The following is a 141,998-nucleotide window of genomic DNA, read 5'->3' as shown; positions in this document are numbered from 1 at the left end:
GGCGTCGTCGCGCACCGTCACCTTCAGCAGGCCCGTCACCCCTCCCCACTCGAAGGGGACCAGGGCCATCTGGCATAGGCTTTCACTGTTGTCGGCCGTCCGCACAGGGCACAGCACATTCGGTAGAATCTGTTCAGGGGTCACCAGGTGGCAGCGGACAGCGGTGATACTGGCGCCGGTGTCGCGAAGGGCTTCGGCCCGTTGTCCGTTGACCGTGACCTGCTGCCGGTACTTCTGGGTGTTGGTTGGGATGGGGGTGCAGGGTACCATCTCTCGGCTACCCAGGCAGACCAGGGACATGGCTGCCGGCTCCCACTCAGTGTTTTCTCGGTCGAGGGCCTCTTCTTCCTCCTCTCCCCCCAAGGCGGCGGCTGTCAGCTGCCGGGGCGGGGGCCCGCCGGCCCCGTTTCTTCGGTTCAGGGGGCAGGCCGGGTCGCTGGCAAAGTGTCCGGTCTGTTGGCAGCCATAGCAGGTCACTGGTGGCCGTGGTCCGGGTCGGGCCGGGCCCACCCTTCGCGCTAGGCTCGGGGAGAGATGTGGCTGCGGTGGCCCTCGAGGGGGGCTCCTGGGGGCCCCAGCGGGAGGGTCTCGGTTCCTGTTCGGCCCTCCCCCCCCACCGCGCTGGCGTGGGGGTCCGTTGGGGTTCCTCTGGTACTCCCCCATTGAGCTCCGGGGGACCCGGGAGTTGACCCATCGATCGGCCTCGACGGCAAGTTTTCGCGGGTAGGTCATTTTGCTGTCGAGGAGGTGCTGTCTCAGTTCCACGAAGCAATTATTGGAAAGATGTTCCCAGACGATGAGGTCGACCAGTTGTCCGTAGGTGGTTACTTTGCTGCCTTTGATCCACCCTTCTAGGGCCCGACTGAAAAAGTCCACATAGTCCACCCATGTGGTACCCGGGATTTTCTTGCAGTCTCGGAACCGCTGGCGGTACATCTCCGCTGTTAGCCCGTAGCGGGTGAGCAGGGCCTCCTTCATGTGATCGTAGGAGGTCATCACCTCCTCCGGTAGCTGGAGCAGCGTGTCCCGCCCTTCACTCAGGAATCGCCCCCACAGGCCTGCGCCCCAGTCTTTTCGGGGCACCCGATGGGAGGTCATGGCCACCTCGTAGGCCTTGAACCATTGTTGGATATCGTCATTCTTGTAATACTCCTTGACGACCTCCTTCGGGATATGCACCTTGGCCTCGGGGGGCGGTAGAGTGTCTCTAGTACTGGGGGTGTTGGTCCCTCCGTTCTTGGCCTTGATCTCGAGCTCCTTGAGACTGCACTCGTGCTCAAGAGTTAGTTTCTTTTCCTCCAACTCCCGGTGTCGTCTCTTCTCTTCTATTTCTTCTTGAAGGCGTAGCTGCTCGAGGGCCAGTTTCTTTTCTGCCAGCTGGAGTTCGCCGTCCAGCCGCAGTCGGGCGAGCTCTAGTTCGTGGCTCCGGACCTTTTCCCGCTCTCGTATTTCTTCCTCGGAGAGGCCGGTTTCTAGGCTCTTTCTTCCTCCGGTTGCCGGGGTCAGTGCGGTTGCTGTGGTCTCCGTCAGGGGCAAGGGCCCTTCTTCCTGGGAGGGGCCTGCCCCAGCCTCCAACCATGCCCTCAGAGCTTTCTGCATCTCTTCCTTGGTACCGAGGCTGGTGGTTGCAATGCCTTTGTCTCTGCAGAACTGTTTTAATTCTTTGTGCGTATATTCTTCCAGCCGTTCGGGCTGGAACTCCATTGTCGCGTTGTTTTCCTGGCTGCTCATGATGCTATTCGTTTGGATGGGTAGCTAGTGGGTACTGGCTGGTACGTACTGCGTTCGGCTCGGATCCCGTCGCTGCCACCAAATGTTGGAAGGCGGACCCCGAGGAGTCGGTGAGACCACCAAGGGGGGCCCTCTCACTGCACGAAGTAGCCGAGTGCTGCCGAGAAGTCTCCTGAGAGATCCTTCTCCTATCCCGTACTAGCACAGTAACACCACCACACCGGACTCAAGGAGGTTGTCTCAAGACAAGCAATTCTTTATCATCAATAAAAGGTTACGAGTTCAATATTTACACGAAGGGATCGAGGGATCCACCAAAAGTCTCAATGTCTCTTTGGAAGGGTAGGGGTAGCGGGACAGTCTTTGGCAGGAATGTGGTACGAGGGTACCTGAGGCCCAGTTCTTATCCTCACGCTGGAGGACCTCCGATCTCGGAGGGGTCGAGCCGCGACGGCGTCAGCAGGGCTCTGGCGTACAGTTCGTGGAGAGCCGCGATTCAATCAGCAGGGCTCTCAAGATGGTTTCTGTTCAGCTCGAGCCGCGACGTCGTCAGCAGGGCTCCGAGGAAGGTTCCAGCGAGGTTGGGCCGCGACAGCGTCTGCAGGGCTCCGATGTTCCAGGTGGTTCAGAAAAGGGTTCACAGGAGGGAGCCGCGACGCAGTCAGCAGGGCTCGTGATGGTTCCGGCAAGAGTTCGTCTCCGTAGGGTCAGCCGCGATTCGATCAGCAGGGCTCTCGACTCCGGGATACAACTGCCGAGCTGTGGTGGGGTCGCCCCAGATATAGGTCTGGAGCCCTTTGATGTCCGGACCTATGCGCCCGAGGGGGCGGAGTGGCCGGGTGGAGGTGGCCAGACGCCCAGCAGGAGAGGCGCCAGGCCCATGGGAGTTTGCAGGGTGATCACACCTCGAGAGGGGAGGACAGTTGGGGGTCCCATCGATACTGTCCTCCGCCGGGGCGATGAATGGTTCCTGCGGCACCCCCTGGCCAGTTCGTGGTGCCTCGATGTCGGGGTTTCGCTGGGGTCGAGGCTGGGTTGAGCGGGGTCGCGCCGGCTGTGGCACGGTGTGACGTGGATGCCAACAAGATGGCGGAGCCACGAGGAGTATGCGACCACGTGCAGCTCCGGGTGAAGGGCCTTGGTGCAGTCCAGACGGGTGGCCCGTGACGGCCGGGGCGGGGAACGGCCACAATCCAGGGGGTTAAGGACCACGCCACGAGGCCAGGTCCAACAGGCCCCCAAAAGGTCAGGGGCGACACTCTGCAGAACAGAGCTGACTCTATCAGGGGCCCCCCAAAGGCCATGGGCAACACTCTTCAGAACAGAGGGACTCTATCAGGGGCCCCCCAAATGCCGGGAGCAAGACTCTGCAGAGCACAGCTGACTCTATCAGGGGCCCCTGAAAGGCTGGGGACAACACTCTACAGAACAGAGCTGGCTCTATCCAGGGCCCCTGAAAGGCTGGGGGTGACACTCTGCAGAATAGAGCTGGCTCTCTCAGGGGCCCCCGAAACGCTGGGGGCAACGCTCTGCAGAACAGAGCTGGCTCTATAAGGGGCCCCTGAAACGCGGGGGCAACACTCTGCAGAACAGAGCTGGCTCTATCAGGGGCCCCAGAAACGCTGGGGGCAACGCTCTGCAGAACAAGGTTGGCTCTATAAGGGGCCCCTGAAACACGGGGGCAACACTCTGCAGAACAGAGCTGGCTCTTTCAGGGGCCCCTGAGAGGCTGGGGTTATCACTCTGCAGAACAGAGCTGGCCCTATCAGGGGCCCCCGAAAGGCTGGAGGCAACACTCTGCAGAACAAAGCTGGCTCTATCAGGGGCCCCTGAGAGGCTGGGGGCACCACTCTGCAGAACAGAGCTGGCCCTATCAGAGGCCCCTGAGAGGCTGGGGGCACCCCTCTGCAGAACAGAGCTGGCCCTATCGGAGGCCCCTGAGAGGCTGGGGGCACCACTTTGCAGAACAGAGTTGGACCTATCAGGGGCCCCCAATAGGCTGGAGGCAACACTCTGCAGAACAGAGGGAACTCTATCAGGGGCCCTTGAAAGGGCGGGGGCAACACTCTGCAGAACAGAGCTGACTCTATCAAGGGCCCCCGAAAGGCTGGGGGCATCTCTCTGCAGAAGAGAGCTGACTCTATCAGGGGTCCCTGAATGGCTGGGGGGACACTCTGCAGAACAGATCTGGCTCTGTAAGGGGCCCCGACAGGCTGGGGGCAACACTCTGCAGAAAAGAGCTGGCTCTATAAGGGGCCCCTGAAATGCTGGGGTCAAAACTCTGCAGAACAGAGCTAACTCTATCACGGGTCCCTCACAGGCCGGGGGCAACCCTCTGCAGAACAGAGCTGGCTCTATCAGGGTCCCCTGAAAGGCCAGGAGGCAACCCTCTACAGAACAGAGCCGACTCCAACAGGGGCCCCTGAAAGGCTAGGGGCAACACTCTTCAGAAAAGAGCCGACTCTATCAGGGGCCCCTGATAGGCTGGGGTTATCACTCTGCAGAATAGAGCTGGCCCTTTCAGGGGCCCCCGAATGGCTGGGGGCAACACTCTGCAGAACAGAGCTGGCCCTATCAGAGGCCCTTGAGAGGCTGGGGGCACCACTCTGCAGAACAGAGCTGGCCCTATCAGAGGCCCCTGAGAGGCTGGGGGCACCACTTTGCAGAACTGAGTTGGATCTATCAGGGGCCCCCGATAGGCTGGGGGCAACACTCTGCAGAACAGAGGGAACTCTATCAGGGGCCCTTGAAAGGGTGGGGGCAACACTCTGCAGAACAGAGCTGACTCTATCAAGGGCCCCCGAAAGGCTGGGGGCATCTCTCTGCAGAAGAGAGCTGACTCTATCAGGGGCCCCTGAAAGGCTGGGGGTGACATTCCGCAGAACAGATCTGGCTCTATGAGGGGCCCCCGACAGGCTGGGGGCAACACTCTGCAGAACAGAGCTGGCTCTATAAGGGGCCCCTGAAACGCTGGGGGCAAAACTCTGCAGAACAGAGCTGACTCTATCACGGGTCCCCCACCGGCTGGGGGCAACACTCTGCAGAACAGAGCTGGCTCTATAAGGGGCCCCTGAAACGCTGGGGGCAAAACTCTGCAGAACAGAGCTGACTCTATCACGGGTCCCCCACAGGCCGGGGGTAACCCTCTGCAGAACAGAGCTGGCTCTATCAGGGTCCCCTGAAAGGCCAGGAGGCAACCCTCTACAGAACAGAGCCGACTCCAACAGGTGCCCCTGAAAGGCTGGGGGCAACACTCTACAGAAAAGAGCCGACTCTATCAGGGGCCCCCCATAGGCTGGGGGCAACTCTCTGCAGAACAGAGCTGGCTCTGTAAAGGGCCGCTGAAACGCTGGGGGAAAAACTCTGCAGAACAGAGCTGACTCTATCAAGGGCCCCCCAAAGCTGGGGGCAACTCTCTGCAGAACAGAGCTGACTCTATCAGGGGCCCCTGAAAGGCTGGGGGCGACACTCTGCAGAATAGAGCTGACTCTATCAGGGCCCCCCGAAAGGCTGGGGGCGACCATATGCAAAACAGAGCTGGCCCTATCAGGGGCCCCCGAAAGGCCGGGGGCAACACTCTGCAGGTACAGAGCTGGCTCTATCAGGGGCCCCTGAGACGCTGGGGGCACCACTTTGCAGAACAGAGCTGGACCTATCACGGGTCCCCCACAGGCCGGGGGCAACCCTCTGCAGAACAGAGCTGGCTCTATCAGGGGCCCCTGAAAGGCCAGGAGGCAACCCTCTACAGAACAGAGCTGACTCCAACAGGGGCCCCTGAAAGGCTGGGGGCAACACTCTGCAGAACAGAGGGAACTCTATCAGGGGCCCTTGAAATGGCAGGAAAAAACTCTGCAGAACAGAGCTGACTCTATCAAGGGCCCCCCAAAGATTGGGGGCAACTCTCTGCAGAACAGAGCTGACTCTATCAGGGGACCCTGAAAGGCTGGGGGTGACACTCTGCAGAACAGAGCTGGCTCTATCAGGGGCCCCCGAAACGCTGGGGGCAACGCTCTGCAGAACGGAGCTGGCTAAGGGGCCCCTGAAACGCGGGGGCAACACTCTGCAGAACAGAGTTGGCTCTATCAGGGGCCACTGAGAGGCTGGGGTTATCACTCTGCAGAACCGAGCTGGCCCTATCAGGGGCCCCCGATAGGCTGGGGGCAACACTCTGCAGAACAGAGCTGGCTCTATCACGGGCCCCTGAGAGGCTGGGGGCACCACTCTGCAGAACAGAGCTGGCCCTATCAGAGGCCCCTGAGAGGCTGGGGGCGCCCCTCTGCACAACAGAGCTGGCCCTATCAGAGGCCCCTGAGAGGCTGGGGACACCACTTTGCAGAACAGAGTTGGACCTATCTGGGCCCCCAATAGGCTGGAGGCAACACTCTGCAGAACAGAGGGAACTCTATCAGCGGTCCTTGAAAGGGCGGGGGCAACACTCTGCAGAACAGAGCTGACTCTATCAAGGGCCACCGAAAGGCTGGGGGCATCTCTCTGCAGAAGAGAGCTGACTCTATCAGGGGTCCCTGAAAGGCTGGGGGTGACACTCTGCAGAACAGATCTGGCTCTATAAGGGGCCCGACAGGCTGTGGGCAACACTCTGCAGAACAGAGCTGGCTCTATAAGGGGCCCCTGAATTGCTGGGGGCAAAACTCTGCAGAACAGAGCTGACTCTATCACGGGTCCCCCACAGGCCGGGGGCAAGCCTCTGCAGAACAGAGCTGGCTCTATCAGGGTCCCCTGAAAGGCCAGGAGGCAACCTTCTACAGAACAGAGCCGACTCCAACAGGGGCCCCTGAAAGGCTGGGGGCAACACTCTTCAGAAAAGAGCCGACTCTATCAGGGGCCCCCGACAGGTCAGGGACAGTACTCTGCAGAACAGAGTCGACTCTATCAGGGTCCCCTGAGAGGCTGGGGTTATCACTCTGCAGAATAGAGCTGGCCCTTTCAGGGGCCCCCGAAAGACTGGGGGCAACACTCTGCAGAACAGAGCTGGCCCTATCAGAGGCCCTTGAGAGGCTGGGGGCACCACTCTGCAGAACAGAGCTGGCCCTATCAGAGGCCCCTGAGAGTCTGGGGGCACCACTTTGCAGAACAGAGTTGGACCTATCAGGGGCCCCCGATAGGCTGGGGGCAACACTCTGCAGAACAGAGGGAACGCTATCAGGGGCCCTTGAAAGGGTGGGGGCAACACTCTGCAGAACAGAGCTGACTCTATCAAGGGCCCCCGAAAGGCTGGGGGCATATCTCTGCAGAAGAGAGCTGACTCTATCAGGGGCCCCTGAAAGGCTGGGGGTGACACACCGCAGAACAGATCTGGCTCTATAAGGGGCCCCCGACAGGCTGGGGGCAACACTCTGCAGAACAGAGCTGGCTCTATAAGGGGCCCCTGAAACGCCAGGGGAAACACTCTGCAGGTACAGAGCTGGCTCTATCAGGGGCCCCTGAGACGCTGGGGGCACCACTTTGCAGAACAGAGCTGGACCTATCACGGGTCCCCCACAGGCCGGGGGCAACCCTCTGCAGAACAGAGCTGGCTCTATCAGGGGCCCATGAAAGGCCAGGAGGCAACCCTCTGCAGAACAGAGCTGACTCCAACAGGGGCCCCTGAAAGGCTGGGGGCAACACTCTGCAGAACAGAGGGAACTCTATCAGAGGCCCTTGAAATGGCAGGGAAAAAACTCTGCAGAACAGAGCTGACTCTATCAAGGGCCCCCCAAAGGCTGGGGGCAACTCTCTGCAGAACAGAGCTGACTCTATCAGGGGCCCCTGAAAGGCTGGGGGTGACACTCTGCAGAACAGAGCTGGCTCTATAAGGGGCCCATGAAATGCTGGGGGCAAAACGCTAGAGAACAGAGCTGACTCTATCACGGGTCTCCCACAGGCCGGGGGCAACCCTCTGCAGAACAGAGCTGGCTCAATCAGGGGCCCCCGAAACGCTGGGGGCAACGCTCTGCAGAACAGAGCTGGCTTTATAAGGGGCCCCTGAAACGCGGGGGCAACACTCTCCAGAACAAAGCTGGCTCTATCAGGGGCCCCTGAGAGGCTGGGATTATCACTCTGCAGAACAGAGCTGGCCCTATCAGGGGCCCCCGAAAGGCTGGGGGCAACACTCTGCAGAACAGAGCTGGCTCTATGAGGGGCCCCTGAGAGGCTGGGGGCACCACTCTGCAGAACAGAGCTGGCCCTATCAGAGGCCCCTGAGAGGCTGGGGGCACCCCTCTGCAGAACCGAGCTGGCCCTATCAGAGGCCCCTGAGAGGCTGGGGGCACCACTTTGCAGAACAGAGATGGACCTATCTAGGGCCCCCAATAGGCTGGAGGCAACACTCTGCAGAACAGAGCCGACTCCAACAGGGGCCCCTGAAAGGCTGGGGGCAACACTCTTCAGAAAGGAGCCGAATCTATCAGGGGCCCCCGACAGGTCAGGGGCAGTACTCTGCAGAACAGAGCCGACTCTATCAGGGTCCCCTGAGAGGCTGGGGTTATCACACTGCAGAATTGAGCTGGCCCTTTCAGGGGCACCTGAAAGGCTGGGGGCAACACTCTGCAGAAGAGAGCTGGCCCTATCAGAGGCCCTTGAGAGGCTGGGTGCACCACTCTGCTGAACAGAGCTGGCCCTATCAGAGGCCCCTGAGAGGCTGGGGGCACCACTTTGCAGAACAGAGTTGGACCTATCAGGGGCCCCCAAAAGGCTGGAGGCAACACTCTGCAGAACAGAGGGAACTCTATCAGGGGCCCTTGAAACGGCGGGGGCAACACTCTGCAGAACAGAGCTGACTCTATCAAGGGCCCCCGAAAGGCTGGGGGCATCTCTCTGCAGAAGAGAGCTGACTCTATCAGGGGTCCCTGAATGGCTGGGGGTGACACTCTGCAGAACAGATCTGGCTCTGTAAGGGGCCCCGACAGGCTGGGGGCAACACTCTGCAGAAAAGAGCTGGCTCTATAAGGGGCCCCTGAAATGCTGGGGTCAAAACTCTGCAGAACAGAGCTAACTTAATCACGGGTCCCTCACAGGCCGGGGGCAACCCTCTGCAGAACAGAGCTGGCTCTATCAGGGTCCCCTGAAAGGCCAGGAGGCAACCCTCTACAGAACAGAGCCGACTCCAACAGGGGCCCCTGAAAGGCTGGGGGCAACACTCTTCAGAAAAGAGCCGACTCTATCAGGGGCCCCCGACAGATCAGGGGCAGTACTCTGCAGAACAGAGCCGACTCTATCAGGGTCCCCTGATAGGCTGGGGTTATCATTCTGCAGAATAGAGCTGGCCCTTTCAGGGGCCCCCGAATGGCTGGGGGCAACACTCTGCAGAACAGAGCTGGCCCTATCAGAGGCCCTTGAGAGGCTGGGGGCACCACTCTGCAGAACAGAGCTGGCCCTATCAGAGGCCCCTGAGAGGCTGGGGGCACCACTTTGCAGAACTGAGTTGGATCTATCAGGGGCCCCCGATAGGCTGGGGGCAACACTCTGCAGAACAGAGGGAACTCTATCAGGGGCCCTTGAAATGGCAGGAAAAAACTCTGCAGAACAGAGCTGACTCTATCAAGGGCCCCCCAAAGATTGGGGGCAACTCTCTGCAGAACAGAGCTGACTCTATCAGGGGACCCTGAAAGGCTGGGGGTGACACTCTGCAGAACAGAGCTGGCTCTATCAGGGGCCCCCGAAACGCTGGGGGCAACGCTCTGCAGAACGGAGCTGGCTAAGGGGCCCCTGAAACGCGGGGGCAACACTCTGCAGAACAGAGTTGGCTCTATCAGGGGCCACTGAGAGGCTGGGGTTATCACTCTGCAGAACCGAGCTGGCCCTATCAGGGGCCCCCGATAGGCTGGGGGCAACACTCTGCAGAACAGAGCTGGCTCTATCACGGGCCCCTGAGAGGCTGGGGGCACCATTCTGCAGAACAGAGCTGGCCCTATCAGAGGCCCCTAAGAGGCTGGGGGCGCCCCTCTGCACAACAGAGCTGGCCCTATCAGAGGCCCCTGAGAGGCTGGGGACACCACTTTGCAGAACAGAGTTGGACCTATCTGGGCCCCCAATAGGCTGGAGGCAACACTCTGCAGAACAGAGGGAACTCTATCAGCAGTCCTTGAAAGGGCGGGGGCAACACTCTGCAGAACAGAGCTGACTCTATCAAGGGCCACCGAAAGGCTGGGGGCATCTCTCTGCAGAAGAGAGCTGACTCTATCAGGGGTCCCTGAAAGGCTGGGGGTGACACTCTGCAGAACAGATCTGGCTCTATAAGGGGCCCCGACAGGCTGTGGGCAATACTCTGCAGAACAGGGCTGGCTCTATAAGGGGCCCCTGAATTGCTGGGGGCAAAACTCTGCAGAACAGAGCTGACTCTATCACGGGTCCCCCACAGGCCGGGGGCAAGCCTCTGCAGAACAGAGCTGGCTCTATCAGGGTCCCCTGAAAGGCCAGGAGGCAACCCTCTACAGAACAGAGCCGACTCCAACAGGGGCCCCTGAAAGGCTGGGGGCAACACTCTTCAGAAAAGAGCCGACTCTATCAGGGGCCCCCGACAGGTCAGGGACAGTACTCTGCAGAACAGAGTCGACTCTATCAGGGTCCCCTGAGAGGCTGGGGTTATCACTCTGCAGAATAGAGCTGGCCCTTTAAGGGGCCCCCGAAAGGCTGGGGGCAACACTCTGCAGAACAGAGCTGGCCCTATCAGAGGCCCTTGAGAGGCTGGGGGCACCACTCTGCAGAACAGAGCTGGCCCTATCAGAGGCCCCTGAGAGTCTGGGGGCACCACTTTGCAGAACAGAGTTGGACCTATCAGGGGCCCCCGATAGGCTGGGGGCAACACTCTGCAGAACAGAGGGAACGCTATCAGGGGCCCTTGAAAGGGTGGGGGCATCTCTCTGCAGAAGAGAGCTGACTCTATCAGGGGCCCCTGAAAGGCTGGGGGTGACACACCGCAGAACAGATCTGGCTCTATAAGGGGCCCCCGACAGGCTGGGGGCAACACTCTGCAGAACAGAGCTGGCTCTATAAGGGGCCCCTGAAACGCCAGGGGCAACACTCTGCAGGTACAGAGCTGGCTCTATCAGGGGCCCCTGAGACGCTGGGGGCACCACTTTGCAGAACAGAGCTGGACCTATCACGGGTCCCCCACAGGCCGGGGGCAACCCTCTGCAGAACAGAGCTGGCTCTATCAGGGGCCCATGAAAGGCCAGGAGGCAACCCTCTGCAGAACAGAGCTGACTCCAACAGGGGCCCCTGAAAGGCTGGGGGCAACACTCTGCAGAACAGAGGGAACTCTATCAGAGGCCCTTGAAATGGCAGGGAAAAAACTCTGCAGAACAGAGCTGACTCTATCAAGGGCCCCCCAAAGGCTGGGGGCAACTCTCTGCAGAACAGAGCTGACTCTATCAGGGGCCCCTGAAAGGCTGGGGGTGACACTCTGCAAAACAGAGCTGGCTCTATAAGGGGCCCATGAAATGCTGGGGGCAAAACGCTAGAGAACAGAGCTGACTCTATCACGGGTCTCCCACAGGCCGGGGGCAACCCTCTGCAGAACAGAGCTGGCTCAATCAGGGGCCCCCGAAACGCTGGGGGCAACGCTCTGCAGAACAGAGCTGGCTTTATAAGGGGCCCCTGAAACGCAGGGGCAACACTCTACAGAACAGAGCTGGCTCTATCAGGGGCCCCTGAGAGGCTGGGATTATCACTCTGCAGAACAGAGCTGGCCCTATCAGAGGCCCCTGAGAGGCTGGGGGCACCCCTCTGCAGAACCGAGCTGGCCCTATCAGAGGCCCCTGAGAGGCTGGGGGCACCACTTTGCAACGCAGAGATGGACCTATCTAGGGCCCCCAATAGGCTGGAGGCAACACTCTGCAGAACAGAGCCGACTACAACAGGGGCCCCTGAAAGGCTGGGGGCAACACTCTTCAGAAAGGAGCCGAATCTATCAGGGGCCCCCGACAGGTCAGGGGCAGTACTCTGCAGAACAGAGCCGACTCTATCAGGGTCCCCTGAGAGGCTGGGGTTATCACACTGCAGAATTGAGCTGGCCCTTTCAGGGGCACCTGAAAGGCTGGGGGCAACACTCTGCAGAAGAGAGCTGGCCCTATCAGAGGCCCTTGAGAGGCTGGGTGCACCACTCTGCTGAACAGAGCTGGCCCTATCAGAGGCCCCTGAGAGGCTGGGGGCACCACTTTGTAGAACAGAGTTGGACCTATCAGGGGTCCCGATAGGCTGGGGGCAACACTCTGCAGAACAGAGGGAACTCTATCAGGGGCCCTTGAAAGGGTGGGGGCAACACTCTGCAGAACAGAGCTGACTCTATCAAGGGCCCCCGAAAGGCTGGGGGCATCTCTCTGCAGAAGAGAGCTGACTCTATCAGGGGCCCCTGAAAGGCTGGGGGTGACACTCCGCAGAACAGATCTGGCTCTATAAGGGGCCCCCGACAGGCTGGGGGCAACACTCTGCAGAACAGAGCTGGCTCTATAAGGGGCTCCTGAAACGCTGGGGGCAAAACTCTGCAGAACAGAGCTGACTCTATCACGGGTCCCCCACAGGCCGGGGGTAACCCTCTGCAGAACAGAGCTGGCTCTATCAGGGGCCCCTGAAAGGCCAGGAGGCAACCCTCTACAGAACAGAGCCGACTCCAACAGGGGCCCATGAAAGGCTGGGGGCAACACTCTACAGAAAAGAGCCGACTCTATCAGGGGCCCCCCAAAGGCTGGGGGCAACTCTCTGCAGAACAGAGCTGGCTCTATAAGGGGCCGCTGAAACGCTGGGGGAAAAACTCTGCAGAACAGAGCTGACTCTATCAAGGGCCCCCCAAAGGCTGGGGGCAACTCTCTGCAGAACAGAGCTGACTCTATCAGGGGCCCCTGAAAGGTTGGGGGTGACACTCTGCAGAATAGAACTGACTCTATCAGGGCCCCCCGAAAGGCTGGGGGAGACCATATGCAAAACAGAGCTGGCCCTATCAGGGGCCCCCGAAAGGCCGGGGGCAACACTCTGCAGGTACAGAGCTGGCTCTATCAGGGGCCCCTGAGACGCTGGGGGCACCACTTTGCAGAACAGAACTGGACCTATCACGGGTCCCCCACAGGCCGGGGGCAACCCTCTGCAGAACAGAGCTGGCTCTATCAGGGGCCCCTGAAAGGCCAGGAGGCAACCCTCTACAGAACAGAGCTGACTCCAACAGAGGCCCCTGAAAGGCTTGGGGCAACACTCTGCAGAACAGAGGGAACTCTATCAGGGGCCCTTGAAATGGCGGGGAAAAAACTCTGCAGAACAGAGCTGACTCTATCAAGGGCCCCCCAAAGGCTGGGGGCAACTCTCTGCAGAACAGAGCTGACTCTATAAGGGGCCCCTGAAAGGCTGGGGGTGACACTCTGCAGAACAGAGCTGGCTCTATAAGGGGCCCCTGAAACGCTGGGGGCAAAACGCTAGAGAACAGAGCTGACTCTATCACGGGTCTCCCACAGGCCGGTGGCAACCCTCTGCAGAACAGAGCTGGCTCTATCAGGGGCCCCTGAAAGGCCAGGGGGCAACCCTCTACAGAACAGAGCTGAATCCATCAGGGGCCCCTGAAAGGCTGGGGCCAACACTCTGCAGGACAGAGCTGACTCTATTAAGGCCCTTGAGAGGCCGGGGGCACCACTCTGCAGAACATAGCTGGCCCTCTCAGGGGCCCCCGATAGGCTGGGGGCAACACTCTGCAGAACAGAGCGGACTCTATCAGGGGCCTCTGAAAGGACGGGTGCAACACTGCAGAACAGAGCTGACTCTATCAGGGGCCCCTGAAAGGCTGGAGGCAATGTTCTGCAGAACAGACCTGGCTCTATCAGGGGCCCCCGAAAGGCTAGGAGCGACACTTTGCAGAACAAAGCAGGCTCTATCAGGGGCTCCTGAAAGGCTGGAGGCAACGCTCTGCAGGACAGAGCTGGCTCTATCAGGGGCCCCGCAAAGGTCGGGAACAAGACTCTGTAAGAACAGTGCTGACTCTATGAGGGCCCCCCAAAAGGCTGGGGTGACACTCTGCAGAACAGAGCTGGCTCTATCCGGGGCCCCTGAAGGGCCGGAGGTAATGTCCTGCAGAACAGAACTGACTGTCATAGGGGCCCCTGAATAGCTTAGGGCAACATTCAGCAGAACAGAGCTGGCTCTAACAGGGGCCCCTGAAAGGCTGGGGACAACACCCTGCAGAAGAGCGCTGGCTGTATCTGGGGCCTCTGAAGGGCCGGGGGTAACGTTCAGCAGAACAGAGCTGACTCTATCAGGGGCCCCCAAAAGGCTTAGGCCAACACTCTGCAGAACGGAGCTGGCAATAACAGGGGCCCCTGAAAGGCTGGGGGTTGAAGTACTGGGTTTTTAGAACCCAGCGGTGCAGGGGAACACACCCTAAGACTTCGGATTCTTCCTGTTTCAGACCCACAGAAACACAGAGTCTTCTAGGTGAAATCAAGGATCGTATTTATTGGCTGCAGACCAATCACAGGTATCCGAGAAGTACAACACGATGTATGTTCTCAGGAGACTGCTCCCGAACCAAAAAACAGTCTTTTCTTATATACAGAATATTACGCTTCTGGGCAACACCGCCCCTATTTTACAAGTGGTCATTCACATATTTTCGTTTCAAAGGAACAGCAGAGCCATAATGACAATCCCACATTTCAGTTTGTTAAGCATACAGTCATTGTACCCAGCAAGGCTCAGAACCCTCATCAGATAACAGCAGACCCCAATAAAACGGGCACCTCCTGCTCGTAAAACAAGCCATAAAGTAGGAAACAGAGTCAGGTGTGAAATAGCTTAGACAGAGATCGTGTGCGAACAGGGGCTTTATGATGGGTCGAGCCCTGATGCTAATCACATTAGGCCGCGAGGAAAAGACCGGCCGGACAGGATTGACCTCGGGCAGCGGAGTCAGTTTGCACAGGTCAGAGAGAAGTCACAGAAGGTGTACGTGTCCTTTTAGGCCTAGGCAGGGCCTTAGTGCGCAGCCTATGTGAGGGCAACCACAAAATGGCTACTATTCTAAAATGGAACCCAAAGGGTTCAATATGTGGTATCGTATGCACGGTGAATTCATCAGTGAAACATGACGAAAACACTCATACATACCGCGTTACTCATTTGCGGTTCGTTGATACCAAAATTGGCATGGTGGGACCATGCCACCTACACGGTTCCGAATTGTACAGTACCACAGGGTGACACACTGCAGAACAGAGCTGTCTCTATCAGGGGCCCCTAAAAGGCTGGGGGCAACACTCTGCAGAACAGAGCTGACTCTATCATGGGCCCCTGAAAGGGCGGGGGCAACGCTCTGCAGAAAAGAGCTGACTCTATCGGGGGCTCCTGAAAGGCCGGAGGCAACGCTCTGCAGAACAGAGCTGACTCTATCAAGGGCCCCCGAAAGGCTGGGGGCATCTCTCTGCAGAAGAGAGCTGACTCTATCAGGGGCCCCTGATAGGTTGGGGGTGACACTCTGCAGAACAGAGCTGACTCTATCAAGGGCCCCCGAAAGGCTGGGGGCATATCTCTGCAGAAGAGAGCTGACTCTATCAGCCCCTGAAAGGCTGGGGGTGACACACCGCAGAACAGATCTGGCTCTATAAGGGGCCCCCGACAGGCTGGGGGCAACACTCTGCAGAACAGAGCTGGCTCTATAAGGGGCCCCTGAAACGCCAGGGGAAACACTCTGCAGGTACAGAGCTGGCTCTATCAGGGGCCCCTGAGACGCTGGGGGCACCACTTTGCAGAACAGAGCTGGACCTATCACGGGTCCCCCACAGGCCGGGGGCAACCCTCTGCAGAACAGAGCTGGCTCTATCAGGGGCCCATGAAAGGCCAGGAGGCAACCCTCTGCAGAACAGAGCTGACTCCAACAGGGGCCCCTGAAAGGCTGGGGGCAACACTCTGCAGAACAGAGGGAACTCTATCAGAGGCCCTTGAAATGGCAGGGAAAAAACTCTGCAGAACAGAGCTGACTCTATCAAGGGCCCCCCAAAGGCTGGGGGCAACTCTCTGCAGAACAGAGCTGACTCTATCAGGGGCCCCTGAAAGGCTGGGGGTGACACTCTGCAAAACAGAGCTGGCTCTATAAGGGGCCCATGAAATGCTGGGGGCAAAACGCTAGAGAACAGAGCTGACTCTATCACGGGTCTCCCACAGGCCGGGGGCAACCCTCTGCAGAACAGAGCTGGCTCAATCAGGGGCCCCCGAAACGCTGGGGGCAACGCTCTGCAGAACAGAGCTGGCTTTATAAGGGGCCCCTGAAACGCAGGGGCAACACTCTACAGAACAGAGCTGGCTCTATCAGGGGCCCCTGAGAGGCTGGGATTATCACTCTGCAGAACAGAGCTGGCCCTATCAGGGGCCCCCGAAAGGCTGGGGGCAACACTCTGCAGAACAGAGCTGGCTCTATCAGGGGCCCCTGAGAGGCTGGGGGCACCACTCTGCAGAACAGAGCTGGCCCTATCAGAGGCCCCTGAGAGGCTGGGGGCACCCCTCTGCAGAACCGAGCTGGCCCTATCAGAGGCCCCTGAGAGGCTGGGGGCACCACTTTGCAACGCAGAGATGGACCTATCTAGGGCCCCCAATAGGCTGGAGGCAACACTCTGCAGAACAGAGCCGACTACAACAGGGGCCCCTGAAAGGCTGGGGGCAACACTCTTCAGAAAGGAGCCGAATCTATCAGGGGCCCCCGACAGGTCAGGGGCAGTACTCTGCAGAACAGAGCCGACTCTATCAGGGTCCCCTGAGAGGCTGGGGTTATCACACTGCAGAATTGAGCTGGCCCTTTCAGGGGCACCTGAAAGGCTGGGGGCAACACTCTGCAGAAGAGAGCTGGCCCTATCAGAGGCCCTTGAGAGGCTGGGTGCACCACTCTGCTGAACAGAGCTGGCCCTATCAGAGGCCCCTGAGAGGCTGGGGGCACCACTTTGTAGAACAGAGTTGGACCTATCAGGGGTCCCGATAGGCTGGGGGCAACACTCTGCAGAACAGAGGGAACTCTATCAGGGGCCCTTGAAAGGGTGGGGGCAACACTCTGCAGAACAGAGCTGACTCTATCAAGGGCCCCCGAAAGGCTGGGGGCATCTCTCTGCAGAAGAGAGCTGACTCTATCAGGGGCCCCTGAAAGGCTGGGGGTGACACTCCGCAGAACAGATCTGGCTCTATAAGGGGCCCCCGACAGGCTGGGGGCAACACTCTGCAGAACAGAGCTGGCTCTATAAGGGGCTCCTGAAACGCTGGGGGCAAAACTCTGCAGAACAGAGCTGACTCTATCACGGGTCCCCCACAGGCCGGGGGTAACCCTCTGCAGAACAGAGCTGGCTCTATCAGGGGCCCCTGAAAGGCCAGGAGGCAACCCTCTACAGAACAGAGCCGACTCCAACAGGGGCCCATGAAAGGCTGGGGGCAACACTCTACAGAAAAGAGCCAACTCTATCAGGGGCCCCCCAAAGGCTGGGGGCAACTCTCTGCAGAACAGAGCTGGCTCTATAAGGGGCCGCTGAAACGCTGGGGGAAAAACTCTGCAGAACAGAGCTGACTCTATCAAGGGCCCCCCAAAGGCTGGGGGCAACTCTCTGCAGAACAGAGCTGACTCTATCAGGGGCCCCTGAAAGGTTGGGGGTGACACTCTGCAGAATAGAACTGACTCTATCAGGGCCCCCCGAAAGGCTGGGGGAGACCATATGCAAAACAGAGCTGGCCCTATCAGGGGCCCCCGAAAGGCCGGGGGCAACACTCTGCAGGTACAGAGCTGGCTCTATCAGGGGCCCCTGAGACGCTGGGGGCACCACTTTGCAGAACAGAACTGGACCTATCACGGGTCCCCCACAGGCCGGGGGCAACCCTCTGCAGAACAGAGCTGGCTCTATCAGGGGCCCCTGAAAGGCCAGGAGGCAACCCTCTACAGAACAGAGCTGACTCCAACAGAGGCCCCTGAAAGGCTTGGGGCAACACTCTGCAGAACAGAGGGAACTCTATCAGGGGCCCTTGAAATGGCGGGGAAAAAACTCTGCAGAACAGAGCTGACTCTATCAAGGGCCCCCCAAAGGCTGGGGGCAACTCTCTGCAGAACAGAGCTGACTCTATAAGGGGCCCCTGAAAGGCTGGGGGTGACACTCTGCAGAACAGAGCTGGCTCTATAAGGGGCCCCTGAAACGCTGGGGGCAAAACGCTAGAGAACAGAGCTGACTCTATCACGGGTCTCCCACAGGCCGGTGGCAACCCTCTGCAGAACAGAGCTGGCTCTATCAGGGGCCCCTGAAAGGCCAGGGGGCAACCCTCTACAGAACAGAGCTGAATCCATCAGGGGCCCCTGAAAGGCTGGGGCCAACACTCTGCAGGACAGAGCTGACTCTATTAAGGCCCTTGAGAGGCCGGGGGCACCACTCTGCAGAACATAGCTGGCCCTCTCAGGGGCCCCCGATAGGCTGGGGGCAACACTCTGCAGAACAGAGCGGACTCTATCAGGGGCCTCTGAAAGGACGGGTGCAACACTGCAGAACAGAGCTGACTCTATCAGGGGCCCCTGAAAGGCTGGAGGCAATGTTCTGCAGAACAGACCTGGCTCTATCAGGGGCCCCCGAAAGGCTAGGAGCGACACTTTGCAGAACAAAGCAGGCTCTATCAGGGGCTCCTGAAAGGCTGGAGGCAACGCTCTGCAGGACAGAGCTGGCTCTATCAGGGGCCCCGCAAAGGTCGGGAACAAGACTCTGTAAGAACAGTGCTGACTCTATGAGGGCCCCCCAAAAGGCTGGGGTGACACTCTGCAGAACAGAGCTGGCTCTATCCGGGGCCCCTGAAGGGCCGGAGGTAATGTCCTGCAGAACAGAACTGACTGTCATAGGGGCCCCTGAATAGCTTAGGGCAACATTCAGCAGAACAGAGCTGGCTCTAACAGGGGCCCCTGAAAGGCTGGGGACAACACCCTGCAGAAGAGCGCTGGCTGTATCTGGGGCCTCTGAAGGGCCGGGGGTAACGTTCAGCAGAACAGAGCTGACTCTATCAGGGGCCCCCAAAAGGCTTAGGCCAACACTCTGCAGAACGGAGCTGGCAATAACAGGGGCCCCTGAAAGGCTGGGGGTTGAAGTACTGGGTTTTTAGAACCCAGCGGTGCAGGGGAACACACCCTAAGACTTCGGATTCTTCCTGTTTCAGACCCACAGAAACACAGAGTCTTCTAGGTGAAATCAAGGATCGTATTTATTGGCTGCAGACCAATCACAGGTATCCGAGAAGTACAACACGATGTATGTTCTCAGGAGACTGCTCCCGAACCAAAAAACAGTCTTTTCTTATATACAGAATATTACGCTTCTGGGCAACACCGCCCCTATTTTACAAGTGGTCATTCACATATTTTCGTTTCAAAGGAACAGCAGAGCCATAATGACAATCCCACATTTCAGTTTGTTAAGCATACAGTCATTGTACCCAGCAAGGCTCAGAACCCTCATCAGATAACAGCAGACCCCAATAAAACGGGCACCTCCTGCTCGTAAAACAAGCCATAAAGTAGGAAACAGAGTCAGGTGTGAAATAGCTTAGACAGAGATCGTGTGCGAACAGGGGCTTTATGATGGGTCGAGCCCTGATGCTAATCACATTAGGCCGCGAGGAAAAGACCGGCCGGACAGGATTGACCTCGGGCAGCGGAGTCAGTTTGCACAGGTCAGAGAGAAGTCACAGAAGGTGTACGTGTCCTTTTAGGCCTAGGCAGGGCCTTAGTGCGCAGCCTATGTGAGGGCAACCACAAAATGGCTACTATTCTAAAATGGAACCCAAAGGGTTCAATATGTGGTATCGTATGCACGGTGAATTCATCAGTGAAACATGACGAAAACACTCATACATACCGAGTTACTCATTTGCGGTTCGTTGATACCAAAATTGGCATGGTGGGACCATGCCACCTACACGGTTCCGAATTGTACAGTACCACAGGGTGACACACTGCAGAACAGAGCTGTCTCTATCAGGGGCCCCTAAAAGGCTGGGGGCAACACTCTGCAGAACAGAGCTGACTCTATCATGGGCCCCTGAAAGGGCGGGGGCAACGCTCTGCAGAAAAGAGCTGACTCTATCGGGGGCTCCTGAAAGGCCGGAGGCAACGCTCTGCAGAACAGAGCTGACTCTATCAAGGGCCCCCGAAAGGCTGGGGGCATCTCTCTGCAGAAGAGAGCTGACTCTATCAGGGGCCCCTGATAGGTTGGGGGTGACACTCTGCAGAACAGATCTGGCTCTATAAGGGACCCCCGACAGGCTGGGGGCAACACTCTGCAGAACAGAGCTGGCTCTATAAGGGGTCCCTGAAACGCTGGGGGCAAAACTCTGCAGAACAGAGGTGACTCTATCACGGGTCCCCCACAGGCCGGGAGCAACCCTCTGTAGAACAGAACTGGCTCTATCAGGGTCTCATGAAAGGCCAGGAGGCAACCCTCTACAGAACAGAGCCGACTCCAACAGGGGCCCCTGAAAGGCTGGGGGCAACACTCTACAGAAAAGAGCCGACTCTATCAGGGGCCCCCGACTGGTCAGGGGCAGTACTCTGCAGAACAGAGCCGACTCTATCAGGGTCCCCCAAAAAGTCGGGGGCAACACTCTGCAGAACAGAGCTGGCTCTATCAGGGGCCCCTGAGAGGCTGGGGTTATCACTCTGCAGAACAGAGCTGGCCCTATCAGGGGCCCCCGAAAGGCTGGGGGCAACACTCTGCAGAACAGAGCTGGCTCTATCAGGGGCCCCTGAGAGGCTGGGGGCACCCCTCTGCAGAACAGAGCTGGCCCTATCAGAGGCCCCTGAGAGGCTGGGGGCACCCCTCAGCAGAACAGAGCTGGACCTATCAAAGGCCCCTGAGAGGTTGGGGGCACCACTTTGCAGAACAGAGTTGGACCTATCAGGGGCCCCCGATAGGCTGGGGGCAACACTCTGCAGAACAGAGGGAACTCTATCAGGGGCCCTTCAAAGGGCGGGGACAACACTCTGCAGAACAGAGCTGACTCTATCTAGGGCCCCCGAAAGGCTGGGGGCATCTCTCTGCAGGAGAGAGCTGAATCTATCAGGGACCCCTGAAAGGCTGGGGGTGACACTCTGCAGAACAGGTCTGGCTCTATAAGGGGCCCCCGACAGGCTGGGGGCAACACTCTGCAGAACAGAGCTGGCTCTATAAGGGGCCCCTGAAACGCTGGGGGCAAAACTCTGCAGAACAGAGCTGACTCTATCACGGGTCCCCCACAGGCCGGGGGCAACCCTCTGCAGAACAGAGCTGGCTCTATCAGGTTCCCCTGAAAGGCCAGGAGGCAACCCTCTACAGAACAGAGCCGACTCCAACAGGGGCCCCTGAAAGGCTGGGGGCAACACTCTACAGAAAAGAGCCGACTCTATCTGGGGCCCCCGACAGGTCAGGGGCAATACTCTGCAGAACAGAGCCGACTCCATCAGGACCCCTGAAAGGCTGGGGGCGACACTCTGCAGAATAGAGCTGACTCTATCAGGGCCCACCGAAAGGCTGGGGGCGACCATATGCAAAATAGAGCTGGCCCTTTCAGGGGCCCCCGAAAGGCCGGGGGCAACACTCTGCAGGTACAGAGCTGGCTCTATCAGGGGTCCCTGAAAGGCCAGGAGGCAACCCTCTACAGAACAGAGCCGACTCCAACAGGGGCCCCCCAAAGGCTAGGGGCAACTCTCTGCAGAACAGAGCTGGCTCTATCAGGGGCCCCTGAAAGGCCAGCAGGCAACCCTCTACAGAACAGAGCCGACACCAACAGGGCCCCCTGAAAGGCTGGAGCAACACTCTGCAGAACAGAGGGAACTCTATCAGGGGCTGTTGAAATGGCGGGGCAAAACTCAGCAGAACAGAGCTGACTCTATCAAGGGCCCCCCAAGGCTGGGGTCAACTCTCTGGAGAACAGAGCTGACTCTATAACGAGTTTCCCACAGGCCGGGGGCAACCCTCTGCAGAACAGAGCTGAATCCATCAGGGGCCCCTGAAATGCTGGGGCCATCACTCTGCAGGACAGAGCTGACTCTATTAAGGCCCCTGAGAGGCCGGGGGCACCACTCTGCAGAACATAGCTGGCCCTCTCAGGGGCCCCCGATAGGCTGGGGCAACACTCTGCAGAACAGAGTGGACTCAATCAGGGGCCTCTGAAAGGACGGGTGCAACACTGCAGAACAGAGCCGACTCTATCAGGGGCCGCAGAAAGGCCGGGGGCAACACTCTTCAGAACAGAGGGACGCTTTCAGGGGCCTCCGAAAGGCCGGGTGAAACACTCTTTAGTACAGAGGAACTCTATCAGGGGCCCCAAAGCCGGGGGCAACACACTTCAGAACAGAGGGACTCTATCAGGGGCCCCCGAAAGACTGGGGGCAACACTCTGCAGAACAGAGCCGACTCCATCAGAGGCCCCTGAAAGGCCGGAGGTAATACTCTGCAGAACAGAGTCGACTCTATCAGGGGCCCCCAAAAGGTCAGGAGCGACACTCTGCAGAACAGAGCTGACTCTATCAGGGGCCCCCCAAAGGCCATGGGCAACACTCTTCAGAACAGAGGGACACTATCAGGGGCCCACCAAATGCCGGGAGCAAGACTCTGCAGAGCAGAGTTGACTCTATCAGGGGCCCCTGAAAGGCTGGGGCTAACACTCTGCAGAACAAAGCTGGCTCTATCCAGGGCCCCTGAAAGTCTGGGGGTGACACTCTGCAGAACAGAGCTGGCTCTATCAGGGGCCCCCGAAACGCTGGGGGCAACGCTCTGCAGAACAGAGCTGGCTCTATAAGGGGCCCCTGAAACGCGGGGGCAACGCTCTGCAGAACAGAGCTGACTCTATCAGGGGCCCCCCCAAAGGCCGGGGGCAACCGTCTGCAGAACACAGGATATCTATCGGGGACTCCTGAAAGGCTGGAGGCAACGCTCTGCAGAACAGCGCTGGCTCTATCAGGGGCCTCCGATAGGCTGGGGGCGACACTCAGCAGAACAAAGCTGGCTCTATAAGTGGACCCCCAAAGGCCGGGGGCCGCACTCTGCACAACAGAGCTGGCTCTATCAGGGGCCCCTGAAAGGCTTGGGCCAACACTCTGCAGAACAGAGCTGGCTGTATAAGGGGCCCCTGAAACGCGGGGGTAACGTTCAACAGAACAGAGCTGACTCTATCAGGGGCCCCCAAACGGCTTAGGGCAACACTCTGCAGAACAGAGCTGGCTCTATCCGGGGCCCCTGAAAGGCTGGGGGTGACACTCTGCAGAACAGAGCTGGCTCTATCAGGGGCCCCTGAAACACTGGGGGCAACACTCTGCAGAACAGAGCTGACTCTATGAGGGGTCCCCCATAGGCCGGGGGCAACCCTCTGAAGAACAGAACTGGCTCTATCAGCGGCCCCTGAAGCACTGGGGGCAACACTCTGCAGAAGAGAGCTGACTCTATCAGGGCCCCCCAATGGCCGGGGGCAACACTCTTCAGAACAGAGCTGGCTCTATCAGGGGCCTCTGAAAGGCCGGGGGCAACACTGCAGAACAGAGCCGACTCCATCAGAGGCCCCTGAAAGGCCGGGGGCAATACAATGCAGAACAGAGCTGACTCTATCAGGGGCCCCTAAAAGGCCGGGGGCAACACTCTACAGAAAAGAGCCGACTTTATCAGGGGCCCCCGAAAGGTCATGAGCAACACTCTGCAGAACAGAGCTCACTCTATCAGGAGCCCCTGAAAGGGTGGGGGCAACGCTCTGCAGAACAGAGCTGACTCTATTGGGGGCCCCCTAAAGGTCGGTGGCATCACTCTGCAGAACAGAGCTGACTCCATCAGGGGCCCCTGAAAGGCTGGGGGCAACACTTTGCAGAACAGAGCAGGCTCTATCAGGGGCTCCTGAAAGGCCGGAGGCAACACTCTGCAGAACAGAGCTGACTATCAGGGGCCCCTGAAAGGTTGGGGGCAACACTTTGCAGAATAGAGCAGGCTCTATCAGGGGCTCCTGAAAGGCTGGAGGCAATGTTCTGCAGAACAGAGCTGGCTCTATCAGGGGCCCCCGAAAGGCCAGAGGCAACGCTCTGCAGAACAGAGCTGACTATCAGGGGCCCCTGAAAGGCTGGGGGCAACACTCTGCAGAACAGAGGGTATCTATCGGGGACCCCTGAAAGGCTGAAGGCAACGCTCTGCAGGACAGAGCTGGCTCTATCAGGGGTCCCTGAAAGGTTGGGGGCACCACTCTGCAGAACAAAGCTAACTCTACCAGGGGCCCCCCAAAGGCCAGGAGCAACACTGTTCAGAATAGAGGGGCTCTATCAGTGGCCCCCCAAAGGCCGGGGGCAACACTCTGCACAACAGAGCCGACTCTATCAGGGGCCTCCCGAAAGGTCAGGGGTAGCACTCTGCAGAACAGAGTTCACTCTATCAGGGGCCCCCCAAAGGCTGGGGGTGACCCTGAGCAGAACAGAGCTGACTCCATCAGGGGCCCCTGAAGGGCCGGTGGTAATTTTCTGCAGAACAGAACTGACTGTAATAGGGGCCCCTGAATGGCTTAGGGCAACACTCAGCAGAACAGAGCTGGCTCTAACAGGGGCCCCTGAAAGGCTGGGGGCAACACCCTGCAGAACAGAGCTGGCTGTATCTGCGGCCCCTGAAGGGCCGGCGGTAACGTTCAGCAGAACAGAGCTGCCTCTATCAGGGGTCCCCAAAAGGCTTAGGCCAACACTCTGCAGAACGAAGCTGGCTCTAACAGGGGCCCCTGAAAGGCTGGGGGTGACACGCTGCAGAACAGAGCTGTCTCTATCAGGGGCCCCTAAAAGGCTGGGGGCAACACTCTGCAGAACAGAGCTGTCTCTATCTGGGGCTCCTGAAAGGCCGGAGGCAACGCTCTGTAGAACAGAGCTGACTCTATTGGGGGCCCATGAAAGGTCGGGGGCAACGCTCTGCGGAACAGAGCTTACTCTATCAGGGGCCCCCCAAAGGCCGGGAAAAACACTCTTCAGAACAGAGGGACTCTATCGGGGGGCCACCAAAGGCCAGGGGCAACGCTCTGCAGAACAGAGCTGACTCTATGAGGCGTCCCCCATAGGCCGGGGGCAACCCTCTGCAGAACAGAGCTGGCTCTATCAGCAGCCCCTGAAGCACTGGGGGCAACACTCTGCAGAACAGAGCTGACTCTATCAGGGCCCCCCAATGGCCGGGGGCAACACTCTTCAGAACAGAGGGACTCTATCAGGGGCCCCCGAAAGGCCGGGGGCAAAACTCTGCATAACAGAGCTGGCTCTATCAGGGGCCCCTGAGAGGCTGGGGTTATCACTCTGCAGAACAGAGCTGGCCCTATCAGGGGCCCCCGAAAGGCTGGGGGCAACACTCTGCAGAACAGAGCTGGCTCTATCAGGGGCCCCTGAGAGGCTGGGGGCACCACTCTGCAGAACAGAGCTGGCCCTATCAGAGGCCCCTGAGAGGCTGGGGGCACCCCTCTGCAGAACAGAGCTGGCCCTATCAGAGGCCCCTGAGAGGCTGGGGGCACCCCTCAGCAGAACAGAGCTGGACCTATCAGAGGCCCCTGAGAGGTTGGGGGCACCACTTTGCAGAACAGAGTTGGACCTATCAGGGGCCCCCGATAGGCTGGGGGCAACACTCTGCAGAACAGAGGGAACTCTATCAGGGGCCCTTGAAAGGGCGGGGACAACACTCTGCAGAACAGAGCTGACTCTATCTACGGCCCCCGAAAGGCTGGGGGCATCTCTCTGCAGGAGAGAGCTGAATCTATCAGGGACCCCTGAAAGGCTGGGGGTGACACTCTGCAGAACAGGTCTGGCTCTATAAGGGGCCCCCGACAGGCTGGGGGCAACACTCTGCAGAACAGAGCTGGCTCTATAAGGGGCCCCTGAAACGCTGGGGGCAAAACTCTGCAGAACAGAGCTGACTCTATCACGGGTCCCCCACAGGCCGGGTGCAACCCTCTGCAGAACAGAGCTGGCTCTATCAGGTTCCCCTGAAAGGCCAGGAGGCAACCCTCTACAGAACAGAGCCGACTCCAACAGGGGCCCCTGAAAGGCTGGGGGCAACACTCTACAGAAAAGAGCCGACTCTATCTGGGGTCCCCGACAGGTCAGGGGCAATACTCTGCAGAACAGAGCCGACTCCATCAGGACCCCTGAAAGGCTGGGGGCGACACTCTGCAGAATAGAGCTGACTCTATCAGGGCCCACCGAAAGGCTGGGGGCGACCATATGCAAAATAGAGCTGGCCCTTTCAGGGGCCCCCGAAAGGCCGGGGGCAACACTCTGCAGGTACAGAGCTGGCTCTTTCAGGGGCCCCTGAGATGCTGGGGGCACCACTTTGCAGAACAGAGCTGGACCTATCACGGGTCCCCCACAGGCCGGGGGCGACCCTCTGCAGAACAGAGCTGGCTCTATCAGGGGTCCCTGAAAGGCCAGGAGGCAACCCTCTACAGAACAGAGCCGACTCCAACAGGGGCCCCCCAAAGGCTGGGGGCAACTCTCTGCAGAACAGAGCTGACTTTATCAGGGGCCCCTGAAAGGCCAGGGGGCAACCCTCTACAGAACAGAGCTGAAACCATCAGGGGCCCCTGAGAGGCTGGGGCCAACACTCTGCAGGACAGAGCTGACTCTATTAAGGCCCCTGAGACGCTGGGGCCACCACTTTGCAGAACAGAGCTGGACCTATCACGGGTCCCCCAAAGGCTGGGGACAACCCCCTGCAGAACAGAGCTGGCTCTATCAGGGGCCCCTGAAAGGCCAGGAGGCAACCCTCTACAGAACAGAGCCGACACCAACAGGGGCCCCTGAAAGGCTGGGGGCAACACTCTGCAGAACAGAGGGAACTCTATCAGGGGCCGTTGAAATGGCGGGGCAAAACTCAGCAGAACAGAGCTGACTCTATCAAGGGCCCCCCAAGGCTGGGGGCAACTCTCTGGAGAACAGAGCTGACTCTATAACGAGTTTCCCACAGGCCGGGGGCAACCCTCTGCAGAACAGAGCTGAATCCATCAGAGGCCCCTGAAATGCTGGGGCCATCACTCTGCAGGACAGAGCTGACTCTATTAAGGCCCCTGAGAGGCCGGGGGCACCACTCTGCAGAACATAGCTGGCCCTCTCAGGGGCCCCCGATAGGCTGGGGCAACACTCTACAGAACAGAGTGGACTCAATCAGGGGCCTCTGAAAGGACGGGTGCAACACTGCAGAACAGTGCCGACTCTATCAGGGGCCGCAGAAAGGCTGGGGGCAACACTCTTCAGAACAGAGGGACTCTATCAGGGGCCCCTGAAAGGCCGGAGGTAATACTCTGCAGAACAGAGGCGACTCTATCAGGGGCCCCCAAAAGGTCAGGAGCGACACTCTGCAGAACAGAGCTGACTCTATCAGGGGCCCCCCAAAGGCCATGGGCAACACTCTTCAGAACAGAGGGACTCTATCAGGGGCCCACCAAATGCCGGGAGCAAGACTCTGCAGAGCAGAGTTGACTCTATCAGGGGCCCCTGAAAGGCTGGGGCTAACACTCTGCAGAACAAAGCTGGCTCTATCCAGGGCCCCTGAAAGTCTGGGGGTGACACTCTGCAGAACAGAGCTGGCTCTATCAGGGTCCCCCGAAACGCTGGGGGCAATGCTCTGCAGAACAGAGCTGGCTCTATAAGGGGCCCCTGAAACGCGGGGGCAACGCTCTGCAGAACAGAGCTGACTCTATCAAGGGCCCCCCAAAGGCCGGGGGCAACCGTCTGCAGAACACAGGATATCTATCGGGGACTCCTGAAAGGCTGGAGGCAACGCTCTGCAGAACAGCGCTGGCTCTATCAGGGGCCTCCGATAGGCTGGGGGCGACACTCAGCAGAACAAAGCTGGCTCTATAAGTGGACCCCCAAAGGCCAGGGGCCGCACTCTGCACAACAGAGCTGGCTCTATCAGGGGCCCCTGAAAGGCTTGGGCCAACACTCTGCAGAACAGAGCTGGCTGTATAAGGGGCCCCTGAAACGCGGGGGTAACGTTCAACAGAACAGAGCTGGCTCTATCAGGGGCCCCCAAACGGCTTAGGGCAACACTCTGCAGAACGGAGCTGGCTCTAACAGGGGTCCCTGAAAGGCTGGGGTTGACACTCTGCAGAACAGAGCTGTCTCTATCAGGGGCCCCTAAAAGGCTGGGGACAACACTCTGCAGAACAGAGCTGACTCTATCAGGGGCCCCTGAAAGGGCGGTGCCAACGCTCTGCAAAACAGAGCTGACTCTATCGGGGGCTCCTGAAAGGCCGGAGGCAACGCGCTGCAGAACAGAGCTGACTCTATTGGGGGCCCCTGAAAGGTCGGGGGCAACGCTCTGCGGAACAGAGCTTACTCTATCAGGGTCCCCCAAAGGTCGAGAGCAACACTCTTCAGAACAGAGGGACTCTATCGGGGGGCCAAAAAAGGCCAGGGGCAACACTCTTCAGAACAAATGGACCCTATCAGGGGCCCCTGAACCGCTGAGGGCAACGCTCTGCAGAACAGAGCTTACTCTATGAGGGGTCCCCCATAGGATGGGGGCAACCCTCATCAGAACAGAGCTGGCTCTATCCGGGGCCCCGAAAGGCTGGGGGTGACACTCTGCAGAACAGAGCTGGCTCTATAAGGGGCCCCTGAAACGCTGGGGGCAACACTCTGCAGAACAGAGCTGACTCTATAAGGGGTCCCCCATAGGCCGGGGGCAACACTCTTCAGAACAGAGCTGGCTCTTTCAGGGGCCTCTGAAAGGCCGGGGGCAACACTGCAGAACAGAGCCGACTCCATCAGAGGCCCCTGAAAGGCCGGGAGCAATACAATGCAGAACAGAGCCGACTCTATCAGGGGCCCCTAAAAGGCCGGGGGCAACACTCTACAGAAAAGAGCCGACTCTATCAGGGGCCCCCGAAAGGTCATGGGCAACACTCTGCAGAACAGAGCTCACTCTATCAGGAGCCCCTGAAAGGGTGGGGGCAACGCTCTGCAGAACAGAGCTGACTCTATTGGGGGCCCCCTAAAGGTCGGTGGCATCACTCTGCAGAACAGAGCTGACTCCATCAGGGGCCCCTGAAAGGCTTGGGGCAACACTTTGCAGAACAGAGCAGGCTCTATCAGGGGCTCCTGAAAGGCCGGAGGCAACACTCTGCAGAACAGAGCTGACTATCAGGGGCCCCTGAAAAGCTGGGGGCAACACTTTGCAGAATAGAGCAGGCTCTATCAGGGGCTCCTGAAAGGCTGGAGGCAATGTTCTGCAGAACAGAGCTGGCTCTATCAGTGGCCCCCGAAAGGCCAGAGGCAACGCTCTGCAGAACAGAGCTGACTATCAGGGGCCCCTGAAAGGCTGGGGGCAACACTCTGCAGAACAGAGGGTATCTATCGGGGACCCCTGAAAGGCTGAAGGCAACGCTCTGCAGGACAGAGCTGGCTCTATCAGGGGTCCCTGAAAGGTTGGGGGCACCACTCTGCAGAACAAAGCTGACTCTATCAGGGGCCCCCCAAAGGCCAGGAGCAACACTGTTCAGAATAGAGGGGCTCTATCAGTGGCCCCCCAAAGGCCGGGGGCAACACTCTGCACAACAGAGCCGACTCTATCAGGGGCCTCCCGAAAGGTCAGGGGTAGCACTCTGCAGAACAGAGTTCGCTCTATCAGGGGCCCCCCAAAGGCTGGGGGTGACCCTGAGCAGAACAGAGCTGGCTCCATCAGGGGCCCCTGAAGGGCCGGTGGTAATTTTCTGCAGAACAGAACTGACTGTAATAGGGGCCCCTGAATGGCTTAGGGCAACACTCAGCAGAACAGAGCTGGCTCTAACAGGGGCCCCTGAAAGGCTGGGGGCAACACCCTGCAGAACAGAGCTGGCTGTATCTGCGGCCCCTGAAGGGCCGGCGGTAACGTTCAGCAGAACAGAGCTGCCTCTATCAGGGGTCCCCAAAAGGCTTAGGCCAACACTCTGCAGAACGAAGCTGGCTCTAACAGGGGCCCCTGAAAGGCTGGGGGTGACACGCTGCAGAACAGAGCTGTCTCTATCAGGGGCCCCTAAAAGGCTGGGGGCAACACTCTGCAGAACAGAGCTGTCTCTATCTGGGGCTCCTGAAAGGCCGGAGGCAACGCTCTGTAGAACAGAGCTGACTCTATTGGGGGCCCATGAAAGGTCGGGGGCAACGCTCTGCGGAACAGAGCTTACTCTATCAGGGGCCCCCGAAAGGCCGGGAAAAACACTCTTCAGAACAGAGGGACTCTATCGGGGGGCCACCAAAGGCCAGGGGCAACGCTCTGCAGAACAGAGCTGACTCTATGAGGCGTCCCCCATAGGCCGGGGGCAACCCTCTGCAGAACAGAGCTGGCTCTATCAGCGTCCCCTGAAGCACTGGGGGCAACACTCTGCAGAACAGAGCTGACTCTATCAGGGCCCCCCAATGGCCGGGGGCAACACTCTTCAGAACAGAGGGACTCTATCAGGGGCCCCCGAAAGGCCGGGGGCAAAACTCTGCATAACAGAGCTGGCACTATCAGGGGCCACCGAAAGGCTGGTGGCGACACTTTGGGGAACAGAGCTGACTCTATCAGGGGGCCCCAAAAGGCTGGGGGCGACAATCTGCAGAACAGAGCTGGCTCTATCCTGGGCCCCTGAAACGCTGGTGCCACCACTCTGCAGAACAGAGCTGACTCTATCAGGGGCCCCCCAAAGGACGGGAGCAACACTCTTCAGAACAGAGAGACTCTATCAGGGGCCCCCCAAAGGCCATGGGCAACACTCTTCAGAACAGAGGGACTCTATCAGGGGACCCCAAATGCCGGGAGCAAGACTCTGCAGAACAGAGCTCACTCTATCAGGGGCCCCTGAAAGGCTGGGGCCAACACTCTGCAGAACAGAGCTGGCTCTATTCAGGGCCCCTGAAAGGCTGGGGGTAACACTCTGCAGAACAGAGCTGGCTCTATCAGGGGCCCCTGAAACGCTGGGGGCAACGCTCTGCGGAACAGAGCTGACTGTATAAGGGGCCCCTGAAACACGGGGGGCAACACTCTGCAGACTCTATTAGGGGCCCCCCAAAGGCCGGAGGCAACGCTATGCAGAACAGAGCTGACTATCAGGGGCCCCTGAAAGGCTGGGGGCAACACTTTGCAGAACAGAGCAGGCTCTATCAGGGGCTCCTGAAAGCCTGGAGGCAATGTTCTGCAGAAAAGAGCTGGCTCGATCAGGGGCCCTGCAAAGGTCGGGGGCAAGACTCTGTAAGAACAGTGCTGACTCTCTTGGGGCCCCTGAAAGGCTGGGGCCAACACTCTGCAGAACAGAGGGTATCTATCGGGGACCCCTGAAAGGCTGAAGGCAACGCTCTGCAGGACAGAGCTGGCTCTATCAGGGGCCCCGCAAAGGTCGGGGGCAAGACTCTGTAAGAACAGTGCTGACTCTATGAGGGGCCCCCAAAAGGCTGGGGGTGACTCTCTGCAGAACAGAGCTGGCTCTATCCAGGGCCCCTGAAAGGTTGGGGGCACCACTCTGCAGAATAAAGCTAACTCTATCAGGGGCCCCCCAAAGACCAGGAGCAACACTGTTCAGAATAGAGGGACTCTATCAGTGGCCCCCCAAAGGCCGGGGGCCACACACTGCACAACCGAGCCGACTCTATCAGGGGCCTCCCGAAAGGTCGGGGGTAGCACTCTGCAGAACAGAGCTCACTCTATCAGGGGCCCCCCAAAGGCTGGGTGTGACCCTGAGCAGAACAGAGCTGGCTCCATCAGGGGCCCCTGAAGGGCCGGGGTTAACGTTCAGCAGAACAGAGCTGACTCTATCAGGGGCCCCCAAAAGTCTTAGGCGAACACTCTGCAGAACGGAGCTGGCTCTAACAGGGGCCCCTGAAAGGCTGGGGGTGACACTCTGCAGAACAGAGCTGTCTCTATCAGGGGCCCCTAAAAGGCTGGGGGCAACACTCTGCAGAACAGAGCTGACTCTATCAGGGGCCCCTGATAGGGTGGGGGCAACGCTCTGCAGAACAGAGCTGACTCTATCGGGGGTTCCTGAAAGGCCGGAGGCAACGCTCTGCAGAACAGAGCTGACTCTATTGGGGGCCCATGAAAGGTCGGGGGCAACGCTTTGCGGAACAGAGCTTACTCTATCAGGTGCCCCCCAAAGGCCGGGAGCAACACTCTTCAGAACAGAGGGACTCTATGGGGGGGCCACCAAAGGCCAGGGGCAACGCTCTGCAGAACAGAGCTGACTCTATGAGGGGTCCCCCATAGGCCGGGGGCAACCCTCTGCAGAACAGAGCTGGCTCTATCAGCGGCCCCTGAAGCACTGGGGGCAACACTCTGCAGAACAGAGCTGACTCTATCAGGGCCCCCCAATGGCCGGGGGCAACACTCTTCAGAACAGAGGGACTCTATCAGGGGCCCCCACGAAAGGCCGGGGGCAAGACTCTGAAGAACAGAGCTGGCTCTATCAGGGGCCACCGAAAGGATGGTGGCTACACTTTGGAGAACAGAGATGACTCTATCAAGGGCCCCCCAAAGGACGGGAGCAACACTGTTCAGAACAGAGAGACTCTATCAGCGGCCCCCCAAAGGCCGTGGGCAACACTCTTCAGAACAGAGGGACTCTATCAGGGAACCCCAAATGCCGGGAGCAAGACTCTGCAGAACAGAGCTGACTCTATCAGGGGCCCCTGAAAGGCTGGGGCCAACACTCTGCTGAACAGAGCTGGCTCTATTCAGGGCCCCCGAAATGCTGGGGGCATCGCTCTGCGGAACAGAGCTGACTCTTTAAGGGGCCCCTGAAACACGGGGCAACACTCTGCAGAACAGAGCTGACTCTATCAGGGGCCCCCCAAAGGCCGAGGGCAACCCTCTGCAGAACACAGGATATCTATCGGGGTCTCCTGAAAGGCTGGAGGCAACGCTCTGCAGAACAGCGCTGGCTCTATCAGGGGCCCCCAAAAGGCTGGGGGCAGCACTCTGCGGAACAGAGCTGGCTCTAACAGGGGACCCTGAAAGGCTGGGGCCAACACTCTGCAGAACAGATGGACTCTATCAGGGGCCCCTGACAGGCTGGGGGCAACAATCTGCAGAACAGAGCTGGCTGTATCAGGGGCCCCTGAAGGGCTGGGGGTAAGATTCTGCAGAACAGAGCTGACTCTATCAGGGGCCCCCGAAAGGCTTAGGGCAACACTCTGCAGAACGGAGCTTGCTCTAAAAGGCTGGGGTTGACATTCTGCAGAACAGAGCTGACTCTATCAGGGGCCCCTGAAAAGCTGGGGGCAAAATTCTGCAGAACAGAGCCGACTGTCACAGGGGCCCCTGATAGGGCGGGGGCAAAGCTCTGCAGAATAAGAACTGACTCTATCGGGAGATCCTGAAAGGCCGGAGGCAATGCTATGAAGAGCAGAGCTGACTCTATCAGGGGCCCCCCAAAGGCCGGGAGCAACACTCTTCAGAACAGAGGGACTCTATCAGGGGCTCCTGAAACGCTGGGAGCAACGCTCGGCAGAAGAGAGTTGGCTCTGTCAAGGGCCCCTGAAGCACTGGGGGCAACACTCTTCAGAACACAGCTGACTCTATCAGGGGCCCCCCAAAGGCCAGGGGCAACACTCTGCAGAACAGAGCTGGCTCTATCCGGGGCCCCTGAAAGGCTGGGGGTGACACTCTGCAGAACAGAGCTGGCTCTATCAGGGCCCCCCCCAAGGCCGTGGGCAACCCTCTGCAGAACAGAGCTGGCTCTATCAGGGGCCCCTAAAAGGCCGGGGGCAACACTCTACAGAACAGAGCTGACTGTATCAGGGGCCCCTGAAAGGCTGGGAGCAACACTCTACAGAAAAGAGCCGACTCTATCAGGGGCCCCCAAAAGGTCATGGGCAACACTCTGCAGAACAGAGCTGACTCTATCAGGAGCCCTTGAAAGGGCGGGGGCAACGCTCTGCAGAACAGAGCTGACTCTATGAGGGGTCCCCCATAGGCCGGGGGCAACCCTCTGAAGAACAGAGCTGGCTCTATCAGGGGCCCCTGAAAGCCCGGGGGCAACCCTGTACAGAACAGAGCCGACTCCATCAGGGGCCCCTGAAAGGCTGGAGGCAACACTTTGCAGAACAGAGCAGGCTCTATCAGGGGCTCCTGAAATGCTGGAGGCAATGTTCTGCAGAACAGAGCTGGCTCTATCAGGGGTCCCCGAAAGGCCGGAGGCAACGCTCTGCAGAACAGAGCTGACTATCAGGGGCCCCTGAAAGGCTGGGGGCAACCCTTTGCAGAACAGAGCTGGCTCTATCAGGGGCCCCGCAAAGGTTGGGGGCAAGACTCTGTAAGAACAGAGGGTATCTATCGGGGACCCCTGAAAGGCTGAAGGCAACGCTCTGCAGGACAGAGCTGGCTCTATCAGGGGCCCCGCAAAGGTCGGGGGCAAGACTCTGTAAGAACAGTGCTGACTCTATGAGGGGCCCCCAAAAGGCTGGTGGCGACACTCTGCAGAACAGAGCTGGCTCTATCCGGGGCCCCTGAAAGGTTGGGGGCACCACTCTGCAGAACAAAGCTAACTCTATCAGGGGCCCCCCAAAGGTCGGGGGCAAGACTCTGTAAGAACAGTGCTGACTCTATGAGGGGCCCCCAAAAGGCTGGGGGCGACACTCTGCAGAACAGAGCTGGCTCTATCCGGGGCCCCTGAAAGGTTGGGGGCACCACTCTGCAGAACAAAGCTAACTCTATCAGGGGCCCCCCAAAGGCCAGGCGCAACACTGTTCAGAATAGAGGGACTCTATCAGTGGCCCCCCAAAGGACGGGGGCAATACTCTACAGAACAGAGCCAACTCTATCAGGGGCCTCCCGAAAGGTCGGGGGTAGCACTCTGCAGAACAGAGCTCACTCTATCAGGGGCCCCCCAAAGGCTGGTGGTGACCCTGAGCAGAACAGAGCTGGCTCCATCCGGGACCCCTGAAGGGCCGGAGGTAACGTTCTGCAGAACAGAACTGACTGTAATAGGGGCCCCTGAAAGGCTGGGGGCAACACCCTGCAAAACCGAGCTGACTCTATCAGGGGCCCCTGAAAGGGCAGGGGCAACGCTCTGCAGAACAGAGCTGACTCTAACAGTGGCCCCTGAAAGGCTGGGGGCAACACCCTGCAGAACCGAGCTGACTCTATCAGGGGTCCCTGAAAGGGCGGGGGCAACGCTCTGCAGAACAGAGCTGACTCTATCGGGGGCTCTGTTAGACCTGGCACCTTGACGTGAGTTTCCCTTCCACTTTTTGCTGATGTGCCTCATGTGTTTTGTTGGTGTTAGCTGCTCAGGGCACTGTGCCACTGCCAATCAGTGCCACAGTGCAAGTGCTCCCTTTGGAAAGTGTATACATTGATTGGTGTCCATGTTTGGCTTTTTTGGTTTACTATCAGCCCCTAGTAAAGTGCACCAGGAGTGCCAGGGCTTGTAAATACAAATGCTGCTGGTGGGCTTGCAGCACTGGTTGTGCCACCCACGGAAGCGGCCTAGCAAAATGTATCTAAGGTCTGCCACTGCAGAACCTGCGTGCAGTCTGGTACTGTCGCGCTGATTGCGCAAGTGCACCTACTTGCCAATCCCTAAACCTTCCCTTAACTACATATTAGTCACCCCTCTGGTAATCCCAAGGGCAGGGTGCATTGTAGGCATAAGGTAGGACATGCCCTGATGTATGTGGCATGTCCTAATAGTGAATTACAGCCATTTTCGTTTTTCAATATTGAAGACTACCTGCTCTCCATAGGCCAGAATGGGCTGCTGGAATTATTACACGCTATAATCCCAGTGGACTCAGAGAGCATGGTAGAAAGTCAAGTTTAGTATGCCTGAACTCAGAATAATAAAAGACTTCTTTTAGTAAAGTTTATTTTAATATCCTGTGTTTGTAAATACTACTTTTAGAAAGTTAGTATTTACTTGCTTAGCCATTTCAGTCCGCCTCTGCTGTGTGTGTGTGGTGCCTAGTTTTAGTAAGGGGCAGGGCTGGAGAATTCCAGGAGACAGGCTGGCTGCCAGGTGGTGGGTAGAGAGATTACACCAGGATGGGTGGGAGGAGTACACCTTGACTCTGAATAGACGTGTGCTCTGCCACCACAATGCCGGCTCCGCGCCCTGTAGAGCAGCTGATGTCCCTGCCCTGCTGCTGAAAGGAAAGAGCAGAGTCACCACAACAAAGTGCTCCAAAACCGGACTGCGCCAGGCCCAGGCCCCCTGGCGACAAAGAACAAAAGAATTGCTGTATAAAAGAAGGAGCCCTGCTCCTAAGAAATCAGATCCTGTTTGCGCCAAGAAGAAACTCTGCCTGAAGAGAAGGACCTGGGAAAGCTGCATGGAGGAGTACTGTCTCTAAGCCTGAGAGACTGGCCTGTGGAGGGTGCCTTGCTGCTGGAAGGAGAGGAAAAGACTGAAGAAAAGACTTTTATTCAACTTGTGCTTTACAAACAATCTCCAAGGGCTTGCGTGTGAACTTGCCCCCTGAACTGCACCCCAGGAACATTGGGCGCTACCTTTCCCTGGAAGAAGAGGAAGCTGCTGTGGGTGACCCTGCGACGCTGACCCCAGAGAACCTGTGTGCCCCCATCTCGCTAAGCACCATGACCTCTGGCTGCCCAGGCTGCTGTGAGCACCGTGAAGACCAGCCCACCTGGCATGACCAAAGCAAACAACTGCCCCCTCGAGCCGTAGCTCGCAACGTGAAGGGAGACGACCTGCGTCCAAGCGCCGAGCCTCTGCGACCCTGAGCCGCCGAGATCACTGTAAGGACCCAAGGTACACTGTTCGCCGATCCTGGTGTCTGCCGACAGCGCGACGCGCTGGGAATCACCTCCGAGCTGCCCCTCCTCCTCCTGACCTCCGTGGTGTGCTGAGACATCCCCGAGCACCCCGAAGCATCGCCGTCCACAGAAGAGCCGGGACTGCAACGCGACGTGGGACGCCTTTTGCGGGACTGCTGAGGCCGCCACGAACTCCCTACAAAGATCCCAGGTACTGTGAGCTGAAAGCGCCCTCGTACGAACCGTACATGCCTTTGTACGGTCCGTACCAGCACTGGCATCGCGCTACGCTATTCACGAGCGAAGCGTGAGCTTGGGTACGGGTCGCACCAGCTGTTCGGAGCGTCCCAGCGAAGGTACGGTCCGTACCGTTGAAAATATATAGACGTTGCTCACGCGGAAAGCGTGAGGAATGGCACGACGCGTCCGAAAACTCATACAAAGCGTACCGACGGCCCTACGAAGCGCACAGACCTCAAATAAGTGTATTTTGAACCAAGACTTGCCATTTTAAGAACTGTGGACTGCTGAAAAGTCAGTACAAGTAACTGGAACCTACTTTGAAGTGAAGAACTGTATTTTTAAAGCCTGCTTGAAGAAACCCTTTTATATAAAGAGTTTATTTTTTTTTAAATACAGTCTTGTGTCTCTGTGTGGTGTGTTGGTGGTTGTTGTGTGGGACATCTTGAATGCTTCACCTAATGCCCTCTGGAACCTAGCCTGACTGCTCGCGCCATGTTACCTAGAGGGTGAGCGGGGGTTATTTTCCCAGAGTAATCCTTCGCCCTGACTTAGAGGAAAGGGTCCCTGCTTGTCGCAAGTGCATACCTGCGCCAACCAGAGACCCCGGATTCTAACATTGGTGGCAGCGGTGAGGATTTACGGATTTGCATTTTTGGTGTCTGCGCAGTGATTACTAGCCATTGCACAGTGAGGACAGTCCAGTAGCTTAAGCCACAGAACTTTAAATTTTTTTTGCTTGCCAAGAAAGAAGATCCCGTGTGTTTGGAGTCATGCTGGGCCCAAACAGCATAGTAGGAATTGAATGGGATGAGTCAAAACTGGATAGCTACAAGAAAGCTGAACTCAAGCACTTCTGCAGGAAGCTAAAGGTTCCACATGCAGGATGCAAGAACAAATCAGATCTCTACAAAGCGCTGAAAGCCTGGATTGAATCAAGGGGTGCAACTAAGGAAGTTACACCATTGAAACCAGCAGAGAGCGTTCATAGTTTTGGCAGAGGCCTGTTGCCAGAGGAGCTGGCAGACAGACAGGCCACCAGGGATCATGAATTGAAGTTGGCAGAGTTGGAAATAAATGGCCAATTGGAGCTAGAGAGCAGGAAAATGGCTCTTGAAGAAAGAAGAATGGAGCATGACTTCATAATGAGGAAATATGATCTGGAGCTCAAGAGGCTTGAGGCCATGAGTGTCTCAGCCCAGCAACAAGAAATGTGCGTAGCTCAGAGATTGAGCTTTTCTGAGTGGGAGGAGGAATCCAGCTCAGATGGTGGCAGCAATATTGAATTTTATAGTGCTGAGAGAGTAGTACGCACACCCAGAGAGGTGGCGCCTGACTTGAAGGAGGGGTTTAACATACACCAGGAGTTTCAAGGGCATGAAGTAGCTCCAGTAGTGTGCAGTATCCCTGAAGGGAATAGGGTAACTGGCGCAGGGGTTCATGGTCCTAGTGGAGGGAGGGACACTCTACTGACTCTAGCTGAGAGGTGCAGGGAGAGGGGTTCCCCCAAAGTTGAAGTCCTGGTGGGTGAGTGTGAAGACCGCCTAGAAGAGTGTGGGTTGTGTGACACAGACAGTCAGCTACTGTCTTGCCAGTCTCAGGAGAGTGGTGTGGAGTACGTGTGTGAGGCACTGGATGGTAAGGTGAAGGATAGTTTGGTTAACCCTGCTAGGGGGCTGTGTGATCCAATTGTGGGAGAGCATATTGTAAGTCCCTGTTTTCCAGAGCTATGCCAACACCTGTGGGAGAGTGAGTTCTCTGACCGCAGAGAGCTCACAATGGAGGCAGACCTTTTGGTGGAGTCCAGAGGGTCTGGAAAGGCATTGGGGAGTGATCCCAAGAGGAGTGGTCCAGGTATCTTCAAACCCAGTGTGGTGGAAGTGGCTCAGAGTAGCCCAACTAGGTCCTGTAGTAGTGAGAGGGGTGTAGGGCCTCACGTCCTGTCTTTAAGGGGAAGGAGTGAGAAGGGGTTATGTCCCGGTAGTGCCCAACCTCAGTCTCAGAGCTTGGATGGTTCTTTAAGGGAAAACCAGGTGGGGAGCCTAGTCTGTCCTGAGGGGCTGCCCGTTGTGCGGGATCCCCTAGTGTCTGGTGAACGGGGAGTGTCTGTAGGCAAGCCTCCCTCAGTTCTAGTGTCTGGCAGTACCGCTCCAGTTGGGAGGGTGCAAAGGTCCAGATTGAGGGGTGAGAGGGGGAAAGAGTCCCCAGTGGAAAAACCAGTGGGTCAGGGGCCAGCCAGAAGGGCTGCGTCACCAGTGAATGACCATGGTGACACCACTTCTGTCCTGGGGGATCTTCAGGCACTGTCAGATGGACAGGGGTCGGGAGATCAGCGCCAGGCGGACTGTCACACGACACATGAGTTATGTGTCACCCTCAGGGGGGGCATGCGTGCTCCCCGGGAAGTCTTGGTGCGCCAGGCGAGTGTTCAACCGCATGGGTTGGTCCCAGGGTTGGGAAGCCAGGGTCAGGTGTTGTCTGACCTGGAGGGTGGGACAACTGTAATCAGTGTCCTGACCCAGGTTGCTTCTAGGGGTACTACTCCAGTTGGGAGTGTGCAGTACTCTGGAAGGGGGTACAGAGGGAGGGAGTCCTCGCCTCTGACCCCGGTGCAGCCTGAGGGTTTAGACCCTAGGCTGGAGAGCCAGGTTCAGGTGTTGTCTGACCTGGAGGGAGGGACATCTGTAATCAGTGTCCCTACCAGTCTGTCTTCTTGGTGTACCACTCCAGGTGGGAGGGTACAGCCATCTGGAAGGGGGTGCAGAAGGAGGGAGTCCTCGCCTCTGACCCCAGCCCAACTGAAGGGTTTAGACCCTAGGTTGGAGGGCCAGGTTCAGGGTGTCCCCCCTGACCTGGACGCTCAGTTGAAGGATAGAACCCCTGAACTGGTGGGTGAATTGCGCAGGACACCTGCCCCAGGTGCCCTGGCAATTCTGGAAGGGGGTACCACTCCAAGTGGGAGGGTACAGAGCCCCAAGGAGGAGGACCGGGTGTGGGAGAGGCCACCCCAGTCTTTGGTCCAGCCGCCGGATACAGGCCTGGGGCTGGTGGGTCAGTGCCAGGATGTCATACCTGACCTGACAGGAGGGAGGATGGACAAAGGGTGCCAAGCACCTGGGGCTACTGCCCCCCGCTCCCTGGCGCCACAGAGGTTTGAGAGCCCTGAGAGGCATACGGCCTGGGTCTCATCCCTGACTACTGTCAGTGGCCACGGTAGCATTTTGCTGTCTGTCTGTTGGGACACACCTGTGGGCCAGTTAAGGTTAGGTGCTGCACAGGTGGGGTCCACAGGTGAGGAGAAGGGTTCCCCAGGGATTGGCTTGGTGGGCCCTGAGAGTATGGACAGAGGGAGTCCAATAGGTTCAGATTGGCATAGAACTGGAGTCTGCCCCAGCAGTTGCGGGCCAGGTCCTTGTTCTATCGCCCCAAGCAGGGAGGACCATCACGGTGGTGATTGGTCTGCCCTGCGCTTTGGCTGGAAGGGGGTTGTGTTGGACTTGGCCCTTTTTGCAGGGTCATCCCTAAACTTTTTGGCTTCTTCCTGTATTTTTCCTGACCTGTTGTTGGCTGTTTTATAACTCTGGGCACCTTACCACTGCTGATCAGTGCTAAGGTGCATATGCTCTCCCTATGGTAAAAGGTTGATGTTCATTGGATTCCATGATGGCTTCTTTGGTTTACTATCAGCCCCTAGTAAAGTGCACCAGGAGTGCCAGGGCTTGTAAATACAAGTGCTGCTGGTGGGCTTGCAGCACTGGTTGTGCCACCCACAGAAGCGGCCTAGTAAAATGTGTCTAAGGTCTGCCACTGCAGAGCCTGCGTGCAGTCTGGTACTGTCGCGCTGACTGCGCAAGTGCACCCACTTGCCAGTCCCTAAACCTTCCCTTAACTACATATTAGTCACCCCTCCGGTAGGCCCAAGGGCAGGGTGCATTGTAGGCATAAGGTAGGACATGCCCTGATGTGTGTGGCATGTCTTAATAGTGAATTACAGCCATTTTCATTTTTCACTATTGAAGGCTACCTGCTCTCCATAGGCCAGAATGGGCTGCTGGAATTACTACACGCTGTAATCCCAGTGGACTCAGAGAGCATGGTAGAAAGTCAAGTTTAGTATGCCTGAACTCAGAATATTAAATCACTTCTTTTAGTAAAGTTTATTTTAATATCCTGTGTTTGTAAATACTACTTTTAGAAAGTTAGTATTTACTTGCTTAGCCATTTCAGTCCGCCTCTGCTGTGTGTGTGTGCTGCCTAGTTTCAGTGAGGGGCAGGGCTAGGGAATTCCAGGAGACAGGCTGGCTGCCAGGTGGTGGGTAGAGAGATTACACCAGGATGGGTGGGAGGAGTACACCTTGACTCTGAATAGACCTGTGCTCTGCCACCACAATGCCGGCTCCGCCCCCTGTGGAGCGGCTGATGTCCCTGCCCTGCTGCTGAAAGGAAAGAGCAGAGTCACCACAACAAAGTGCTCCAAAACCGGACTGAGCCAGGCACAGGCCCCCTGGTGACAAAGAACAAAAGAAACTTGCTATAAAAGAAGGAGCCCTGCTCCTAAGAAATCAGATCCTGTTTACGCCAAGAAGAAACTCTGCCTGAAGAGAAGGACCTGGGAAAGCTGCATGGAGTAGTACTGTCTCTAAGCCTGAGAGACTGGCCTGTGGTGGGTGCCTTGCTGCAAGAAGGAGAGCAGAAGACTGAGAGAGACTTTTAATTCAACTTGTGCTGTGTGAAAAATCTCCAAGGGCTTGCTTGTGAACTTGCCCCCTGAACTGCGCCCCAGGAACAGTGGGCGCTACCCCCCCCAGAGGAAAAAGAAGCTGCTGCTGGTGAATTGCCCTCCTGACTCCAGAGAACCTGTGGGCCCCCTCTCTCCGAGCACCGCGACCTCCACCCGACCGTGCTGTTGTGAGCACCGTGATGGCCTGCCCTGCTTGGCCTGAGCAACGTGAACTGCTGCATCCCTCGAGCCGCAGCTCGCAACGCGAAGAAAAGACTGTCTGACCCCGAGCCCCGAGGCTCTGTGGCCCCCGAGCTGTAGAGCCCACCGTGAGGACTGACGCCCACCGGGTCACCATCGCTGGACGACGTAGGCAGCGCTGCACGCTGGATTCACCCCCGAGCCGCCCCTCCTTCCTCGCACCTCGAGGTAAGCTGTGGATGTCCTGAGGCGCCCCACGAAACACCATGGTCCCCTGCAAAAGAGGATTGCACCTGCGACGTGGGACGCCCCTGTTGTGACTGCTGTGGCTGCCCCGAACTCCCTGCCAAGATCCAAGGTACTGTGCGCCCCGTCCCGCCATCCGTACGGACCGTACGGCCCTGTACGGAGCATCCCCGTAAGCTTGCTCACACCGGAAGCGTGAGCTTTGGAAAGGAACGTCTGGTGCGTGTTCGGCCCTGTACGAGGCGTACCGGCGAAGGTACGGCCCGTACAGCTTGAAGTAACTATACGCGGCTCACGCGGGAAATGTGAAGAGTGGCAAGAGGCGTACCGGACTCGTACGATGCGTACCTACGAAGGTGCGGCCCATACGGCTTGAGTCCGAGTACGTGTGCTCAAGCGGGAAGCGTGAGGAATCGTACGACGCGTCTGAACAGGCGCTACGAAGTGCACAGACCCCAAGAAAGTGCAGATTGCACTAAAAGTGACCCTTTAAAGAACTGTGGCCGCCTGAAGAGCATTAGCAAGTAACTGGAACCTCATGTTTAAGTGAAGAACTGTATTTTTAAAGCCTGCTTAAAGAACTTTATATAAAGAACTTTATTTTTACAAAATACAGCCTTGTGTCTCTGTGTGGTGGGTTGGTGGTTATTGTGAGACGCCTTGAATGCTTAACCTAATGCCCTCTGGAATCTAGCCTGACTGCTCGAGCCACATTACCTAGAGGGTGATCAGGGGTTATTTTCTTAGAGTAATCCTTTGCCCTGACTTAGAGGAAAGGGTCCCTGCTTGGTGGCAGCGGTGAGGATTTACGGATTTGCATTTTTGGTGTCTGCGCAGTGACGACAGTCCAGTAGCTTAAGCCACAGAACTTTAAATTTAATTTCGCTTTCCAAGAAAGAAGATCCCTTGTGTTTGGAGTCAGGCCGGGCCCAAACAGCATTGAGAAATCGATCTCTGAAACCTCTGAAATAGCCGGATTGGAATGGGATGAGTCAAAACTGGATAGCTACAAGAAAGCTGAACTCAAGCACTTCTGCAGGAAGCTCAAAGTTCCACATGCAGGATGCAAGAACAAAGCAGATCTCTACAAGGCGCTGAAAGCCTGGATTGAATCAAGGAATGCAACTGATGAAATTGTAGTAGTGGAACCAGCGGAGAGCGTCCATAGTTTTGGCAGAGGCCTGTCGCCAGAGGAGCTGGCAGACAGACAGGCCACAAGGGATCATGAGATAACATTGGCAAAGCTGAAATTGAATGGCCAATTGGAGCTAGAGAGCAAGAAGATGGCTCTGGAAGAAAGAAAAATTCAGATGGAGCACGACATGAAAATGAGGGAGCTGGAGATAAAAGCGAAAAGTTTGGAAAACCCTCCCTCTGGTGGCAGCGCAACGCCGGTGCAGGTAGAGTCAAGGGTGTACATGCCAAAAGATGTAGTTAAAGAGTACTTTAAGAATGATGACATAGGGCAATGGTTCAAGGCCTATGAGGTAGCCATGTCTTCCCACCGGGTCTCTGAGAGAGATTGGGGAGCGGGGTTGTGGGGGCGGTTCCTCAGTGAGGGGTGGGACACACTCTTAGATTTGCCCTCTGACATGTATAATTCTTACCCCCACATGAAGGAAGCTTTAATGACCAGATATGGGCTAACTCCTGAATTATATAGACAGAGGTTCAGGGGGTGTACCAAGATTGCGGGGAGTACATATGTGGAGTATGTAACCTTTTTCTGCAGAGCACTGGATGGCTGGGTGAAGGGTAGCAAAGTGGATAATTGCCAAGGTCTCTTTGATTTAATTGCATGGGAGCACTTGTCGCTTAATTGTTTTCCTGAGCTACGCCAACACCTGATTGATAGCAAGCTGACTAACCCTAGGAAGCTTGCTGAAGAGGCGGACCGCTGGGTCAGCACCAGGATCCACAAGGGTCAAGTGGGAGACTCCGCCAAGGGCGGGTAGGGTCCCCAGCAGAAGAGTGCACCCAACCCCGGTCTGCTTCGGGGTTGGGGGAGGCTGAGAACCTTTCTGCTGGTTCCCTTGGGTATTACTTTGGGGGCCTTTTGGGAACCCCTTCTGCTTTCCCTTATCCCCCCGACAAGGGAAAGCAGAAGGGGTTCCCAAAAGGCCCCCAAAGTGATCCCAAGTGTCGCCAGTATGTGAAACCAGCACCCACTGGTGCTCTACCGAAGCAGATGGCTACAGTAGCCTTTGGGGAGGAGGTAGTAGTCCCAGGTGGGTGGGACCCCGTCCAGCTGACCTTAGTCTCACTAGGAGACAGTGAGATGGTCCCTAACGCCGACTTGCCCTCTAACACTAAGAAATATGGGCAAGTGGTGACCGTCAATGGGAAGAAGGTAGAGGCTCTTCGAGACACAGGCGCCAGCGTGACTGCAGTGCGGCAGCACCTGGTATATCAAGAGCAGGTTGTACCCCATGCCTATTGTCGGGTTGTCAATGCTGACAACACAGAGAGTCATTGTCCAATGGCTCAAATTCCCTTTGAGTGGGTGGGGGGTCTCTGGTACTCTGCAAGTCGCTGTGAGAAATGCCATGCCTGTAGACTGTCTCCTAGGGAATGATTTAGAGAGCTCCCCTTGGGAAAAGGTGGAGAAGACAGCTCACCTGCGGATGGTGGGTTTACCTGATTGGGCGTGCGTGACCACCCGGTCAATGGCAGCCAGTAGGGGTGTGCAAGAGAACCTGGAGCCTGAGGGAGAGGCCCAGGAACCAGGTAGAGGGCGCAGGAGGCACGGGAAACCGGCCCCTAAAGTTCCCACGGCCCAGGAGGAAGCAGACCTTGAGGGGGATGCCCTGGAGCCTACCGGGGAACAGATAGCCGAACTGGGGGACCTGCCTGAGCTGACCCATTGGCAGCAAGAAGGAGGCCCCTCCAGGGAGGAATTCTGCAGGGAGCAGAAAGAATGCCCCTCTCTCATGGGTATGGGGCAGCAGGCTGCAGCCCAGGCCAATGGTGATCAGTCCGGTACACATTTCATCTACTGGGAGAACGACCTGCTGTACTCAGAGCCTAAGGTTGCTGAACCTGGGTCAGCCCGTGCGCTGATGGTACCCTAGAAGTTCAGAGCCTTCCTACTGGGGCTGGCTCACGATGTTCCGTTAGCAGGCATTTGGGGCAGGACAAGACCTATGAGAGGCTTGTCACCCACTTTTATTGGCCTCAAATGCACAAGAGCTCAGATGCTCATTGTAGGACCTGCCAGACTTGCCAGGCAAGTGGTAAGAGTGGAAGGAAGCAAAAGGCTCCACTCCAACCTTTCCCTGTGGTCAGTACCCCATTCCAGCGAGTGGGGATTGACATTGTGGGGCCACTGGACCCCAAGACAGCCATGGGCAACAGGTTTATCCTGGTCTTGGTGGACCATGCCACCCGGTACCCTGAAGCCATCCCTCTGAGGACAGTGACGGCCCCCGTGGTGGGACGGGCACTGATGGGAATTTTCTCACGAGTAGTATTCCCTCTAGAGATGGTGTCTGACAGGGGGACCAATTTCATATCGAAATATATGAAATCCCTTTGGCAAGAGTGTGGTGTGACATACAAGTTCACCACCCCTTACCATCCCCAAGGAAACGGGTTGGTTGAGAGATTCAACCGAACCCTAAAGGGCATGATTATGGGTCTTGAGGAACCCATGAGGCGTAAGTGGGACGTCCTCTTACCATGCCTTCTCTTTGTGTACCGTGAGGTGCCACAGAAATCTCTGGGGTTCAGTCCCTTTGAGCTTCTGTATGGCCACCCAGTACAAGGACTTCTTAGTCTGGTCAAGGAAGGCTGGGAGCAATCTCCCAGGAAACCTCCCCAGAATGTATACAGTTACATGCTGGCCTTCAGGAGCCAGACTAGGCGTTTCAGGCAACTTGCTGAGGCAAATCTGGAAGCCAGCCAGGAGGAAATGAAGCGGTGGTACGACCAGAATGCCACTCTGGTTGAGCTTCAACCTGGTCAAAAGGTATGGGTCCTGGCCCCTGTGGAGCCTTGTGCACTCCAGGACAAGTGGACAGGACCCTTTGAGATTGTGGAGTGCAAGAGTTCTGTCACCTACTTGGTGGACTTGCAGTCTCCCAGGAACCCCTTGAGGGTCCTACATGTCAACCGACTAAAGCCCCACTTGGAGAGGTCCGAAGTGGGCATGCTCTTGGCCACAGATGATGGGGCGGAAGAGGAGTCCGAGCCTCTTCCTGACCTCCTGGTAGCCTCAGAGCGAGACGGGTCAGTGGATGGAGTTAACCTCTCACCCACCCTGACCCCTGAGCAACAGGATGACTGCCGCCAGCTGCTGGGGCAGTTTCCTGACCTGTTCACCCTGGTTCCTGGTGTCACAGATTGGTGCATCCATGATGTGGACACAGGAGACAGCTTGCCTGTGAAGCACAAGGCTTACAGAGTAACTGACAGGGTCAGAGCCTGCATCAAAGAGGAGGTCTCAAAGATGCTTGCTCTAGGGGTGGTTGAGTCCTCCAGCAGTCCTTGGGCCAGCCCAGTGGTCTTGGTCCCAAAGGCTGCAACGCCGGGTGCCACACCCGAACTCCGGTTCTGTGTGGACTACAGAGGACTCAATTCAGTCACGAAGACTGACGCGCACCCCATCCCCAGAGCTGATGAGCTCATCGATCGGTTAGGGGCTGCCCGGTACCTCAGCACGTTTGATTTAACATCTGGGTACTGGCAGATCGCCTTAACTGATGGGGCCAAAGAGAGGTCAGCATTTTCCACACCAGATGGGCATTTCCAGTTCCGGGTTATGCCATTTGGGATGAAGAATGCCCCTGCCACCTTCCAGAGGTTGGTCAACCAGGTGTTGGCTGGGCTGACCGAGTTCAGCGCCGCCTACCTGGATGACATCGCAGTGTTTAGTGGCACATGGAAAGAACACCTGCAACATCTCTGGGAAGTGTTGATGGCACTGCGCAATGCAGGCCTCACGATCAAGGCAAGCAAGTGTCATATCGGGCAGGGATCCGTGGTGTACTTGGGACACCAAGTGGGGAGTGGCCAGGTGGCGCTCCTACAACCCAAGATTGAAACAATCCTGGCTTGGGAGCCCCCAAAGACCCAGACAGAGGTGAGGGCCTTTTTAGGACTCACAGGGTACTACAGGAGGTTTGTCAAGGGGTATGGCAGCATTGTTGCCCCCTTGACAGAGCTGACTTTGAAGAAGCAGCCCAGGAAAGTGATCTGGACTGACACCTGTCAGAAGGCTTTTGACACCCTGAAGACTGCCATGTGCACGGCACCCGTGCTCTTGGCTCCTGACTTCTCCAAAGAATTCCTAGTGCAGACAGACGCATCAGAGCATGGTGTAGGGGCTGTTCTCTCACAGATGACTGAGGAGGGCTGGGACCAACCTGTAGCCTTCATTAGTAGGAGGTTACTTCTACCGGAACAAAGGTGGAGTGCAATCGAGCGAGAAGCATTTGCTGTGGTCTGAGCGCTGAAGAAGCTAAGACCCTACTTGTTTGGGTCTCACTTCCGGGTTCAGACCGACCACAGGCCCCCCAGATGGTTGATGCAAATGAGGGGTGAGAACCCAAAACTGTTGAGGTGGTCCATCTCCCTACAGGGTATGGACTTTACGGTGGAGCATCGCCCTGGCACAGATCACGCCAATGCGGACGGTCTGTCCAGGTTTTTCTGTCTTAGTGAAGAGGAACTCCCTGGGGTAGGGTAGTTCCCCCCACATTTCAGTTGGAGGGGACACGTGTTAGACCTGGCACCTTGGCGTGAGTTTCCCTTCCACTTTTTGCTGATGTGCCTCATGTGTTTGTTGGTGTTAGCTGCTCAGGGCACTGTGCCACTGCCAATCAGTGCCACAGTGCAAGTGCTCCCTTTGGAAAGTGTATACATTGATTGGTGTCCATGTTTGGCTTATTTGGTTTACTATCAGCCCCTAGTAAAGTGCACCAGGAGTTCCAGGGCTTGTAAATACAAATGCTGCTGGTGGGCTTGCAGCACTGGTTGTGCCACCCACGGAAGCGGCCTAGCAAAATGTATCTAAGGTCTGCCACTGCAGAACCTGCGTGCAGTCTGGTACTGTTGCGCTGATTGTGCAAGTGCACCTACTTGCCAGTCCCTAAACCTTCCCTTAACTACATATTAGTCACCCCTCTGGTAGGCCCAAGGGCAGGGTGCATTGTAGGCATAAGGTAGGACATGCCCTGATGTATGTGGCATGTCCTAATAGTGAATTACAGCCATTTTCGTTTTTCACTATTGAAGGCTACCTGCTCTCCATAGGCCAGAATGGGCTGCTGGAATTATTACACGCTATAATCCCAGCGGACTCAGAGAGCATGGTAGAAAGTCAAGTTTAGTATGCCTGAACTCAGAATAATAAAATACTTATTTTAGTAAAGTTTATTTTAATATCCTGTGTTTGTAAATACTACTTTTAGAAAGTTAGTATTTACTTGCTTAGCCATTTCAGTCCGCCTCTGCTTTGTGTGTGTGTGCTGCCTGGTTTCAGTGAGGGGCAGGGCTGGGGAATTCCAGGAGACAGGCTGGCTGCCAGGTGGTGGGTAGAGAGATTACACCAGGATGGGTGGGAGGAGTACACCTTGACTCTGAATAAACCTGTGCTCTGCCATCACAATGCTGGCTCCGCCCCCTGTGGAGCGGCTGATGTCTCTGCCCTCTGCGCTGAAAGGAAAGAGCAGAGTCACCACAACAAAGTGCTCCAGAACTGGAATGAGCCAGGCACAGGCCCCCTGGTGACAAAGAACAAAAGAAACTTGCTATAAAAGAAGGAGCCCTGCTCCTAAGAAATCAGATCCTGTTTACGCCAAGAAGAAACTCTGCCTGAAGAGAAGGACCTGGGAAAGCTGCATGGAGTAGTACTGTCTCTAAGCCTGAGAGACTGGTCTGTGGTGGGTGCCTTGCTGCAAGAAGGAGAGGAGAAGACTGAGAGAGACTTTTAATTCAACTTGTGCTGTGTGAAAAATCTCCAAGGGCTTGCGTGTGAACTTGCCCCCTGAACTGCGCCCCAGGAACAGTGGGCGCAACCTCCCCCCAGAGGAAAAAGAAGCTGCTGCTGGTGAATTGCCCTCCTGACTCCAGAGAACCTGTGGGCCCCCTCTCTCCGAGCACTGCGACCTCCACCCGACTGTGCTGTTGTGAGCACCGTAATGGCCTGCCCTGCCTGGCCTGAGCAACGTGAACTGCTGCATCCCTCGAGCCGGAGCTCGCAATGCGAAGAAAAGACTGTCTGACCCCGAGCCCCGAGGCTCTGTGGCCCCCGAGCTGTAGAGCCCACCGTGAGGACTGACGCCCACCGGGTCACCATCGCTGGACGACGTAGGCAGCGCTGCACGCTGGATTCACCCCCGAGCCGCCCCTCCTTCCTCGCACCTCGAGGTAAGCTGTGGATGTCCTGAGGCGCCCCACGAAACACCATGGTCCCCTGCAAAAGAGGATTGCACCTGCGACATGGGACGCCCCTGTTGTGACTGCTGTGGCTGCCCCGAACTCCCTGCCAAGATCCAAGGTACTGTGCGCCCTGTCCCGCCATCCGTACGGACCGTACGGCCCTGTACGGAGCGTCCCCGTAAGCTTGCTCACACCGGAAGCGTGAGCTTTGGAAATGAACGTCCGGTGCGTGTTCGGCCCTGTACGAGGCGTACCGGCGAAGGTACGGCCCGTACAGCTTGAAGTAACTATACGCGGCTCACGCGGGAAGCGTGAAGAGTGGCAAGAGGCGTACCGGACTCGTACGATGCGTACCTACGAAGGTACGGCCCGAGTCCGAGTACGTGTGCTCAAGTGGGAAGCGTGAGGAATCGTACGACACGTCTGAACAGGCGCTACGAAGTGCACAGACCCCAAGAAAGTGCGGATTGCACTAAAAGTGACCCTTTAAAGAACTGTGGCCGCCTGAAGAGCATTAGCAAGTAACTGGAACCTCATGTTTAAGTGAAGAACTGTATTTTTAAAGCCTGCTTAAAGAACTTTATATAAAGAACTTTATTTTTACAAAATACAGCCTTGTGTCTCTGTGTGGTGGGTTGGTGGTTATTGTGAGACGCCTTGAATGCTTAACCTAATGCCCTCTGGAATCTAGCCTGACTGCTCGAGCCACGTTACCTAGAGGGTGAGCAGGGGTTATTTTCTTAGAGTAATCCTTTGCCCTGACTTAGAGGAAAGGGTCCCTGCTTGTCGCAAGTGCATACCTGCGCCAACCAGAGACCCCGGATTCTAACAGGCTCCTGAAAGGCCAGAGGCAACGCTCTGCAGAACAGAGCTGACTCTATTGGGGGCCCATGAAAGGTCGGGGGCAACGCTCTGCAGAACAGAGCTTACTCTATCAGGGGCCCCCCAAAGGCCGGGAGCAACACTCTTCAGAACAAATGGACTCTATCGGGGGCCCCTGAAACGCTGAGGGCAACGCTCTGCAGAACAGAGCTGACTCTATGAGGGGCCCCCCATAGGCGGGGGCAACCCTCTGCAGAACAGAGCTGGCTCTATCAGCGGCCCTTGAAGCACTGGGGGCAACTCTCTGCAGAACAGAGCTGACTCTATCAGGGCCCCCCAATGGCCGGGGGCAACACTCTTCAGAACAGAGCTGGCTCTATCCGGGGCCCCTGAAAGGCTGGTGGTGACACTCTGCAGAACAGAGCTGGCTCTATAAGGGGCCCCTGAAACGCTGGGGCAACACTCTGCAGAACAGAGCTGACTCTATGAGGGGTCCCCCATGGGCCGGGGGCAACCCTCTGAAGATCAGAGCTGGCTCTATCAGGGGCCCTTGAAAGCCCAGCAGCAACCCACTACAGAACAGAGCTGACTCTATCAGCGGCCTCTGAAAGGCCGGGAGCACCACTGCAGAACAGAGCCGACTCCATCAGAGGCCCCTGAAAGGCCGGGGGCAATACAATGCAGAACAGAGCTGACTCTATCAGCGGCCTCTGAAAGGCCGGGAGCACCACTGCAGAACAGAGCCGACTCCATCAGAGGCCCCTGAAAGGCCGGGGGCAATACAATGCAGAACAGAGCTGACTCTATCAGCGGCCTCTGAAATGCCGGGGGCAACACTGCAGAACAGAGCCGACTCCATCAGAGGCCCCTGAAAGGCCGGGGGCAATACAATGCAGAACAGAGCTAACTCTATCAGGGGCCCCCGAAAGGTGGGGGGGCGACACTCTGCAGAACAGAGCTGACACTATCAGGGGCCCCCCAAAGCCTGGGGGCGACACTCTGCAGAACAGAGCTGGCTCTATCAGAGGCCCCCGAAAGGCTGGGGGTAACACTCTGCAGAACAGAGCGACTCGATCAGGGGCCCCTGAAAGGCCGGGGGCAACACTCTACAGAACAGAGCCAACTCTATCAGGGGCCGCTGAAAGTCCGGGGGGAACACTCTACAGAACAGAGTTGACTCTATCAGTGTCCCCCGAAAAGTCGGGGGCAACACTCTGCAGAACAGAGCTGGCTCTATCAGGGGCCCCTGAGAGGCTAGGGTTATCACTCTGCAGAACAGAGCTGGCCCTATCAGGGCCCCCGAAAGGCTGGGGGCAACACTCTGCAGAACAGAGCGGACTCTATCAGGGGCCCCCGAAATTCTGGGGGCGACACTCTGCAGAACAGAGCTGGCTCTATCAGAGGCCCCTGAAAGGCTGGGGGTAAAACTCTGCAGAACAGAGCCGACTCTATCAGGGGCCCCTGAAAGGCCGGGGGCAAAACTCTACAGAACAGAGCCAACTCTATCAGGGGCCGCAGAAAGTCCGGGGGGAACACTCTGCAGAACAGAGTTGACTCTATCAGTGTCCCCCGAAAGGTCGGGGCAACACTCTGCAGAACAGAGCCGACTCTATCAGGTTCCCCCAAAAAGTCGGGGGCAACACTCTGCAAAACAGAGCTGGCTCTATCAGGGGCCCCTGAGAGGCTGGGGTTATCACTCTGCAGAACAGAGCTGGACCTATCAGGGGCCCCCGAAAGGCTGGGGGCAACACTCTGCAGTACAGAGCGGACTCTATCAGGGGCCCCCAAAATGCTGGGGGCAACTCTCTGCAAAAACAGTGCTGACTCTATCGGGCCCCCCAAAGGCTGGGGGCAACACTGCAGGTACAGAGTTGGCTCTGTCAGGGGCCCCTGAGAGGCTGGGGGCACAACTCTGCAGAACAGAGCTGGCCCTATCAGAGGCCCCGGATAGGCTGGGGGCAACACTCTGCAGAACAGAGCGGACTCTATCAGGGGCCCTTGAAAGTCCAGGGGCATCACTCTGCAGAACAGAGATGACTCTATCAAGGGCCCCTGAAAGGCCGGGGGCAACACTTTGCAGGTACGGAGCTGGCTCTATCAGGGGCCCCTGAGAGGCTGGGGGCAGCACTTTGCAGAACAGAGTTGGACCTATCAGGGGCCCCCGATAGGCTGGGGGCAACACTCTGCAGAACAGAGGGAATTCTATCAGGGGCCCTTGAAAGGGCAGGGGCAACACTCTGCAGAACAGAGCTGACTCTATCAAGGGCCCCCGAAAGGCTGGGGACATCTCTCTGCAGAACAGAGCTGACTCTATCAGGGGCACCTGAAAGGCTGGGGGTGACACTCTGCAGAACAGATCTGTCTCTATAAGGGGCCCCCGACAGGCTGGGGGCAACACTGCAGAACAGAGCTGGCTCTATAAGGGGCCCTTGAAACGCTGAGGGCATAACTCTGCAGAACAGAGCCGGCTCTATCAGGGGCCCCCGACAGGTCAGGGGCAACACTCTGTAGAACAGAGCCGACTCCATCAGGACCCCTGAAAGGCTGGGGGCGACACTCTGCGGAATAGAGCTGATTGTATCAGGGGCCCCTGATAGGGCGGGGGCAACTGTTGGACTTGGCCCTTCTGGCAAGTTCACCCCTAGAACTTTTTGCATTATCATAGCCTTTTTCCTGTGTTGTACTAGTGGTTTTAGGCCTCTAGGCGCTTGCACACTGTGTCCCAGTGGAAAGCGCGTGCGCTCTGTGTATGGTTTAGTGAGACTGACCTGCCCTCCCATAGGAATGCATGGGGGATCTGAGTGACCGTGGTAGTTCCTGATGTGAGAGGAGTGCAGGGTCGAGTTTGGTATGTACGAACTCGTGAGAGTGAATGCTGCGCGATGATGTGTGCGGCGTTACTGTAGCTAGTGTAGAAGTGCCACTTCTAGACGCTGGCATAAATGTGCAGTGACTGTCTGGCATGTGATTGGCTGGTGAGCCTGGCTCCAGGAGTCAGGATGGGTCTGCCCCAGTGGTGGGTGGAGAGAGCTGCATGTTGATGAGTGGGAGGAGTACACCTGGGACCTGAATTTCCCCACACAATGCTGGCTCCGCCCCCTGTGGTGCGACTGATGAACCTGGTCTGTTCTGTGAATAGGGAGAGGGGCTGAACAAAACAAAGTGCTCAAGAACCAGTTGCATCTGGTTCGCCCCTTCCCTGCACCTTTGGAAACAAAGGATTTGGTGTATAAAAGAGAGGCTGTGACCCCATGAAAATGTTCTTGCTCTGACTCGAATCTACCAGGGGCGTGCTGCTGCTGGGGCCCAGGGGAAGGCTTGCCTCCCTGGGCCCTGCCCAGCCCCTGCCCAGCCCCTGGATGCCCTGGATACTGGAGGACTGTTTGGGACCCTTATTTTAGGGTGCAGGACTTTGTAATGCCTCCAGCGCCTCGTGTGCGCTTCCTGTCCATTTTCCCCCAAGGGGAGCGTGTGGGCTGCACCACGTTGTTGCTGCCTCTCGCTTGCAGAGGGAACCCCGGTGTGAGGGATTCCCTCTGGAGATCTCTGAAACCGGGTGCCCACCCCGCATTCTTATTATGCCTAGCGGGAGCCCACCCCGCTTATATTGTTGCTTTTGGGGCGGGTGCCCACCCCGCGTCCTGGCCGCCTTTTCTCAATTTCGATATTTACGTTGCGGGTGCCCACCCCGTTTATTTCTTTACGTTACGGGTGCCCACCCCGTGATTTGCCTGTTGAAAAGTCACCGCCGCGGCCCGCGGCAAAACCGGAAGTCAGGCAGGCCCGCCCGGGACATGGGCGGGGCCTGAAATCCGACCGGAAGACTGTGAAGCCTCGCGGGGCTCCCATGAGTGGAGAGAGCCCCACGCATGTTCCTGAAGCCCCAGGCCCGGGTGAAGTGGGGAGGCAGCGTCCGTTAAGGCAGGGCTCCCGTGTGCCGGTGGGAGCCCTGCAAGGCTGGGGGCAACACTCTACAGAAAAGAGCCGACTCTATCAGGGGCCCCCGAAAGGTCATGGGCAACACTCTGCAGAACAGAGCTCACTCTATCAGGAGCCCCTGAAAGGGTGGGGGCAACGCTCTGCAGAACAGAGCTGACTCTATTGGGGGCCCCCTAAAGATCGGGGGCACCACTCTGCAGAACAGAGCTGACTCTATCAGGGGCCCCTGAAAGGCTGGGGGCACCACTCTTCAGAACAGAGCTGACTCTATCAGGGGCCCCTGAAAGGCTGGGGGCAACACTTTGCAGAACAGAGCTGACTCTATCAGGGCCCCCCAATGGCCGGGGCAACAATCTTCAGAACAGAGCTGGCTAAATCCAGGGCCCCTGAAAGGCTGGTGGTGACACTCTGCAGAACAGAGCTGGCTCTATAAGAGGCCCCTGAAACGCTGGGGGCAACACTCTGCAGAACAGAGCTGACTCTATGAGGGGTCCCCCATAGGCCAGGGGCAACCCTTTGAAGAACAGAGCTGGCTCTATCAGGGGCCCCTGAAAGCCCAGGGGCAACCCACTACAGAACAGAGCCAACTCCATCAGGGGCCTCTGAAAGGCCGGGAGCAACACTGCAGAACAGAGCTGACTCCATCAGAGGCCCCTGAAAGGCCGGGGGCAATACAATGCAGAACAGAGCTGACTCTATCAGGGCCTCTGAAAGGCCAGGGGCAACACTGCAGAACAGAGCCGACTCCATCAGAGGCCCCTGAAAGGCCGGGGGCAATACAATGCAGAACAGAGCTGACTCTATCAGGGGCCCCCGAAAGGTTGGGGCGACACTCTGCAGAACAGAGCTGACTCTATCAGGGGCCCCCCAAAGGCTGGGGGCGACACTCTGCAGAACAGAGCTGGCTCTATCAGAGGCCCCGAAAGGCTGGGGGTAACACTCTGCAGAACAGAGCGACTCTATCAGGGGCCCCTGAAAGGCCGGGGGCAACACTCTACAGAACAGAGCCGACTCTATCAGGGGCCCCTGAAAGGCTGGGGGCAACACTCTACAGAAAAGAGCCGACTCTATCAGGGGCCCCCGAAAGGTCATGGGCAACACTCTGCAGAACAGAGCTCACTCTATCAGGAGCCCCTGAAAGGGTGGGGGCAACGCTCTGCAGAACAGAGCTGACTCTATTGGGGGCCCCCTAAAGATCGGGGGCACCATTCTGCAGAACAGAGCTAACTCTATCAGGGGCCCCTGAAAGGCTGGGGGCAACACTTTGCAGAACAGAGCAGGCTCTATCAGGGGCTCCTGAAAGGCTGGAGGCAATGTTCTGCAGAACAGAGCTGGCTCTATCAGGGGCCCCGCAAAGGTCAGGGGCAAGACTCTGTAAGAACAGTGCTGACTCTATTGGGGCCCCTGAAAGGCTGGGGCCAACACTCTGCAGAACAGAGGGTATCTATCGGGGACCCCTGAAAGGCTGAAGGCAACGCTCTGCAGGACAGAGCTGGCTCTATCAGGGGCCACGCAAAGGTCGGGGGCAAGACTCTGTAAGAACAGTGCTGACTTTATGAGGGGCCCCCAAAAGGCTGGGGGTGACACTCTGCAGAACAGAGCAGGCTCTATCCGGGGCCCCTGAAAGGTTGGGAGCACCACTCTGCAGAACAAAGCTAACTCTATCAGTGGCCCCCCAAAGGCCGGGGACAACACTCTGCACAACAGAGCCGACTCTATCAGGGGCCTCCCGAAAGGTCGGGGGTAGCACTCTGCAGAACAGAGCTCACTCTATCAGGGGCCCCCCAAAGGCTGGGGGTGACCCTGAGCTGAACAGAGCTGGCTCCATCAGGGGCCCCTGAAGGGCCGGAGGTAATGTTCTGCAGAACAGAACTGACTGTAATAGGGGCCCCTGAATGGCTTAGTGCAACACTCAGCAGAACAGAGCTGGCTCTAACAGGGGCCCCTGAAAGGCTGGGGGCAACACCCTGCAGAACAGAGCTGGCTGTATCAGTGGCCCCCCAAAGGCCGGGGGTAACACTCTGCACAACAGAGCCGACTCTATCAGGGGCCTCCCGAAAGCTCGGGGGTAGCACTTTGCAGAACAGAGCTCACTCTATCAGGGGCCCCCCAAAGGCTGGGGGTGACCCTGAGCAGAACAGAGCTGGCTCCATCAGGGGCCCCTGAAAGGCTGGGGTTGACACTCTGCATAACAGAGCTGTCTCTATCAGGGGCCCCTAAAAGGCTGGGGGCAACACTCTGCAGAACAGAGCTGACTCTATCAGGGGCCCCTGAAAGGGCGGGGGCAACGCTCTGCAGAACAGATATGACTCTATCGGGGGCTCCTGAAAGGCCGGAGTCAACGCTCTGCAGAACAGAGCTGACTCTGGCCTTAAGAGCGGAGCATTGTGTGTTGGCTGGAGATTTTAACTTTCATATGGATGAGAGAGAGGACCCTGAGGTGATTAAATTGATCGATATTACGGCCCCTCTAGGCCTTGTCCCTCACCTCTCCGGTCCAACACACGATAGGGGCCATACCCTGGATCAGGTTTTCTCGACGCTCCCCTTAGAGGGGTTAGAACTTTTACCGGTGCTTTGGTCTGATCATAGATTGGCCAAATTTTATGTGCCAGGCTTCGAGAAACCCTCTAGTACCGTTTTTAGACAGCAGAGACTAGGAGTGAGGGCATTCCATCGGGTGACCCCAGAGATGCTAGCTCAGGCTTCTCTTGATCATCCTTGCCCCTTTTCGGGCGATTTGGAACGGGACCTCGAGTCTCTGCAGGCGTGGCTGATGGACAGGCTAGATGATCTCGCCCCTGTGAGGACACCCCGAGCAACATCAAAGCGGGTTTCTGCCCCTTGGTTTACGGAAGCACTGTCAGCTTCTCGCCGGCAGTGCAAGGTGGCTGAGAGGGCGTGGCACTCACATTATGACCCGGCGGCCAGGCTGCTGTATAGGACCACGATTAAAACATACCATCATGATATCCTCCTTGAGAAAAAGGGTTATTTTGCCAGGAGAATAGAGGCTGCCTCCAATTCCTGCAAGGAGATTTTCACCATTGTGAGGGAGTTCACGACTCCACGGTCTAATGTAACCCAGGCCGCGCCCACTGAGTCGTGGGTTTCTGCTCTTGCCAACTTCTTTACAGCTAAGATAAAGTTGATTCAGGACTCCTTTCCCTCAAGGATGGTGGAAGCGGGCCTCAGCTTTGCGGATGAGCCAGTTCCATCGGCTCCTGAGGAGTTCATCTTGGCCGATTTTCCGCCTATTTCAGCTGCATCGTCATTGGCATTGATGGTCAATCTTAAATCTGGGTCGCCTCTTGACCCATGCCCTGCCAAATTTTTGGCGAAGATGGCGGCGGTTGTAAATCCCTTGGCAAATCCACTCTTGAATCTCTCTTTGTGTGAGGGGGTGGTCCCGCAGGCTTGGAAGCAGGCGATGGTGATTCCCCTCCTCAAGAAGCCTGGCCTAGACCCTGAGGCGTTGGCCAATTATAGGCCAATCTCTCTTCTTCCTGCGCTGGCTAAAATTGTGGAGAAGCACATGCACACCGTGCTCTCTGGATTTTTGGAAACCAATGATCTGCTTCATCCTACTCAATCTGGCTTCCGCCCCAATTTAAGCACCGAGACGGCGCTTTTGGAGGTGTCTGAAGCCATTAAGGAGGCACTGGATTCAGGAGGTAAAGCTATGCTTGTCATGCTTGATTTGTCGGCGGCCTTTGACACCGTCTCCCACGAGGGTCTCCTCGTCAGACTTCATGAGATCGGTCTGAGGGGGACGGTGCTCAGGTGGTTTAGATCATTCTTAGCGGACCGTCGACAAACGGTCTGGGTCTCCCCAAACTCTGCCGTGATGCCGCCTTTGGGAGTCGGAGTCCCTCAGGGCTCTGTGTTGAGTCCGACTCTTTTTAACATCTTTATGACTCCATTGGCGGCTCTGGCGGAGTCCTTGGGGGCCCAGATCGTATCCTATGCCGATGATACTCAGCTCCTCTTTACGTGTGGGAAAGGTGAGGAGTTTGACGGAGAGAGTATTCGTGAGTGCCTTGGGGCTGTTTTCAAATGGTTCCAGCTGAACAGCCTCAAATGCAACTCAGACAAGTCTGAGGTACTCTTTTTTGGTTGTACCTCTGATCCAGATTGGCAGGAATGGTGGCCGACTAATATGTTTCCTCCTGCACATTCCTCCCAGCAGGCAAAAAATTTGGGAATTAAGATCGACAATGGTCTGACGCTGAGATCTCAGATCCTCGGTCTTACGGGTACATGTTTTGGCCTCCTGAAGATGCTCCGGAAGTTTCTTCCTTTGCTTTCAGAAGAGCACAGGAGGATCACTGTGCAGGCCTTAATTGGCTCCAGATTGGACTATTCTAATGTCCTATATCTGTGTCTTCCGGAGTATCTGTTACAGCGCCTTCAGGTGGTCCAGAACTCGGCTGCTCGGGCTATCTTCGGCCTTCATAGACGAGCCAGAGTGTCTGGCCTTCTGCAGTATCTGCACTGGCTGCCTATCCGGAAGCGGATAGTCTTCAAGGCGTTGACGCTGGCTCATAAGGCTCTCTATGCCTCGGGCGCGAAATATCTGCAAAGGAGGCTTACTTTTTATCGCCCGGCTCGATCTTTGCGATCCGAATCTCTCTTCCTTGCGGTGGTCCCTCGAGTAAAGAGGGCCCGCGTAGGGGGTCGCTCCTTCAAGCTGAAGGCATCGCAGCTTTGGAATGCTTTGTCATTGTCTGTACGTAGCACGTCTAATTTGCTGACCTTTAGGAAGGGCCTTAAAACTTGGCTCTTTGCCTCTTAGCATGCTTTCTTCCTCAGTTTTGCTGTCTTTCTTTTGTCTTTCTGTGTTATGATTTTATGTTTTCAAGCTGCCAATAAAAAGCGCCGGGACACTCCAATGGAGTAGCCGTGCGCTATAGAAATCCTAAATAACATAACATAACATAACTCTATTGGGGGCCCATGAAAGGTCGGGGGCAACGCTCTGCGGAACAGAGCTTACTCTATCAGGGGCCCCCCAAAGGCCGGGAGCAACACTCTTCAGAACAGAGGGACTCTACTGGGGGGCCACCAAAGGCCAGGGGCAACGCTTTGCAGAACAGAGCTGCCTCTAGGAGGGGTCCCCCATAGGCCGGGGGCAACCCTCTGCAGAACAGAGCTGGCTCTATCAGCGGCCCCTGAAGCACTGGGGGCAACACTCTGCAGAACAGAGCTGACTCTATCAGGGCCCCCCAATGGCCGGGGGCAACACTCTATAGAACAGATGGACTCTATCAGGGGCCCCCGAAAGGCCGGGGGCAAAACTCTGCAGAAACAGAGCTGGCTCTATCAGGGGCCACCGAAAGGATGGTGGCGACACTTTGGAGAACAGAGCTGGGTATATCAGGGGCCCCTGAAATGCTGGTGCCACCACTCTGCAGAACAGAGCTGACTCTATCAGGGGGCCCCCAAAGGACGGGAGCAGCACTCTTCAGAACAGAGAGACTCTATCAGGGGCCCCCCAAAGGCCGTGGGCAACACTCTTCAGAACAGAGGGACTCTATCAGGGGACCCCAAATGCCGGGAGCAAGACTCTGCAGAACAGAGCTGACTCTATCAAGGGCCCCTGAAAAGCTGGGGCCAACTCTCTGCAGAACAGAGCTGGCTCTATTCAGGGCCCCTGAAAGGCTGGGGGTGACACTCTGCAGAACAGAGCTGGCTCTATCAGGGGCCCCCGAAACGCTGGGGGCAACGCTCTGCGGAACAGAGCTGACTCTATAAGGGACCCCTGAAACACGGGGGGCAACACTCTGCAGAACAGAGCTGACTCTATCAGGGGCCCCCTAAAGGCCGAGGGCAACCCTCTGCAGAACACAGGATATCTATCGGGGACTCCTGAAATGCTGGCGGTAACGCTCTGCAGAACAGCGCTGGCTCTATCAGGGGCCCCCAAAAGGCTGGGGGTGACACTCAGCAGAAAACAGAGCTGGCTCTATCAGTGGCCCCCCAAAGGCCGGGGGCAGCACTCTGCAGAATAGAGCTCTAACAGGGGCCCCTGAAAGGCTGGGGCCAGCACTCTGCAGAAAAGATGGACTCTATCAGGGGCCCCTGACAGGCTGGGGGCAACACTCTGCAGAACAGAGCTGGCTGTATCAGGGGCCCCTGAAGGGCCGGGGATAAGGTTCTGCAGAATGGAGCTGGCTCTAACAGGGGCCCCTGAAAGGCTGGGGTTGACATTCTGCAGAACAGAGCTGTCTCTATCAGGGGCCCCTGAAAAGCTGGGGCAACATTCTGCAGAACAGAGCCAACTCTATCAGGGGCCCCTGATAGTGCGGGGGCAACACTCTGCAGAATAAGAACTGAATCTATTGTGAGATCCTGAAAAGTCGGAGGCAGAACACAGGATATCTATCTGGGACTCCTGAAAGGCTGAAAGCAACGCTCTGCAGAACAACGCTGGCTCTATCAGGGGCCCCAAAAAGGCTAGGGGCGACACTCAGCAGAACAGAGCTGGCTCTTTCAGTGGCCCTCCAAAGGCCGGGGGTAGCACTCTGCGGAACAGAGCTGGCTCTAACAGTGGACCCTGAAAGGCTGGGGCCAACACTCTGCAGAACAGATGGACTCTATCAGGGGCCCCTGACAGTCTGGGGGCAACACTCTGCAGAACAGAGCTGGCTGTATCAGGGGCCCCTGTAGGGCTGGGGGTAAGGTTCTGCAGAACAGAGCTGACTCTATCAGGGGCCCCCCGAAAGGCTTAGGGCAACACTCTGCCGAACGCAGCTTGCTCTAACATGGGCCCCTGAAAGGCTGGGGTTGACATTCTGCAGAACAGAGCTGACTCTATCAGGGGCCCCTGAAAAGCTGGGGGCAACATTCTGCAGAACAGAACCGACTGTATCAGGGGCCCCTGATAGGGCGGGGGCAAAGCTCTGCAGCATAAGAACTGACTGTATCGGGAGATCCTGAAAGGCCGGAGGCAATGCTCTGAAGAGCAGAGCTGACTCTATCAGGGGCCCCCCAAAGGCCGGGAGCAACACTCTTCAGAAGAGAGGGACTCTATTGGGGGCCCACCAAGGGCCAGGGGCAACACTCTTCAGAACAGAGGGACTCTATCAGGGGCTCCTGAAACGCTGGGAGCAACGCTCGGCAGAAGAGAGATGGCTCTATCAGGTGCCCCTGAAGCACTGGGGGCAACACTCTTCAGAACACAGCTGACTCTATCAGGGGCCCCCCAAAGGCCAGGGGCAACACTCTGCAGAACAGAGCTGGCTCTCTCCGGGGCCCCTGAAAGGCTGGGGGTGACACTCTGCAGAACAGAGCTGGCTCTATCAGGGGCTCCTGAAAGGCTGGAGCCAATGATCTGCAGAACAGAGCTGGCTCTTTCAGGGGCCCCCCAAAGAGCGGGGGCAACCCTCTGCAGAACAGAGCTGGCTCTATCAGGGGCCCCTGAAAAGCTGGGGCCAACACTCTGCAGAACAGAGCCGACTCTATCAGGGGCCATAAAAGGCCGGGGGCAACACTCTACAGAACAGAGCTGACTGTATCAGGGGCCCCTGAAAGGCTGGGGGCAACACTCTACAGAAAAGAGCCGACTCTATCAGGGGCCCCCAAAAGGTCATGGGCAACACTCTGCAGAACAGAGCTGACTCTATCAGGAGCCCCTGAAAGGGCGGGGGCAACGCTCTGCAGAACAGAGCTGACTCTATCAGGGGCCCCTGAAAGGCTGGGGGCAACACTTTGCAAAACAGAGCAGGCTCTATCAGGGACTCCTGAAAGGCTGGAAGCAATGTTCTGCAGAACAGAGCTGGCTCTATCAGGGGCCCCTGAAAGGCCGGAGGCAACGCTCTGCAGAACAGAGCTGACTATCAGGGGCCCCTGAAAGGCTGGGGGCAACACTTTGCAGAACAGAGCAGGCTCTATCAGGGGCTCCTGAGAGGCTGGAGGCAATGTTCTGCAGAAGAGAGCTGGCTCTATCAGGAGCCCCGCAAAGGTCGGGGGCAAGACTCCGCAGAACAGAGGGTATCTATCGGGGACCCCTGAAAGGCCGAAGGCAACACTCTTCAGGACAGAGCTGGCTCTATCAGGGGCCCCGCAAAGGTCGGGGGCAAGACTCTGTAAGAACAGTGCTGACTCTATGAGGGGCCCCCAAAAGGCTGGGGGCGACACTCTGCAGAACAGAGCTGGCTCTATCCAGGGCCCCTGAAAGGCCTGGGACACCACTCTGCAGAACAAAGCTAACTCTATCAGGGGCCCCCCAAAGGCCAGGAGCAACACTGTTCAGAATAGAGGGACTCTATCAGTGGCCCCCCAAAGGCCGGGGGCAATACTCTGCAGAACAGAGCCGACTCTATCAGGGGCCTCCCGAAAGGTCGGGGGTAGCACTCTGCAGAACAGAGCTCACTCTATCAGGGGCCCCCAAAGGCTGGGGGTGACCCTGTGCAGAACAGAGCTGGCTCCATCAGGCGCCCCTGAAGGGCCGGAGGTAACGTTCTGCAGAACAGAACTGACTGTAATAGGGGCCCCTGAATGGCTTAGGGCAACACTCAGCAGAACAGAGCTGACTCTAACAGGGGCCCCTGAAAGGCTGGGGGCAACACCCTGCAGAACCAAGCTGACTCTATCAGGGGCCCCTAAAAGAGCAGGGGCAACGCTCTGCAGAACAGAGCTGACTCTAACGGGGGCTCCTGAAAGGCTGGAGGCAACGCTCTGCAGAACAGAGCTGACTCTATGAGGGGTCCCCCATAGGCCGGGGGCAACCCTCTGAAGAACAGAGCTGGCTCTATCAGGGGCCCCTGAAAGGCCAGGGGCAACCCACTACAGAACAGAGCCAACTCCATCAGGGGCCCCTGAAAGGCTGGAGGCAACACTCTTCTATAGCTGACTCTATTGGGGCCCATGAAAGGTCGGGGGCAACGCTTTGCGGAACAGAGCTTACCCAAAGGCCGGGAGCAACACTCTTCAGAACAGAGGGACTCTATCGGGGGCCACCAAAGGCCAGGGGCAACACTCTTCATAACAAATGGACTCTATCAGGGGCCCCTGAAACGCTGAGGGCAACGCTCTGCAGAACAGAGCTGACTCTATGAGGGGTCCCCCATAGGCCGGGGGCAACCCTCTGCAAAACAGAACTGGCTCTATCAGCGGCCCCTGAAGCACTGGGGGCAACACTCTGCAGAACAGAGCTGACTCTATCAGGGCCCCCCAATGGCCGGGGGCAACACTCTTCAGAACAGAGCTGGCTCTATCCGGGGCCCCTGAAAGGCTGGTGGTGACACTCTGCAGAACAGAGCTGGCTCTATAAGGGGCCCCTGAAACGCTGGGGGCAACACTCTGCAGAACACAGCTGACTCTATGAGGGGTCCCCCATAGGCCGGGGGCAACCCTCTGAAGAACAGAGCTGGCTCTATCAGGGGCCCCTGAAAGCCCAGGGGCAACCCACTACAGAACAGAGCCAACTCCATCAGGGGCCCCTGAAAGGCTGGAGGCAACACTCTACAGAAAACAGCCGACTCTATCAGGGGCCTCTGAAAGGCCGGGAGCAACACTGCAGAACAGAGCCGACTCCATCAGAGGCCCCTGAAAGGCCGGGGCAATACAATGCAGAACAGAGCTGACTCTATCAGGGGCCTCTGAAAGGCCGGGGGCAACACTGCAGAACAGTGCCGACTCCATCAGAGGCCCCTGAAAGGCCGGGGGCAATACAATGCAGAACAGAGCTGACTCTATCAGGGGCACCTGAAAGGTCGGGGGCGACACTCTGCAGAGCAGAGCTGACTCTATCAGGGGCCCCCCAAAGGCTGGGGGTGACACTCTGCAGAACAGAGCTGGCTCTATCAGAGGCCCCCGAGAGGGTGGGGGTAAAACTCTGCAGAACAGAGCCAACTCTATCAGGGGCCCCTGAAAGGCCTGGCGCAACACTCTACAGAACAGAGCCAACTTTATCAGGGGCCGCAGAAAGTCCGGGGGGAACACTCTGCACAACAGAGTTGACTCTATCAGTGTCTCCCAAAAGGTCGGGGGCAACACTCTGCAGAACAGAGCAGACTCTATCAGGGTCCCCCAAAAAGTCGGGGGCAACACTCTGCAAAACAGAGCTGGCTCTATCAGGGGCCCCCGAAAGGCTGGGGGCAACACTCTGCAGAACAGAGCGGACTCTATCAGGGCCCCCCAAAATGCTGGGGGAACTCTCTGCAGAACAGTGCTGACTCTATCGGACCCCCCCAAAGGCTGGGGGCAACACTGCAGGTACAGAGCTGGCTCTATCAGGGGCCCTGAGAGGCTGGGGGCACCACTCTGCAGAACAGAGCTGGCCCTATCAGAGGCCCCCGATAGGCTGGGGGCAACACTCTGCAGAACAGAGCGGACTCTATCAGGGGCCCTTGAAAGTCCGGGGGCATCACTCTGCAGAAGAGAGCTGACTCTATCAAGGGTCCCCGAAAGGCTGGGGACATCTCTCTGCAGAACAGAGCTGACTCTATCAGGGGCACCTGAAAGGCTGGGGCATCACTCTGCAGGTACAGAGCTGGACCTATCAGGGGCCCCCGAAAGGCTGGGGACATCTCTCTGCAGAACAGAGCTGACTCTAACAGGGGCCCCTGAAAGGCTGGGGGCAACACCCTGCAGAACCGAGCTGACTCTATCAGGGGCCCCTGAACGGGGCAGGGGCAACGCTCTGCAGAACAGAGCTGACTCTATCGGGGGCTCCTGAAAGGCTGGAGGCAACGCTCTGCAGAACAGAGCTGACTCTATTGGGGGCCCATGAAAGGTCGGGGGCAACGCTTTGCGGAACAGAGCTTACTCTATCAGGGGCCCCCCAAAGGCCGGGAGCAACACTCTTCAGAACAGAGGGACTCTATCGGGGGCCACCAAAGGCCAGGGGCAACACTCTGCATAACAAATGGACTCTATTAGGGGCCCCTGAAACGCTGAGGGCAACGCTCTGCAGAACAGAGCTGACTCTTTGAGGGGTCCCCCATAGGCCGGGGCAACCCTCTGCAGAACAGAGCTGGCTCTATCAGCGGCCCCTGAAGCACTGGGGGCAACACTCTGCAGAACAGAGCTGACTCTATCAGGGCCCCACAATGGCCGGGGGCAAACCTCTTCAGAACAGAGCTGGCTCTATCCGGGGCCCCTGAAAGGCTGGTGGTGACACTCTGCAGAACAGAGCTGGCTCTATAAGGGGCCCCTGAAACGCTGGGGGCATCACTCTGCAGAACACAGCTGACTCTATGAGGGGTACCCCATAGGCCGGGGGCAACCCTCTGAAGAACAGAGCTGGCTCTATCAGGGGCCCCTGAAAGCCCAGGGGCAACCCACTACAGAACAGAGCCAACTCCATCAGGGGCCCCTGAAAGGCTGGAGGCAACACTCTACAGAAAACAGCAGACTCTATCAGGGGCCTCTGAAAGGCCGGGAGCAACACTGCAGAACAGAGCCGACTCCATCAGAGGCCCCTGAAAGGCCGGGGGCAATACAATGCAGAACAGAGCTGACTCAATCAGGGGCCTCTGAAAGGCCGGGGGCAACACTGCAGAACAGAGCCGACTGCATTAGAGGCCCCTGAAAGGCCGGGGGCAATACAATGCAGATCGGAGCTGACTCTATCAGGGGCCCCTGAAAGGTCGGGGGCGACACTCTGCAGAGCAGAGCTGACTCTATCAGGGGCCCCCCAAAGGTTGGGGGCGACACTCTGCAGAACAGAGCTGGCTCTATCAGAGGCCCCCGAAAGGGTGGGGGTAAAACTCTGCAGAACAGAGCAAACTCTATCAGGGGCCCCTGAAAGGCCTGGGGCAACACTCTACAGAACAGAGCCAACTTTATCAGGGGCCGCAGAAAGTCCGGGGGGAACACTCTGCAGAACAGAGTTGACTTTATCAGTGTCTCCCGAAAGGTCGGGGGCAACACTCTGCAGAACAGAGCAGACTCTATCAGGGTCCCCCAAAAAGTCAGGGGCAACACTCTGCAGAACAGAGCTGGCTCTATCAGGGGCCCCTGAGAGGCTGGGGTTATCACTCTGCAGAAAAGAGCTGGACCTATCAGGGGCCCCCGAAAGGCTGGGGGCAACACTCTGCAGAACAGAGCGGACTCTATCAGGGGCCCCCAAAATGCTGGGGGCAACTCTCTGCAGAACAGTGCTGACTCTATCGGACCCCCCCAAAGTCTGGGGGCAACACTGCAGGTACAGAGCTGGCTCTATCAGGGGCCCCTGAGAGGCTGGGGGCACCACTCTGCAGAACAGAGCTGGCCCTATCAGAGGCCCCCGATAGGCTGGGGGCAACACTCTGCAGAACAGAGCGGACTCTATCAGGGGCCCTTGAAAGTCCGGGGGCATCACTCTGCAGAACAGAGCTGACTCTATCAAGGGCACCTGAAAGGCCGGGGGCATCACTCTGCAGATACAGAGCTGGCTCTATCAGGGGCCCCTGAGAGGCTGGGAGTACCACTTTGCAGAAAAGAGTTGGACCTATCAGGGGCGCCCGATAGGCTGGGGGCAACACTCTGCAGAACAGAGGGAACTCTATCAGGGGCCCTTGAAAGGGCGGGGGCAACACTCTGCAGAACAGAGCTGACTCTATCAAGGGTCCCCGAAAGGCTGGGGACATCTCTCTGCAGAACAGAGCTGACTCTATCAGGGGCACCTGAAAGGCTGGGGGTGACACTCTGCAGAACAGATCTGGCTCTATAAGGGGCCCCCGACAGGCTGGGGGCAACACTGCAGAACAGAGGGAACTCTATCAGGGGCCCTTGAAAGGGCGGGGGCAACACTCTGCAGAACAGAGCTGACTCTATCAAGGGTCCCCGAAAGGCTGGGGACATCTCTCTGCAGAACAGAGCTGACTCTATCAGGGGCACCTGAAAGGCTGGGGGTGACAATCTGCAGAACAGATCTGGCTCTATAAGGGGCCCCCGACAGGCTGTGGGCAACACTGCAGAACAGAGCTGGCTCTATAAGGGGCCCCTGAAACGCTGGGGGCATAACTCTGCAGAACAGAGCCGACTCTATCAGGGGCCCCCGACAGGTCAGGGGCAACACTCTGCAGAACAGAGCCGACTCCATCAGGACCCCTGAAAGGCTGGGGGCGACACTCTGCAGAATAAGAACTGACTCTATCAGGAGGTCCTGAAAGGGCGGGGCAACGCTCTGCAGAACAGAACTGACTCTATCAGGGGCCCCTGAAAGGCTGGGGGCAACACTTTGCAGAACAGAGCAGGCTCTATCAGGGGCTCCTGAAAGGCTGGAGGCAATGTTCTGCAGAACAGAGCTGGCTCTATCAGGGGCCCCCGAAAGGCTGAGGGCAACGCTCTGCAGAACAGAGCTGACTCTATGAGGGGTCCTCCACAGGCCGGGGGCAACCCTCTGCAGAACAGAGTTGGCTCTATCAGCGGCCCCTGAAGCACTGGGGGCAACACTCTGCAGAACAGAGCTGACTCTATCAGGGCAACACTCTTCAGAACAGAGCTGGCTCTATCCGGGGCCCCTGAAAGGCTGGTGGTGACACTCTGCAGAACAGAGCTGACTCTATGAGGGGTCCCCCATAGGCCGGGGGCAACCCTCTGAAGAACAGAGCTGGCTCTATCAGCGGCCCCTGAATGCCCAGGGGCAACCCACTACAGAACAGAGCCAACTCCATCAGGGGCCCCTGAAAGGCCGGAGGCAACACTCTACAGAAAACAGCCGACTCTATCAGGGGCCCCCTGAAAGGTCAGGGGCAACACTCTGCAGAACAGAGCTGACTATCAGGGGCCTCTGAAAGGCCGGGAGCAACACTGCAGAACAGAGCCGACTCCATCAGAGGCCCCTGAAAGGCTGGGGGCAATACAATGCAGAACAGAGCTGACTCTATCAGGGGCCTCTGAAAGGCCGGGAGCAACACTGCAGAACAGAGCCGACTCCATCAGAGGCCCCTGAAAGGCCGGGGGCAATACAAAGCAGAACAGAGCTGACTCTATAAGGGGCCCCCGAAAGGTCGGGGGCGACACTCTGCAGAACAGAGCTGACTCTATCAGGGGCCCCCCAAAGGGCTGGGGCGACACTCTGCAGAACAGAGCAGGCTCTATCAGAGGCCCCCGAAAGGCTGGGGGTAAAACTCTGCAGAACAGAGCCGACTCTATCATGGGCCCCTGAAAGGCCTGGGGCAACACTCTACAGAACAGGGCCAACTTTATCAGGGGCCGCAGAAAATCCGGGGGGAACACTCTGCAGAACAGAGCAGACTCTATCAGGGTCCCCCAAAAAGTCGGGCGCAACACTCTGCAAAACAGAGCTGGCTCTATCAGGGGCCCCTGAGAGGCTGGGGTTATCACTCTGCAGAACAGGGACCTATCAGGGGCCCCCGAAAGGCTGGGGGCAACACTCTACAGAACAGAGCGGACTCTATCAGGGGCCCCCAAAATGCTGGGGGCAACTCTCTGCAGAACAGTGCTGACTCTATCGGGCCCCCCCAAAGGCTGGGGGGCAACACTGCAGGTACAGAGCTGGCTCTATCAGGGGCCCCTGAGAGGCTGGGGGCACCACTCTGCAGAACAGAGATGGCCCTATCAGAGGCCCCCGATAGGCTGGGGGCAACACTCTGCAGAACAGAGCGGACTCTATCAGGGGCCCTTGAAAGTCCGGGGGCATCACTCTACAGAACAGAGCTGACTCTATCAAGGGCCCCTGAAAGGCCGGGGGCAACACTCTGCAGGTACAGAGCTGGCTCTATCAGGGGCCCCTGAGCGGCTGGGGGCAACACTTTGCAGAACAGAGCAGGCTCTATCAGGGGCTCCTGAAAGGCTAGAGGCAATGTTCTGCAGAACAGAGCTGGCTCTATCAGGGGCCCCCGAAAGGCCGGAGGCAACGCTCTGCAGAACAGAGCTGACTATCAGGGGCCCCTGAAATGCAGGGGGCAACACTTTGCAGAACAGAGCAGGCTCTATCGGGGCTTCTGAAAGGCTGGAGGCAATGTTCTGCAGAACAGAGCTGGCTCTATCAGGGGCCCTGCAAAGGTCGGGGGCAAGACTCTGTAAGAACAGTGCTGACTCTATTGGGGGCCCCTGAAAGGCTGGGGCCAACACTCTACAGAACAGAGGGTATCTATCGGGGACCCCTGAAAGGCTGAAGGCAATGCTCTGCAGGACAGAGCTGGCTCTATCAGGGGCCCCGCAAAGGTCGGGGGCAAGACTCTGTAAAAACAGTGCTGACTCTATGAGGGGCCCCAAAAAGGCTGGGGGTGACACTCTGCAGAACAGAGCTGGCTCTATCCGGGGACCCTGAAAGGTTGGGGGCACCACTCTGCAGAACAAAGCTAACTCTATCAGGGGCCCCCCAAAGACCAGGAGCAACACTGTTCAGAATAGAGGGACTCTATCAGTGGCCCCCCAAAGGCCGGGGGAATACTCTGCAGAACAGAGCCGACTCTATCAGGAGCCTCCCAAAAGGTCGGGGGTAGCACTCACCAGAACAGAGTTGACTATCAGGGGCCCCTGAAATGCAGGGGGCAACACTTTGCAGAACAGAGCAGGCTCTATCGGGGCTTCTGAAAGGCTGGAGGCAATGTTCTGCAGAACAGAGCTGGCTCTATCAGGGGCCCTGCAAAGGTCGGGGGCAAGACTCTGTAAGAACAGTGCTGACTCTATTGGGGGCCCCTGAAAGGCTGGGGCCAACACTCTACAGAACAGAGGGTATCTATCGGGGACCCCTGAAAGGCTGAAGGCAACGCTCTGCAGGACAGAGCTGGCTCTATCAGGGGCCCCGCAAAGGTCGGGGGCAAGACTCTGTAAAAACAGTGCTGACTCTATGAGGGGCCCCCAAAAGGCTGGGGGTGACACTCTGCAGAACAGAGCTGGCTCTATCCGGGGACCCTGAAAGGTTGGGGGCACCACTCTGCAGAACAAAGCTAACTCTATCAGGGGCCCCCCAAAGACCAGGAGCAACACTGTTCAGAATAGAGGGACTCTATCAGTGGCCCCCCAAAGGCCGGGGGAATACTCTGCAGAACAGAGCCGACTCTATCAGGAGCCTCCCAAAAGGTCGGGGGTAGCACTCTGCAGAACAGAGCTCACTCTATCAGGGGCCCCTCAAAGGCTGGGGGTGACCCTGAGCAGAACAGAGCTGGCTCCATCAGGGGCCCCTGAAGGGCTGGAGGTAACGTTCTGTAGAACAGAACTGACTGTAACAGGGCCCCCTGAAAGGGCGGGGGCAACGCTCTGCTGAACAGAGCTGACTCTATCGGGGGCTCCTGAAAGGCCGGAGGCAACGCTCTGCAGATCAGAGCTGACTCTATTGGGGGCCCACGAAAGGGTGGGGGCAACGCTCTGCGGAACAGCGCTTACTCTATCAGGGGCCCCACAAAGGCCGGGAGCAACACTCTTCAGAACAGAGGGACTCTATCGGGGGGGGCCACCAAAGGCCAGGGGCAACACTCTTCAGAACAAATGGACTCTATCAGGGGCCCCTGAAACGCTGAGGGCAACACTCTGCAGAAAAGAGCTGACTCTATGAGGGGTCCCCCATAGGCCGGGGGCAACCCTCTGCAGAACAGAGCAGGCTCTATCGGGGCTTCTGAAAGGCTGGAGGCAATGTTCTGCAGAACAGAGCTGGCTCTATCAGGGGCCCTGCAAAGGTCGGGGGCAAGACTCTGTAAGAACAGTGCTGACTCTATTGGGGGCCCCTGAAAGGCTGGGGCCAACACTCTACAGAACAGAGGGTATCTATCGGGGACCCCTGAAAGGCTGAAGGCAACGCTCTGCAGGACAGAGCTGGCTCAATCAGGGGCCCCGCAAAGGTCGGGGGCAAGACTCTGTAAAAACAGTGCTGACTCTATGAGGGGCCCCCAAAAGGCTGGGGGTGACACTCTGCAGAACAGAGCTGGCTCTATCCGGGGACCCTGAAAGGTTGGGGGCACCACTCTGCAGAACAAAGCTAACTCTATCAGGGGCCCCCCAAAGACCAGGAGCAACACTGTTCAGAATAGAGGGACTCTATCAGTGGCCCCCCAAAGGCCGGGGGAATACTCTGCAGAACAGAGCCGACTCTATCAGGAGCCTCCCAAAAGGTCGGGGGTAGCACTCTGCAGAACAGAGCTCACTCTATCAGGGGCCCCTCAAAGGCTGGGGGTGACCCTGAGCAGAACAGAGCTGGCTCCATCAGGGGCCCCTGAAGGGCCGGAGGTAACGTTCTGTAGAACAGAACTGACTGTAATAGGGCCCCCTGAAAGGGCGGGGGCAACGCTCTGCTGAACAGAGCTGACTCTATCGGGGGCTCCTGAAAGGCCGGAGGCAACGCTCTGCAGATCAGAGCTGACTCTATTGGGGGCCCACGAAAGGGTGGGGGCAACGCTCTGCGGAACAGCGCTTACTCTATCAGGGGCCCCACAAAGGCCGGGAGCAACACTCTTCAGAACAGAGGGACTCTATCGGGGGGCCACCAAAGGCCAGGGGCAACACTCTTCAGAACAAATGGACTCTATCAGGGGCCCCTGAAACGCTGAGGGCAACACTCTGCAGAACAGAGCTGACTCTATGAGGGGTCTCCCATAGGCCGGGGGCAACCCTCTGCAGAACAGAGCTGGCTCTATCAGCGGCCCCTGAAGCACTGGGGGCAACACTCTGCAGAACAGAGCTGACTCTATCAGGGCCCCCCAATGGCCGGGGCAACACTCTTCAGAACAGAGCTGGCTCTGTCTGGGGCCCCTGAAAGGCTAGTGGTGACACTCTGCAGAACAGAGCTGGCTCTATAAGGGGCCCCTGAAACGCTGGGGGCAACACTCTGCAGAACAGAGCTGACTCTATGAGGGGTACCCCATAGGCCGGGGGCAACCCTCTGAAGAACAGAGCTGGCTCTATCAGGGGCCCCTGAAAGCCCAGGGGCAACCCACTACAGAACAGAGCCAACTCCATCAGGGGCCCCTGAAAGGCTGAAGGCAACACTCTACAGAAAACAGCCGACTCTATCAGGGCCCCCCGAAAGGTCAGGGGCAACACTCTGCAGAACAGAGCTGACTCTATCAGGGGCCTCTGAAAGGCCGGGAGCAACACTGCAGAACAGAGCCGACTCCATCAGAGGCCCCTGAAAGGCCTGGGGCAATAAAATGCAGAACAGAGCTGACTCTATCAGGAGCCTCTGAAAGGCCGAGAGCAACACTGCAGAACAGAGCCGACTCCATCAGAGGCCCCTGAAAGGCCGGGGGCAATACAATGCAGAACAGAGCTGGCTCTATCAGGGGCCCCCCAAAGGCTGGGGGCGACACTCTGCAGAACAGAGCTGGCTCTATCAGAGGCCCCCGAAAGGCTGGGGGTAACACACTGCAGAACAGAGCGACTCTATCAGGGGCCCCTGAAAGGCCGGGGGCAAAACTCTACAGAACAGAGCCAACTCTATCAGGGGCCGCTGAAAGTCCGGGGGGAACACTCTGCAGAACAGAGTTGACTCTATCAGTGTCCCCCGAAAGGTCGGGGGCAACACTCTGCAGAACAGAGCAGACTCTATCAGGATCCCCGAAAAGGCGAGGGCAACACTCTGCAGAACAGAGCTTGCTCTATCAGGGGGCCCTGAGGGGCTGGGGTTATCACTCTGCAGAACAGAGCTGGCCCTATCAGGGGCCCCCGAAAGGCTGGGGGCAACACTCTGCAGAACAGAGCGAACTCTATCAGGGGCCCCCGAAATTCTGGGGGCGACACTCTGCAGAACAGAGCTAGCTCTATCAGAGGACCCCGACAGGCTGGGGGTAAAACTCTGCAGAACAGAGCCGACTCTATCAGGGGCCCCTGAAAGGCCTGGGGCAACACTCTACAGAACAGAGCCAACTCTATCAGGGGCCGCAGAAAGTCCGGGGGAACACTCTGCAGAACAGAGTTGAGTCTATCAGTGTCCCCCGAAAGGTCGGGGGTAACACTCTGCAGAACAGAGCAGACTCTATCAGGGTCCCCCAAAAAGTCGGGGGCAACACTCTGCAAAACAGAGCTGGCTCTATCAGGGGCCCCTGAGAGGCTGGGGTTGTCACTCTGCAGAACAGAGCTGGACCTATCAGGGGCCCCCGAAAGGCTGGGGGCAACACTCTGCAGAACAGAGCAGACTCTATCAGGGGCCCCCAAAATGCTGGGGGCAACTCTCTGCAGAACAGTGCTGACTCTATCGGGCCCCCCAAAGGCTGGGGGCAACACTGCAGGTACAGAGCTGGCTCTATCAGGGGACCCTGAGAGGCTGCGGGCACCACTCTGCAGAACAGAGCTGGCCCTATCAGAGGCCATTGAAAGTCCGGGGGCATCACTCTGCAGAACAGAGCTGGCTCTATCAGGGGCCCCTGAGAGGCTGGGGGCACTACTTTGCAGAACAGAGTTGGACCTATCAGGGGCCCCCGATAGGCTGGGGGCAACACTCTGCAGAACAGGGGGAACTCTATCAGGGGCCCTTGAAATGGCGGGGGCAACACTCTGCAGAACAGAGCTGACTCTATCAAGGGCCCCCAAAAGGCTGGGGACATCTCTCTGCAGAACAGAGCTGACTCTATCAGGGGCACCTGAAAGGCTGGGGGTGACACTCTGCAGAACAGATCTGGCTCTATAAGGGGCCCCCGACAGGCTGGGGGCAACACTGCAGAACAGAGCTGGCTCTATAAGGGGCCCCTGAAACGCTGGGGGCATAACTCTGCAGAACAGAGCCGACTCTATCAGGGGCCCCCAACAGGTCAGGGGCAACACTCTGCAGAACAGAGCCAACTCCATCAGGAAGCCTGAAAGGCTGGGGGCGACACTCTGCAGAATAGAGCTGACTGTATCAGGGGCCCCTGATAGGGCAGGGGCAACGCTCTGCAGAATAAGAACTCACTCTATCAGGAGCCCCTGAAAGGGCGGGGGCAACGCTCTGCAGAACAGAGCTGACTCTATCAGGGGCCCCTGAAAGGCTGGGGGCAACACTTTGCAGAACAGAGCAGGCTCTATCAGGGGCTCCTGAAAGGCTGGAGGCAATGTTCTGCAGAACAGAGCCGACTTTAACAGGGGCCCCTGAAAGGCTGAGGGCAACACTCTGCAGAACAGAGCGGACTCTTTCAGGGGCTCTTGAAAGTCCGTGGGCATCACTCTACAGAACAGAGCTGACTCTATCAAGGGCCCCTGAAAGTCCGGGGGCAACACTCTGCAGGTACAGAGCTGGTTTTATCAGGGGCCCCTGAGAGGCTGGGGGCACCACTTTGCAGAACAGAGGGAACTCTATCAGGGGCCCCTGAAAGGGCGGGGGCAACAATCTGCAGAACAGAGCTGACTCTATCAAGCGCCCCCGAAAAGCTGGGGACCTTTCTCTGCAGAACAGAGCTGACTCTATCAGGGGCACCTGAAAGGCTGGGGGTGACACTCTGTAGAACAGATCTGGCTCTATAAGGGGCCCCCAACAGGCTGGGGGCAACACTGCAGAACAGAGCTGGCTCTATAAGGGGCCCCTGAAATGCTGGGGGCATAACTCTGCAGAACAGAGCCGACTCTATCAGGGGCCCCCGGCAGGTCAGGAGCAACACTCTGCAGAACAGAGGCGACTCCATCAGGACCCCTGAAAGGCTTGGGGCGACACTCTGCAGAATAGAGCTGACTGCATCACGGGCCCCTGATAGGGCGGGGGCAACGCTCTGCAGAATAAGAACTGACTCTATCGGGAGGTCCTGAAAGGCCGGAGGCAATGCTCTGAAGAGCAGAGCTGACTCTATCAGGGGCCCCCAAAAGGCCGGCAGCAACACTCTTCAGAACAGAGGGACTCTATCGGGGGCCCACCAAAGGCCAGGGGCAACACTCTGCAGAACAAAGCTGGCTCTATAAGTGGCCCCACAAAGGCCGGGGGCAGCACTCTGCAGAACAGAGCTGGCTCTAACAGGGGCCCCTGAAAGGGCGGGGGCAATGCTCTGCAGAGCAGAGCTGACTCTATCGGGGGCTCCTGAAAGGCCGGAGGCAACGCTCTGCAGAGCAGAGCTGACTCTATCAGGTGCCCCGCAAAGGTCGGGGCCAGACTCTGTAAGAACAGTGCTGACTCTATCAGGGGCCCCCAAAAGGCTGGGGGTGACACTCTTCCGAACAAAGCTGGCTCTATAAGTGGACCCACAAAGGCCGGGGCCAACATTCTGTAGGACAGAGCTGGCTGTATCTGGGGCCCCTAAAAGGCTGGGGACAAAACTCTGCAGAACAGAGCTGACTCTATTAGGGGCCCCTGAAAGGGCGGGGGCAACGCTCTGCAGAGCAGAGCTGACTCTATCGGGGGCTCCTGAAAGGCCGGAGGCAATGCTCTGCAGAACAGAGCTGACTCTATCGGGGGCCCCTGAAAGGTCGGGGGCAACGTTCAACAGAACAGAGCTGACTCTATCAGGGGCCCCCAAAAGGCTTAGGGCAACACTCTGCAGAACAGAGCTGGCTCTAACAGGGGCCCCTGAAAGGCTGGGGTTGACACTCTGCAGAACAGAGCTGTCTCTATCAGGGGCCCCTAAAAGGCTGGGGGTGACACTCTGCAGAACAGAGCTGGCTCTATAAGGGGCCCCTGAAACTCTGGGGGCAACACTCTGCAGAACAGAGCTGACTCTATGAGGGGTCCCCCATAGGCCGGGGGCAACCCTCTGAAGATCAGAGTTGGCTCTATCAGCGGCTCCTGAAGCACTGGGGGCAACACTCTGCAGAACAGAGCTGACTCTATCAGGGGCCCTAAAGGGCCAGAGGTAACGTTCTGCAGAACAGAACTGACTGTAATAGGGGCCCCTGAATGGCTTAGGGCAACACTCAGCAGAACAGAGCTGACTCTAACAGGGGCCCCTAAAAGGCTGGGGACAACACTCTGTAGAACAGAGCTGACTCTATTAGGGGCTCCTGAAAGGCCGGAGGCAACGCTCTGCAGAACAGAGCTGACTCTATTGGGGGCCCCTGAAAGGTCGGGGGCAACGCTCTGCGGAACAGAGCTTACTCTATCAGGAGCCCCCCAAAGACCGAGAGCAACACTCTTCAGAACAGAGGGACTCTATCGGGGTGCCAAAAAAGGCCAGGGGCAACATTCTTCAGAACAAATGGACCCTATCAGGGGCCCCTGAAATGCTGAGGGCAACGCTCTGCAGAACAGAGCTGACTCTATGAGAGGTCCCCCATAGGATGGGGGCAACCCTCATCAGAACAGAGGTGGCTCTATCCGGGGCCCCTGAAAGGCTGGGGGTGACACTCTGCAGAACAGAGCTGGCTCTCTAAGGCACCCCTGAAACTCTGGGGGCAACACTCTGCAGAAGAGAGCTGACTCTATGAGAGGTCCCCCATAGGCCGGGGGCAACACTCTGAAGAACAGAGCTGGCTCTATCAGCGGCTCCTGAAGCACTGGGGGCAACACTCTGCAGAAAAGAGCTGACTCTATCAGGGCCCCCCAATGGCTGGGGGCAACACTCTTCAGAACAGAGCTGGCTCTATCCGGGGCCCCTGAAAGGCTGGGGGTGACACTCTGCAGAACAGAGCTGGCTCTATAAGGGGCCCCTGAAAGGTTGGGGGCACCACTCTGCAGAACAAAGCTAACTCTATCAGGGGCCCCCAAAGGCCAGGAGCAACACTGTTCAGAAAAGAGGGACTCTATCAGTGGCCCCCCCAAAGGCCGGGGGCAATACTCTGCAGAACAGAGCCGACTCTATCAGGAGCCTCCCGAAAGGTCGGGAGTAGCACTCTGCAGAACAGAGCTCACTCTATCAGGTGCCCCCCAAAGGCTGGGGGTGACCCTGAGCAGAACAGAGCTGACTCCATCAGGGGCCCCTGAAGGGCCGGAGGTAACGTTATGCAGAACAGAACTGACTGTAATAGGGGCCCCTGAATGGCTTAGGGCAACACTCAGCAGAACAGAGCTGACTCTAACAGGGGCCCCTGAAAGGCTGGGGGCAACACCCTGCAGAACCGAGCTGATTCTATCAGGGGCCCCTGAAAGGCCGGAGGCAACGCTCTGCAGAACAGAGCTGACTCTTTTGGGGGCCCATGAAATGCCGGGGGCAACGCTCTGCGGAACAGAGCTTACTCTATCAGGGGCGCCCCCAAAGGCCGGGAGCAACACTCTTCAGAACAGAGGGACTCTATCGGGGGGCCACCAAAGGCCAGGGGCAACACTCTTCAGAACAAATTGACTCTATCAGGGGCCCTTGAAACACTGAGGCTAACGCTCTGCAGAACAGAGCTGACTCTATGAGGGGTCCCCCATAGGCCAGGGGCAACCCTCGGCTGAACAGAGCTGGCTCTATAAGCAGCCCCTGAAGCACTGGGGGACACACTCTGCAGAACAGAGCTGACTCTATCAGGGCCCCCCAATGGCAACACTCTTCAGAACAGAGCTGGCTCTATCCGGGGCCCCTGAAAGGCTGGTGGTGACACTCTGCAGAACAGAGCTGGCTCTATAAGGGGCCCCTGAAACGGTGGGGGCAACACTCTGCAGAACAGAGCTGACTCTATGAGGGGTCCCCCATAGGCCGGGGGCAACCCTCTGCAGAACAGAGCTGGACCTATCAGGGGCCCCCGAATAGCTGGGGGCAACACTCTGCAGAACAGAGCGGACTCTATCAGGGGCCCCTGAAATGCTGGAGGCAACTCTCTGCAGAACAGTGCTGACTCTATCGGGCCCCCCCAAAGGCTGGGGGCAACACTGCAGGTACAGAGCTGGCTCTATCAGGGGCCCCTGAGAGGCTGGGGGCACCACTCTGCAGAACAGAGCTAGCCCTATCAGAGGCCCCCGATAGGCTGGGGCAACACTCTGCAGAACAGAGCGGACTCTATCAGGGGACCTTGAAAGTCCGGGGGCATCACTCTGCAGAACAGAGCTGACTCTATCAAGGGCCCCTAAAAGGCCGGGGGCAACACTCTGCAGGTACAGAGCTGGCTCTATCAGGGGCCCCTGAGAGGCTGGGGGCACCACATTCCAGAACAGAGTTGGACCTATCAGGGGCCCCCGATAGGCTGGGGGCAACACTCTACAGAACAGAGCTGACTCTATCAAGGGCCCCCGAAAGGCTGGGGACATCCCTCTGCAGAACAGAGCTGACTCTATCAGGGGCACCTGAAAGGCTGGGGGTGACACTCTGCAGAACAGATCTGGCTCTATAAGGGGCCCCCGACAGGCTGGGGGCAACACTGCAGAACAGAGCTGGCTCTATAAGGGGCCCCTGAAACGCTGGGGGCAAAACTCTGCAGAACAGAGCCGACTCTGTCAGGGGCCCCCGACAGGTCAGGGGCAACACTCTGCAGAACAGGACCCCTGAAAGACTGGGGGCGACACTCTGCAGAACAGAGCTGACTCTATCAGGGGCCCCCCAAAGGGCTGGGGCGACACTCTGCAGAACAGAGCAGGCTCTATCAGAGGCCCCCGAAAGGCTGGGGGTAAAACTCTGCAGAACAGAGCCGACTCTATCATGGGCCCCTGAAAGGCCTGGGGCAACACTCTACAGAACAGGGCCAACTTTATCAGGGGCCGCAGAAAATCCGGGGGGAACACTCTGCAGAACAGAGCAGACTCTATCAGGGTCCCCCAAAAAGTCAGGCGCAACACTCTGCAAAACAGAGCTGGCTCTATCAGGGGCCCCTGAGAGGCTGGGGTTATCACTCTGCAGAACAGAGCTGGACCTATCAGGGGCCCCCGAAAGGCTGGGGGCAACACTCTACAGAACAGAGCGGACTCTATCAGGGGCCCCCAAAATGCTGGGGGCAACTCTCTGCAGAACAGTGCTGACTCTATCGGGCCCCCCCAAAGGCTGGGGGGCAACACTGCAGGTACAGAGCTGGCTCTATCAGGGGCCCCTGAGAGGCTGGGGGCACCACTCTGCAGAACAGAGATGGCCCTATCAGAGGCCCCCGATAGGCTGGGGGCAACACTCTGCAGAACAGAGCGGACTCTATCAGGGGCCCTTGAAAGTCCGTGGGCATCACTCTACAGAACAGAGCTGACTCTATCAAGGGCCCCTGAAAGGCCGGGGGCAACACTCTGCAGGTACAGAGCTGGCTCTATCAGGGGCCCCTGAGCGGCTGGGGGCAACACTTTGCAGAACAGAGCAGGCTCTATCAGGGGCTCCTGAAAGGCTAGAGGCAATGTTCTGCAGAACAGAGCTGGCTCTATCAGGGGCCCCCGAAAGGCCGGAGGCAACGCTCTGCAGAACAGAGCTGACTATCAGGGGCCCCTGAAATGCAGGGGGCAACACTTTGCAGAACAGAGCAGGCTCTATCGGGGCTTCTGAAAGGCTGGAGGCAATGTTCTGCAGAACAGAGCTGGCTCTATCAGGGGCCCTGCAAAGGTCGGGGGCAAGACTCTGTAAGAACAGTGCTGACTCTATTGGGGGCCCCTGAAAGGCTGGGGCCAACACTCTACAGAACAGAGGGTATCTATCGGGGTCCCCTGAAAGGCTGAAGGCAATGCTCTGCAGCACAGAGCTGGCTCTATCAGGGACCCCGCAAAGGTCGGGGGCAAGACTCTGTAAAAACAGTGCTGACTCTATGAGGGGCCCCAAAAAGGCTGGGGGTGACACTCTGCAGAACAGAGCTGGCTCTATCCGGGGACCCTGAAAGGTTGGGGCACCACTCTGCAGAACAAAGCTAACTCTATCAGGGGCCCCCCAAAGACCAGGAGCAACACTGTTCAGAATAGAGGGACTCTATCAGTGGCCCCCCAAAGGCCGGGGGAATACTCTGCAGAACAGAGCCGACTCTATCAGGAACCTCCCAAAAGGTCGGGGGTAGCACTCACCAGAACAGAGTTGACTATCAGGGGCCCCTGAAATGCAGGGGGCAACACTTTGCAGAACAGAGCAGGCTCTATCGGGGCTTCTGAAAGGCTGGAGGCAATGTTCTGCAGAACACAGCTGGCTCTATCAGGGGCCCTGCAAAGGTCGGGGGCAAGACTCTGTAAGAACAGTGCTGACTCTATTGGGGGCCCCTGAAAGGCTGGGGCCAACACTCTACAGAACAGAGGGTATCTATCGGGGACCCCTGAAAGGCTGAAGGCAACGCTCTGCAGGACAGAGCTGGCTCTATCAGGGGCCCCGCAAAGGTCGGGGGCAAGACTCTGTAAAAACAGTGCTGACTCTATGAGGGGCCCCCAAAAGGCTGGGGGTGACACTCTGCAGAACAGAGCTGGCTCTATCCGGGGACCCTGAAAGGTTGGGGGCACCACTCTGCAGAACAAAGCTAACTCTATCAGGGGCCCCCCAAAGACCAGGAGCAACACTGTTCAGAATAGAGGGACTCTATCAGTGGCCCCCCAAAGGCCGGGGGAATACTCTGCAGAACAGAGCCGACTCTATCAGGAGCCTCCCAAAAGGTCGGGGGTAGCACTCTGCAGAACAGAGCTCACTCTATCAGGGGCCCCTCAAAGGCTGGGGGTGACCCTGAGCAGAACAGAGCTGGCTCCATCAGGGGCCCCTGAAGGGCTGGAGGTAACGTTCTGTAGAACAGAACTGACTGTAATAGGGCCCCCTGAAAGGGCGGGGGCAACGCTCTGCTGAACAGAGCTGACTCTATCGGGGGCTCCTGAAAGGCCGGAGGCAACGCTCTGCAGATCAGAGCTGACTCTATTGGGGGCCCACGAAAGGGTGGGGGCAACGCTCTGCGGAACAGCGCTTACTCTATCAGGGGCCCCACAAAGGCCGGGAGCAACACTCTTCAGAACAGAGGGACTCTATCGGGGGGGCCACCAAAGGCCAGGGGCAACACTCTTCAGAACAAATGGACTCTATCAGGGGCCCCTGAAACGCTGAGGGCAACACTCTGCAGAACAGAGCTGACTCTATGAGGGGTCCCCCATAGGCCGGGGGCAACCCTCTGCAGAACAGAGCAGGCTCTATCGGGGCTTCTGAAAGGCTGGAGGCAATGTTCTGCAGAACAGAGCTGGCTCTATCAGGGGCCCTGCAAAGGTCGGGGGCAAGACTCTGTAAGAACAGTGCTGACTCTATTGGGGGCCCCTGAAAGGCTGGGGCCAACACTCTACAGAACAGAGGGTATCTATCGGGGACCCCTGAAAGGCTGAAGGCAACGCTCTGCAGGACAGAGCTGGCTCTATCAGGGGCCCCGCAAAGGTCGGGGGCAAGACTCTGTAAAAACAGTGCTGACTCTATGAGGGGCCCCCAAAAGGCTGGGGGTGACGCTCTGCAGAACAGAGCTGGCTCTATCCGGGGACCCTGAAAGGTTGGGGGCACCACTCTGCAGAACAAAGCTAACTCTATCAGGGGCCCCCCAAAGACCAGGAGCAACACTGTTCAGAATAGAGGGACTCTATCAGTGGCCCCCCAAAGGCCGGGGGAATACTCTGCAGAACAGAGCCGACTCTATCAGGAGCCTCCCAAAAGGTCGGGGGTAGCACTCTGCAGAACAGAGCTCACTCTATCAGGGGCCCCTCAAAGGCTGGGGGTGACCCTGAGCAGAACAGAGCTGGCTCCATCAGGGGCCCCTGAAGGGCCGGAGGTAACGTTCTGTAGAACAGAACTGACTGTAATAGGGCCCCCTGAAAGGGCGGGGGCAACGCTCTGCTGAACAGAGCTGACTCTATCGGGGGCTCCTGAAAGGCCGGAGGCAACGCTCTGCAGATCAGAGCTGACTCTATTGGGGGCCCACGAAAGGGTGGGGGCAACGCTCTGCGGAACAGCGCTTACTCTATCAGGGGCCCCACAAAGGCCGGGAGCAACACTCTTCAGAACAGAGGGACTCTATCGGGGGGCCACCAAAGGCCAGGGGCAACACTCTTCAGAACAAATGGACTCTATCAGGGGCCCCTGAAACGCTGAGGGCAACACTCTGCAGAACAGAGCTGACTCTATGAGGGGTCTCCCATAGGCCGGGGGCAACCCTCTGCAGAACAGAGCTGGCTCTATCAGCGGCCCCTGAAGCACTGGGGGCAACACTCTGCAGAACAGAGCTGACTCTATCAGGGCCCCCCAATGGCCGGGGCAACACTCTTCAGAACAGAGCTGGCTCTGTCTGGGGCCCCTGAAAGGCTAGTGGTGACACTCTGCAGAACAGAGCTGGCTCTATAAGGGGCCCCTGAAACGCTGGGGGCAACACTCTGCAGAACAGAGCTGACTCTATGAGGGGTACCCCATAGGCCGGGGGCAACCCTCTGAAGAACAGAGCTGGCTCTATCAGGGGCCCCTGAAAGCCCAGGGGCAACCCACTACAGAACAGAGCCAACTCCATCAGGGGCCCCTGAAAGGCTGAAGGCAACACTCTACAGAAAACAGCCGACTCTATCAGGGCCCCCCGAAAGGTCAGGGGCAACACTCAGCAGAACAGAGCTGACTCTATCAGGGGCCTCTGAAAGGCCGGGAGCAACACTGCAGAACAGAGCCGACTCCATCAGAGGCCCCTGAAAGGCCTGGGGCAATAAAATGCAGAACAGAGCTGACTCTATCAGGAGCCTCTGAAAGGCCGAGAGCAACACTGCAGAACAGAGCCGACTCCATCAGAGGCCCCTGAAAGGCCGGGGGCAATACAATGCAGAACAGAGCTGGCTCTATCAGGGGCCCCCCAAAGGCTGGGGGCGACACTCTGCAGAACAGAGCTGGCTCTATCAGAGGCCCCCGAAAGGCTGGGGGTAACACACTGCAGAACAGAGCGACTCTATCAGGGGCCCCTGAAAGGCCGGGGGCAAAACTCTACAGAACAGAGCCAACTCTATCAGGGGCCGCTGAAAGTCCGGGGGGAACACTCTGCAGAACAGAGTTGACTCTATCAGTGTCCCCCGAAAGGTCGGGGGCAACACTCTGCAGAACAGAGCAGACTCTATCAGGATCCCCGAAAAGGCGAGGGCAACTCTCTGCAGAACAGAGCTTGCTCTATCAGGGGGCCCTGAGGGGCTGGGGTTATCACTCTGCAGAACAGAGCTGGCCCTATCAGGGGCCCCCGAAAGGCTGGGGGCAACACTCTGCAGAACAGAGCGAACTCTATCAGGGGCCCCCGAAATTCTGGGGGCGACACTCTGCAGAACAGAGCTAGCTCTATCAGAGGACCCCGACAGGCTGGGGGTAAAACTCTGCAGAACAGAGCCGACTCTATCAGGGGCCCCTGAAAGGCCTGGGGCAACACTCTACAGAACAGAGCCAACTCTATCAGGGGCCGCAGAAAGTCCGGGGGAACACTCTGCAGAACAGAGTTGAGTCTATCAGTGTCCCCCGAAAGGTCGGGGGTAACACTCTGCAGAACAGAGCAGACTCTATCAGGGTCCCCCAAAAAGTCGGGGGCAACACTCTGCAAAACAGAGCTGGCTCTATCAGGGGCCCCTGAGAGGCTGGGGTTGTCACTCTGCAGAACAGAGCTGGACCTATCAGGGGCCCCCGAAAGGCTGGGGGCAACACTCTGCAGAACAGAGCAGACTCTATCAGGGGCCCCCAAAATGCTGGGGGCAACTCTCTGCAGAACAGTGCTGACTCTATCGGGCCCCCCAAAGGCTGGGGGCAACACTGCAGGTACAGAGCTGGCTCTATCAGGGGACCCTGAGAGGCTGCGGGCACCACTCTGCAGAACAGAGCTGGCCCTATCAGAGGCCATTGAAAGTCCGGGGGCATCACTCTGCAGAACAGAGCTGGCTCTATCAGGGGCCCCTGAGAGGCTGGGGGCACTACTTTGCAGAACAGAGTTGGACCTATCAGGGGCCCCCGATAGGCTGGGGGCAACACTCTGCAGAACAGGGGGAACTCTATCAGGGGCCCTTGAAATGGCGGGGGCAACACTCTGCAGAACAGAGCTGACTCTATCAAGGGCCCCCAAAAGGCTGGGGACATCTCTCTGCAGAACAGAGCTGACTCTATCAGGGGCACCTGAAAGGCTGGGGGTGACACTCTGCAGAACAGATCTGGCTCTATAAGGGGCCCCCGACAGGCTGGGGGCAACACTGCAGAACAGAGCTGGCTCTATAAGGGGCCCCTGAAACGCTGGGGGCATAACTCTGCAGAACAGAGCCGACTCTATCAGGGGCCCCCAACAGGTCAGGGGCAACACTCTGCAGAACAGAGCCAACTCCATCAGGAAGCCTGAAAGGCTGGGGGCGACACTCTGCAGAATAGAGCTGACTGTATCAGGGGCCCCTGATAGGGCAGGGGCAACGCTCTGCAGAATAAGAACTCACTCTATCAGGAGCCCCTGAAAGGGCGGGGGCAACGCTCTGCAGAACAGAGCTGACTCTATCAGGGGCCCCTGAAAGGCTGGGGGCAACACTTTGCAGAACAGAGCAGGCTCTATCAGGGGCTCCTGAAAGGCTGGAGGCAATGTTCTGCAGAACAGAGCCGACTTTAACAGGGGCCCCTGAAAGGCTGAGGGCAACACTCTGCAGAACAGAGCGGACTCTTTCAGGGGCTCTTGAAAGTCCGTGGGCATCACTCTACAGAACAGAGCTGACTCTATCAAGGGCCCCTGAAAGTCCGGGGGCAACACTCTGCAGGTACAGAGCTGGTTTTATCAGGGGCCCCTGAGAGGCTGGGGGCACCACTTTGCAGAACAGAGGGAACTCTATCAGGGGCCCCTGAAAGGGCGGGGGCAACAATCTGCAGAACAGAGCTGACTCTATCAAGCGCCCCCGAAAAGCTGGGGACCTTTCTCTGCAGAACAGAGCTGACTCTATCAGGGGCACCTGAAAGGCTGGGGGTGACACTCTGTAGAACAGATCTGGCTCTATAAGGGGCCCCCAACAGGCTGGGGGCAACACTGCAGAACAGAGCTGGCTCTATAAGGGGCCCCTGAAATGCTGGGGGCATAACTCTGCAGAACAGAGCCGACTCTATCAGGGGCCCCCGGCAGGTCAGGAGCAACACTCTGCAGAACAGAGGCGACTCCATCAGGACCCCTGAAAGGCTTGGGGCGACACTCTGCAGAATAGAGCTGACTGCATCACGGGCCCCTGATAGGGCGGGGGCAACGCTCTGCAGAATAAGAACTGACTCTATCGGGAGGTCCTGAAAGGCCGGAGGCAATGCTCTGAAGAGCAGAGCTGACTCTATCAGGGGCCCCCAAAAGGCCGGCAGCAACACTCTTCAGAACAGAGGGACTCTATCGGGGGCCCACCAAAGGCCAGGGGCAACACTCTGCAGAACAAAGCTGGCTCTATAAGTGGCCCCACAAAGGCCGGGGGCAGCACTCTGCAGAACAGAGCTGGCTCTAACAGGGGCCCCTGAAAGGGCGGGGGCAATGCTCTGCAGAGCAGAGCTGACTCTATCGGGGGCTCCTGAAAGGCCGGAGGCAACGCTCTGCAGAGCAGAGCTGACTCTATCAGGTGCCCCGCAAAGGTCGGGGCCAGACTCTGTAAGAACAGTGCTGACTCTATCAGGGGCCCCCAAAAGGCTGGGGGTGACACTCTTCCGAACAAAGCTGGCTCTATAAGTGGACCCAAAAAGGCCGGGGCCAACACTCTGTAGGACAGAGCTGGCTGTATCTGGGGCCCCTAAAAGGCTGGGGACAAAACTCTGCAGAACAGAGCTGACTCTATTAGGGGCCCCTGAAAGGGCGGGGGCAACGCTCTGCAGAGCAGAGCTGACTCTATCGGGGGCTCCTGAAAGGCCGGAGGCAATGCTCTGCAGAACAGAGCTGACTCTATCGGGGGCCCCTGAAAGGTCGGGGGCAACGTTCAACAGAACAGAGCTGACTCTATCAGGGGCCCCCAAAAGGCTTAGGGCAACACTCTGCAGAACAGAGCTGGCTCTAACAGGGGCCCCTGAAAGGCTGGGGTTGACACTCTGCAGAACAGAGCTGTCTCTATCAGGGGCCCCTAAAAGGCTGGGGGTGACACTCTGCAGAACAGAGCTGGCTCTATAAGGGGCCCCTGAAACTCTGGGGGCAACACTCTGCAGAACAGAGCTGACTCTATGAGGGGTCCCCCATAGGCCGGGGGCAACCCTCTGAAGAACAGAGTTGGCTCTATCAGCGGCTCCTGAAGCACTGGGGGCAACACTCTGCAGAACAGAGCTGACTCTATCAGGGGCCCTAAAGGGCCAGAGGTAACGTTCTGCAGAACAGAACTGACTGTAATAGGGGCCCCTGAATGGCTTAGGGCAACACTCAGCAGAACAGAGCTGACTCTAACAGGGGCCCCTAAAAGGCTGGGGACAACACTCTGTAGAACAGAGCTGACTCTATTAGGGGCTCCTGAAAGGCCGGAGGCAACGCTCTGCAGAACAGAGCTGACTCTATTGGGGGCCCCTGAAAGGTCGGGGGCAACGCTCTGCGGAACAGAGCTTACTCTATCAGGGGCCCCCCAAAGACCGAGAGCAACACTCTTCAGAACAGAGGGACTCTATCGGGGTGCCAAAAAAGGCCAGGGGCAACATTCTTCAGAACAAATGGACCCTATCAGGGGCCCCTGAAATGCTGAGGGCAACGCTCTGCAGAACAGAGCTGACTCTATGAGAGGTCCCCCATAGGATGGGGGCAACCCTCATCAGAACAGAGGTGGCTCTATCCGGGGCCCCTGAAAGGCTGGGGGTGACACTCTGCAGAACAGAGCTGGCTCTCTAAGGCACCCCTGAAACTCTGGGGGCAACACTCTGCAGAAGAGAGCTGACTCTATGAGAGGTCCCCCATAGGCCGGGGGCAACACTCTGAAGAACAGAGCTGGCTCTATCAGCGGCTCCTGAAGCACTGGGGGCAACACTCTGCAGAAAAGAGCTGACTCTATCAGGGCCCCCCAATGGCTGGGGGCAACACTCTTCAGAACAGAGCTGGCTCTATCCGGGGCCCCTGAAAGGCTGGGGGTGACACTCTGCAGAACAGAGCTGGCTCTATAAGGGGCCCCTGAAAGGTTGGGGGCACCACTCTGCAGAACAAAGCTAACTCTATCAGGGGCCCCCCAAAGGCCAGGAGCAACACTGTTCAGAAAAGAGGGACTCTATCAGTAGCCCCCCCAAAGGCCGGGGGCAATACTCTGCAGAACAGAGCCGACTCTATCAGGAGCCTCCCGAAAGGTCGGGAGTAGCACTCTGCAGAACAGAGCTCACTCTATCAGGTGCCCCCCAAAGGCTGGGGGTGACCCTGAGCAGAACAGAGCTGACTCCATCAGGGGCCCCTGAAAGGCCGGAGGCAACGCTCTGCAGAACAGAGCTGACTCTTTTGGGGGCCCATGAAATGCCGGGGGCAACGCTCTGCGGAACAGAGCTTACTCTATCAGGGGCGCCCCCAAAGGCCGGGAGCAACACTCTTCAGAACAGAGGGACTCTATCGGGGGGCCACCAAAGGCCAGGGGCAACACTCTTCAGAACAAATTGACTCTATCAGGGGCCCTTGAAACACTGAGGCTAACGCTCTGCAGAACAGAGCTGACTCTATGAGGGGTCCCCCATAGGCCAGGGGCAACCCTCGGCTGAACAGAGCTGGCTCTATAAGCAGCCCCTGAAGCACTGGGGGACACACTCTGCAGAACAGAGCTGACTCTATCAGGGCCCCCCAATGGCAACACTCTTCAGAACAGAGCTGGCTCTATCCGGGGCCCCTGAAAGGCTGGTGGTGACACTCTGCAGAACAGAGCTGGCTCTATAAGGGGCCCCTGAAACGGTGGGGGCAACACTCTGCAGAACAGAGCTGACTCTATGAGGGGTCCCCCATAGGCCGGGGGCAACCCTCTGCAGAACAGAGCTGGACCTATCAGGGGCCCCCGAATGGCTGGGGGCAACACTCTGCAGAACAGAGCGGACTCTATCAGGGGCCCCTGAAATGCTGGAGGCAACTCTCTGCAGAACAGTGCTGACTCTATCGGGCCCCCCCAAAGGCTGGGGGCAACACTGCAGGTACAGAGCTGGCTCTATCAGGGGCCCCTGAGAGGCTGGGGGCACCACTCTGCAGAACAGAGCTAGCCCTATCAGAGGCCCCCGATAGGCTGGGGCAACACTCTGCAGAACAGAGCGGACTCTATCAGGGGACCTTGAAAGTCCGGGGGCATCACTCTGCAGAACAGAGCTGACTCTATCAAGGGCCCCTAAAAGGCCGGGGGCAACACTCTGCAGGTACAGAGCTGGCTCTATCAGGGGCCCCTGAGAGGCTGGGGGCACCACATTCCAGAACAGAGTTGGACCTATCAGGGGCCCCCGATAGGCTGGGGGCAACACTCTACAGAACAGAGCTGACTCTATCAAGGGCCCCCGAAAGGCTGGGGACATCCCTCTGCAGAACAGAGCTGACTCTATCAGGGGCACCTGAAAGGCTGGGGGTGACACTCTGCAGAACAGATCTGGCTCTATAAGGGGCCCCCGACAGGCTGGGGGCAACACTGCAGAACAGAGCTGGCTCTATAAGGGGCCCCTGAAACGCTGGGGGCAAAACTCTGCAGAACAGAGCCGACTCTGTCAGGGGCCCCCGACAGGTCAGGGGCAACACTCTGCAGAACAGGACCCCTGAAAGACTGGGGGCGACACTCTGCAGAATAGAGCTGACTCTATCAGGGCCCCCTGAAAGGCTGGGGGCGACCATATGCAAAACAGAGCTGGCCCTTTCAGGGGCCCCCGAAAGGCCGGGGGCAACACTCTGCAGGTACAGAGCTGGCTCTATCAGGGGCCCCTGAGAGGCTGGGGGCACCACTTTGCAGAACAGAGCTGGACCTATCACCGGTCCCCCACAGGCCGGGGGCAACCCTCTGCAGAACAGAGCTGGCTCTATCAGGGGCCCCTGAAAGGCCAGGTGGCAACCCTCTACAGAACAGAGCCGACTTCAACAGGGGCCCCTGAAAGGCTGAGGGCAACACTCTGCAGAACAGAGGGAACTCTATCAGGGGCCCATGAAAGGTCAGGATCAACACTCTGCAGAACAGAGCCGACTCCATCAGGACCTCTGAAAGGCTGGGGGCGACACTCTGCAGAATAGAGCTGACTCTATCAGGGCCCCCCGAAAGGGTGGGGTGACCATATGCAAAATAGAGCTGGCCCTTTCAGGGGCCCCCGAAAGGCCGTGGGCAACACTCTGCAGGTACAGAGCTGGCTCTATCAGGGGCCCCTGAGAGGCTGGGGGCACCACTTTGCAGAACAGAGCTGGACCTATCACCGGTCCCCCACAGGTCGGGGGCAACCCTCGGCAGAACAGAGCTGGCTCTATCAGGGGCCCCTGAAAGGCCAGGAGGCAACCCTCTACAGAACAGAGGGGACTCCAACAGGGGCCCCTGAAAGGCTGGGGGCAACTCTCTGCAGAACAGAGCTGACTCTATTAGGGGCCCCTGAAAGGCTGGGGGTGACACTCTGCCGAACAGAGCTGGCTCTATAAGGGGCCCCTGAAACGCTGGGGGCAACACTCTGCAGAACAGATCTGACTCTATCGTGGGCCCCCCAAAGGCTGGGGGCAACTCTCTGCAGAACAGAGCTGACTCTATCAAGGGCCCCCCAAAGGCTGGGGGCAACCCTCTGCAGAACAGAGCTAGCTCTATCAGGGGCCCCTGAAAGGCCGGGGTCAACCCTCTACAGAACAGAGCTGAATCCATCAGGGGCCCCTGAAAGGCTGGGGGTGACACTCTGCAGAATAGAGCTGGCTCTATCAGGGGCCCCCGAAAGGCCAGGAGGTAACCCTCTACAGAACAGAGACGACTCCAACAGGGGCCCCTGAAAGGCTGGGGGCAACACTCTGCAGAACAGAGGGAACTCTTTCAGGGGCCCTTGAAATGGCGGGGGCAAAACTCTGCAGAACAGAGCTGACTCTATCAGGGGCCGCAGAAAGTCCGAGGGAACACTCTGCAGAACAGAGTTGAGTCTATCAGTGTCCCCCAAAAGGTCGGGGGTAACACTCTGCAGAACAGAGCAGACTCTATCAGGGTCCCCCAAAAAGTCGGGGGCAACACTCTGCAAAACAGAGCTGGCTCTATCAGGGGCCCCTGAGAGGCTGGGGTTGTCACTCTGCAGAACAGAGCTGGACCTATCAGGGGCCCCTGAAAGGCTGGGGGCAACACTCTGCAGAACAGAGCAGACTCTATCAGGGGCCCCCAAAATGCTGGGGGCAACTCTCTGCAGAACAGTGCTGACTCTATCGGGCCCCCCAAAGGCTGGGGGCAACACTGCAGGTACAGAGCTGGCTCTATCAGGGGACCCTGAGAGGCTGGGGGCACCACTCTGCAGAACAGAGCTGGCCCTATCAGAGGCCCCCGATAGGCTGGGGGCAACACTCTGCAGAACAGAGCAGACTCTATCAGGGGCCATTGAAAGACCGGGGGCATCACTCTGCAGAACAGAGCTGGCTCTATCAGGGGCCCCTGAGAGGCTGGGGGCACCACTTTGCAGAACAGAGTTGGACCTATCAGGGGCCCCCGATAGGCTGGGGGCAACACTCTGCAGAACAGGGGGAACTCTATCAGGGGCCCTTGAAAGGGCGGGGGCAACACTCTGCAGAACAGAGCTGACTCTATCAAGGGCCCCCAAAAGGCTGGGGACATCTCTCTGCAGAACAGAGCTGACTCTATCAGGGGCACCTGAAAGGCTGGGGGTGACACTCTGCAGAACAGATCTGGCTCTATAAGGGGCCCCCGACAGGCTGGGGGCAACACTGCAGAACAGAGCTGGCTCTATAAGGGGCCCCTGAAACGCTGGGGGCATAACTCTGCAGAACAGAGCCGACTCTATCAGGGGCCCCCAACAGGTCAGGGGCAACACTCTGCAGAACAGAGCCAACTCCATCAGGAAGCCTGAAAGGCTGGGGGCGACACTCTGCAGAATAGAGCTGACTGTATCAGGGGCCCCTGATAGGGCAGGGGCAACGCTCTGCAGAACAAGAACTCACTCTATCAGGAGCCCCTGAAAGGGAGGGGGCAACGCTCTGTAGAACAGAGCTGACTCTATCAGGGGCCCCTGAAAGGCTGGGGGCAACACTTTGCAGAACAGAGCAGGCTCTATCAGGGGCTCCTGAAAGGCTGGAGGCAATGTTCTGCAGAACAGAGCTGGCTCTATCAGGGGCCCCGCAAAGGTCAGAGGCAAGACTGTGTAAGAACAGTGCTGACTCTATTGGGGGCCCCTGAAAGGCTGGGGCCAACACTCTGCAGAACAGAGGGTATCTATCGGGGACCCCTGAAAGGCTGAAGGCAACGCTCTGCAGGACAGAGCTGGCTCTATCAGGGGCCCCGCAAAGGTCGGGGGCAAGACTCTGTAAGAACAGTGCTGACTCTATGAGGGGCCCCCAAAAGGCTGGGGGCGACACTCTGCAGAACAGAGCTGGCTCTATCCGGGACCCCTGAAAGGTTGGGGGCACCACTCTGCAGAACAAAGCTAACTCTATCAGGGGCCCCCCAAAGGCCAGGAGCAACACTGTTCAGAATAGAGGGACTCTATCAGTGGCCCCCCCAAAGGCCGGGGTCAATACTCTGCAGAACAGAGCCGACTCTATCAGGGGCGTCCCGAAAGGTCGGGGGTAGCACTCTGCAGAACAGAGCTCACTCTATCAGGGGCCCCACAAAGGCTGGGGGTGACCCTGAGCAGAACAGAGCTGACTCCATCAGGGGTCCTGAAGAGCCAGAGGTAACGTTCTGCAGAACAGAACTGACTGTAATAGGGGCCCCTGAATGGCTTAGGGCAACACTCAGCAGAACAGAGCTGACTCTAACAGGGGCCCCTGAAAGGCTGGGGGCAACACCCTGCAGAACCGAGCTGACTCTATCAGGGGCCCCTGAAAGGGCGGGGGCAAAACTCTGCAGAACAGAGCTGACTCTATCGGGGGCTCCTGAAAGGCCGGAGGCAACGCTCTGCAGAACAGTGCTGACTCTATTGGGGGCCCATGAAAGGTCAGGGACAACGCTCTGCGGAACAGAGCTTACTCTATCAGGGGCCCCCCAAAGGCCGGGACCAACACTCTTCAGAACAGAGGGACTCTATCGGGGGGCCACCAAAGGCCAGGGGCAACACTCTTCAGAACAAATGGACTCTATCAGGGGCCCCTGAAACGCTGAGGGCAACGCTCTGCAGAACAGAGCTGACTCTATGAGGGGTCCTCCATAGGCCGGGGGCAACCCTCTGCAGAACAGAGCTAGCTCTATCAGGGGCCCCTGAAGCACTGGGGGCAACACTCTGCAGAACAGAGCTGACTCTATCAGGGCCCCCCAATGGCCGAGGGCAACACTCTTCAGAACAGACCTGGCTCTATCCGGGGCCCCTGAAAGGCTGGTGGTGACACTCTGCAGAACAGAGCTGGCTCTATAAGGGGCCCCTGAAACGCTGGGGGCAACACTCTGCAGAACAGAGCTGACTCTATGAGGGGTCCCCCATAGGCCGGGGACAACCCTCTGAAGAACAGAGCTAGCTCTATCAGGGGCCCCTGAAAGCCCAGGGGCAACCCACTACAGAACAGAGCCAACTCCATCAGGGGCCCCTGAAAGGCAGGAGGCAACACTCTACAGAAAACAGCCGACTCTATCAGGGCCCCCCGAAAGGTCAGGGTCAACACTCTGCAGAACAGAGCTGACTGTATCAGGGGCCTCTGAAAGCCCGGGGGCAACACTGCAGAATAGAGCCGACTCCATCAGAGGCCCCTGAAAGGCCGGGGGCAATACAATGCAGAACAGAGCTGACTTTATTAGGGGCCTCTGAAAGGCCAGGGGCAACACTGCAGAACAGAGCCGACTCCATCAGAGGCCCCTTAAAGGCCGGGGGCAATACAATGCAGAACAGAGCTGACTCTATCAGGGGCCCCCGAAAGGTCGGGGCGACACTCTGCAGAACAGAGCTGACTCTATCAGGGGCCCCCCAAAGGCTGGGGGCGACACTCTGCAGAACAGAGCTGGCTCTATCAGAGGCCCCCGAAAGGCTGGGGGTAACACTCTGCAGAACAGAGCGACTCTATCAGGGGCCCCTGAAAGGCCGGGGACAACACTCTACAGAACAGAGCCAACTCTATCAGAGGCCGCTGAAAGTCCGGGGGGAACACTCTGCAGAACAGAGTTGACTCTATCAGTGTCCCCCGAAAGGTCGGGGGCAACACTCTGCAGAACAGAGCAGACTCTATCAGGGTCCCCCGAAAAGTCGGGGGCAACACTCTGCAGAACAGAGATGGCTCTATCAGGGGCCCCTGAGAGGCCGGGGTTATCACTCTGCAGAACAGAGTTGGCCCTATCAGGGGCCCCCGAAAGGCTGGGGGCAACACTCTGCAGAACAGAGCGGACTCTATCAGGGGCCCCCAAAATTCTGGGGGCGACACTCTGCAGAAAAGAGCTGGCTCTATCCGGGGCCCCTGAAAGGCCAGGGGCAACACTCTACAGAACAGAGCAAACTCTATCAGGGGCCGCAGAAAGTCCGGGGGAACACTCTGCAGAACAGAGTTGACTCTGTCAGTGTCCCCCGAAAGGTCGGGGGCAACACTCTGCAGAACAGAGCAGACTCTATCAGGGTCCCCCAAAAAGTCGGGGGCAACACTCTGCAGAACAGAGCTGGCTCTATCAGGGGCTCCTAAGAGGCTGGGGTTATCACTCTGCAGAACAGAGCTGGACCTATCAGGGGCCCCCGAAAGGCTGGGGGCAACACTCTGCAGAACAGAGTGGACTCTATCAGGGGCCCCCAAGATGCTGGGGGCAACTCTCTGCAGAACAGTGCTGACTCTATCGGGCCCCCCAAAGGCTGGGGGCAACACTGCAGGTACAGAGCTGGCTCTATCAGGGGACCCTGAGAGGCTGGGGGCACCACTCTGCAGAACAGAGCTGGCCCTATCAGAGGCCCCCGATAGGCTGGGGGCAACACTCTGCAGAACAGAGCAGACTCTATCAGGGGCCATTGAAAGTCCGGGGGCATCACTCTGCAGAACAGAGCTGGCTCTATCAGGGGCCCCTGAGAGGCTGGGGGCACCACTTTGCAGAACAGAGTTGGACCTATCAGGGGCCCCCGATAGGCTGGGGGCAACACTCTGCAGAACAGAGGGAACTCTATCAGGGGCCCTTGAAATGGCGGGGGCAAACTCTGCAGAACAGAGCTGACTCTATCAGGGGCCGCAGAAAGTCCGAGGGAACACTCTGCAGAACAGAGTTGAGTCTATCAGTGTCCCCCAAAAGGTCGGGGGTAACACTCTGCAGAACAGAGCAGACTCTATCAGGGTCCCCCAAAAAGTCGGGGGCAACACTCTGCAAAACAGAGCTGGCTCTATCAGGGGCCCCTGAGAGGCTGGGGTTGTCACTCTGCAGAACAGAGCTGGACCTATCAGGGGCCCCTGAAAGGCTGGGGGCAACACTCTGCAGAACAGAGCAGACTCTATCAGGGGCCCCCAAAATGCTGGGGGCAACTCTCTGCAGAACAGTGCTGACTCTATCGGGCCCCCCAAAGGCTGGGGGCAACACTGCAGGTACAGAGCTGGCTCTATCAGGGGACCCTGAGAGGCTGGGGGCACCACTCTGCAGAACAGAGCTGGCCCTATCAGAGGCCCCCGATAGGCTGGGGGCAACACTCTGCAGAACAGAGCGGACTCTATCAGGGGCCATTGAAAGTCCGGGGGCAACACTCTGCAGAACAGAGCTGGCTCTATCAGGGGCCCCTGAGAGGCTGGGGGCACCACTTTGCAGAACAGAGTTGGACCTATCAGGGGCCCCCGATAGGCTGGGGGCAACACTCTGCAGAACAGGGGGAACTCTATCAGGGGCCCTTGAAAGGGCGGGGGCAACACTCTGCAGAACAGAGCTGACTCTATCAAGGGCCCCCAAAAGGCTGGGGACATCTCTCTGCAGAACAGAGCTGACTCTATCAGGGGCACCTGAAATGCTGGGGGTGACACTCTGCAGAACAGATCTGGCTCTATAAGGGGCCCCCGACAGGCTGGGGGCAACACTGCAGAACAGAGCTGGCTCTATAAGGGGCCCCTGAAACGCTGGGGGCATAACTCTGCAGAACAGAGCCGACTCTATCAGGGGCCCCCAACAGGTCAGGGGCAACACTCTGCAGAACAGAGCCAACTCCATCAGGAAGCCTGAAAGGCTGGGGGCGACACTCTGCAGAATAGAGCTGACTGTATCAGGGGCCCCTGATAGGGCAGGGGCAACGCTCTGCAGAATAAGAACTCACTCTATCAGGAGCCCCTGAAAGGGCGGGGGCAACGCTCTGTAGAACAGAGCTGACTCTATCAGGGGCCCCTGAAAGGCTGGGGGCAACACTTTGCAGAACAGAGCAGGCTCTATCAGGGGCTCCTGAAAGGCTGGAGGCAATGTTCTGCAGAACAGAGCTGGCTCTATCAGGGGCCCCGCAAAGGTCAGAGGCAACTCTGTGTAAGAACAGTGCTGACTCTATTGGGGGCCCCTGAAAGGCTGGGGCCAACACTCTGCAGAACAGAGGGTATCTATCAGGGACCCCTGAAAGGCTGAAGGCAACGCTCTGCAGGACAGAGCTGGCTCTATCAGGGGCCCCGCAAAGGTCGGGGGCAAGACTCTGTAAGAACAGTGCTGACTCTATGAGGGGCCCCCAAAAGGCTGGGGGCGACACTCTGCAGAACAGAGCTGGCTCTATCCGGGACCCCTGAAAGGTTGGGGGCACCACTCTGCAGAACAAAGCTAACTCTATCAGGGGCCCCCCAAAGGCCAGGAGCAACACTGTTCAGAATAGAGGGACTCTATCAGTGGCCCCCCAAAGGCCGGGGTCAATACTCTGCAGAACAGAGCCGACTCTATCAGGGGCGTCCCGAAAGGTCGGGGGTAGCACTCTGCAGAACAGAGCTCACTCTATCAGGGGCCCCCCAAAGGCTGGGGGTGACCCTGAGCAGAACAGAGCTGGCTCCATCAGGGGTCCTGAAGAGCCAGAGGTAACGTTCTGCAGAACAGAACTGACTGTAATAGGGGCCCCTGAATGGCTTAGGGCAACACTCAGCAGAACAGAGCTGACTCTAACAGGGGCCCCTGAAAGGCTGGGGGCAACACCCTGCAGAACCGAGCTGACTCTATCAGGGGCCCCTGAAAGGGCGGGGGCAAAACTCTGCAGAACAGAGCTGACTCTATCGGGGGCTCCTGAAAGGCCGGAGGCAACGCTCTGCAGAACAGTGCTGACTCTATTGGGGGCCCATGAAAGGTCAGGGACAACGCTCTGCGGAACAGAGCTTACTCTATCAGGGGCCCCCCAAAGGCTGGGAGCAACACTCTTCAGAACAGAGGGACTCTATCGGGGGCCACCAAAGGCCAGGGGCAACACTCTTCAGAACAAATGGACTCTATCAGGGGCCCCTGAAACGCTGAGGGCAACGCTCTGCAGAACAGAGCTGACTCTATGAGGGGTCCTCCATAGGCCGGGGGCAACCCTCTGCAGAACAGAGCTAGCTCTATCAGGGGCCCCTGAAGCACTGGGGGCAACACTCTGCAGAACAGAGCTGACTCTATCAGGGCCCCCCAATGGCCGAGGGCAACACTCTTCAGAACAGACCTGGCTCTATCCGGGGCCCCTGAAAGGCTGGTGGTGACACTCTGCAGAACAGAGCTGGCTCTATAAGGGGCCCCTGAAACGCTGGGGGCAACACTCTGCAGAACAGAGCTGACTCTATGAGGGGTCCCCCATAGGCCGGGGACAACCCTCTGAAGAACAGAGCTAGCTCTATCAGGGGCCCCTGAAAGCCCAGGGGCAACCCACTACAGAACAGAGCCAACTCCATCAGGGGCCCCTGAAAGGCTGGAGGCAACACTCTACAGAAAACAGCCGACTCTATCAGGGCCCCCCGAAAGGTCAGGGTCAACACTCTGCAGAACAGAGCTGACTGTATCAGGGGCCTCTGAAAGCCCGGGGGCAACACTGCAGAATAGAGCCGACTCCATCAGAGGCCCCTGAAAGGCCGGGGGCAATACAATGCAGAACAGAGCTGACTTTATTAGGGGCCTCTGAAAGGCCAGGGGCAACACTGCAGAACAGAGCCGACTCCATCAGAGGCCCCTTAAAGGCCAGGGGCAATACAATGCAGAACAGAGCTGACTCTATCAGGGGCCCCCGAAAGGTCGGGGCGACACTCTGCAGAACAGAGCTGACTCTATCAGGGGCCCCCCAAAGGCTGGGGGCGACACTCTGCAGAACAGAGCTGGCTCTATCAGAGGCCCCCGAAAGGCTGGGGGTAACACTCTGCAGAACAGAGCGACTCTATCAGGGGCCCCTGAAAGGCCGGGGACAACACTCTACAGAACAGAGCCAACTCTATCAGAGGCCGCTGAAAGTCCGGGGGGAACACTCTGCAGAACAGAGTTGACTCTATCAGTGTCCCCCGAAAGGTCGGGGGCAACACTCTGCAGAACAGAGCAGACTCTATCAGGGTCCCCCGAAAAGTCGGGGGCAACACTCTGCAGAACAGAGATGGCTCTATCAGGGGCCCCTGAGAGGCCGGGGTTATCACTCTGCAGAACAGAGTTGGCCCTATCAGGGGCCCCCGAAAGGCTGGGGGCAACACTCTGCAGAACAGAGCGGACTCTATCAGGGGCCCCCAAAATTCTGGGGGCGACACTCTGCAGAAAAGAGCTGGCTCTATCCGGGGCCCCTGAAAGGCCAGGGGCAACACTCTACAGAACAGAGCAAACTCTATCAGGGGCCGCAGAAAGTCCGGGGGAACACTCTGCAGAACAGAGTTGACTCTGTCAGTGTCCCCCGAAAGGTCGAGGGCAACACTCTGCAGAACAGAGCAGACTCTATCAGGGTCCCCCAAAAAGTCGGGGGCAACACTCTGCAGAACAGAGCTGGCTCTATCAGGGGCTCCTAAGAGGCTGGGGTTATCACTCTGCAGAACAGAGCTGGACCTATCAGGGGCCCCCGAAAGGCTGGGGGCAACACTCTGCAGAACAGAGCGGACTCTATCAGGGGCCCCCAAAATTCTGGGGGCGACAGTCTGCAGAAAAGAGCTGGCTCTATCCGGGGCCCCTGAAAGGCCAGGGGCAACACTCTACAGAACAGAGCAAACTCTATCAGGGGCCGCAGAAAGTCCGGGGGAACACTCTGCAGAACAGAGTTGACTCTGTCAGTGTCCCCCGAAAGGTCGGGGGCAACACTCTGCAGAACAGAGCAGACTCTATCAGGGTCCCCCAAAAAGTCGGGGGCAACACTCTGCAGAACAGAGCTGGCTCTATCAGGGGCTCCTAAGAGGCTGGGGTTATCACTCTGCAGAACAGAGCTGGACCTATCAGGGGCCCCCGAAAGGCTGGGGGCAACACTCTGCAGAACAGAGCGGACTCTATCAGGGGCCCCCAAAATGCTGGGGGCAACTCTCTGCAGAACAGTGCTGACTCTATCGGGCCCCCCCAAAGGCTGGGGGCAACACTGCAGGTACAGAGCTGGCTCTATCAGGGGCCCCTGAGAGGCTGGGGGCACCACTCTGCAGAACAGAGCTGGCCCTATCAGAGGCCCCCGATAGGCTGGGGGCAACACTCTGCAGAACAGAGCGGACTCTTTCAGGGGCTCTTGAAAGTCCGTGGGCATCACTCTACAGAACAGAGCTGACTCTATCAAGGGCCCCTGAAAGTCTGGGGGCAACACTCTGCAGGTACAGAGCTGGTTTTATCAGGGGCCCCTGAGAGGCTGGGGGCACCACTTTGCAGAACAGAGGGAACTCTATCAGGGGCCCTTGAAAGGGCGGGGGCAACAATCTGCAGAACAGAGCTGACTCTATCAAGGGCCCCCGAAAGGCTGGGGACATCTCTCTGCAGAACAGAGCTGACTCTATCAGGGGCACCTGAAAGGCTGGGGGTGACACTCTGTAGAACAGATCTGGCTCTATAAGGGGCCCCCAACAGGCTGGGGGCAACACTGCAGAACAGAGCTGGCTCTATAAGGGGCCCCTGAAATGCTGGGGGCATAACTCTGCAGAACAGAGCCGACTCTATCAGGGGCCCCCGGCAGGTCAGGAGCAACACTCTGCAGAACAGAGGCGACTCCATCAGGACCCCTGAAAGGCTTGGGGCGACACTCTGCAGAATAGAGCTGACTGCATCAGGGGCCCCTGATAGGGCGGGGGCAACGCTCTGCAGAATAAGAACTGACTCTATCGGGAGGTCCTGAAAGGCCGGAGGCAATGCTCTGAAGATCAGAGCTGACTCTATCAGGGGCCCCCCAAAGGCCGGCAGCAACACTCTTCAGAACAGAGGGACTCTATCGGGGGCCCACCAAAGGCCAGGGGCAACACTCTGCAGAACAAAGCTGGCTCTATAAGTGGACCCACAAAGGCCGGGGGCAGCACTCTGCAGAACAGAGCTGGCTCTAACAGGGGCCCCTGAAAGGGCGGGGGCAACGCTCTGCAGAGCAGAGCTGACTCTATCGGGGGCTCCTGAAAGGCCGGAGGCAACGCTCTGCAGAGCAGAGCTGACTCTATCAGGTGCCCCGCAAAGGTCGGGGCCAGACTCTGTAAGAACAGTGCTGACTCTATCAGGGGCCCCCAAAAGGCTGGGGGTGACACTCTTCCGAACAAAGCTGGCTCTATAAGTGGACCCACAAAGGCCGGGGCCAACACTCTGTAGGACAGAGCTGGCTGTATCTGGGGCCCCTAAAAGGCTGGGGACAACACTCTGCAGAACAGAGCTGACTCTATTAGGGGCCCCTGAAAGGGCGGGGGCACTGCTCTGCAGAGCAGAGCTGACTCTATCGGGGGCTCCTGAAAGGCCGGAGGCAACGCTCTGCAGAACAGAGCTGACTCTATCGGGGGCCCCTGAAAGGTCGGGGGCAACGTTCAACAGAACAGAGCTGACTCTATCAGGGGCCCCCAAAACGCTTAGGGCAACACTCTGCAGAACAGAGCTGGCTCTAACAGGGGCCCCTGAAAGGCTGGGGTTGACACTCTGCAGAACAGAGCTGTCTCTATCAGGGGCCCCTAAAAGGCTGGGGATGACACTGCAGAACAGAGCTGGCTCTATAAGGGGCCCCTGAAACTCTGGGGGCAACACTCTGCAGAACAGAGCTGACTCTATGAGGGGTCCCCCATAGGCCGGGGGCAACCCTCTGAAGAACAGAGTTGGCTCTATCAGGGGCCCCTGAAACGCTGGGAGCAACACTTTGCAGAACAGAGCAGGCTCTATCAGGTGCCCCGCAAAGGTCGGGGCCAGACTCTGTAAGAACAGTGCTGACTCTATCAGGGGCCCCCAAAAGGCTGGGGGTGACACTCTGCAGAACAGAGCTGGCTCTATCCGGGACCCCTGAAAGGTTGGGGGCACCACTCTGCAGAACAAAGCTAACTCTATCAGGGGCCCCCCAAAGGCCAGGAGCAACACTGTTCAGAATAGAGGGACTCTATCAGTGGCTCCCCCAAAGGCTGGGGGCAATACTCTGCAGAACAGAGCCGACTCTATCAGGAGCCTCCCGAAAGGTCGGGAGTAGCACTCTGCAGAACAGAGCTCACTCTATCAGGGGCCCCCCAAAGGCTGGGGGTGACCCTGAGCAGAACAGAGCTGACTCCATCAGGGGCCCCTGAAGGGCTGGGGGCAACACCCTGCAGAACCGAGCTGATTCTATCAGGGGCCCCTGAAAGGCCGGAGGCAACGCTCTGCAGAACAGAGCTGACTCTATTGGGGGCCCATGAAATGCCGGGGGCAACGCTCTGCGGAACAGAGCTTACTCTATCAGGGGCGCCCCCAAAGGCCGGGAGCAACACTCTTCAGAACAGAGGGACTCTATCGGGGGGCCACCAAAGGCCAGGGGCAACACTCTTCAGAACAAATTGACTCTATCAGGGGCCCCTGAAACGCTGAGGGCAACGCTCTGCAGAACAGAGCTGACTCTATGAGGGGTCCCCCATAGGCCAGGGGCAACCCTCGGCTGAACAGAGCTGGCTCTATAAGCAGCCCCTGAAGCACTGGGGGACACACTCTGCAGAACAGAGCTGACTCTATCAGGGCCCCCCAATGGCAACACTCTTCAGAACAGAGCTGGCTCTATCCGGGGCCCCTGAAAGGCTGGTGGTGACACTCTGCAGAACAGAGCTGGCTCTATAAGGGGCCCCTGAAACGCTGGGGGCAACACTCTGCAGAACAGAGCTGACTCTATGAGGGGTCCCCCATAGGCCGGGGGCAACCCTCTGCAGAACAGAGCTGGACCTATCAGGGGCCCCCCGAAATGGCTGGGGGAAACACTCTGCAGAACAGAGCGGACTCTATCAGGGGCCCCTGAAATGCTGGAGGCAACTCTCTGCAGAACAGTGCTGACTCTATCGGGCCCCCCCAAAGGCTGGGGGCAACACTGCAGGTACAGAGCTGGCTCTATCAGGGGCCCCTGAGAGGCTGGGGGCACCACTCTGCAGAACAGAGCTAGCCCTATCAGAGGCCCCCGATCGGCTGGGGCAACACTCTGCAGAACAGAGCGGACTCTATCAGGGGCCCTTGAAAGTCCGGGGGCATCACTCTGCAGAACAGAGCTGACTCTATCAAGGGCCCCTAAAAGGCCGGGGGCAACACTCTGCAGGTACAGAGCTGGCTCTATCAGGGGCCCCTGAGAGGCTAGGGGCACCACATTCCAGAACAGAGTTGGACCTATCAGGGGCCCCCGATAGGCTGGGGGCAACACTCTACAGAACAGAGCTGACTCTATCAAGGGCCCCCGAAAGGCTGGGGACATCCCTCTGCAGAACAGAGCTGACTCTATCAGGGGCACCTGAAAGGCTGGGGGTGACACTCTGCAGAACAGATCTGGCTCTATAAGGGGCCCCCGACAGGCTGGGGGCAACACTGCAGAACAGAGCTGGCTCTATAAGGGGCCCCTGAAACGCTGGGGGCAAAACTCTGCAGAACAGAGCCGACTCTGTCAGGGGCCCCCGACAGGTCAGGGGCAACACTCTGCAGAACAGAGCCGACTCCATCAGGAGCCTCCCGAAAGGTCGGGAGTAGCATTCTGCAGAACAGAGCTCACTCTATCAGGGGCCCCCCAAAGGCTGGGGGTGACCCTGAGCAGAACAGAGCTGACTCCATCAGGGGCCCCTGAAGGGCTGGGGGCAACACCCTGCAGAACCGAGCTGATTCTATCAGGGGCCCCTGAAAGGCCGGAGGCAACGCTCTGCAGAACAGAGCTGACTCTATTGGGGGCCCATGAAATGCCGGGGGCAACGCTCTGCGGAACAGAGCTTACTCTATCAGGGGCGCCCCCAAAGGCCGGGAGCAACACTCTTCAGAACAGAGGGACTCTATCGGGGGGCCACCAAAGGCCAGGGGCAACACTCTTCAGAACAAATTGACTCTATCAGGGGCCCCTGAAACGCTGAGGGCAACGCTCTGCAGAACAGAGCTGACTCTATGAGGGGTCCCCCATAGGCCAGGGGCAACCCTCGGCTGAACAGAGCTGGCTCTATAAGCAGCCCCTGAAGCACTGGGGGACACACTCTGCAGAACAGAGCTGACTCTATCAGGGCCCCCCAATGGCAACACTCTTCAGAACAGAGCTGGCTCTATCCGGGGCCCCTGAAAGGCTGGTGGTGACACTCTGCAGAACAGAGCTGGCTCTATAAGGGGCCCCTGAAACGCTGGGGGCAACACTCTGCAGAACAGAGCTGACTCTATGAGGGGTCCCCCATAGGCCGGGGGCAACCCTCTGCAGAACAGAGCTGGACCTATCAGGGGCCCCCTCAAATGGCTGGGGGAAACACTCTGCAGAACAGAGCGGACTCTATCAGGGGCCCCTGAAATGCTGGAGGCAACTCTCTGCAGAACAGTGCTGACTCTATCGGGCCCCCCCAAAGGCTGGGGGCAACACTGCAGGTACAGAGCTGGCTCTATCAGGGGCCCCTGAGAGGCTGGGGGCACCACTCTGCAGAACAGAGCTAGCCCTATCAGAGGCCCCCGATCGGCTGGGGCAACACTCTGCAGAACAGAGCGGACTCTATCAGGGGCCCTTGAAAGTCCGGGGGCATCACTCTGCAGAACAGAGCTGACTCTATCAAGGGCCCCTAAAAGGCCGGGGGCAACACTCTGCAGGTACAGAGCTGGCTCTATCAGGGGCCCCTGAGAGGCTGGGGGCACCACATTCGAGAACAGAGTTGGACCTATCAGGGGCCCCCGATAGGCTGGGGGCAACACTCTACAGAACAGAGCTGACTCTATCAAGGGCCCCCGAAAGGCTGGGGACATCCCTCTGCAGAACAGAGCTGACTCTATCAGGGGCACCTGAAAGGCTGGGGGTGACACTCTGCAGAACAGATCTGGCTCTATAAGGGGCCCCCGACAGGCTGGGGGCAACACTGCAGAACAGAGCTGGCTCTATAAGGGGCCCCTGAAACGCTGGGGGCAAAACTCTGCAGAACAGAGCCGACTCTGTCAGGGGCCCCCGACAGGTCAGGGGCAACACTCTGCAGAACAGAGCCGACTCCATCAGGACCCCTGAAAGACTGGGGGCGACACTCTGCAGAATAGAGCTGACTCTATCAGGGCCCCCTGAAAGGCTGGGGGCGACCATATGCAAAACAGAGCTGGCCCTTTCAGGGGCCCCGAAAGGCCGGGGGCAACACTCTGCAGGTACAGAGCTGGCTCTATCAGGGGCCCCTGAGAGGCTGGGGGCACCACTTTGCAGAACAGAGCTGGACCTATCACCGGTCCCCCACAGGCCGGGGGCAACCCTCTGCAGAACAGAGCTGGCTCTATCAGGGGCCCCTGAAAGGCCAGGTGGCAACCATCTACAGAACAGAGCCGACTTCAACAGGGGCCCCTGAAAGGCTGAGGGCAACACTCTGCAGAACAGAGCGGACTCTTTCAGGGGCTCTTGAAAGTCTGTGGGCATCACTCTACAGAACAGAGCTGACTCTATCAAGGGCCCCTGAAAGTCCGGGGGCAACACTCTGCAGGTACAGAGCTGGTTTTATCAGGGGCCCCTGAGAGGCTTAGGGCACCACTTTGCAGAACAGAGGGAACTCTATCAGGGGCCCTTGAAAGGGCGGGGGCAACAATCTGCAGAACAGAGCTGACTCTATCAAGTGCCCCCGAAAAGCTGGGGACCTTTCTCTGCAGAACAGAGCTGACTCTATCAGGGGCACCTGAAAGGCTGGGGGTGACACTCTGTAGAACAGATCTGGCTCTATAAGGGGCCCCCAACAGGCTGGGGGCAACACTGCAGAACAGAGCTGGCTCTATAAGGGGCCCCTGAAATGCTGGGGGCATAACTCTGCAGAACAGAGCTGACTCTATCACGGGTCCCCCACAGGCAGGGGGTAACCCTCTGCAGAACAGAGCTGGCTCTATCAGGGTCCCCTGAAAGGCCAGGAGGCAACCCTCTACAGAACAGAGCCGACTCTATCAGGGGCCCCCGGCAGGTCAGGAGCAACACTCTGCAGAACAGAGGCGACTCCATCAGGACCCCTGAAAGGCTTGGGGCGACACTCTGCAGAATAGAGCTGACTGCATCAGGGGCCCCTGATAGGGCGGGGGCAACGCTCTGCAGAATAAGAACTGACTCTATCGGGAGGTCCTGAAAGGCCGGAGGCAATGCTCTGAAGAGCAGAGCTTACTCTATCAGGGGCCCCCCAAAGGCCGGCAGCAACACTCTTCAGAACAGAGGGACTCTATTGGGGGCCCACCAAAGGCCAGGGGCAACACTCTGCAGAACAAAGCTGGCTCTATAAGTGGACCCACAAAGGCCGTGGGCAGCACTCTGCAGAACAGAGCTGGCTCTAACAGGGGCCCCTGAAAGGGCGGGGGCAACGCTCTGCAGAGCAGAGCTGATTCTATCAGGGGCTCCTGAAAGGCCGGAGGCAACGCTCTGCAGAGCAGAGCTGACTCTATCAGGTGCCCCGCAAAGGTCCGGGCCAGACTCTGTAAGAACAGTGCTGACTCTATCAGGGGCCCCCAAAAGGCTGGGGGTGACACTCTTCCGAACAAAGCTGGCTCTATAAGTGGACCCACAAAGGCCGGGGCCAACACTTTGTAGGACAGAGCTGGCTGTATCTGGGGCCCCTAAAAGGCTGGGGACAACACTCTGCAGAACAGAGCTGACTCTATTAGGGGCCCCTGAAAGGGCGGGGGCACTGCTCTGCAGAGCAGAGCTGACTCTATCGGGGGCTCCTGAAAGGCCGGAGGCAACGCTCTGCAGAACAGAGCTGACTCTATCGGGGGCCCCTGAAAGGTCGGGGGCAACGTTCAACAGAACAGAGCTGACTCTATCAGGGGCCCCCAAAAGGCTTAGGGCAACACTCTGCAGCACAGAGCTGGCTCTAACAGGGGCCCCTGAAAGGCTGGGGTTGACACTCTGCAGAACAGAGCTGTCTCTATCAGGGGCCCCTAAAAGGCTGGGGGTGACACTCTGCAGAACAGAGCTGGCTCTATAAGGGGCCCCTGAAACTCTGGGGGCAACACTCTGCAGAACAGAGCTGACTCTATCAGGGCCCCCCAATGGCTGGGGGCAACACTCTTCAGAACAGAGCTGGCTCCATCGGGGGCCCTAAAGGGCCAGAGGTAACGTTCTGCAGAACAGAACTGACTGTAATAGGGGCCCCTGAATGGCTTAGGGCAACACTCAGCAGAACAGAGCTGACTCTAACAGGGGCCCCTAAAAGGCTGGGGACAACACTCTGTAGAACAGAGCTGACTCTATTAGGGGCTCCTGAAAGGTCGGGGGCAACGCTCTGCGGAACAGAGCTTACTCTATCAGGGGCCCCCCAAAGACCGAGAGCAACACTCTTCAGAACAGAGGGACTCTATCGGGGTGCCAAAAAAGGCCAGGGGCAACATTCTTCAGAACAAATGGACCCTATCAGGGGCCCCTGAAATGCTGAGGGCAACGCTCTGCAGAACAGAGCTGACTCTATGAGAGGTCCCCCATAGGATGGGGGCAACCCTCATCAGAACAGAGGTGGCTCTATCCGGGGCCCCTGAAAGGCTGGGGGTGACACTCTGCAGAACAGAGCTGGCTCTCTAAGGCGACCCTGAAACTCTGGGGGCAACACTCTGCAGAAGAGAGCTGACTCTATGAGAGGTCCCCCATAGGCCGGGGGCAACACTCTGAAGAACAGAGCTGGCTCTATCAGCGGCTCCTGAAGCACTGGGGGCAACACTCTGCAGAAAAGAGCTGACTCTATCAGGGCCCCCCAATGGCTGGGGGCAACACTCTTCACAGAGCCGACTCTATCAGGGGCCGCTGAAAGGCCGGGAGCAACACTCTTCAGAACAGAGGGACTCTTCCAGGGGCCCCCGAAAGGATGGGGGCAACACTCTTCAGAACAGAGGGACTCTATCAGGGGCCCCCGAAAGGCCTGGGGCAACACTCTGCAGAACAGAGCTAGCTCTATCATTGGCCCCCGAAAGCCTGGTGGTGACACTTTGAAGAACAGAGGTGGCTCTATCAGGGGCCCCCGAAAGACTGGGGGCAACACTCTGCAGAACAGAGCCGACTCTATCAGGGGCCCCCAAAATGTCGGGGGTGACACTCTGAAGAACAGTGCTGACTCTATCAGGGGCCCCCCAAAGGCCGTGGGCAACACTCTTCAGAACAGAGGGACTCTATCAGGGGCCCCCCAAATGCCGGGAGCAAGACTCTGCAGAACAGAGCTGACTCTATCATGGGCCCCTGAAAGGCTGGGGCCAACACTCTGCAGAACAGAGCTGACTCCATCAGAGGCCCCTGAAAGGCCGGGGGCAACACTCTGCAGAACAGAGCCGACTCTATCAGGGGCCCCCGAAATGTCGGGGGCGACACTCTGAAGAACAGATCTGACTCTATCAGGGGCCCCCTAAAGGCCGTGGGCAACACTCTTCAGAGCAGAGGGACTCTATCAGGGGCCCCCCAAATGCCGGGAGCAAGACTCTGCAGAACAGAGCTGACTCTATCAGGGGCCCCTGAAAGGCTGGGGCCAACACTGTGCAGAACAGAGCTGGCTCTATCCAGGGCCCCCTATAGGCTGGGGGCAACACTCTGCAGAACATAGCGGACTCTATCAGGGGCCTCTGAAAGGCCGGTGGCAACACTGCAGAACAGAGCCGACTCTATCAGGGGCCGCTGAAAGGCCGGGGGCAACACTCTTCAGAACAGAGGGACTCTTCCAGGGGCCCCCGAAAGGACGGGGGCAACACTCTTCAGAACAGAGGGACTCTATCAGGGGCCCCCGAAAGGCCTGGGGCAACACTCTGCAGAACAGAGCTAGCTCTATGATTGGCCCCCGAAAGCCTGGTGGTGACACTTTGCAGAACAGAGGTGGCTCTATCAGGGGCCCCCGAAAGACTGGGGGCAACACTCTGCAGAACAGAGCCGACTCTATCAGGGGCCTCTGAAATGCCGGGGGCAACAGTCTGAAGAACAGATCTGACTCTATCAGGGGCCCCCTAAAAAGCGTGGGCAACACTCTTCAGAGCAGAGGGACTCTATCAGGGGACCCCCAAATGCCGGGAGCAAGACTCTGCAGAACAGAGCTGACTCTATCAGGGGCCCCTGAAAGGCTGGGGCCAACACTGTGCAGAACAGAGCTGGCTCTATCCAGAGCCCCTGAAAGGCTGGGGGAAACGCTCTGCAGAACAGATCTTGTTCTATAAGGGGCCCCCCAAAGTCCGAGGGCAACCCTCTGCAGAACACAGGATATCTATCGGGGACTCCTGAAAGGCTGGAGGCAGCACTCTGCAGAACAGCGCTGGCTCTATCAGGGGCCCCCAAAAGGCTGGGGGTGACACTCAGCAGAACAAAGCTGGCTCTATCAGTGGCCCCCCAAAGGCCGGGGGCAGCACTCTGCAGAACTTAGCTGGCTCTAACAGGGGCCCCTGAAAAGCTTAGGCTAACACTCTGCAGAACAGATGGACTCTATCAGGGGCTCCTGACAGGCTGGGGGCAACACTCTGCAGAACAGAGCTGTTTGTATCAGGGGCCCCTGAAGGGCCGGGGGGTAAGGTTCTGCAGAACAGAGCTGACTCTATCAGGGGCCCCCGAAAGGCTTAGGGCAACACTCTGCTGAATGGAGCGTGCTCTAACAGGGGCCCCTGAAAGGCTGAAGTTGACATTCTGCAGAACAGAGCTGTCTCTATCAGGGGCCCCTGAAAGGCTGGGGGCAACATTCTGCAGAATAGAGACGACTCTATCAGGGGCCCCTGATAGGGCGGGGGCAAGGCTCTGCAGAACAGAGCTAACTCTATCGGGGGCTCCTGAAAGGCCGGAGGCAATGCTCTGCAGAGCAAAGCTGACAATATTGGGGGCCCCCCAAAGGCCTGGAGCAAAACTCTTCAGAACAGAGGGGCTCTATCAGGGGTCCCTGAAACGCTGGGAGCAACGCTCGGCAGAACAGAGTTGGCTCTATCAGGGCCCCCTGAAGCACTGGGGGCAACACTCTTCAGAACAGAGCTGACTCTATCAGGGGCCCCCCAAAGGCCGGGGGCAACACTCTGCAGAAAAGAGCTGGCTCTATCCGGGGCCCCTGAAAGGCTGGGGGTGACACTCTGCAGAAAAGAGCCGACTCTATCAGAAGCCCCTGAAAGGGCGGGGGCAACGCTCTGCAGAACAGAGCTGACTCTATTGGGGGCCACCGAAAGGTGGGGTGCACCACTCTGCAGAACAGAGCTGGTTCTATCAGGAGCCCCTGAAAGGGCAGGGGCAACGCTCTGCAGAACAAAGCTGACTCTATTGGGGGCCCCTGAAAGATCGGGGGCACCACTCTGCAGAACAGAGCTGGTTCTATCAGGGCCTCCTGAAAGGCTGGAAGCAATGCTCTGCAGAATAGAGCTGGCTCTATCAGGGGCTCCTCAAAGGCTGGAGGCAACGCTCTGCAGAACAGAGCTGACTCTATTGGGGGCCCCTGGAAGGCTGGGGGCGAACCTGAGCAGAATAGTGCTGGCTCCATCAGGGGTCCCTGAAGGGCCGGAGGTAACGTTCTGCAGAACAGAGCTGACTGTAATAGGGGCCCCGAATGGCTTAGGCCAACACTCAGCAGAACTGAGCTGGCTCTAACAGGGGCCCCTGAAAGGCTGGGGGCAACACCCTGCAGAACAGAGCTGGTTGTATCAGGGGCCCCTGAAAGGCCGGGGGTAACGTTCAGCAGAACAGAGCTGACTCTATCAGGGCCCCCGAAAGGCTTAGGGCAACACTCTGCAGAACGGAGCTGGCTCTAATAGGGGCCCCTAAAAGACTGGGGTTGACACTCTGCAGAACAGAGCTGTCTCTATCAGAGGCCCCTAAAAGGCTGGGGGCAACACTCTGCAGAACAGAGCTGACTCTATCAGGGGGCCCTGAAAGGGCGGGGGCAACGCTCTGCAGAACAGAGCTGACTCAATGGGGGCTCCTGAAAGGCAGGAGGCAACGCTCTGCAGAACAGAGCTGACTCTATTGGGGGTCCCTGAAAGGTCGGGGCAACGTTCTGCGGAACAGAGCCTACTCTATCAGGGGCCCCCCAAAGGCCGGGAGCAACACTCTTCAGAACAGAGGGACTCTATCGGGGGGCCTCCAAAGGCCAGGGACAACACTCTTCAGAACAGAGGGACTCTATCAGGGGCCCCTGAAACGCTGGGGGCAACGCTCTGCAGAACAGAGCTGACTCTATGAGGGGTCCCCCATAGGCCGGGGGCAAACCTCTGCAAAACAGAGCTGGCTCTATCAGGGGCCCCTGGAGCACTGGGGGCAACACTCTCCAGAACAGAGGTGGCTCTATCCAGGGCCCCTGAAAGGCTTGAGGTGACACTCTGCAGAACAGAGCTGGCTCTATGAGGGGCCCCTGAAACGGTGGGGGCAACACTCTGCAGAACAGAGCTGACTCTATGAGGGGTCCCCCACAGGCCGGGGCAACCCTCTGCAGAACAGATCTGGCTCTATCAGGGGCCCCCGGAAGGTCAGGGGCAACACTCAGCAGAACAGAGCTGACTCTATCAGGGGACCCCAAAGGCTGGGGGCGACACTCCGCAGAACAGAGCTGGCTCTATCAGGGGCCCCCGACAGGCTGGGGGCAACACTCTGCAGAACAGAGCTAGCTCTATAGGGGGCCCCTGAAAAGCTGGGGGCAACCCTCTACAGAACAGATCTGGCTCTATGAGGGGCCCCTGAAAAACCAGGGGGCAACCCTCTACAGAAAAGAGCCGACTCCATTAGGGACCCTGAAAGGCTGGGGGTGACACTCTGCAGAATAGAGCCGACTCAATCAGGGCCCCCCGAAAGGCTGGGGGCGACCATATGTAAAAAAGAGCTGGCCCTATCAGGGGCCCCCGAAAGGCCGGGGGCAACAGTTTGCAGGAGAGAGCTGACTCTATTAAGGCCCCTGATAGGCTGGGGACAACACTCTACAGAACAGAGCTGACTATCAGGGGCCCCTGAAAGGCTGGGGGTGACACTCTGCAGAACAGTGCTGGCTCTATCAGGGACCCCTCAAAGGCCAGGGGCAACCCTCTGCAGAACAGAAATGGCTCTATCAGGGGCCCCTGAAAGGCTGGGGCAAACACTCTGTAGAACAGAGCCGACTCTATCAGGGGCCCCTAAAAGGCCGGTGGCAACACTCTACAGAACAGAGCCGACTCTATCAGGGGCCCCTGAAAGGCTGGGGGCAACACTCTACAGAAAAGAGCCGAGGCTATCAGGGGCCCCCGAAAGGTCATGGGCAACACTCTGCAGAACAGAGCTGACTCTATCAATGACCCCCCAAATGCTGGTGGCGACACTCTGCAGAATAGAGCTGGATCTATCAGGGCCCCCTGAAAGGCTGGGGGCAACGCTCTTCAGAACAGAGCTGACTCTATTGGGGGCCCCCGAAAGGTCGGGGGCACCACTCTGCAGAACAGAGCTGGTTCTATCAGGGGCTCCGGAAAGGCTGGACGCAATGCTCTGTGGAACAGAGCTGGCTCTATCAGGGGCCCCCCGAAAGGCCAGTGGCAACACTCTGCAGAACAGAGCTGACTCTATCAGGGGCTCCTGAAAGGCTGAAGGCAATGTTCTGCAGAACAGAGCTGGCCCTATCAGGGGCCCCCCAAAGGCTCAGGGTGACGCTCTGCAGAATAGAGTGGACTCTATCAGTGTCCCACGAAAGGCCAGGGGCAACACTCTGCAGAACAGAGCCGACTCTATCAGGGTCCCCAGAAAGGTCGGACGCAACACTCTGCAGAACTGAGCTGGCTCTATCGGGGCCCCTGAGAGGCTGGGGGTACCACTCTGCAGAACAGAGCTGGCCCTATCAGGGCCCCCCGAAAGGCTGGGGGCAACACTCTGCAGAACAGAGCGGACTCTATCAGGGGCCCCCGAAATGCTGGGGGCAACACTCTGCAGAACAGTGCTGACTCTATCAGGCCCCCCAAAGGCTGGGGGCAACACTGCAGGTACAGAGCTGGCTCTATCAGGCGCCCCTGAGAGGCTGGGGGCACCACTATACAGAACAGAGCTGGTCCTTTCAGGGGCCCCCAATAGGCTGGGGGCAACACTCTGCAGAACAGAGCGGAATCTATCAGGGCCCATTGAAAGGCCGGGGGCAACACTTTGCAGAACAGAGCTGACCCTATCAAGGGCCCCTGAAAGGCTGGGGGCAACACTCTAAAGAAAAGAGCCAACTCTATCAGGGGCCCCCGACAGGTCAGGGGCAACACTCTGCAGAACAGAACCGACTCCATAAGGGGCCCCTGAAAGGCTGGGGACGACACTTTGCACAATAGAGCTGACTCTAGTAAGGCCCCTGAGAGGCTGGGGGCACCACTCTGCAGAACAGAGTTGGCCCTATCAGGGGCCAACTATAGGCTGGGGGCAACACTCTGCAGAACAGAGCGGACTCTATCAGGGGCCGCTGAAAGGCCGGGGGCAACACTCTTCAGAACAGAGGGACTCTTTCAGGGGCCCCCGAAAGGCCAGGGGCAACACTCTTCAGAACAGAGGGACTCTATCAGGGGCCCCCGAAAGACTGGGAGCAACACTCTGCAGAACAGAGCCGACTCTAACAGGGGCCTCTGAAAGGCCGGGGGCAACACTGCAGAACAGAGCCGACTCCATCAGAGGCCCCTGAAAGGTCGGGGGCAACACTCTACAGAACAGAGCCAAGTCTATCAGGGGCCCCTGAAAGTCCGGGGGAACACTCTGCAGAACAAAGCCGACTCGATCAGTGTCCCCCGAAAGGCCGGGGGCAACACTCTGCAAAACAGAGCCGACTCTATCAGGGTCCCCCGAAAGGTCGGGGGCAACACTCTGCAGAACAGAGTTGGCTCTATCAGGGGCCCCTGAGAGGCTGGGGGCACCACTCTGCAGAACAGAGCTGCCCTATCAGGGCCCCCCGAAAGGCTGGGGGCAACACTCTGCAGAACAGAGCCGACTCTATCAGGGTCTTCCGAACGGTCGGGGGCAACACTCTGCAGAACAGAGCTGGCTCTATAAGGGGCCCCTGAGAGGCTGGGGGCACCACTCTGCAGAACAGAGCTGGCCCTATCAGGGCCCCCGAAAGGCTGGGGGCAACACTCTGCAGAACAGAGCCGACTCTATCAGGGTCCCCCGAACGGTCGGGGGCAACACTCTGCAGAACAGAGCTGGCTCTATCAGGGGCCCCTGAGAGGCTGGGGGTACCACTCTGCAGAACAGAGCTGGCCCTATCAGGGCCCCCCAAAAGGCTGGGGGCAACACTCTGCAGAACAGAGCGGACTCTATCAGGGGCCGCCGAAATGCTGGGGGCAACACTCTGCAGAACAGTGCTGACTCTATCGGGCCCCCCCAAAGGCTGGGGGCAACACTGCAGGTACAGAGCTGGCTCTATCAGGGGCCCCTGAGAGGCTGGGTGCACCACTCTGCAGAACAGAGCTGGTCCTATCAGGAGCCCACGATAGGCAGGGGGCAGCACTCTGCAGAACAGAGCGGAATCTATCAGGGGCCATTGAAAGGCCGGGGGCAACAATCTGCAGAAGAGAGCTGACCCTATCAAGGGCCCCTGAAAGGCTGGGGGCAACACTCTACAGAAAAGAGCCAACTCTATCAGGGGCCCCGACAGGTCAGGGGCAACACTCTGCAGAACAGAACCGACTCCATCAGGGGCCCCTGAAAGTCTGGGGGCGACACTCTGCACAATAGAGCTGACTCTAGTAAGGCCCCTGAGAGGCTGGGGGCACCATTCTGCAGAACAGAGCTGGCCCTATCAGGGGCCCCCTATAGGCTGGGGGCAACACTCTGCAGAACAGAGCGGACTCTATCAGGGGCCTCTGAAAGGCCGGTGGCACCACTGCAGAACAGATCCGACTCTCTCAGGGGCCGCTGAAAGGCCGGGGGCAACACTCTTCAGAACAGAGGGACTCTTCCAGGGGCCCCCGAAAGGACGGGGGCAACACTCTTCAGAACAGAGGGACTCTATCAGGGGAACCCGGAAGTCCTGGGGCAACACTCTGCAGAACAGAGCTAGCTCTATCATTGGCCCCCGAAAGCCTGGTGGTGACACTTTGCAGAACAGAGGTGGCTCTATCAGCGGCCCCCGAAAGACGGGGGGCAACACTCTGCAGAACAGAGCCGACTCTATCAGGGGCCTCTGAAATGCCGGGGGCAACACTGCAGAACAGAGACGACTCCATCAGAGGCCCCTGAAAGGCCGGGGGCAATACTCTGCAGAACAGAGCAGACTCTATCAGGGGCCCCAAAATGTCGGGGGTGACACTCTGAAGAACAGAGCTGACTCTATCAGGGGCCCCCCAAAGGCCATGGGCAACACTCTTCAGAACAGAGGGACTCTATCAGGGGCCCCCCAAATGCCGGGAGCAAGACTCTTCAGAACAGAGCTGACTCTATCAGGGGCCCCTGAAAGGCTGGGGCCAACACTGTGCAAAACAGAGCTGGCTCTATGTGGGGCCCCTGAAAGGCTGGGGGCAACGCTCTGCAGAACAGAGCTTGTTCTATAAGGGGCGCCTCAAAGGCCGAGGGCAACCCTCTGCAGAACACAGGATATCTATCGGGGACTCCTGAAAGGCTGGAGGCAACTCTCTGCAGAACAGCGCTGGCTCTATCAGGGGCCCCCAAAAGGCTGGGGGTGACACTCAGCAGAACAAAGATGGCTCTCTCAGGGGCCCCCCAAAGGCCGGGGGCAGCACTCTGCAGAACAGAGCTGGCTCTAACAGGGGTCCCTGAAAGGCTTGGGCCAACACTCTGCAGAACAGATGGACTCTATCAGGGGCTCCTACCAGGCTGGGGGCAACACTCTTCAGAACAGAGCTGTCTGTATCAGGGGCCCCTGAAGGGCCGGGGGTAAGGTTCTGCAGAACAGAGCTGACTCTATCAGGGGCCCCCGAAAGGCTTAGGGCAACACTCTGCTGAATGGAGCGTGCTCTAACAGGGGCCCCTGAAAGGCTGAAGTTGACATTCTGCAGAACAGAGCTGTCTCTATCAGGGGCCCCTGAAAGGCTGGGGGCAACATTCTGCAGAATAGAGCTGACTCTATCAGGGACCCCTGATAGGGCGGGGGCAAGGCTCTGCAGAACAGAGCTAACTCTATCGGGGGCTCCTGAAAGGCCGGAGGCAATGCTCTGCAGAGCAAAGCTGACTCTATTGGGGGCCCCTGAAAGGTCGGGAGCAACGATCTGCAGAACAGAGCTGACTCTATCAGGGGCCCCCCAAAGGCCTGGAGCAACACTCTTCTGAACTGAGGGGCTCTATCAGGGGTCCCTGAAACGCTGGGAGCAACGCTCGGCAGAACAGAGTTGGCTCTATCAGGGGCCCCTGAAGCACTGGGGGCAACACTCTTCAGAACAGAGCTGACTCTATCAGGGACTCCCCAAAGGCCGGGGGTAACACTCTGCAGAAAAGAGCTGGCTCTATCCGGGGCCCCTGAAAGGCTGGGGGTGACACTCTGCAGAAAAGAGCCGACTCTATTGGGGGCCCCCGAAAGGTCGGGGGCACCACTCTGCAGAACAGAGCTGGTTCTATCAGAAGCCCCTGAAAGGGCGGGGGCAACGCTCTGCAGAACAGAGCTGACTCTATTGGGGGCCCCCAAAAGATCGGGGGCACCACTCTGCAGAACAGAGCAGGCTCTATCAGGGGCTCCTGAAAGGCTGGAGGCAATGTTCTGCAGAACAGAGCTGGCTCTATCAGGGGCCCCCAAAAGGCCGGGGGCGAACCTGAGCAGAATAGTGCTGGCTCCATCAGGGGCCCCTGAAGGGCCGGAGGTAACGTTCTGCAGAACAGAGCTGACTGTAATCGGTGCCCCGAATGGCTTAGGCCAACACTCAGCAGAACTGAGCTGGCTCTAACAGGGGCCCCTGAAAGGCTGGGGGCAACACCCTGCAGAACAGAGCTGGCTGTATCAGGGGCCTCTGAAGGGCCGGGGGTAACGTTCAGCAGAACAGAGCTGACTCTATCAGGGGCCCCCGAAAGGCTTAGGGCAACACTCTGCAGAACGGAGCTGGCTCTAATAGGGGCCCCTGAAAGGCTGGGGTTGACACTCTGCAGAACAGAGCTGACTCTATCAGGGGCCCCCGAAAGACTGGGGGCAACATTCTGCAGAACAGAGCCGACTCCATCAGGGGCTTCTGAAAGGCCGGGGGCAACACTGCAGAACAGAGCCGACTCCATCAGAGGCCCCTGAAAGGCCAGGGGCAACACTCTACAGAACAGAGCCAAGTCTATCAGGGGCCCCTGAAAGTCCGGGGGAACACTCTGCAGAACATAGCCGACTCTATCAATGTCCCCCGAAAGGCCGGGGGCAACACTCTGCAAAAGAGAGCCGACTCTATCAGGGTCCCCCGAAAGGTCGGGGGCAACACTCTGCAGAACAGAGCTGGCTCTATCAGGGGCCCCTGAGAGGCTGGGGTCACCACTCTGCAGAACAGAACTGGCCCTATCAGGGCCCCCCGAAAGGCTGGGGCCAACACTCTGCAGAACAGAGCCGACTCTATCAGGGTCTTCCGAACGGTCGGGGGCAACACTCTGTAGAACAGAGCTGGCTCTATCAGGGGCCCCTGAGAGGCTGGGGGCACCACTCTGCAGAACAGAGCTGGCCCTATCAGGGCCCCTGAAAGGCTGGGGGCAACACTCTGCAGGACAGAGCCAACTCTATCAGGGTCCCCCGAACGGTCGGGGGCAACACTCTGCATAACAGAGCTGGCTCTATCAGGGGCCCCTGAGAGGCTGGGGGTACCACTCTACGGAACAGAGCTGGCCCTCTCAGGGCCCCCCAAAAGGCTGGGGGCAACACTCTGCAGAACAGAGCGGACTCTATCAGGGGCCCCCGAAATGCTGGAGGCAACACTCTGCAGAACAGTGCTGACTCTATCGGCCCCCCCAAAGGCTGGGGGCAACACTGCAGATACAGAGCTGGCTCTATCAGGGGCCCCTGAAACGCTGGGGGCAACATTCTGGAGAATAGAGCCGACTCTATCAGGGGCCCCTGATAGGGCGGGGGCAAGGCTCTGCAGAACAGAGCTAACTCTATTGGGGGCTCCTGAAAAGCCGGAGGCAATGCTCTGCAGAGCAAAGCTGACTCTATTGGGGGCCCCTGAAAGGTCGGGGGCAACGATCTGCAGAACAGAGCTGACTCTATCAGGGGCCCCCAAAGGCCTGGAGCAACACTCTTCAGAACAGAGGGACTCTATCGGGGGCCCACCAAAGGCCAGGGGCAACACTCTTCAGAACAGAGGGGCTCTATCAGGAGCCCCTGAAACGCTGGGAGCAACGCTCGGCAGAACAGAGTTGGCTCTATCAGGGGCCCCTGAAGCATTGGGGGCAACACTCTTCAGAGCAGTGCTGACTATCAGGGGTCCCCCAAAGGCCGGGGGCAACACTCTGCAGAACAGAGCTGGCTCTATCCGGAGCCCCTGAAAGACCGGGGGTGACACTCTGCAGAACGGAGCTGGCTCTATCAGGGGCCCCTCAAAGGCCAGGGGCAACCCTCTGCAGAACAGAAATGGCTCTATCAGGGGCCCCTGAAAGGCTGGGGCCAACACTCTGCAGAACAGAGCTGACTCTATCAGGGGCCCCTAAAATGTCGGGGGCACCAATATGCAAAACAGAGCTGACTCTATCAGGGGCCCCCAAAGGCCTGGAGCAACACTCTTCAGAACAGAGGGACTCTATCGGGGGCACACCAAAGGCCAGGGGCAACACTCTTCAGAACAGAGGGGCTCTATCAGGAGCCCCTGAAATGCTGGGAGCAACGCTCGGCAGAACAGAGTTGGCTCTATCAGGGGGCCCTCAAAGGCCAGGGGCAACCCTCTGCAGAACAGAAATGGCTCTATCAGGGGCCCCTGAAAGGCTGGGGCCAACACTCTGCAGAACAGAGCCGACTCTATCAGGGGCCCCTAAAAGGCCGGGGGCAACACTCTACAGAACAGAGCCGCCTCTATCAGGGGCCCCTGAAAGGCTGGGGGCAACACTCTACAGAAAAGAGCTGACTCTATCAGGGGCTCCCGAAAGGTCATGGGCAACACTCTGCAGAACAGAGCCGACTCTATCAGGCGCCCCCCAAATGCTGGTGGCGACACTCTGCAGAATAGAGCTGGATCTATCAGGGCCCCCTGAAAGGCTGGGGGCAACACTCTGCAGAACAGAGCCAACTCTATCAGGAGCCCCTGAAAGGGCGGGGGCAACGCTCTGCAGAACAGAGCTGACTCTATTGGGGGCCCCCGAAAGGTCAGGGGCACCACTCTGCAGAACAGAGCTGGTTCTATCAGGGGCTCCGGAAAGGCTGGATGCAATGCTCTGTAGAACAGAGGTGGCTCTATCAGGGGCCCCCGAAAGACCGGTGGCAACACTCTGCAGAACAGAGCTGATTCTATCAGGGGTCCCTGAAAGGCTGGGGGCAACACTTTGCAGAACAGAGCAGGCTCTATCAGAGCCCCTGATAGGGCAGGGGCAAGGCTCTGCAGAACAGAGCTAACTCTTTCGGGGGCTCCTGAAAGGCCGGAGGCAATGCTCTGCAGAGCAAAGCTGACTCTATTGGGGGCCCCTGAAAGGTCGGCGGCAACGATCTGCAGAACAGAGCTGACTCTATCAGGGGCCCCCCAAAGGCCTGGAGCAACAATCTTCAGAACAGAGGGACTCTATCGGGGGCCCACCAAAGGCCAGGGGCAACACTCTTCAGAACAGAGGGGCTCTATCAGGGGCCCCTGAAACGCTGGGAGCAACGCTCGGCAGAACAGAGTTGGCTCTATCAGGGGCCCCTGAAGCACTGTGGGCAACACTCTTCAGAACAGAGCTGACTCTATCAGGGGCCCCCGAAAGGCCGGGGGCAACACTCTGCAGGAGAGAGCTGACTCTATTAAGGCCCCTGATAGGCTGGGGGCAACACTCTGCAGAACAGAGCTGACTATCAGGGGCCCCTGAAAGGCTGGGGCCAACACTCTGCAGAACAGAGCCGACTCTATCAGGGGCCCCTAAAAGGCCGGGGGCAACACTCTACAGAACAGAGCCGACTCTATCAGGGGCCCCTGAAAGGCTGGGAGCAACACTCTACAGAAAAGAGCCGACTCTATCAGGGGCCCCCGAAAGGTCATGGGCAACACTCTGCAGAACAGAGCTGACTCTATCAATGACCCCCCAAATGCTGGTGGGGACACTCTGCAGAATAGAGCTGGATCTATCAGGGCTCCCTGAAAGGCTGGGGGCAACACTCTGCAGAACAGAGCCAACTCTATCAGGAGCCCCTGCAAGGGCGGGGGCAATGCTCTTCAGAACAGAGCTGATTCTATTGGGGGCCCCCCGAAAGGTCGGGGGCACCACTCTGCAGAACAGAGCTGGTTCTATCAGGGGCTCCGGAAAGGCTGGACGCAATGCTCTGCAGAACAGAGCTGGCTCTATCAGGGGCCCCCGAAAGGCCAGTGGCAACACTCTGCAGAACAGAGCTGACTCTATCAGGGGCCCCTGAAAGGCTGGGGGCAACACTTTGCAGAACAAAGCAGGCTCTATCAGGGGCTCCTGAAAGGCTGAAGGCAATGTTCTGCAGAACAGAGCTGGCTCTATCAGGGGCCCCCCAAAGGCTCAGGGTGACGCTCTGCAGAATAGAGCGGACTCTATCAGTGTCCCCCGAAAGGCCAGGGGCAACACTCTGCAGAACAGAGCCGACTCTATCAGGGTCCCCCGAAAGGTCGGACGCGACACTTTGCAGAACTGAGCTGGCTCTATCGGGGCCCCTGGAAGGCCGGGGGCGAACCTGAGCAGAATAGTGCTGGCTCCATCAGGGGCCCCTGAAGGGCCGGAGGTAACGTTCTGCAGAACAGAGCTGACTGTAATCGGTGCCCCGAATGGCTTAGGCCAACACTCAGCAGAACTGAGCTGGCTCTAACAAGGGCCCCTGAAAGGCTGGGGGCAACACCCTGCAGAACAGAGCTGGCTGTATCAGGGGCCTCTGAAGGGCCGGGGGTAACGTTCAGCAGAACAGAGCTGACTCTATCAGGGGCCCCCGAAAGGCTTAGGGCAACACTCTGCAGAACGGAGCTGGCTCTAATAGGGGCCCCTGAAAGGCTGGGGTTGACACTCTGCAGAACAGAGCTGTCTCTATCAGAGTCCCCTAAAAGGCTGGGGGCAACACTCTGCAGAACAGAGCTGACTCTATCAGGGGCCCCCGAAAGACTGGGGGCAACACTCTGCAGAACAGAGCCGACTCCATCAGGGGCCTCTGAAAGGCCGGGGGCAACACTGCAGAACAGAGCCGACTCCATCAGAGGCCCCTGAAAGGCCAGGGGCAACACTCTAAAGAACAAGGCCAAGTCTATCAGGGGCCCCTGAAATTCCGGGGGAACACTCTGCAGAACATAGCCGACTCTATCAATGTCCCCCGAAAGGCCGGGGGCAACACTCTGCAAAAGAGAGCCGACTCTATCAGGGGCCCCTGAGAGGCTGGGGTCACCACTCTGCAGAACAGAACTGGCCCTATCAGGGCCCCCCGAAAGGCTGGGGCCAACACTCTGCAGAACAGAGCCGACTCTATCAGGGTCTTCCGAACGGTCGGGGGCAACACTCTGCAGAACAGAGCTGGCTCTATCAGGGGCCCCTGAGAGGCTGGGGGCACCACTCTGCAGAACAGAGCTGGCCCTATCAGGGCCCCTGAAAGGCTGGGGTCAACGCTCTGCAGAACAGAGCCGACTCTATCAGGGTCCCCCGAACGGTCGGGGGCAACACTCTGCAGAACAGAGCTGGCTCTATCAGGGGCCCCTGAGAGGCTGGGGGTACCACTCTGCGGAACAGAGCTGGCCCTCTCAGGGCCCCCCAAAAGGCTGGAGGCAACACTCTGCAGAACAAAGCGGACTCTATCAGGGGCCCCCAAAATGCTGGGGGCAACACTCTGCAGAACAGTGCTGACTCTATCGGGCCCCCCCAAAGGCTGGGGGCAACACTGCAGATACAGAGCTGGCTCTATCAGGGGACCCTGAGAGGCTGGGGGCACCACTCTGCAGAACAGAGCTGGTCCTATCAGGAGCCCCGATAGGCTGGGGGCAACACTCTGCAGAACAGAGTGGAATCTATCAGGGGCCATTAAAAGGCTGGGGGCAACACTCTGCAGAAGAGAGCTGACCCTTTCAAGGGCCCCTGAAAGGCTGGGGGTAACACTCTACAGAAAAGAGCCAACTCTATCAGGGGCCCCGACAGGTCAGGGGCAACACTCTGCAGAACAGAACCGACTCCATCAGGGGCCCCTGAAAGTCTGGGGGCGACACTCTGCACAATAGAGCTGACTCTAGTAAGGCCCCTGAGAGGCTGGGGGCACCATTCTGCAGAACAGAGCTGGCCCTATCAGGGGCCCCCTATAGGCTGGGGGCAACACTCTGCAGAACAGAGCGGACTCTATCAGGGGCCTCTGAAAGGCCGGTGGCAACACTGCAGAACAGAGCCGACTCTATCAGGGGCCGCTGAAAGGCCGGGGGCAACACTCTTCAGAACAGAGGGACTCTTCCAGGGGCCCCCGAAAGGCCGGGGGCAACACTCTTCAGAACAGAGGGACTCTATCAGGGGCCCCCGAAAGGCCTGGGGCAACACTCTGCAGAACAGAGCTGGCTCTATCATTGGCCGCCGAAAGCCTGGTGGTGACACTTTACAGAACAGAGGTGGCTCTATCAGGGGCCCCCGAAAGACTTGGGGCAACACTCTGCAGAACAGAGCCGACTCTATCAGGGGCCTCTGAAATGCCGGGGGCAACACTGCAGAACAGAGCCGACTCCATCAGAGGCCCCTGAAAGGCCGGGGGCAATACTCTGCAGAACAGAGGGACTCTATCAGGGGCCCCCCAAATGCCGGGAGCAAGACTCTGCAGAACAGAGCTGACTCTATCAGGGGCCCCTGAAAGGCTTGGGCCAACACTCTGCAGAACAGAGCTGACTCCATCAGAGGCCCCTGAAAGGCCGGGGGCAATACTCTGCAGAACAGAGCCGACTCTATCAGGGGCCCCCGAAATGTCAGGGGCGACACTCTGCAGAACAGATCTGACTCTATCAGGGGCCCGCTAAAGGATGTGGGCAACACTCTTCAGAGCAGAGGGACTCTATCAGGGGCCCCCCAAATGCCGGGAGCAAGACTCTGCAGAACAGAGCTGACTCTCTCAGGGGCCCCTGAAAGGCTGGGGCCAACACTGTGCAGAACAGAGCTGGCTCTATCCGGGGCCCCTGAAAGGCTGGGGGCAACGCTCTGCAGAACAGAGCTTGTTCTATAAGGGGCCCCTCAAAGGCCGAGGGCAACCCTCTGCAGAACACAGGATATCTATCGGGGACTCCTGAAAGGCTGGAGGCAACTCTCTGCAGAACAGCGCTGGCTCTATCAGGGGCCCCCAAGAGGCTGGGGGTGACACTCAGCAGAACAAAGCTGGCTCTATCAGTGGCCCCCCAAAGGCCGGGGGCAGCACTCTGCAGAACAGAGCTGGCTCTAACAGGGGCCCCTGAAAGGCTTGGGCCAACACTCTGCAGAACAGATGGACTCTATCAGGGGCTCCTGACAGGCTGGGGGCAACACTCTGCAGAACAGAGCTGTCTGTATCAGGGGCCCCTGAAGGGCCGGGGGTAAGGTTCTGCAGAACAGAGCTGACTCTATCAGGGGCCCCCGAAAGGCTTAGGGCAACACTCTGCTGAATGGAGCGTGCTCTAACAGGGGCCCCTGAAAGGCTGAAGTTGACATTCTGCAGAACAGAGGTGTCTCTATCAGGGGCCCCTGAAAGGCTGGGGGCAACATTCTGCAGAATAGAGCCGACTCTATCAGGGGCCCCTGATAGGGCGGGGGCAAGGCTCTGCAGAACAGAGTTAACTATCGGGGGCTCCTGAAAGGCCGGAGGCAATGCTCTGCAGAGCAAAGCTGACTCTATTGGGGGCCCCTGAAAGGTCGGGAGCAACGATCTGCAGAACAGAGCTGATTCTATCAGGGGCCCCCCAAAGGCCTGGAGCAACACTCTTCAGAACAGAGGGGCTCTATCAGGGGTCCCTGAAACGCTGGGAGCAACGCTCGGCAGAACAGAGTTGGCTCTATCAGGAGCCCCTGAAGCACTGGGGGCAACACTCTTCAGAACAGAGTTGACTCTATCAGGGGCTCCCCAAAGGCCGGGGGTAACACTCTGCAGAAAAGAGCTGGCTCTATCTGGGGCCCCTGAAAGGCTGGGGGTGACACTCTTCAGAAAAGAGCCGACTCTATTGGGGGCCCCCGAAAGGTCGGGGGCACCACTCTGCAGAACAGAGCTGGTTCTATCAGAAGCCCCTGAAAGGCTGGAGGCAATGTTCTGCAGAACAGAGCTGGCTCTATCAGGGGCCCCCGAAAGGCCGGAGGCAACGCTCTGCAGAACAGAGCTGACTCTATTGGGGGCCCCTGGAAGGCTGGGGGCGAACCTGAGCAGAATAGTGCTGGCTCCATCAGGGGCCCCTAAAGGGCCGGAGGTAACGTTCTGCAGAACAGAGCTGACTGTAATAGGGGCCCCGAATGGCTTAGGCCAACACTCAGCAGAACTGAGCTGGCTCTAACAGGGGCCCCTGAAAGGCTGGGGGCAACACTCTGCAGAACAGAGCTGGCTGTATCAGGGGCCCCTGAAGGGCCGGGGGTAACGTTCAGCAGAACAGAGCTGACTCTATCAGGGGCCCCCGAAGGGCTTAGGGCAACACTCTGCAGAATGGAGCTGGCTCTAATAGGGGCCCCTGAAAGCTGGGGTTGACACTCTGCAGAACAGAGCTGTCTCTATCAGGGGGTCCTGAAAGGGCGGGGGCAACGGTCTGCAGAACAGAGCTGACTCAATGGGGGCTCCGGAAAGGCAGGAGGCAACGCTCTGCAAAACAGAGCTGACTCTATTGGGGGTCCCTGAAAGGTCGGGGCAAAGTTCTGCGGAACAGTGCCTACTCTATCAGGGGCCCCCCAATGGCCGGGAGCAACACTCTTCAGAACAGAGGGACTCTATCGGGGGGCCTCCAAAGGCCAGGGACAACACTCTTCAGAACAGAGGGACTCTATCAGGGGCCCCTGAAACGCTGGGGCAACGCTCTGCAGAACAGAGCTGACTCTATGAGGGGTCCCCCATAGGCCGGGGCAACCCTCTGCAGAACAGAGCTGGCTCTATCAGGGGCCCCTGAAGCACAGGGGTAACACTCTGCAGAACAGAGATGGCTCTATCAAAGGCCCCTGAAAGGCTGGGCCACTACTCTGCAGAAAAGAGGTGGCTCTATCCAGGGCCCCTGAAAGGCTTGGGGTGACACTCTGCAGAACAGAGCTGGCTCTATGAGGGGCCCCTGAAACACTGGGGGCAACACTCTGCAGAACAGAGCTGACTCTATGAGGGGTCCCCCACAGGCCGGGGGCAACCCTCTGCAGAACAGAGCTGGCTCTATCAGGGGCCCCTGAAAGGCTGGGGCCAACACTCTGCAGAACAGAGCTGGCTCTATCAGGGGCCCCGACAGGCTGGGGGCAACACTGTGCAGAACAGAGCTGGCTCTATAAGGGGACCCTGAAAGGCTGGGGTTGACACTCTGCAGAACAGAGCTGTCTCTATCAGGGGGTCCTTAATGGGCGGGGGCAACGGTCTGCAGAACAGAGCTGACTCTACTGGGGGTCCCTGAAAGGTCGGGGCAAAGTTCTGCGGAACAGAGCCTACTCTATCAGGGGCCCCCCAATGGCCGGGAGCAAAACTCTTCAGAACAGAGGGACTCTATCGGGGGGCCTCCAAAGGCCAGGGACAACACTCTTCAGAACAGAGGGACTCTATCAGGGGCCCCTGAAACGCTGGGGGCAACACTCTGCAGAACAGAGCTGACTCTATGAGGGGTCCCCCATAGGCCGGGGCAACCCTCTGCAGAACAGAGCTGGCTCTATCAGGGGCCCCTGAAGCACAGGGGTAACACTCTGCAGAACAGAGATGGCTCTATCAAAGGCCCCTGAAAGGCTGGGCCACTACTCTGCAGAAAAGAGGTGGCTCTATCCAGGGCCCCTGAAAGGCTTGGGGTGACACTCTGCAGAACAGAGCTGGCTCTATGAGGGGCCCCTGAAACACTGGGGGCAACACTCTGCAGAACAGAGCTGACTCTATGAGGGGTCCCCCACAGGCCGGGGGCAACCCTCTGCAGAACAGAGCTGGCTCTATCAGGGGCCCCTGAAAGGCAGGGGCCAACACTCTGCAGAACAGAGTCGACTCTATCAGGGGCCCCCGGAAGGTCAGGGGCAACACTCTGCAGAACAGAGCTGACTCTATCAGGGGACCCCAAAGGCTGGGGGCGACACTCTGCAGAACAGAGCTGGCTCTATCAGGGGCCCCGACAGGCTGGGGGCAACACTGTGCAGAACAGAGCTGGCTCTATAAGGGGCCCCTGAAAGGCTGGAGTTGACACTCTGCAGAACAGAGCTGTCTCTATCAGGGGGTCCTGAAAGGGCGGGGGCAACGGTCTGCAGAACAGAGCTGACTCAATGGGGGCTCCTGAAAGGCAGGAGGCAACGCTCTGCAGAACAGAGCTGACTTTATTGGGGGTCCCTGAAAGGTCGGGGCAACGTTCTGCGGAACAGAGCCTACTCTATCAGGGGCCCCCCAAAGGCCGGGAGCAACACTCTTCAGAACAGAGGGACTCTATCGGGGGGCCTCCAAAGGCCAGGGACAACACTCTTCAGAACAGAGGGACTCTATCAGGGGCCCCTGAAACGCTGGGGGCAACACTCTGCAGAACAGAGCTGACTCTATGAGGGGTCCCCCATAGGCCGGGGGCAACCCTCTGCAGAACAGAGCTGGCTCTATCAGGGGCCCCTGAAAGGCTGGAGCCAACACTCTGCAGAACAGAGTCGACTCTATCAGGGGCCCCCGGAAGGTCAGGGGCAACACTCTGCAGAACAGAGCTGACTCTATCAGGGGACCCCAAAGGCTGGGGGCGACACTCTGCAGAACAGAGCTGGCTCTATCAGGGGCCCCGACAGGCTGGGGGCAACACTGTGCAGAACAGAGCTGGCTCTATAAGGGGCCCCTGAAACGCTGGGGGCAACACTCTGCAGAACAAAGCGGACTCTAGCACGGGTCCCCCATAGGCCGGGGGCAACCCTCTACAGAACAGAGCTGGCTCTATGAGGGGCCCCTGAAAGACCAGGGGGCACCCCTCTACAGAACAGATCCGACTCCATCAGGGGCCCCTGAATGGCTGGGGGCAACACTCTACAGAAAAGAGCCGACTCTATCAGGGGCCCCCGACAGGTCTGGGGCAACACTCTGCAGAACAGAGCCGACTCCATTAGGGACCCTGAAAGGCTGGGGGTGACACTCTGCAGAATAGAGCTGACTCAATCAGGGCCCCCCGAAAGGCTAGGGGCGACCATATGTAAAACAGAGCTGCCCCTATCAGGGGCCCCCGAAAGGCCGGGGGCAACACTCTGCAGGAGAGAGCTGACTCTATTAAGGCCCCTGATAGGCTGGGGGCAACACTCTGCAGAACAGAGCTGACTATCAGGGGCCCCTGAAAGGCTGGGGCCAACACTCTGCAGAACAGAGCCGACTCTATCAGGGGCCCCTAAAAGGCCGGGGGCAACACTCTACAGAACAGAGCCGACTCTATCAGGGGCCCCCGAAAGGTCATGGGCGACACTCTGCAGAATAGAGCTGGATCTATCAGGGCTTCCTGAAAGGCTGGGGGCAACACTCTGCAGAACAGAGCCAACTCTATCAGGAGCCCCTGCAAGGGCGGGGGCAATGCTCTTCAGAACAGAGCTGACTCTATTGGGGGCCCCTGAAAGGTCGGGGGCACCACTCTGCAGAACAGAGCTGGTTCTATCAGGGGCTCCGGAAAGGCTGGACGCAGTGCTCTGCAGAATAGAGCTGGCTCTATCAGGGGCCCCCGAAATGCCAGTGGCAACACTCTGCAGAACAGAGCTGACTCTATCAGGGGCCCCTGAAAGACCAGGGGGCAACCCTCTACAGAACAGATCCGACTCCATCAGGGGCCCCTGAAAGGCTGGGGGCAACACTCTACAGAAAAGAGCCGACTCTATCAGGGGCCCCCGACAGGTCTGGGGCAACACTCTGCAGAACAGAGCCGACTCCATTAGGGACCCTGAAAGGCTGGGGGTGACACTCTGCAGAATAGAGCTGACTCAATCAGGGCCCCCCGAAAGGCTAGGGGCGACCATATGTAAAACAGAGCTGCCCCTATCAGGGGCCCCCGAAAGGCCGGGGGCAACACTCTGCAGGAGAGAGCTGGCTCTATGAGGGGCCCCTGAAACACTGGGGGCAACACTCTGCAGAACAGAGCTGACTCTATGAGAGGTCCCCCACAGGCCGGGGGCAACCCTCTGCAGAACAGAGCTGGCTCTATCAGGGGCCCCTGAAAGGCTGGGGCCAACACTCTGCAGAACAGAGTCGACTCTATCAGGGGCCCCGGAAGGTCAGGGGCAACACTCTGCAGAACAGAGCTGACTCTATCAGGGGACCCCAAAGGCTGGGGGCGACACTCTGCAGAACAGAGCTGGCTCTATCAGGGGCCCCGACAGGCTGGGGGCAACACTGTGCAGAACAGAGCTGGCTCTATAAGGGGCCCCTGAAAGGCTGGAGTTGACACTCTGCAGAACAGAGCTGTCTCTATCAGGGGGTCCTGAAAGGGCGGGGACAACGGTCTGCAGAACAGAGCTGACTCAATGGGGGCTCCTGAAAGGCAGGAGGCAACGCTCTGCAGAACAGAGCTGACTCTATTGGGGGTCCCTGAAAGGTCGGGGCAACGTTCTGCGGAACAGAGCCTACTCTATCAGGGGCCCCCCAAAGGCCGGGAGCAACACTCTTCAGAACAGAGGGACTCTATCGGGGGGCCTCCAAAGGCCAGGGACAACACTCTTCAGAACAGAGGGACTCTATCAGGGGCCCCTGAAACGCTGGGGGCAACACTCTGCAGAACAGAGCTGACTCTATGAGGGGTCCCCCATAGGCCGGGGGCAACCCTCTGCAGAACAGAGCTGGCTCTATCAGGGGCCCCTGAAAGGCTGGAGCCAACACTCTGCAGAACAGAGTCGACTCTATCAGGGGCCCCCGGAAGGTCAGGGGCAACACTCTGCAGAACAGAGCTGACTCTATCAGGGGACCCCAAAGGCTGGGGGCGACACTCTGCAGAACAGAGCTGGCTCTATCAGGGGCCCCGACAGGCTGGGGGCAACACTGTGCAGAACAGAGCTGGCTCTATAAGGGGCCCCTGAAACGATGGGGGCAACACTCTGCAGAACAGAGCGGACTCTAGCACGGGTCCCCCATAGGCCGGGGGCAACCCTCTACAGAACAGAGCTGGCTCTATGAGGGGCCCCTGAAAGACCAGGGGGCAACCCTCTACAGAACAGATCCGACTCCATCAGGGGCCCCTGAATGGCTGGGGGCAACACTCTACAGAAAAGAGCCGACTCTATCAGGGGCCCCCGACAGGTCTGGGGCAACACTCTGCAGAACAGAGCTGACTCAATCAGGGCCCCCCGAAAGGCTAGGGGCGACCATATGTAAAACAGAGCTGCCCCTATCAGGGGCCCCCGAAAGGCCGGGGGCAACACTCTGCAGGAGAGAGCTGACTCTATTAAGGCCCCTGATAGGCTGGGGGCAACACTCTGCAGAACAGAGCTGACTATCAGGGGCCCCTGAAAGGCTGGGGCCAACACTCTGCAGAACAGAGCCGACTCTATCAGGGGCCCCTAAAAGGCCGGGGGCAACACTCTACAGAACAGAGCCGACTCTATCAGGGGCCCCTGAAAGGCTGGGAGCAACACTCTACAGAAAAGAGCCGACTCTATCAGGGGCCCCCGAAAGGTCATGGGCGACACTCTGCAGAATAGAGCTGGATCTATCAGGGCTCCCTGAAAGGCTGGGGGCAACACTCTGCAGAACAGAGCCAACTCTATCAGGAGCCCCTGCAAGGGCGGGGGCAATGCTCTTCAGAACAGAGCTGACTCTATTGGGGGCCCCTGAAAGGTCGGGGGCACCACTCTGCAGAACAGAGCTGGTTCTATCAGGGGCCCCTGAAAGGCTGGGAGCAACACTCTACAGAAAAGAGCCGACTCTATCAGGGGCCCCCGAAAGGTCATGGGCGACACTCTGCAGAATAGAGCTGGATCTGTCAGGGCTCCCTGAAAGGCTGGGGGCAACACTCTGCAGAACAGAGCCAACTCTATCAGGAGCCCCTGCAAGGGCGGGGGCACTGCTCTTCAGAACAGAGCTGACTCTATTGGGGTCCCTGAAAGGTCGGGGGCACCACTCTGCAGAACAGAGCTGGTTCTATCAGGGGCTCCGGAAAGGCTGGACGCAGTGCTCTGCAGAATAGAGCTGGCTCTATCAGGGGCCCCCGAAAGGCCAGTGGCAACACTCTGCAGAACAGAGCTGACTCTATCAGGGGCCCCTGAAAGACCAGGGGGCAACCCTCTACAGAACAGATCCGACTCCATCAGGGGCCCCTGAAAGGCTGGGGGCAACACTCTACAGAAAAGAGCCGACTCTATCAGGGGCCCCCGACAGGTCTGGGGCAACACTCTGCAGAACAGAGCCGACTCCATTAGGGACCCTGAAAGGCTGGGGGTGACACTCTGCAGAATAGAGCTGACTCAATCAGGGCCCCCCGAAAGGCTAGGGGCGACAATATGTAAAACAGAGGTGCGCCTATCAGGGGCCCCCGAAAGGCCGGGGGCAACACTCTGCAGGAGAGAGCTGACTCTATTAAGGCCCCTGATAGGCTGGGGGCAACACTCTGCAGAACAGAGCTGACTATCAGGGGCCCCTGAAAGGCTGGGGCCAACACTCTGCAGAACAGAGCCGACTCTATCAGGGGCCCCTAAAAGGCCGGGGGCAACACTCTACAGAACAGAGCCGACTCTATCAGGGGCCCCTGAAAGGCTGGGAGCAACACTCTACAGAAAAGAGCCGACTCTATCAGGGGCCCCCGAAAGGTCATGGGCAACACTCTGCAGAACAGAGCTGACTCTATCAATGACCCCCCAAATGCTGGTGGCGACACTCTGCAGAATAGAGCTGGATCTATCAGGGCTCCCTGAAAGGCTGGGGGCAACACTCTGCAGAACAGAGCCAACTCTATCAGGAGCCCCTGAAAGGGCGGGGGCAATGCTCTTCAGAACAGAGCTGACTCTATTGGGGGCCCCCGAAAGGTCGGGGGCACCACTCTGCAGAACAGAGCTGGTTCTATCAGGGGCTCCGGAAAGGCTGGACGGAATGCTCTGCAGAATAGAGCTGGCTCTATCAGGGGCCCCCGAAAGGCCAGTGGCAACACTCTGCAGAACAGAGCTGACTCTATCAGGGGCCCCTGAAAGGCTGGGGGCAACACTTTGCAGAACAAAGCAGGCTCTATCAGGGGCTCCTGAAAGGCTGAAGGCAATGTTCTGCAGAACAGAGCTGGCTCTATCAGGGGCCCCCCAAAGGCTCAGGGTGACGCTCTGCAGAATAGAGCGGACTCTATCAGTGTCCCCCGAAGGCCAGGGGCAACACTCTGCAGAACAGAGCCGACTCTATCAGGGTCCCCCGAAAGGTCGGACGCGACACTTTGCAGAACTGAGCTGGCTCTATCGGGGCCCCTGAGAGGCTGGGGGTACCACTCTGCAGAACAGAGCTGCCCCTATCAAGGCCCCCCGAAAGGCTGGGGGCAACACTCTGCAGAACAGTGCTGACTCTATCGGGCCCCCCAAAGGCTGGGGGCAACACTGCAGGTACAGAGCTGGCTCTATCAGGGGCACCTGAGAGGCTGGGGGCACCACTCTGCAGAACAGAGCTGGTCCCATCAGTGGCCCCCAATAGGCTGGGGGCAACACTCTGGAGAACAGAGCGGAATCTATCAGGGGCCATTGAAAGGCCGGGGGCAACACTCTGCAGAACAGAGCTGACCCTATCAAGGGCCCCTGAAAGGCTGGGGGCAACACTCTACAGAAAAGAGCCAACTCTATCAGGGGCCCCCGACAGGTCAGGGGCAACACTCTGCAGAACAGAACCGACTCCATCAGGGGCCCCTGAAAGGCTGGGGACGACACTTTGCACAATAAAGCTGACTCTAGTAAGGCCCCTGGGAGGCTGGGGGCACCACTCTGCAGAACAGAGTTGGCCCTATCAGGGGCCAACTATAGGCTGGGGGCAACACTCTGCAGAACAGAGCGGACTCTATCAGGGGCCTCTGAAAGGCCGGTGGCAACACTGCAGAACAGAGCCGACTCTATCAGGGGCCGCTGAAAGGCCGGGGGCAACACTCTTCAGAACAGAGGGACTCTTTCAGGGGCCCCCGAAAGGCCGGGGGCAACACTCTTCAGAACAGAGGGACTCTATCAGGGGCCCCCGAAAGGCCTGGGGCAATACTCTGCAGAACAGAGCTAGCTCTATCATTGGCCCCCGAAAGCCTGGTGGCTACACTTTGCAGAACAGAGGTGGCTCTATCAGGGGCCCCCGAAAGACTGGGGGCAACACTCTGCAGAACAGAGCCGACTCTATCAAGGGCCTCTGAAAGGCCGGGGGCCACACTGCAGAACAGAGCCGACTCCATCAGAGGCCCCTGAAAGGCCGGGGGCAATACTCTGCAGAACAGAGCAGACTCTATCAGGGGCCCCCAAAATGTCGGGGGTGACACGCTGAAGAACAGAGCTGACTCTATCAGGGGCCCCCCCAAAGGCCATGGGCAACACTCTTCAGAACAGAAGGACTCTATCAGGGGCCCCCCAAATGCCGGGAGCAAGACTCTGCAGAACAGAGCTGACTCTATCAGGGGCCCCTGAAAGGCTGGGGGCAACATTCTGGAGAATAGAGCCGACTCTATCAGGGGCCCCTGATAGGGCGGGGGCAAGGCTCTGCAGAATAGAGCTAACTCTATCGGGGGCTCCTGAAAGGCCGGAGGCAATGCTCTGCAGAGCAAAGCTGACTCTATTGGGGGCCCCTGAAAGGTGGGGAGCAACGATCTGCAGAACAGAGCTGACTCTATCAGGGGCCCCCCAAAGGCCTGGAGCAACACTCTTCAGAACAGAGGGGCTCAATCAGGGGTCCCTGAAACGCTGGGAGCAACGCTCAGCAGAACAGAGTTGGCTCTATCAGGGGCCCCTGAAGCACTGGGGGCAACACTCTTCAGAACAGAGCTGACTCTATCAGGGACTCCCCAAAGGCCGGGGGTAACACTCTGCAGAAAAGAGCTGGCTCTATCCGGGGCCCCTGAAAGGCTGGGGGTGACACTCTGCAGAAAAGAGCCGACTCTATTGGGGGCCCCCGAAAGGTCGGGGGCACCACTCTGCAGAACAGAGCTGACTCTATCAGGGGCTCCTGAAAGGCTGGAGGCAATGTTCTGCAGAACAGAGCTGGCTCTATCAGGGGCCCCCGAAAGGCCGGAGGCAACGCTCTGCAGAACAGAGCCGACTCTATTGGGGGCCCCTGGAAGTCCGGGGGCGAACCTGAGCAGAATAGTGCTGGCTCCATCAGGGGCCCCTGAAGGGCCGGAGGTAGCGTTCTGCAGAACAGAGCTGACTGTAATCGGTGCCCCGAATGGCTTAGGCCAACACTCTGCAGAACAGAGCTGGCTCTATCAGGGGCCCCTGAGAGGCTGGGGGCACCACTCTGCAGAACAGAGCTGGCCCTATCAGAGCCCCTGAAAGGCTGGGGGCAACACTCTGCAGAACAGAGCCGACTCTATCAGGGTCCCCCGAACGGTCGGGGCAACACTCTGCAGAACAGAGCTGGCTCTATCAGGGGCCCCTGAGAGGCTGGGGGTACCACTCTGCGTAACAGAGCTGGCCCTCTCAGGGACCCCCAAAAGGCTGGGGGCAACACTCTGCAGAACAGAGCGGACTCTATCAGGGGCCCCCGAAATGCTGGGGGCAACACTCTGCTGAACAGTGCTGACTCTATCGGGCCCCCCCAAAGGCTGGGGGCAACACTGCAGATACAGAGCTGGCTCTATCAGGGGCCCCTGAGAGGCTGGGGGCACCACTCTGCAGAACAGAGCTGGTCCTATCAGGAGCCCCCGATAGGCTGGGGGCAACACTCTGCAGAACAGAGCGGAATCTATCAGGGGCCATTGAAAGGCCGGGGGCAACACTCTGAAGAAGAGAGCTGACCCTATCAAGGGCCCCTGAAAGGCTGGGGGCAACACTCTACAGAAAAGAGCCAACTCTATCAGGGGCCCCGACAGGTCAGGGGCAACACTCTGCAGAACAGAACCGACTCCATCAGGGGCCCCTGAAAGTCTGGGGGCGACACTCTGCACAATAGAGCTGACTCTAGTAAGGCCCCTGAGAGGCTGGGGGCACCATTCTGCAGAACAGAGCTGGCCCTATCAGGGGCCCCCTATAGGCTGGGGGCAACACTCTGCAGAACAGAGCAGACTCTATCAGGGGCCTCTGAAAGGCCGGTGGCAACACTGCAGAACAGAGCCAACTCTATCAGGGGCCGCTGAAAGGCCGGGGGCAACACTCTTCAGAACAGAGGGACTCTTCCAGGGGCCCCCGAAAGGCCGGGGGCAACACTCTTCAGAACAGAGGGACTCTATCAGGGGCCCCCAAAAGGCCTGGGGCAACACCCTGCAGAACAGAGCTAGCTCTATCATTGGCCGCCGATAGCCTGGTGGTGACACTTTGCAGAACAGAGGTGGCTCTATCAGGGGCCCCCGAAAGACTGGGGGCAACACTCTGCAGAACAGAGCCGACTCTATCAGGGGCCTCTGAAATGCCGGGGGCAACACTGCAGAACAGAGCCGACTCCATCAGAGGCCCCTGAAAGGCCGGGGGCAATACTCTGCAGAACAGAGGGACTCTATCAGGGGCCCCCCAAATGCCGGGAGCAAGACTCTGCAGAACAGAGCTGACTCTATCAGGGGCCCCTGAAAGGCTTGGGCCAACACTCTGCAGAACAGAGCTGACTCCATCAGAGGCCCCTGAAAGGCCAGGGGCAATACTCTGCAGAACAGAGCCGACTCTATCAGGGGCCCCCGAAATGTCAGGGGCGACACTCTGCAGAACAGAGCTGACTCTATCAGGGGCCCCTGAAAGGCTGGGGCCAACACTGTGCAGAACAGAGATGGCTTTATCCGGGGCCCCTGAAAGGCTGGGGGCAATGCTCTGCAGAACAGAGCTTGTTCTATAAGGGGCCCCCCAAAGGCCGAGGGCAACCCTCTGCAGAACACAGGATATCGGGGACTCCTGAAAGGCTGGAGGCAATGCTCCACAGAACAGCGCTGGCTCTATCAGGGGCCCCCAAAAGGCTGGGGGAGACACTCAGCAGAGCAAAGCTGGCTCTATCAGTGGCCCCCCAAAGGCCGGGGGCAGCACTCTGCAGAACAGAGCTGGCTCTAACAGGGGCCCCTGAAAGGCTTGGGCCAACACTCTGCAGAACAGATGGACTCTATCAGGGGCTCCTGACAGGCTGGGGGCAACACTCTGCAGAACAGAGCTGTCTGTATCAGGGGCCCCTGAAGGGCCGGGGGTAAGGTTCTGCAGAACAGAGCTGACTCTATCAGGGGCCCCAGAAAGACTTAGGGCAACACTCTGCTGAATGGAGCGTGCTCTAACAGGGGCCACTGAAAGGCTGAAGTTGACATTCTGCAGAACAGAGGTGTCTCTATCAGAGGCCCCTGAAAGGCTGGGGGCAACATTCTGCAGAATAGAGCCGACTCTATCAGGGGCCCCTGATAGGGCGGGGGCAAGGCTCTGCAGAACAGAGTTAACTCTATCGAGGGCTCCTGAAAGGCTGGAGGAAATGCTCTGCAGAGCAAAGCTGACTCTATTGGGGGCCCCTGAAAGGTCGGGAGCAACGATCTGCAGAACAGAGCTGACTCTATCAGGGGCCCCCCAAAGGCCTGGAGCAACACTCTTCAGAACAGAGGGGCTCTATCAGGGGTCCCTGAAACGCTGGGAGCAACGCTCGGCAGAACAGAGTTGGCTCTATCAGGAGCCCCTGAAGCACTGGGGGCAACACTCTTCAGAACAGAGTTGACTCTATCAGGGGCTCCCCAAAGGCCGGGGGTAACACTCTGCGGAAAAGAGCTGGCTCTATCTGGGGCCCCTGAAAGGCTGGGGGTGACACTCTGCAGAAAAGAGCCGACTCTATTGGGGGCCCCCGAAAGGTCGGGGGCACCACTCTGCAGAACAGAGCTGGTTCTATCAGAAGCCCCTGAAAGGGCGGGGGCAATGCTCTGCAGAACAGAGCTGACTCTATTGGGGGCCCCCGAAAGATCGGGGGCACCACTCTGCAGAACAGAGCAGGCTCTACCAGGGGCTCCTGAAAGGCTGGAGGCAATGTTCTGCAGAACAGAGCTGGCTCTATCAGGGGCCCCCGAAAGGCCGGAGGCAACGCTCTGCAGAACAGAGCTGACTCTATTGGGGGCCCCTGGAAGGCCGGGGGCGAACCTGAGCAGAATAGTGCTGGCTCCATCAGGGGCCCCTGAAGGGCCGGAGGTAACGTTCTGCAGAACAGAGCTGACTGTAATAGGGGCCCCGAATGGCTTAGGCCAACACTCAGCAGAACTGAGCTGGCTCTAACAGGGGCCCCTGAAAGGCTGGGGGCAACACTCTGCAGAACAGAGCTGGCCGTATCAGGGGCCCCTGAAGGGCCGGGGGTAATGTTCAGCAGAACAGAGCTGACTTTATCAGGGGCCCCCGAAGGGCTTAGGGCAACACTCTGCAGAATGGAGCTGGCTCTAATAGGGGCCCCTGAAAGGCTGGGGTTGACACTCTGCAGAACAGAGCTGTCTCTATCAGGGGGCCCTGAAAGGGCGGGGGCAACGGTCTGCAGAACAGAGCTGACTCAATGGGGGCTCCTGAAAGGCAGGAGGCAACGCTCTGCAGAACAGAGCTGACTCTAGTGGGGGTCCCTGAAAGGTCGGGGCAACGTGCTGCGGAACAGAGCCTACTCTATCAGGGGCCCCCCAAAGGCCGGGAGCAACACTCTTCAGAACAGAGGGACTCTATCAGGGGCCTCCAAAGGCCAGGGACAATACTCTTCAGAACAGAGGGACTCTATCAGGGGCCCCTGAAAGGCTTGGGGTGACACTCTGCAGAACAGAGCTGGCTCTATGAGGGGCCCCTGAAACGCTGGGGGCAACACTCTGCAGAACAGAGCTGACTCTATGAGGGGTCCCCCACAGGCCGGGGGCAACCCTCTGCAGAACAGAGCTGGCTCTATCAGGGGCCCCTGAAAGGCTGGGGCCAACACTCTGCAGAACAGAGTCGACTCTATCAGGGGCCCCCGGAAGGTCAGGGGCAACACTCTGCAGAACAGAGCTGACTCTATCAGGGGACCCCAAAGGCTGGGGGCAACACTGTGCAGAACAGAGCTGGCTCTATAAGGGGCCCCTGAAACGCTGGGGGCAACACTCTGCAGAACAGAGCGGACTCTAGCACGGGTCCCCCATAGGCCGGGGGCAACCCTCTACAGAACAGAGCTGGCTCTATGAGGGGCCCCTGAAAGACCAGGGGGCAACCCTCTACAGAACAGAGCCGACTCCATCAGGGGCCCCTGAAAGGCTGGGGGCAACACTCTACAGAAAAGAGCCGACTCTATCAGGGGCCACGACAGGTCTGGGGCAACACTCTGCAGAACAGAGCCGACTCCATTAGGGACCCTGAAAGGCTGGGGGTGACACTCTGCAGAATAGAGCTGACTCAATCAGGGCCCCCCGAAAGGCTAGGGGCGACCATATGTAAAACAGAGCTGGCCCTATCAGGGGCCCCCGAAAGGCCGGGGGCAACACTCTGCAGGAGAGAGCTGACTCTATTAAGGCCCCTGATAGGCTGGGGGCAACACTCTGCAGAACAGAGCTGACTATCAGGGGCCCCTGAAAGGCTGGGGCCAACACTCTGCAGAACAGAGCCGACTCTATCAGGGGCCCCTAAAAGCCCGGGGGCAACACTCTACAGAACAGAGCCGACTCTATCAGGGGCCCCTGAAAGGCTGGGAGCAACACTCTACAGAAAAGAGCCGACTCTATCAGGGGCCCCCGAAAGGTCATGGGCAACACTCTGCAGAACAGAGCTGACTCTATCAATGACCCCCCAAATGCTGGTGGCGACACTCTGCAGAATAGAGCTGGATCTATCAGGGCTCCCTGAAAGGCTGGGGGCAACAATCTGCAGAACAGAGCCAACTCTATCAGGAGCCCCTGCAAGGGCGGGGGCAATGCTCTTCAGAACAGAGCTAACTCTATTGGGGGCCCCCGAAAGGTCGGGGGCACCACTCTGCAGAACAGAGCTGGTTCTATCAGGGGCTCCGGAAAGGCTGGACGCAATGCTCTGCAAAACAGAGCTGGCTCTATCAGGGGCCCCCGAAAGGCCAGTAGCAACACTCTGCAGAACAGAGCTGACTCTATCAGGGGCCCCTGAAAGGCTGGGGGCAACACTTTGCAGAACAAAGCAGGCTCTATCAGGGGCTCCTGAAAGGCTGAAGGCAATGTTCTGCAGAACAGAGCTGGCTCTATCAGGGGCCCCCCAAAGGCTCAGGGTGACGCTCTGCAGAATAGAGCGGACTCTATCAGTGTCCCCCGAAAGGCCAGGGGCAACACTCTGCAGAACAGAGACGACTCTATCAGGGTCCCCCGAAAGGTCGGACGCGACACATTGCAGAACTGAGCTGGCTCTATCGGGGCCCCTGAGAGGCTGGGGGTACCACTCTGTAGAACAGAGCTGGCCCTATCAGGGCCCCCGAAAGGCTGGGGGCAACACTCTGCAGAACAGTGCTGACTCTATCGGGCCCCCCAGAGGCTGGGGGCAACACTGCAGGTACAGAGCTGGCTCTATCAGGGGCCCCTGAGAGGCTGGGGGCACCACTCTGCAGAACAGAGCTGGTCCTATCAGGGGCCCCCAATAGGCTGGGGGCAACACTCTGGAGAACAGAGTGGAATCTATCAGGGGCCATTGAAAGGCCGGGGGCAACACTCTGCAGAACAGAGCTGACCCTATCAAGGGCCCCTGAAAGGCTGGGGGCAACACTCTACAGAAAAGAGCCAACTCTATCAGGGGCCCCTAACAGGTCAGGGGCAACACTCTGCAGAACAGAACCGACTCCATCAGGGGCCCCTGATAGGCTGGGGACGACACTTTGCACAATAAAGCTGACTCTAGTAAGGCCCCTGAGAGGCTGGGGGCACCACTCTGCAGAACAGAGTTGGCCCTATCAGGGGCCAACTATAGGCTGGGGACAACACTCTGCAGAACAGAGCGGACTCTATCAGGGGCCTCTGAAAGGCCGGTGGCAACACTGCAGAACAGAGCCGACTCTATCAGGGGCCGCTGAAAGGCCGGGGGCAACACTCTTCAGAACAGAGGGACTCTTTCAGGGGCCCCCGAAAGGCCGGGGGCAACACTCTTCAGAACAGAGGGACTCTATCAGGGGCCTCCGAAAGGCCTGGGGCAATACTCTGCAGAACATAGCTAGCTCTATCATTGGCCCCCAAAAGCCTGGTGGCTACACTTTGCAGAACAGAGGTGGCTCTATCAGGGGCCCCCGAAAGACTGGGGGCAACACTCTGCAGAACAGAGCCGACTCTATCAGGGGCCTCTGAAAGGCCGGGGGCAACACTGCAGAACAGAGCCGACTCCATCAGAGGCCCCTGAAAGGCCGGGGGCAATACTCTGCAGAACAGAGCAGACTCTATCAGGGGCCCCCAAAATGTCGGGGGTGACACGCTGAAGAACAGAGCTGACTCTATCAGGGTCCCCCCCAAAGGCCATGGGCAACACTCTTCAGAACAGAAGGACTCTATCAGGGGCCCCCCAAATGCCGGGAGCAAGACTCTGCAGAACAGAGCTGACTCTATCAGGGGCCCCTGAAAGGCTGGGGCCAACACTCTGCAGAACAGAGCTGACTCCATCAGAGGCCCCTGAAAGGTCGGGGGCAATACTCTGCAGAACAGAGCCAACTCTATAAGGGGCCCCCGAAATGTCGGGGGCGACACTCTGAGGAACAGAGCTGACTCTATCAGGGGCCCCCTAAAGGCCGTGGGCAACACTCTTCAGAGCAGAGGGACTCTATCAGGGGCCCCCCAAATGCCAGGAGCAAGACTCTGCAGAACAGAGCTGACCCTATCAGGGGCCCCTGAAAGGCTGGGGCCAACACTGTGCAGAACAGAGCTGGCTCTATCAGGGGCCCCTGAAAGGCTGGGGGTGACACTCTGCAGAACAGAGCTGGCTCTATCAGGGGCCCCTGAAACGTTGGGGGCAACGCTCTGCAGAAGAGAGCTTGTTCTATAAGGGGCCCCCCAAAGGCCGAGGGCAACCCTCTGCAGAACAAAGGATATCTATCGGGGACTCCTGAAAGGCTGGAGGCAACTCTCTGCAGAACAGCACTGGCTCTATCAGGGGCCCCCAAAGGCCGGGGGCAGCACTCTGCAGAACAGAGCTGGTTCTCACAGGGGCCCCTGAAAGGCTTGGGCCAACACTCTGCAGAACAGATGGACTCTATCAGGGGCTCCTGACAGGCTGGTGGCAACACTCTGCAGAACAGAGCTGGCTGTATCAGGGGCCCCTGAAGGGCCGGGGGTAAGGTTCTGCAGAACAGAACTGACTCTATCAGGGGCCCCCGAAAGGCTTAGAGCAACACTCTGCTGAATGGAGCTGGCTCTAACAGGGGCCCCTGAAAGGCTGGGGTTGATATTCTGCAGAACAGAGCTGTCTCTATCAGGGGCCCCTGAATGGCTGGTGGCAACATTCTGGAGAATAGAGCCGACTCTATCAGGGGCCCCTGATAGGGCGGGGGCAAGGCTCTGCAGAACAGAGCTAACTCTATCGGGGGCTCCTGAAAGGCCGGAGGCAATGCTCTGCAGAGCAAAGCTGACTCTATTGGGGGCACCTGAACGGTCGGGGGCAACGATCTGCAGAACAGAGCTGACTCTATCAGGGGCCTCCCAAAGGCCTGGAGCAACACTCTTCAGAACAGAGGGGCTCTATCAGATGTGTCTGAAACGCTGGGAGCAACGCTCGGCAGAACAGAGTTGGTTCTATCAGGGGTCCCTGAAGCACTGGGGGCAACACTCTTCAGAACAGAGCCGACTCTATCAGGGGCCCCCCAAAGACCGGGGGCAACACTCTGCAGAAAAGAGCTGGCTCTATCCCGGGCCCCTGAAAGGCTGGGGGTGACACTCTGCAGAACAGATCTGGCTCTATCAGGGCCCCCTGAAAGGCTGGGGCCAACACTCAGCAGAAAAGAGCCGACTCTATCAGGGGCCCCTAAAAGGCCGGGGGCAACACTCTTACAGAACAGAGCCGACTCTATCAGGAGCCCCTGAAAGGGCGGGGGCAACGCTCTGCAGAACAGAGCTGACTCTATAGGGGGCCCCCGAAAGGTCGGGGGCACCACTCTGCAGTACAGAGCTGGTTCTATCAGGAGCCCCTGAAAGGGCGGGGGCAACGCTCTGCAGAACAGAACTGACTCTATCAGGGGCCCCCAAAAGGCCGGTGGCAACACTCTGCAGAACAGAGCAGGCTCTATCAGGGGCTCCTGAAAGGCTGGAGGCAATGTTCTGCAGAACAGAGCTGGCTCTATCAGGTGCCCCCGAAAGGCCAGAGGCAACGCTCTGCAGAACAGAGCTGACTCTATTGGGGGCCCCTGGAAGGCCAGGGGCGAACCTGAGCAGAATAGTGCTGGCTCCATCAGGGGCCCCTGAAGGGCCGGAGGTAACGTTCTGCAGAACAGAGCTGACTTTAATAGGGGCCCCAAATGGCTTAGGCCAACACTCAGCAAAACTGAGCTGGCTCTAACAGGGGCCCCTGAGAGGCTGGGGGCAACACCCTGCAGAACAGAGCTGGCTGTATCAGGGGCCCCTGAAGGGCCGAGGGTAACGTTCAGCAGAACAGAGCTGACTCTATCAGGGGCCCCCGAAAGGATTAGGGCAACACTCTGCAGAATGGAGCTGGCTCTAATAGGGTCCCCTGAAAGGCTGGGGTTGAAACTCTGCAGAACAGAGCTGACTCAATGGGGGCTCCTGAAAGGCAGGAGGCAACGCTCTGCAGAACAGAGCTGACTCTATTGGGGGTCACTGAAAGGTCGGGGCAACGTTCTGCGGAACAGAGCTTATTTTATCAGGGGCCCCCCAAAGGCCAGGGACAACACTCTTCAGAACAGAGGGACTCTATCAGGGGCCCCCGAAAGACTGGGGGCAACACTCTGCAGAACAGAGCTTGTTCTATAAGGGGCCCCCCAAAGGCCGAGGGCAACCCTCTGGAGAACACAGGATATCTATTGGGGACTCCTGAAAGGCTGGAGGCAACGCTCTGTAGAACAGCGCTGGCTCTATCAGGGGCCCCCAAAAGGCTGGGGATGACACTCAGCAGAACAAAGCTGGCTCTATCAGTGGCCCCCCGAAGGGCAACACTCTGCTGAATGGAGCTGGCTCTAACAGGGGCCCCTGAAAGGGTGGGGTTGACATTCTGCAGAACAGAGCTGTCTCTATCAGGGGCCCCTGAAACGCTGGGGGCAACATTCTGCAGAATAGAGCCAACTCTATCAGGGGCCCCTAATAGGGTGGGGGCAAGGCTCTGCAGAACAGAGCTAACTCTATTGGGGCCCCCCAAAGGCCTGGAGCAACACTCTTCAGAACAGAGGGACTCTATCGGGGGCCCACCAAAGGCCAGGGGCAACACTCTTCAGAACAGAGGGGCTCTATAAGGGGCCCCTGAAACGCTGGGAGCAACGCTCGGCAGAACAGAGTTGGCTCTATCAGGGGCCCCTGAAGCACTGGGGGCAACACTCTTCAGAACAGAGCTGACTCTATCAGGGGCCCCCCAAAGGCCGGGGGCAACACTCTGCAGAGCAGAGCTGGCTCTATCCGGGGCCCCTGAAAGGCTGGGGGAGACACTACAGAAACGGAGCTGGCTCTATCAGGGGCCCCTCAAAGGCCATGGGCAACCCTCTGCAGAACAGAGCTGACTCTATGAGGGGTCCCCCATAGGCCGGGGGCAACCCTCTGCAGAACAGAGCTGGCTCTATCAGGGGCCTCTGAAAGGCTGAACAGAGTCAACACTAACAGGGGCCCCTGAAAGGCCAGGGGCAACCCTCTACAGAACAGAGCTGACTCCATCAGGGGCCACTGGAAGGCTGGGGGCAACACTCTACAGAAAACAGCCGACTCTATCAGGGGCCCCCGAAAGGTCAGGGGCAACACTCTTCAGAACAGAGCTGACTCTATCAGGGGACCCCCAAAGGCTGGGGGCGACACTCTGCAGAATAGAGCTGACTCAATCAGGGCCCCCCCGAAAGGCTGGGGGCGACACTCTGCAGAACAGAGCTGGCTCTATCAGGGGCCCCCGACAGGCTGGGGGCAACACTCTGCAGAACAGAGCTGGCTCTATAAGGGGCCCCTGAAACGCTGGGGAAAACACTCTGCAGAACAGAGCGGACTCTAGCACGGGTCCCCGATAGGCCGGGGGCAACCCTCTACAGAACAGAGCTGGTTCTTTCAGGGGCCCCTGAAAGGCCAGGGGCCAACCCTCTACAGAACAGAGCCGACTCCATCAGGGGCCCTGAAAGGCTGGGGGCGACACTCTGCAGAATAGAGCTGTCTCAATCAGGGCCCCCCGAAAGGCTGAGGGCGACCATATGTAAAACAGAGCTGGCCCTATCAGGGGCCCCCGAAAGGCCAGGGGCAACACTCTGCAGGAGAGAGCTGACTCTATTAAGAACCCTGAGAGGCTGGGGGCACCACTCTGCAGAACAGAGATGGCCCTCTCAGGGGCCCCCGATAGGCTGGGGGCAACACTCTGCAGAACAGAGCGGATTCTATCAGGGGTCTCTGAAAGGCCGGGGGCAACCCTGCAGAACAGAGCTGACTCTATCAGGGGCCACTGAAAGACCGGGGGCAACACTCTTGAGAACAGAGGGACTCTTTCAGGGGCCCCCGAAAGGCTGGGGGCAACACTCTTTAGTACAGAGGGACTCTATCAGGGTCCCCCCAAAGGCCGGGGGCAACACTCTTCAGAACAGAGGGACTCTATCAGGGACCCCCGAAAGGCCAGGGGCAACACTCTGCAGAACAGAGCTGGCTCTATCATTGGCCCCAGAAAGCCTGCTGGCGACAC

The sequence above is a fragment of the Triturus cristatus genome, chromosome 1_1 (genome assembly GCF_964204655.1).
Source record: "Triturus cristatus chromosome 1_1, aTriCri1.1, whole genome shotgun sequence".
NCBI lineage: Eukaryota > Metazoa > Chordata > Amphibia > Caudata > Salamandridae > Triturus > Triturus cristatus.
This window is presented reverse-complemented; position numbering follows the sequence as displayed.